This window comes from Leptinotarsa decemlineata, unplaced genomic scaffold (genome assembly GCF_025532065.1).
Source record: "Leptinotarsa decemlineata unplaced genomic scaffold, Ldec_3_MD MMD2_P_RNA_scaffold_2, whole genome shotgun sequence".
Taxonomy (NCBI): domain Eukaryota; kingdom Metazoa; phylum Arthropoda; class Insecta; order Coleoptera; family Chrysomelidae; genus Leptinotarsa; species Leptinotarsa decemlineata.
The window spans coordinates 23851561-23994157 of NW_027412529.1; the positions used below are offsets into that span (position 1 = coordinate 23851561).

The 142597-nt window shown below is 33.1% G+C and overlaps 6 protein-coding genes across 10 annotated transcripts; 3 read left to right on the top strand and 3 right to left on the bottom strand.

Moving 5' to 3' along the window:
* Positions 1–302: 302 nt before the first annotated feature.
* LOC111502345 (uncharacterized protein K02A2.6) lies at positions 303–977 on the top strand. The gene has a single exon (XM_074180200.1). The coding sequence runs from the start codon at positions 303–305 to the stop codon at positions 975–977; it is 675 nt and encodes a 224-aa protein (XP_074036301.1).
* Positions 978–1722: 745 nt separating this feature from the next.
* Positions 1723–22708, top strand: asp (microtubule assembly factor abnormal spindle). The gene is made up of 7 exons (XM_023157536.2): positions 1723–1874; positions 4328–4586; positions 7211–7396; positions 7513–7716; positions 13625–19018; positions 20479–20671; positions 22106–22708. The coding sequence occupies exons 2-7, from the start codon at positions 4575–4577 to the stop codon at positions 22645–22647; spliced, it is 6531 nt and encodes a 2176-aa protein (XP_023013304.2). The 5' UTR covers positions 1723–1874; positions 4328–4574; the 3' UTR covers positions 22648–22708.
* Positions 22709–31535: 8827 nt separating this feature from the next.
* On the bottom strand, positions 31536–36031 carry LOC141487229 (uncharacterized). 2 transcript variants are annotated; one of them, XM_074186065.1, is made up of 3 exons: positions 33502–36031; positions 33006–33445; positions 31536–31797 (listed from the first exon to the last, which is right to left on the bottom strand). In XM_074186065.1, the coding sequence occupies exons 2-3, from the start codon at positions 33327–33329 to the stop codon at positions 31660–31662; spliced, it is 462 nt and encodes a 153-aa protein (XP_074042166.1). In that variant the 5' UTR covers positions 33330–33445; positions 33502–36031; the 3' UTR covers positions 31536–31659. The 2 variants fall into 2 exon arrangements, with proteins under 2 accessions (XP_074042166.1, XP_074042172.1); XM_074186071.1 differs by having other exon boundaries at positions 33006–36031.
* Positions 36032–36136: 105 nt separating this feature from the next.
* Positions 36137–87047, bottom strand: Pi3K59F (Phosphatidylinositol 3-kinase 59F). Of its 3 annotated transcripts, XM_023157538.2 has the most exons (10): positions 86835–87047; positions 86593–86781; positions 78872–79028; positions 77657–77806; positions 77389–77607; positions 49371–49824; positions 42891–43312; positions 40373–40940; positions 38511–38850; positions 36137–36418 (listed from the first exon to the last, which is right to left on the bottom strand). In XM_023157538.2, exons 1-10 carry the CDS (start codon positions 86912–86914, stop codon positions 36187–36189), a joined length of 2811 nt encoding a protein of 936 aa, XP_023013306.2. In that variant the 5' UTR covers positions 86915–87047; the 3' UTR covers positions 36137–36186. The 3 variants fall into 3 exon arrangements, with proteins under 3 accessions (XP_023013306.2, XP_023013308.2, XP_023013307.2); XM_023157540.2 differs by lacking the exons at positions 77389–77607; positions 77657–77806; positions 78872–79028; positions 86593–86781; positions 86835–87047 and adding an exon at positions 57881–58249; XM_023157539.2 differs by lacking the exons at positions 77389–77607; positions 77657–77806; positions 78872–79028; positions 86593–86781; positions 86835–87047 and adding an exon at positions 57818–58249.
* Positions 87048–89805: 2758 nt separating this feature from the next.
* LSm1 (U6 snRNA-associated Sm-like protein LSm1) lies at positions 89806–90609 on the top strand. The gene is made up of 3 exons (XM_023157532.2): positions 89806–89976; positions 90146–90330; positions 90381–90609. Exons 1-3 carry the CDS (start codon positions 89925–89927, stop codon positions 90552–90554), a joined length of 411 nt encoding a protein of 136 aa, XP_023013300.2. The 5' UTR covers positions 89806–89924; the 3' UTR covers positions 90555–90609.
* Positions 90610–101740: 11131 nt separating this feature from the next.
* Positions 101741–129920, bottom strand: LOC111503279 (Rho GTPase activating protein at 54D). Of its 2 annotated transcripts, XM_023157547.2 has the most exons (6): positions 129566–129912; positions 128150–128307; positions 127888–128097; positions 127128–127831; positions 111532–111885; positions 101741–102361 (listed from the first exon to the last, which is right to left on the bottom strand). In XM_023157547.2, the coding sequence occupies exons 1-6, from the start codon at positions 129691–129693 to the stop codon at positions 101825–101827; spliced, it is 2091 nt and encodes a 696-aa protein (XP_023013315.2). In that variant the 5' UTR covers positions 129694–129912; the 3' UTR covers positions 101741–101824. The 2 variants fall into 2 exon arrangements, with proteins under 2 accessions (XP_023013315.2, XP_074042192.1); XM_074186091.1 differs by lacking the exon at positions 111532–111885 and having other exon boundaries at positions 129566–129920.
* Between the last annotated feature and the right edge of the window lie 12677 nt (positions 129921–142597).

Consider the following 142597-nt stretch of genomic DNA (forward strand, 5'->3'; position numbering starts at 1 on the left):
TCACATTTGTTCTCAATTTCAACAAAACCCAAATAAAACTTTACTGCAGCCTTGGCCACAAACACAAAAACCATGGTCTCGTATCCACGTAGATTTTTTGGGTCCGGTGTATGATAAGAAATATTTTCTTGTTACTGATTCACATACAAAATGGCTTGAAGTATTTCAAATGAAAAGCACTAACGCAAAATCAGTCATAAAAAAGTTAAGGTTTTTATTTTCTCATTTTGGACTTCCAGATGTTTTAGTTTCCGATAATGGCCCTCCATTTTTTTTCCGCGGAATTTGAAACGTTTTTACAAATGAATGGTATCAAACACTTATTTTCTCCGCCTTATCATGCTCAAAGCAACGGTTGTGCCGAAATTTGCGTGAAAAAGGTAAAGAACGCCATTAAGAAAGCTAAAACGGAAGGAAAAGATATTCAGGAATCTTTAGAAAAATTTCTTTTCGATTATCGAGTTGCTGATCATAGTTCGACGAAAGTTAGTCCGTCAAAAATGATGTTTGGCAGAAATATTAAAACCCGTTTAGATCTCATTCGCCCTTCTCAAAAACTTATTAATGATTTGAAAGTTCAGAGCCAGATAGATAATTTCGGAGGTAAACAAAGAAATTTTGAATTAGGTGAAAAAGTTGTAGTGAAAGACTTTTCAAACAAGGAACCTACTTGGATTCCAGGAGAGATTTCCAGAAAATCAGGAAATGTTACTTTTGATATCGCTTTAGAGAAAGGGAAAATTGTACGAAGGCATTCCAATCAAATTAGATCACGTATGTCTGCATCACCTTATACTGATCCAACAGCCGAAGCTACTGCTGAATTAGCGACAGAAAACCAATGTTCTGATTTGATTGAAAAATCTTCTTGTGTATCGGAAGATATATCTATTGATCCGGAAACTGCAATTATTGGAAGTGATGCTCCCCTGGCAGCTGGAAATAGATATAACCTCCGTAGCAAAAATAAATCCTAGGATGTGTAATAAAGTTAGAAAAAAAATTGTTTATTTAATTGTTGGTATGTTTTTTTTGATGAGTTGAATTTAAGGGGAAAGGTATTGTGGTAAATTAGAATACCACCTGCCACTGGTTAGCTATGTATAAAAACTGAATGTTATTTTGTTTTATTATTTTTTCTTATGTTGGACAGGTTTTTGGGGTCCGAGGTCGATTCTCGAGCCATTCAATAAAATGTAACTGAAGTGTATGCGTCTTATTTAAAACATTAAAGATTATTATACAAAAACACTACAGAAATGACTCTTGAATTCTTCATCTGAATAACGATTAATTACATTCTCACAATCAACAATACGTGCCAAAGTTTTTAGTTTTCACGCTTATAATTTTGTAACGTTTCATTTGATCCTTCATCTGAAAGATATGAACTAGTTTCTGTAGCACTATCGCGATGCATCAAGAAAAATCAACCTTGCCATTTGTAATGTTCACATGAAAGCTCAAAACGCTCTATAATCCAGTTACGACAGTAACGCTCGCAAGCGGAAAAAACTGCGGTCTTAGGTGTGATCATTTAGTGGAACGCACTAATACAATACTTTTACTTTCTGATGTTCTTCTTCTCATTGTCTCGGTTGGTTTGGTAGGTAGCTCACTTTGAGATTTTCCCACAGAACTATAACCTCTAAGTTATAAGTTATAGTTCTGTGGATTTTTCCCCACCTTGTCATTGTCTCGGTTGGTAAAGTAAATATTCAATTTATCTACAAATTCCGTTTTTCATTTAATGGTATACCATTGACAGTTTCAGTTAACTTTCAAATAAATTGTAAATAAGCCATTTCAAGCTTAACTTCGTGATTTCGAGTGATAATCCAGATTTCGGAAGGATAATTTACACAATAATAATGGTAATAAAGTAGAAAGCCAATTTATTACTGTTTTTTGTTCAGTATTCTTTTATCAGTATAAAATATTTAGAATCCATCCTATAAAGGCAATTGTTAGGCTTTACAAAAAACGATTTTGGTATTATTTCAATACGAATCAAGATTTAAACACTATGTAGAAGTTGAAAGTATAAGGTCACAATTAAATCAACATTTTTTGATGGATATGAATGATATAAGGCTACAAAATACTTGGTAAAAGTTGAAAAATTTCGATTATGTAGAGTAACCATGAATGTCATTTCGAATGATTTAGAATAATTATGTAGGCTCATTTACATGTTTTAATTAGGCCAAAATTAATTTTTGAGATCTATCAGATAGGGAGTTTAGAGATGGCGAGTGGAACAACTGCCCAAGGCAGCATGCTAGGGAGATATTTTTGTCCATTATTTAAATATGAGACAGCCTCTGCCACACCTTCTAATGTACCAAGTCAACATCGAACTGCTCTATACCAAAAAAGTTTTGAATATCGGGTGCAAACTGTATAACAAACTTCCCGATGACATTAAAGTTTCAGGAAATGTTCATATTTTCAAGAGAAAAGTTAAGCAACTCTTATGGTCAAAAAACTGCTACATTGTTGAGGAGTTTCAGCAGTAACTTTATTTTCATGTGAAGTGTATTTAATATACACCTTTTTTTATTTATACACACGTAGAATTAGTAACTTTAATATATTTTATATTTTGTGACATGGATGTCCTATACACATCCAGAGATATTTATTAATCATTCTATTCATTTCATATGTATATACATTATCTTATATCATTTCTCTACTTGAATTTATTGACGTTTTTCTCATTTTTATTTGCATTATCACTCTGTTGATGTGCAAACTAATTTATTATTATTATAATGTATAGGGGCCCGTGTACTGCTAAGGTCGCCTTATTCCCTAGATTTATTTATCTTAGACTTGTCAATTGAACAGTAGAATAGTTTTGCCTATGACCATTTATTTATTAAAGGTATCACCATTTATAATAAGAAGTAATGTAAATATGAGTCATGTTAACAAATTATAACTACAAAATGATATCAAAACTTCAGCTTTGATATAGAAAAAATACAAAAAAGTAATATTTTTACAATGAAATCATCAATGGACTCCGCAACAATTATTGTTTGAAAAGTTCAATATTTATTCTTACTGATATTACTAACTAAGTGAAAGTAGAATTTTTTTTAACAATGAGTAAAGTTTTGAATACATTTGTTAAAATATACTTATGTTACATCCATTGATAGTATATAAAGTTAAAAAGGATTTCAGAAGTATTCATGATAATATAGTTGATATATAACCATTTTCATCTTAACCAGCAGTTGAATGAATAGTAGTTTTAATCTTCCTCTTTGAAGATGATCACTTGGTGATCAAAACACGTGTCGATGTGTTAAAAATAATGATTTGGTGTTGGGAAAAAACTCCAGTAATATTCAATTTGGACAGACAATCAGATACAGTGAGGGTACAGTCAAAATTAGTTTATAATTGTTAACAAGAGGTTTCTTGATCTAGATTTAGGATATATCTTAAAATTCAGTTATGATTAATGAATATTCTTTGTGACTATACTGAGGAACTCCAAACTTATCATATGGAATCAATGACTGCACATGGACATAGTAATATGTAGATAATAAAAAATTACATTTTTATTAGATCAACAACAGTATTTCACAATGAATATGATAGATTGATAGTCATAGACAGTTTACAAATTAGTGTGCAAATAGAGTGAACTATATAAAAGCAGCAATAAATTAAAAATTTTAAATGATTTACAAAATAGATAACAAGTAAAGTATCAAATTATAAAAATAAATCTTGAATATATAAATGGTAGTGTGAAAAATTAAGGTTATTTAGTCTGAATACGTACTTTGCAAGAGATCAAGTACCGAATAAAAACAGTTTCATTTTGAACAAATTACAATTCAATTCAGTTACAGTCAAAAAAAGGCCAGTAACCAGCAGAAAAGATAGATTCCATTTTTGTTGAAAATATGAAAGATACGACTGGACAACTGTAGTTGGTATTATGAAATTTTATGCTTAATAAAGCAGAATGCCTTATGGTATAAACATTAATTTCTTGTTGTTTTTGTGACTCAATTTCAATTTTTAAGCATGTTTTGGTTCAGAATTTGAGTTCATCTAATGGGATATTCAGTACATCAGTTCAGTCATTATAAACAAGTTGAATAGCCAAACTCCAAAGTATGAAAGGATTATATGCTACTGTTTAGTATTTTGAAAATTGTTAATGTCCATTATGAAAATGTTACAATTGATCAAATGCTAAATAAAATCATAGATAGGGTATTTCAAATCACCTTGTTTTTCTTATTATTTTTCTGAATATTCCTTATATTTCTCTAAAATTCAGATATCGTTTTAGCATAGAAATATTCATGCAGCATAGTTGAAGATACACATACTACTAACAAGAGCATGGAAAAATGAAAGTGAATTTATAAAACATTAAGTAATAAATGATAAAGATATCGCAGTAGATTGCTACGTATTGAGGAATGAGGATGCAGCACCATTAAATATATAGGTATACCACAGGCGCTGTAAACGAGAATAACACCTACTAGTCAGCAAAGTGAATATTCTTATGATCTCACTTTTCGTAACTCACAATGTTTTTTCAGGTATGTAATAATAAATATGCAGATTATATTGATATCTGTTTTCATCCCAATTCTTTTATCATGTTTTATTTTATCCACAATCTGAGTTTACTTAGATATATTTTAGGTGACCAATATTTTAGATGAGAATAGAACTTGTCAATATTTGTAATTAAAAGTACTTGTTGAATGTTATGTTTCCTATCACAATACATATTTTATTTATTTGCATGTTGTAATATATGTAAGAAATGTGGCCATTACTCTTGACAATGAAGTTTTTCGACGTTCCCCTTTGACTTGTATCATACACTTTCCAGCAAGTAATGTCCATTTCTAGTGAGTAAAATACTATACTTATTCTATGATTTATAACATGAATATTATAAAATTAGATGAGAATGAGAATAATCCCATTTTATTTCATTCAATTTGAAATAGTTTGAATATTGAGATTAAGGTTGAGGTATGAAACAGCATGCTGAACTTTACCTTTTTTTTATCGATTTATTATGTTTATCACTTTTGAATATCAAGTATATGTATTACAAATCGAATAAAGTCCCTTATTGTATTATTATTAAAATACACCTTTTTTGGATGTAACTTGAACTCGGTACCATTAGCACCCAAGCTCGGACTACACTCGTTCTCACTTTCCAAATCCATGTTTTTATTAATGTTTTTTATTAGAAATTTCAAAACAAATTTGATATTTGAGAACATATTTCAAAGAGGTAAATTCTCAAGGCTTACTTGCTATTGAAAATAAACACTTACTAATTTGCTCATATGTGATTGTCTTTTAAGGTAGTGAGTTAAGAATTTGGTCAACTGTGATTTGTTTGAAGATGTGAATTATGGATCATTTTGATTGTTTACACAACAAGAAAGTTACATAATTGACACTTTTTTCAGTAGTCATTGGAAAAAGATTGTTATATCATCTCAAATATATAATAAATGAAGATTACTAGAATGTTACTTGAGTGATGTATTACTAAAACCATCATGGGCAATTGTTTCTAAATAAAGGTTTATATTGGATTTCATTATTTTGAAGTAGTTTCTCAGTAGTTTCAAAAATCGTCATTTGCCAGTCATCACCTGAAGTTGATTGTGGATACTGACAATCAAAACGTCGTGAAGTAACTTGGCTTGAAATCTTATAATTTTTATTTTTTTTAATGTTCAATTTTCAATTGTTTTTTGCCTAATAAAATTTTTATTTTCAGCTGTTAATTTTTATTTTATTGATTCTTCCAGGGATTTCAAATTATTTTATATAATATTAGACAATGGAAGTCCGAACAAATAAAATTCGTCATTTGTTCTTGATATGATACACTCTCAGTATTGCAAAACTTTGCTTTTTGTTCAATGTATAAATGGGAAAAAATTATTGTTATCATCAGTAATATATACAGGGTTGTGCTTAATGACATGCTAATATTTAAGATTATTTTTGGGTCCGTTCTGAGAAAAAAATCTTATGAACTTCTGAACGATTCTTTTGAACAAAAAGGTGCTAAAGTTTTAATAAAATGTTGTGATAAATTTGGTAAATCCCTAGATATTTTTCCGAAACATAGTATGCTATTAATCAAAACATATTTTCTGTTTTACAACAGCAACCCGTTAGCATCTACCAACATGGAAATCGCTGCTCTAAACTCCGAGATTATTTTTGCATTAAAGTCATATTCGTCTAAATTAATACAAAAATCCAACCAGTTTCCAATCAAAAAGCAAGAAATCGTACACACATCACTAGACAGACTCCGAATACAGAATTATTTTTTAGAATTAGGGCCTTTTGAATGAACCCCAAAAATATACTTTTCTGGTTTTTCAAAAACAGGTGGACCACGGCGAAGTAAAAATGGATGATACAAGCGTGAATATTAGTAGCACCATATGAACCCTAATATACTATATGAAATGCTCAAAGAAATTCTCGAGAATTTAGGATTGTAGATATTGATTCCAGAATGTAGTAGTAGTGATATTTATTCATCTTTCAGATCGTAATGATATTAGACATGTCAAATATATATAAAACAAATGAATAAATGAATATATAAATATGAATGAATATATATCTATCAAATAATACAAACACAATTCAAAATAATACAAGCGATATTCCTCATTTAGACGCCAACATATAGGTCACCGAACCTACGGTTTTTTGGATATATAAAAACAGATGCACATTCTAAGATACTAGATACATTATTAAAAACAACAGAATATAATCAAATAGTTCAACAGAAAATCAGGAAGGAAAAATGCAATGTTAATCATGTTAATCGATACACTTACATTTTAATGTTTTTTTAACACAATTTTCTTCACAAAATTCATCACAGATGATATATTTTTTCTATGTCACAATGAAGCCTTGTAGATGCAATAATTACTGTTATTTTTCATATTTCTGTAACACAATAAACAAATGGACTTTGTCCCAATTGCCTTATGGGCTTTATAGAAGAAAATATAGAAAAACAAGATGAGATAGAATGGTTCAAAATTAAAGAAATTATTAGTAATTGAAAAAATACACCTGTATATAAAAACCTTTATGAACTTTTATTATTTATTTGTAAATATATTAAAACCGTTCATACCTTTTTTTCTAGTTTTCACCAGTGAGAAGGGAGAAAAATCCTATACCTGTTGTTAAAGAAAATGAATCTGAGAAAATAGAAAATTTGTTATTAGCGCCTTTTACGCCAACTCCTAAACTTTTTTTTGATAATATCAGAATTGGTGATACAGCAGCACGACAGTTGTTAATTAAAAATCCAACTGACCATGATATAACTGTAAGTAGCTTTCTTATCGTACTAAAAGTAATATTGAAAACTAACAAGACCCGAGAGTATTCTATGAAATTGAAGTTTTTTGTTTGAACTTTTAATTGTGTAATCATATTTTGCAGCTTTTTCTCTCAAGACCGTTGCCTGAAGAAATTAATGTTTCCTACAATTGGATTGAAAAAATTATTGGAAGGTATTCGGAAGAAATATTTGAAATAAGATGGAAACCTATGAAAAAGGAATCAGTTAGGCATACAATCACTTTTAAAGATTTCGGTAAAATACAAAAAGATGTATACATTGCTTTCACATCAATTCCACAAAATGTGAGTGATAATTGTTAATATTATTTTGTTTTGTTTTTTCATTTGTCAGATAATTTTCATAGACTACCATAGATAGATTGATATTTTATTTTCCTCTGAATGTTATGATACAACACAAATATACATGAAGACATCATATGTTATGGAAAGCGCCATTATCACAAATTTTCACAATTTTAAATGAATACTTATAATAATATTTCAACATTGGATACCTGTTACCAGCATTCGATATTGGATGCATATAAGATATATGTTAAAACCATTCGATATTCAAACATATACATATATAAAATATAATGAAATAATTGAAATTCTAATATGTTGGATGCCATAAATTTTTCATCAAGAAACTCTTGTATTGAGTAGTAGCTTTTTTGAATCAACATTTTCAATTTTTTTTTTTTTTTTTCACATCCTTCAACTCTTCCAACTCACATATTTTGTAATAGAATCTCATTCCAACATAACATGAATTTTCTTGACCTATTGACAATGTTGAGATGAGTTCATTGATGCTGTCTTTATACCGATTGTTATAGTAGTAGATTTCATTTTATTTATATGTACAATTGCAAAAATAAAATATAGACCAGGTAATGCCATTATACCAAGATTGGCAAATTGGTTCCTACATGAAGTTACTTTTGATGTATCAGTCATACAGCTAATAATTTTTTTTGTGTGGTGAAGAGTTTACCAAAGTTGTGTGTTTGACCCCAGAATATAAGGCCTTATGTGAGATTAATTTGTACAAGTCCAAAATATAATAATTTCTGGGCTTCCCCTGATATCGTTTTGCGGAGGTTTTTTATAACAAAACAGTACAAACTTAGTTTGGATGTCTATTCCACATCAGTTTATGATGTAAACAGATTCCTAAAAATTTTGTAATTGACAAATTTTCTAAAGATTTTCCTTCAATTCAGAGTAATAAGCTATCATTTACCGTAACATTTTTTGTAAAGAATTGAAGTGCCAGTGATTTATTTACATTACTATTTTCAGCACATCATTGGAACATAATCTAGTGGACTCAATAGATTTATTTTGTAGTTCTTGTTAAGATTTTCCTGTGGTTACTAAATTTGTATCATCTGCATGTATAATTGGATAACTCGTTCTTTACAAATTACTGAAAAGGTCTGTGATGAATATATTAAATAGTGTTGGTGATAGGCATGATCCCCTGGGGTGACCCTATATTTGTTTCGATAAGGTCAGACCTAATAATGGTAGGATCTCAAGATCATACCAGCTAGCTGAAGTACATGCTTAGTCATTTGAATACAGAAGGTTGTCTTTGTTGGCTAATCAGTCTGAGCCAAATGATCACTAGTGTGCATTAACATAGATAAAATTTTCATATATCAATTATGAAATTCGAATAATATGCTAGAGCATGTAACTTTGCGGTGTTGCTCCAATATCAATTTTAAATGCTTCTATCAAATTTGAATTGAATCCTAGGTTAATTTTGAGCAGCGTCACTGAGGTTCTGATTGACAGTTTCGCTAGTATACAGAAAATTGCCCAAATGCTGATTCAACTGATAGTAACTCAATGTGTCAAAAGAAAAGATGAATTACAATGAAATGAACTGTTATTTTTACAAATAAGGAATTATAATTTCAATATTAATACCAATTGAGTTGGAACAGTGAGCTATCAATATTTTGAAACACTTGTTCACATTTCGCTAACCTCTGTGTGTAGACAGTAACAACAAGCTATCACTCTTCAGCAGTTGCTAATTTTCTGAGTTAAAATATTCAAATGTCATATTTCGTATTAAACTGAGTTGGATTGCATCCAGTCATCTCATAACACGTGATCCCATCATAAATAAGTGTGCATTTTGTACCTAAAGTGACACAAAGTGAATCAACTTCCATATAAAAAATGCAGTAAGATAGTGATAATGAAAAAAAGTAATAGTAAGGATCAGTAAAAACACCAAAGCCGTTGTCATAGTCCAGAAAAATTTGTCACATTCAAAAAAAATCAAATTGAAAAATATGGCTTCCTCATGCACCAAATGCTCTCTGGAGGTGAAGGAATCTGAAGACTTTGTATACTGTGACAGCTGTAAAGCAGCTTTTCACAACACTAAAACATGCAACATAATGACAAGTACTGAAATATGAGCTGTGATGTTGCAAAAACAATGCGCTCTTCTATTTTTCTGTGATGACTGTAGTCACTCAAGTACCAAAACTTCTTATAAAAATTACATCCCTCGAAAATGAGGTAACACTCTAAAAGCAGAGATGGATTCACTGAAGCTGCTCAAATCTGATCCCGGAACAAACAATGAAATTTTAAACGAAGTCCATGAGTGATCAATGAGAGCCAGTAATGTGATGATCTACAATGTGAAAGAATCCCCTCAAATAACCTCAATACACATATAGCAAATGACATACAGGATACTATGAATATTCTCAATTCTCTTGGTATAGAAGAGAAGGACCTTATCAAAGTGCTCACATATTATGTCGACCAACTACACTTGGTGAGGCTAGACCCATTTGTGCTGTCCTCTCTAGCCCTCTCCTAGCCAAATCGTTTTTTCATTTCAAGTTTTATTGCCTAATATAATTGATATTTCAGCTATTCTTATCTAATTCCAGCGATGGTTGGAAGAAGTGAAAAGTGATGAGATATAATATTCAAATGTTTTTCTGCCCATAATTGAATAGAACTGGCCGATACTTGATGAAAATCCATATTAAAAAACTAATCAATACAGTTTATTGTATGATTTTCACTATAATAGTATATAGTTTATTGATTAGTTTTTTTTTTTCTGCCCAAGTTATTCACTTAGAAATTGCACATTCTCTGACGACGGATTCTGCAATGATGGCTTTGAATCGAATGATTTCTAGAAAGGGATTACGGAAATCAGATAACAGAAAGATTTGTTCCTTTGCGAGGAGCATCTGAAGATGCTACTCGCATTTTGATTGAAGGTCCATTCCACAAGCTGTGAATCACATGGAAGGAGTATGAAAGCACTAATTGGTGAATTGCTTTGAAGAACTGCTTCTACACAATTCTGGAGGATGAACTTATGCTGACCCTTTTTCTTCTGAAGCAATCATCAATGCATGACCAATTTCATAGTTTCAGTAGATCCAGGCGACTTGGAGGCGACTGTAGACAAATTCGAAGGAAATAATCTGAGGTCGCAATTGAGGAAGTTCAACAAATTGCTAATGAATATTGGAATAGGTGGATTAACAAGACTTGGCTAGATTAACCAAACGAGGGATGTGCGATGATGGGACACCAATATGAATCGATGATATAGTTTTTATTGTAGAAGAAAACCTACGTAGGAACAAGTGGAAACTTGGAAAAATTGAAAAGATATCCTGATATGGACGAATGGATTCGAGTGGTGGAACGAAACATTGGAATTTTCAAACATCCGGTGACCAAGTTAGCCAGAATCGAGATGAGTGAGAGTGAAAACGTTTCGTCATGAAGGAAGAAATGTAGATTTTTAGCTATTCAAATGTTAATTTTTTCATTTTAAGGACATTTTTTCTTATTGATAGTTTTGAAAAGTTTTGTTTATGACTTTGAGTAAAAGTCAAATATTTTGCACAGTTTTTACTAAAATCACAAGGTTAAAGACGACCCAATATAATAATTTTTGGATTATTCCTTTAAAACTTATATTTTCTAGTTTTTTCAAAAGTAACTGACTTGACTATGTCAAACGGTTTTGCTAGATCAAGAGAGATAACGTCAGTGGGTCTTTATTATCTATACTGTTTGTCAAATAGACAATGGCATCTTCTGTGGAAATACTGTGGACGATACAAAATTGTCTTTTGGATTTTAATTGAATAATATCAATAATTGCTATGGTGTTATGTTGGACCTAATATTCACAAACGAAAAGGATAATTGCATAGTAAATGTATCTAGTGACAGTTTGCTGCCATGTGATGCCCACCATCCAGCCTTAACAATTACGATATCAAATTCAAATGATTACAATGAATTACATTACGAAAATTTCTTTTTCAACTTCAGGAATGCCAATTATTATGATCTGAATTATTATTTGACTAGTATTGATTGGGACTATCATATTGGTAGCTTAACTGACATTAACCTAGCAACAAATACTTTTTATAATATCCTTTACTCAGGTGTTCAAAACTTTGTTCCATATGTTAGACATACTAAGCCAAAATTTCCCCGATGGTTCGACAAAGATCTGAAAAAATTGATTATTGAAAAGAAAAAAGCCCATAAGGCTTACAAAGAAAGTAATAATTGGGATGACTACTTAATTTTTTCTGATCTAAGAGCTCGGTGCAAACTAGCAAGTAGAATTAGTAATGAGAACTATATTAAAAGAGTGAAAAATAACATACTATCAAATATAAAACACTTCTGGAACTATGTGAACAATAAACGGAAAAATTATGGCTTGCCTGACACAATGTACAGTGGCGATTCGATTTTCAAAAGCGGTAATGAAATTTCAAATGCATTTGCACAGCAGTTCCAATCAATTTATAAACCTAATTTTCAAGTCCGGAGACAGAGCAAACATAAAAAATTACAGACCTATAAGCATACTGAATGCAATACCCAAACTACTGGAACACATTATATGCGACAGCTTAAAGTTTCCCTTTAAGCAAATAGTCATTGATGAACAGCATGGGTTTTCTCAAGGCAAATCAACAAACACCAATTTGCTATTATATTCTCAGCATATATTGAATTCTCTGGAAAACAAAGGGGAAGTTTGTTAAGTTGGATCTCAAGTTATCTTTGTGACAGAACACAATTCGTGAAAATCAAGGGATTTGTATCTCGAGAAATCTGTTAGCTCGGGGGTACCACAAAGAAGCCACCTGGGACCATATTTGTTCAATATTTTTGTTAATGACATTAAAAAATATATCAATCATTCTGAAATTTTGATGTTTGCTGATGACTTAAAATATTCGGGACTATCGAATCCAAAGAGGACTACGAGAAACTTCAAATTGAAATTGAATCTTTCGTAGATTGGTGTACTGATAACTGGATGGATGTCAATGTAACTAAATGCAAAAGTATGTCTTTCTCTCGATCAAGTAATCACTTCATCACTGAATACACAATTGAAGGTAAACCATTGGAATCTGTAAAATCTATACGTGATCTAGGTATTGTAGTCGATGCCAAAATGGATTTCCATCTCCATTATGAACATATCACTAGTAGAGCGATGAAAATGTTGGGCTTTATATGCAGATTAACAAAGGATTTCACAAATGTTAACTCCATAAAGGCATTATACTTTTCATTGGTAAAATCAATTTTGGAATACTGCAGTTGTGTTTGAACTTTACAGTTATAACATAGAGAAAGTTCAGAATAAATTCCTGAAATATATTTCCTTTAAACTGAGCATGCCTCTGATCGATCACTCACTCTCAGATATCCGTCTCAAAACAGATATATCGAAACTCAGTACTCGTAGAACTCATGCAGATATTATATTCCTCCATAAGTTGTTCAGTTCGAAAATTAATTGTTCAACTCTTCTTTCTGAAATTAAACTTCACGTACTTCCTAGAAGGACACGAAACAATCAAATGCTTGCAATCGACTTCCACAGGTGTAATTATGGTAAACATTCTCCACTTTCTAGAATAGTTTCTAATGGCAATAAGGTTGATCTTGACTTATTTTATATTCCTGAATGTTCTCTTAGAAATAGATTAAAAATCTTCTGTGGAAATACTGTGGACGATACAAAATTGTGTTTTGGATTTTAATATTTGCTTCAGTTATTTTTGCCAAAGACAATAATTTTTCACATTACTTCTGTTTTCTCTTCAAAAAATAAATTTTATAACCCTAATTTCAAATAAATTAATTTTTTCAGAAAACTAAAGAAAACAAGGTGGGAGTGAAACAAAAAGGACCCAACAAAAAATCTCCGACAAAAAAATATTATTCAACAAGACCAACAAAAATTTCTCCTGCAAAATGTTCAGCATATTCAAAGAAGTGCTCGCCTTTGAAACATTATCCATTTTCAATTGTTCCTGTTGAAAAACCATTGAACACCTATTCACATTATCCTCTATTAATGGCCGATTATTCCCAGCCACGTATTTCATATGAGATTGAAAACAAGGAGAACTCGCCATCATTTTTAAAGAATTCGTCAAGAGCAAGTGAAATTTTTGTTTCACCTAAAAATGTATCTTTCACAATGGAATACATTCAACCCCAAGAAAGAAGAGGAACCTTCGTGTTGAATGAAAATAAGAGAGAAACATTTATTCTGCATAATAAGAAATCTCCAAAAGATGAGTTCGATGATAGCCTAGAAAATGCATCTCCCATAAAATCACCAGTTTCAAGTTTCGGTATGTGGTGCAAGAGGATACCACTGGTTACTCATAACAGTGATAACATTTCTGCATCATTTCAAGAGAGTTCTGTTAAAACAAATTCATCAGTTAACTATGGTTTTGAATATAAACTCAATGAATTTTGTTTCACTCCTGTAAAAACTCCACTAAAGAGTTGTGAAAACGTTACATGTACCTTTGCCACTGGTCTAGAAAAAATCCATATGGAAATTACACCTGTCCGTGAAATATCACCACAAAACAGAACTTATGAACTTCCTTTATCTAATACACTGAATGTGAGTACTGAAACTTACATCAAATCCAACACAAGTGGTGATACTTATGTGAAAGAAAATACTAGTTTTGAAACATATGTGAAAGATAATATTAGTAGTGGAACCTACACTAAAGAAAGTTCTGTAGAAGATATACATAGTTTAAGTATCTCTCCGCTCACCTCAAAAGTTTCTTCGGCACCACGCAAGAAAATATCACCCACATATCGCCATAGAAATATCAATCAGAAATCACCAGAAACAAACAATATCGAAAAATCAACAGAAGTTAATGTTTGGACTGGAGTCGATCGAATGGAACTGAGTCGTATTGAAGAGGAATCTTATGTACAGCAGACTATGAGAGAGAGTATTATGAATTTTTCTCGTAATTCAACGTTGAAACGAAAATCGGATATCGACTTTAATAGTAGCTGTTGCAAAAAAATATGCACTCCTTCTGGTCCCAAGGATTGGTCAAAAAAGGGTTCCACAGCATTCAGAGTTGCTAAGAAAACTACTGGGCTTAATCTCAGTAGACTCAAAGATGTAATCAAAGAGGAGAATTTGAAAATTAATGCAGAAATTACCAAGAAAGATACCAGTTCAATTATAATACAGAACCCGTTTATTCTAGCTGCTACAAACTTGGTAGATCCATTCATGACTTCTAATCTTTATGTGAACAATGAGTGGATAGATCAGCAGGAAAAGGATTTCAAAAAATGGTTGAATTCACTTTTGACACCCCCAGAGGAACTTAGTTCTGAAGAACGTGTAATTGATGTGGCAAAAGTTTGGCAGGAATGCAAAAAAAGAGAAGTTGATTCAGCTCCAACCAAGGAAGTCATTTCTAGTAAATATCATACTAACAAGAAACTGAACAATTTGAGAGAAACAGCTCAAATTTTATTCAAGTCCCGCGAAATCAGTAAAGTTTTATGTAAAGTGATGCAAGCAGTGGATGCTGGCAAGCTTAATATTCGTAAAGACAAAGATGTTCACTTAAATTTATCTCTCAAGTCTGAAATTATTACAATACTTCTCAGCTACAATTCTTTGTGGCTCAGAATAGGTTTGGAAACTATATACAATGAAGAAATACCCTTGAATTCAAATTCTGATATAGTCGGGCTTAGCACTTTTATAGCAAACAGACTTCTCAAAGATCCCTATCTCATCAAGAAATACAAATCAATTCATCTGCCAAAGTATACAGATGAATTCAACAAGTTTTTTCTGAAAAAATTTCTCATTTTGGTCTACTTCTTAGATCAGGCAAAAAATCGGAAACTCATTTCTCATGATCCCTGTCTTTTTTGCAAAAACAGTACAATTAAAGAGAGTAAAGAAATACTTTTGCGGTTAGCCAGGGAAACTCTTTCAGCAGTTGGAGATATAACAAAGTTTTTGAAATATTCAGGCTATATTGTAACTCACTCACAAACATATATTCACGAATTTGACTATGCCGTTAACAGTTTAGGCGTTGATTTGAGAGATGGTGTTCGCCTAACAAAAGTCATGGAAATTATTTTGATGAGAAATGATCTATCGGAGAAACTCAGAGTACCGGCAATATCACGTTTACAGAAAGTACATAACATGAAAATTGTTTTTGATTCTTTGGAGAACGCAGGATATAATATATTATATGATATAACACCCAAAGATATTGTTGACGGTCACAAAGAAAAAACACTGTCCTTTCTTTGGCAAATTATTTATAAATTTGAGGCTCCACTCATGGTGAAGAGTGCCACAACAATTCAAAAATGGTTTAGGAGTTTACCTGTTGTATTGAAAAGAAGGAAGTTGGAAAGAATTAAAAAAATGAGAGAGAATGCTGCTAGTAAAATACAAAATTGGTACAGGCGACTCAATCTATCTCAGAAAATTCTACACTTTGTGTTAATTTTGAAACGTTACATTGAATTTGTGAAAAAACACCGGTCTGCTATAAAAATTCAATCATGTTTCAGAAAATATTTTTGTGAAAAAATGTACAAGAAACAAATCAAAACAATTATTCACATCCAGAGCTTATCGCGTGGTTGGTTAGTCAGAAATGTTTACAGAGAACGCATCAAGTCTGCTGTGATAATTCAAAGTTATGTACGCATGTATCTTATAAAGAAGAAATATATTCAAATTAAACGTGCTACTTTACTGATACAATCTAAGTACCGAGCTCAAAAGCAAATGAAAATGGCAAAATATGCCTATGAAAAGCTCAGATTTTCTGTTACTTTCATCCAAAGAAAATTTCGAGCAAATCGCTTAGCTCTCAAAGATTATGAGGCCTACCAAAAGTTGAAGTTCACTGTTATAACTATTCAGAGAAGGTTCAGAGCTAATAAATTATGCAAAAAACAACACGACAGATATTTGAAATTAAAATCAACGGCAATATTTATCCAGACAAGATATAGATCAATGAAAACAATGCAAATATTTCGTTCCAAGTTTTTGGCACTCAAACAAAGTGTATTGATCTTGGAAGAAAGATTCATAGCCTTAAAAAAGATGAGAATGGAAAGAGAACGTTATCTTGAGATAAGAGGTGCGTCTATATCAATTCAGCAATATTACAGAGCTTGGAAACTGATGCTTAAAGAAAGAAGCGAATTTTTAAAATTCAGAAAATCGGTTTGTATTATACAACAAGCTTATAGAGCTAAAATAGCAATGCATTATGAAATATGTCGGTATGAAACTCTTAGAAGTGCCACTATATTTATTCAAAGAAAGTTCAGAGCTAATATACTGATGAGAACTACAAGGAATTGGTTTTTGGAAGTGAAATCTGCCGTTACTGAAATTCAAATCTGGTTTAGAGCAATTTTAGAGATGAAAAAATGCCGCTCTCATTATGTATCTCTGAAACATGCAGTTTGTATCATTGAAGACAGATACCAGGCAAATTTACTGATGAAGAAACATGTTTTATGGTATCAACAAACGAGATCTGCTATTATATTAATTCAGCATAAATATAGAGCTCAAATTTCCATGCGTTTAATGAGAAATGAATATAAAAGTTTACGATTAGCTGTTCTACTAGTTCAAAGAAAATTCAGATCCCAGAAAGTTGGGAGATTGAAAAGAAGCGAATATTTGAAACAGAGACAAGCTGCAATAGTAATACAAAGACGATACAGAGCTCAATTCAGAATGCGTGAATGTAGACAAGATTTTATGACATTGAAATTGTCAGCAATTGTAACGCAGAGAAGATTCAAGGCAAATATTAAGATGAAAAAAGCTAAACACTTTTACTTGAACTTACGTGAGAAAGTCGTTTTTATCCAAAGGGTTTTTAGGGCTAATACAGCAATGAAAAAGGAGAGAGAAAACTATCAAAGACTGAGAAAAGCTACTGTAATAATTCAACGAAAATGGAAGGCAACAGTTTTAATGAGAATTGAGAAAAAACAATATATTAACCTGAGAAACGCAATTTTAGTAATTCAGAAGCGATGGCATGCGAAAAAGCTAGCTGAGGAGGCTCAAGCGAAATATAAATCTTTGATCAAAGCAGTTGTGAACATACAGAGGATATGGAGAGCTAATAAGTTATCAGAGCACACCAGATTCAGATATATTGAATTAAGAAGGGCGACCATTGTCTTACAGCAGCGGTGGAGAGCAAAAAAAAGTTATGACCAACAAAAACAAATATTTCAAATGACTAAAAATGCTGTATTAATAATTCAGAATAGATGGCGATCCACAAGAAAAGCTGTCGTAGAACAACAAAAATATCGAAATCTGAAAACAGCAACAATTTTGATCCAACGAAGATGGAGGGCTAACAAGTTAGCTCAACTAGAACAGGAAAACTATAAGAGATTACGCAATGCAGCATTATGTATACAACTGATTTGGAGGGCTAAACAAAAAGGAAAAATACAAAGAAACGAATTCATGCAGTTGAAGAAGTTTACTATAATTGTCCAAACTCAATGGAGAGCAAAAATTATGGCCAAACAAGAGAAAACATACTACGATCAATTGAAGAAAATGACCCTATTCATACAACACAAATGGATTGCAAAACAACTTGCACGCAAGGATCGAATGAGGTATAACAAACTCAGATCTGCGATAGTTTATGTTCAAAACAGGTGGAGGGCTACTAAAATTGCATCAAAACAAAGAGAACACTTCAGCAAATTGAGAAAAGCTACTGTTATTATTCAGAGACGTTGGAGAGTCTTGAGATTGGGTCAAAATGCTAGAAAACATTATGTAGAGTTGAGGCATGCAGTTTTGGTTATCCAACGGAGGTGGATAGCTAATAAGACTATGAAAGAACAACTTAAATATTATTCTCAACTTAAACATAGCACTATATTATTACAAAGGAAATTCCGAGCTAACCTAAAGATGAAAATGGATATGAATACCTTCGTGAATATGAGATCTGCTGTCATATCTATTCAGCGATACTATAGAGGATATATTCAAATGAAAAAGGCACGGAATGGATTTTTAGTTCAAAAAAATACAGTTGTTGGTCTTCAGAGGTATATTAGAGGATATCTAGTAAGAAGAAAATATGCCTACTATTTCACTTCTGATGCTAGAGAAGAGAGAAAACTTCGTCAAATTCAAATGGCAGCTGCAAATAAAATTCAGGTATGTTGTTTTGACAATGTGAAAGTTCTCTGAATTAGGAACATGTTAGGATACCCATATAGATTAAAATACTACTTCCACACATCAGTATTGCAACACTCTTCTCGATGTCAGTTTGACCAGCCAGGTTCTCGTCATCTGGAGATGAACCATATCAATTCCTTAAATCTGATAATATCAAACTTCTATTCACACTTCATTGATTTCCTAAGTGAAATTCACGGTTTTCCGCATTTCAAGTGAGTGGTTAATAAATGAGTAAATACTAAGGTTGTTTCTTACGACACCTTTGTCTCGTTCATATTTCTCTTGTCACATTGCTATCCCCAGACTTCGAAATCATCCTAAAATCTATCACAAATCAATCTCAACAATTTTATGCAGTGTTTAATTATTCTATGGTAGTTATTCAAAGCATTTGTGTGGCTCCAGACTTTTCTGATCTCACAGCGCACACACTATTTCTCAGACTAGAACATTTTAAAATCGCTCAACACACTTTGGGGAATTATGCTATATTAATTCACCTACGAGTGTTGAGAGTGGTACATGACCCTAGACTATTGAATGTTTTTGAAAGTCTGGAAATAGCACAGCGAGGCAATAGAACTATTAACAGAAATAATTGTTCCATTCTAATCAGTTCATTGTTTACTCTTCTATAAACCATTCACCCAAAAATAGCGGAGACTTTGCTGGGAAGTTTTTTTAACTTGGTAAATCAATGATTTGTGACTACTTAAAATGAAAGTGAAGATTCATTCTGTTAGATAAAAATATATGAAGTGTGATTTGAGTAATTACTGTAGGTCATCTTCTAATGATGCCAAAATTTGGTGGGTGAAACTCAGGCAGTGGGAGCAGTGTTGGTCTTGAATTCATTCTACGCCAGAGACTCACACTTTCATGTTTTTTATTATTTTCTTTCGAATGCCTCGTCAACATCTCACATAGAATTTTCAAAATGTGTTAAGGCTTATACTGCTTTTTTATGTTTTCCATCCTTGTTTTGAACTTTCACACATCAATTTGCTTTGAAAATTTGTATTTTAACAATGTTTATATGAAAGTAGATGTTTTGAGAGGGCTTTTTCTTCCAGTTTGTTTATGAAAGGTACACACATCTTTGAAAAAAGTTCATTTTGAAATTAGTTGCTTTCTTCCTTTCTTTGTAAGATTCCCACATTTTTGTGTATAAAAATGAAGAAGTAGAAAGCCAAAACCTTCCTTTCTCAAAAATATAATCTCTTCTAGTAAAAAGTTTTATAATTTTCTCTCATGATTAATTTCTGATTTACAGGTGACACAAACTAGACAGATTCATCAAGTTTGTTTCTTAAAAAAAAATAGTATAATAGCATAATATAGTAGTGTAGACTCCAAAACCAGTTTTAATTGATACTCAATAATGGTATACTTGGTTCAAATGTTTTAAATTTTATATTTTTATATGATTTCAGTCGTTTTGGAGGGGATACAAGTGCCGTTCCTCAGATGACTACAAATTTAAAAAAATTCGACAGCGATTCAAAACGGCCAATGCTAATGCAGTTCCTGAAAAGTCATTGGAATGGAAGTGTAAAGCAGCATTGGAAACCTTTGCTAACACAAGCTCAACATTATTTCATATTATTAATGCCCTGAAAGATATAGGTATGTTTTATGTAGAACTATTTGAAGGTTATAAGCAATCAATGTATGGAACTTAATTCACAGGAATTAGTCAGCTAAACATCAAGTGCACTAAACTATAAACTGGTGAATTAAAGTAGAATTGATACTATTGATAAGATGATCTGCAGAGAAATATCAGTAGTGGGATAAATGAATATGTAAAATAGGCAATTTTGGAAACAGCTCCAATTTTGAAAATTGTTCAAATTTTTGTTTATTTATATTATTTGACATCAGAAATAGTGTGTTATTGTTTTATGTGCATTATTGTGCATATCTACAGGCACATTGTTCACATGCAATTAATCTTCTGCTTTTATTATGAACTTCTAAACACATCTTACCAGTTCCTCTAATGGTCCAATTAACTTCCACATCATTGAGTTTTATGTAAATTTCATTTCATTTTCGGCCTCGTCACTTTCTACATTTTCGACCTGCTGAATAGTTAACCCTTGACTCGTATATTCCGACAGTTTTTTGCTGAATGAGATTTGCCCTGAGAAATATAACATATATCTACATCTGTATCTTTTCATTCTGGTTTATAATATCATTTCTCTTTGACAAGTGGTTTCCTTTTGAAATATTTCACCACTTTCAGTGTAAGTCCTTTTTTCAAAAGTATTGTTTTTTGGTTGTCCATATATTTTTATTTCGGTTGACATAGAGGAATTCAATGATATGCAGTAATCAATCAGAATCTATTCAGATTTTTTACATAAGTTAAAGCACATTTGTCATAAAAATCAGATGAAGTGGACTCTTCATTTTTCTTAAACCTTACCATTTTTTGCAACACTCATTAAGTGTGTCTCTAATGTGAATTAATTGAGCCAGCAATATAAATCAGACCCACTTCAAGCCAAGTTCCTGCTCTACTTGTTTCATTTTCTATTTCTCGATGAAATGTTCTGATAGTTCTATTCAAATTGGTTGTAATATGAATTTTTTTACAGAAACTATTGTTGAAATCAATGTTTGCTGCATAATATATTGATTCTTTTGCATTTACTCGAACATAACTGGTTTATGTTATTATTTCAGCATCTATTCGCATGTAATCATCCTGTGAAAATATTTACTTCAGTCACAATTCAAACATTTGGGTTGACGGTTTCTAAAAGGCAATTGAAACTCCAACCTTTCATTCAATTTTATTAATCATACACAATCCACCTTCTGAATAGTGGTTGGTCTTCTAGTTTTATGTAGCTTTGAAATAATTCTCTGTTCCATATATACTATATTGGGAGGGTATAAGGAATTAATCCAAATTAAAAGAATGCAGAAATTATATAATTATATAACAACTGTCGGATAGTGTGTTTCCTTCACTAAGGACTTACTTAAACTTTTAGAAACAGGTGATAACATATATTTTTACTAACATACATTTTTATTATTTTTCAGATTTTGCAACAAGACGATGCAAAAAGATTTGCCTAGAATTGGGTTCTCTTTTACCAGATCAGTTATATATTATGCTTAGTGCTACCAGTCGTTCATTACCGGAGATGAAAGCTTGTATTTTCTCGGTTAATATATTAATAAGTTTTTGCAAGTTTCCTCCCACAAGACAGTATAGCTTTGTTCCTGAATATATTGATAATCTTGTAAATGTGATGTTACATTGGTGTGACAAAGAATCCCAATTGTTTCCTAATTTATGTACACTGTTTTGGCTTTTTGCTCACACTCCAAAATGGAAACGCTTCATTCTTAATCTACCAAATTTGGACATACGTTTAAAAAAAGTTCAGAGTCTCGTATCTAGAAAAGAAAGCATGGTGAAACGATCAATTACTAAAGGTGTATCACACTTTGAGACCGTAAAAAATTTGCCAATGCCATCATTGAATCCAGATTGGGGACTTGATTATAAAAATAAGCCCAATGTTTTTACTAATTCCATACACGCCTTTGCATCTTTATCGGCTATTTTAAATATGTGATTATTTTTTATGTTTTCAAATTTGTATATTTTCTGTTGGTGTAATATAACTTTTAAGAAAATATGATGGATTTTTAATTTCGTTCTCATATACATCAATCAATTCCAGAACTTTTCATGATTACCTACCAATTTCCATTTTTTCTCTACTACTTGGGGGTACTCTGCTTAATTACCAGACTTTGGCACTCCCACAGCTGGTTCTGCGCCTATACATGATCTTGCTGGAGTTAATTCCAGTGTGTCAAATTATTGGGTTTTACTCTGGACAATAGGCTAAATTGATCAAGCCACATTTCAAGTTTGAAAAGTAAGCTATTGAATGCCTTATTTTTACTTAGACAGCTGAAACCAATAACAAATTTCATTTTTTTTTCCGATTGATTCGGCCGTTACTTGATGAAGATCCATAGTAATTTAAAAAATTACACCTCACGATTTGATCTCCACAAATTTTATTTGAAAAATATCTCGCATGTTTTGCTCATGAAATTATGTCGGTGCCTTCTTTATATGTTTACTCAAGCCTATTAGCCCCCTTGTTTTCCAAGCAATCCAGTTTACACAATCATGATACACATAACAGCAATTTTATTAGACCTCAACGTTTCAGGCTGATGAAATCACAAAAAAAACTCATATGATTTTAAATTGTATAATGCACTTCCTACCAGTATTAAAAATATGAATATGTTTTTGTTTTAAAAAAGTTATAAAAAATATTTAAAAAAAAACTTTTTATTCCACTTCAGAATATTTAGAACATGTGCGTAGACACACTTTTGACGCAAAGAAAATGCTTGCCGAACCTCCACACTTAATTTGAATATGTTATAATGTACCCTGCAAACTTGTTACAAATTTTTACTGTTTATTTTATTTTATAGAAAACTTTGTACCTTGCACCTATTTGTTTTTCACAGAAAAACAAAGGAAAAGTAACACAGAGTACAGATGTAAACATAGCATACAATTGTTTTTCGAAAATTTTCAGTAGAATAATGAAACTGATCTTTGTGGAAAAAGTATTTAATAAAACTAGGCCCAATTTATGTATAAGGAGTGTAAAAATTTGGCTCTAGAAAACGTTTATTATACAAAAAGAAGTCACAAGGGTTGATAAGTACTCAGTATTTTAAAAAGAATTGTTCCATCCTAAGTAACGTTATTGCAGCTGATAAAAAAATGTCCAAAGCTAATCAAATCAGTGAAGCTTGCCCTGACCTAAATAAACCAGATAGCCCAGAAGGATGCTTTTTTATATGAACCTACCACCACTCTGCTTGAAATAATAGAATGTATTAAACAACTAAAAATAAAAAATCTGTTGATGAAAATCAGATTCTTATGTACGAGCTGTTGAGTATTGTGATACATTTATATTGCACTCCGATTTGTCACATGTATTCTACGCCTATGGTGTGTTGGCAAGTGTGTCATAAGGCCGAGCCATCGACATAACCTTAATCGTTGGAGTTGGTACGAAGTACCACTGGTAGATGGAGTAGGAGAGAGTAATAAAGATAGAATATGGCCTCGGTGTTGAAGGCGTTGCACTTTTATATATTATTGATCAGAAATAAGTGTTGTAACCAAATAGATAATAAAGTCTATTCAGTTGTAATCTAGTTAATGATACCACACCTCATGAACAAACGTTTACTCAAGTTTTTAGATGATAATGTGTTGTTAGCAAAAGAACAAAATGGATTCCATAAAGGTAAATCAACCGTACAAGCAATGTATCAAGCCATTGAAAAATGTTTACATCATTTGAACAAAGATGATTGTACTGTAACTTTGTGTATCGACCTGTCAAAAGCATTTGACAGTGTCAGCCATGAAATTTTATGGCAACAAACTTGACAAATATGGAATCAAAGGCACATCTTTGGAATACTCAAGTCCTATTTGACAAGCAGAACCCAACATTTGATTGGAAATGACATCTCGGGGATAACTAAATCATAATTAATTGTGATAAAAACGTGAGCCATAGGGATACATCCTAGGCCCATTACTATATATACTGCACACAAATGAAATACCAAATGTAATTAATGAAAATATTGTTGTAAATCACGCCCTAAAGAAATTAACGCCGGCCGCCACTGGTAGCTATAAATCAATTGTGACGTAGCTAAGAGCACGCGAATATACGATGTTCGCTGCCGCTCTAGATGTAGCGAGAATAATACAACCAACTTCGATGGAATTCCGGCAAATTTTCTACCGTATTCAATAACGATATATAAACGCTAGCCACGAGCATATCGACACAGTCAAGTGGAAGTTACAGTGCGGTACGCAAAGCGATCTAGTAGGGCGATATACATTCGAATAATAGTTGAAGTTTTAGTTGAAGTGTTTGTTGTATTTTAAAGTGAAATAAAGTTAAGTTGGATTATATTGTTCAGTGCAATCAATTATTGGTAAACCCACGGGGAAAAACGTAGGTAACAATATTGTATTATATGCTGTTGATATATCAGTCATTGTATAAGAAAAAATAAATTTCCACTCACGCTAAGATATTTTCCAGTTTCAAAAATGAAACGATGTCGATTGAAGAATTACCTCCTAGAAAAACCTTATTATAGCATGCAGGAATTCTTAAATGATAGCATGCTAACTATATGATTGTTATTTATATATGCCTGATTTTATATTTTTTTGTCTTTAAACTATGTGTGTGATAATATTAGATACGTATTTAAAGCTTTTATTTGTTATTTATTACTGACATGTTCCACACTTCTCGGAGTTTACATGTAACCAGAGAAAATAAAGACCTATCTATAAATCCAAATGTTGCTGTCGTTTATGTAAATGATGAACAATAAGGCACCTAGCACTGAGCCCCGAGGCACCCCATGACTGACTTCTATAGTTTTTGATGTCTTGTTATTTAATGATACATACTGCTGTGTGTCTTTTAGGTACGACTCGATGAGATCTAATGCTGTTCCGTGTATTCCATATTTGTGGAGTTTTTTTCAACAGAATGTCATCATGAGAAATACTATCAAATGCCTTTGACAGGTCATATAAGATTGCACGTGTATGTATCCCTATATCTTGATTTTTGACTATCGCGTGGACTATGTCGGTGACAGCTTGAGTGATCTGAGAGAACGAAAGCTGTACTTAGATCATCTAAGAGTTTTCCCTTTCATAACAAGTTGGTTAATCTGTCCTTGATAATGGCTTCTATTATTTTTGAGATCATAGGAGTTATTGTTATAAATCTGTAGTCACAATTATTAGCATCAATTTTCTTCAGAATATGGGTAGGTAGTTCTCTCCAGTTTTAAGTATGACGGAAACTCTCCATTTGCCAGGCAGAGACTTATCAGATGAGTAAGAGATTCTTCTGAAATTTCAGGGACAAGTTTTATTATTTTTGAACTGATATTATATGCATCCATACTACTACTATTTTTGAAGGTTTTCAAAAGTATAATAATTTTGTTCTCGTTTGTGGGTTTCAGGAATACCGAGGTTTTCACGTTCTTTTTCAAAAGATCCTCACCTCTCAGATCGGTGGGAGATATTGTTTCGATAATATTGTCAACCATTGTGGAACTATATTCACTGAACACTGCATTCACTCCTGAAACTGGATTTCCCTTTGATCTCATTTACTATTCTCCAGTTTTTGAAAACATTTTTACTATGATTTTTTTTGTAGTCTTTCATTTTGCTGATTTATAAGAGTGTTTTGATTTTGGATTCACCGTAATTTTATAAATATTTTTGTTTTGTTTCAGTTCAATTCTTATTTTTTCAGATCGTCTGTGAAGAACCACTTTAGTTTATGGATTTTTTGATTTACTTTTTTTAGAAGAAATGACACTTCAATCGCACACATACGTTATATAACCACACAAGAATTTAGCTAAGATATTTGGATTGTGAAAATGGTGTCCAATCTATTTGCCTGATTTATTTGTTTGTTCTCCCAAACAGATGATTCCAAAGTCTAGATAGCTGTTAAAATTTTCGCAGATGTTATGAATACATGTGGCGGAGTATCCAGTAACCCTAGTAGGTTCACGTAAGAGAGTTTCAAAATTATGAGTATATTTTGTAAGCATTTTCTTTTTTTCTGTGTGAAATAAAATTTACATTAAAATCCCCTAGTAGTACAACTTCAGTATGGTTCCTGGTTCCAAGATATCAAGATAATTGGAGAATTTATCAAAATCACCACAATTAGATCTATATATTGTCACTATAACAGTATTTTTAATCACTACAGTTGTGTGAATTCTGACTAACGTCAATTTTTTGTGATGGAAGATTTTTTAAATATTGCCACACTTCCATGTTTGAAATTTTGCCTACAGTAAGAACTCATGATTATGTAATCTTTAATACCAATGGATTGTAGGTACTTGTTCCTTCTTCAACTATATTTCACCGAGACATACAACATGATACAAATTTTCTGATGTAAATAAATTTACGTCATCAATCTTGTTACTAAGACATTGAATATTTAGATGGAAAATGTTCATTTCAGCATACAAAGGTCTATGTTTACTATTGAAATGTTTAGGTGAAACTTTTATCTTTTTTTCCCTAACTGGTACTGATCTAACGAGTCTTCAATCGTATTTATAATGGAGTTGATGATGATCCGTGTCCGGCACACTCTTCAGCTTTTTCGTTGCCCAAGTATTCTGGCACCCAATGTAAAATCAATGTAGTTCTGTTCATCAGATTCCTCAGTTCCTTACGACATTCCCAGACCAGTCTCGATTTCAGTTTTTGGTTCGCCAGTACCACTAGTGCAGCCTGGCTGTATGTCATTTTGTTAAAGCCTCGAATTAATATTCCTTGCAAGATTGCATACATTTCAGCCTGGAAGACTGATGTGTTCTTATTACCGAGCAGGTACCTCTTAATGAAGATTTCTGCCCGCACATTATATTCCAGTTTGTACTCTTTTCGACGCGTCTGTATACTACAAATTGTTCTGCCGAGCATGTATTCTCCACTCTTCGCGATTGAAGACTTTAATCGTGTATTTCGGTGACATGTGGTCCGAGCATATGTTGTCTTTGCACCCTGCTTAGTATGTCAATAGAGGTAATTTGTTTAATCTTTGGCCACCAGGCCATAGATGCATATGTTATCATGGTTTTAAAAATCATGTTTGGTTACAGTCCCCATGTCATTCCATAGGTGGATCTTGCCAACATCAGTGTTACCTCTGCCTTTGTTCTCACTTCGAATGTCATTTTTTTATGGAGAAAATGTTTGTTTTTTTTTGGTTTGGGTATATAACCTTCTATAATCTGAAAAGTTGCCTGCTATTACACTTCAGCAGATTCTCTATTGATTTAGCTTTATTTTTCAGAATGTGTAAATTTATACACCCATAAATAGAAACATTGACTCCTCCACAAAAATGTCTTTCATAGATAGATTTATTAATGTCATACATATTTGTTTACACTAGTCATAAGAAATTCAACCTAATTATTAAAAACTAAAATAGGACTTGACAAATATATACCGTATATCATGATGGATCTGATTAAAATCTGTTTTTCCGTTAATCAGTTGTCGCCCCCATACGAACGTCAACTCTCAGAAGTTGAGAAACTTGTCCGAGCTAAGGACTAACGAGATTTACCTTTTAACGTGTCATTCCAGAATCATTCCAGCTTCAACCAGATAAATTTTCTCGAGGAAAATATCTGGTATTCAATGTCATTGAAATATTCATTATAGGATGAATTTCAATTTAAACTTATTCAGTCTGAGCAAGCAAGTTTTGGGACAAGATAGTTTACACCTGTTTGTGTTTCACTCAAACGACAAAAATCAATGTGAATATAATGCTTATGTCTTATATTGTAACCACACAAAATACAGTGCACTACAAAGAAAGATCTATGTTTATGGGCGAATATTAGGCACTGATATATGTATAAAGAAGGCAGTGTCAATAAATTGAGGTTCAAATTTAGAAGCATACACCTAGCTGGGCTCTATTGTTCTAAAATATCTTCTGAAGAAAATGACGCTGGTCAAGGTCACGCTCAGCCCCAAATTAGTCTCCTCTCGAAACTTCTAGAACGCCGTTCGAGAAGCTGGTTGTTCCACCAGCTTCTAAATTTTTCCTGAATAAAATCCTGTACCTCCCCTTTATTCACCGCGACATAGGAAAGAGTCTAGTTCGGAAAGTGCAATAAGGCTATTGACATTTGAGCATTAGTCTAAAGCAGTGATTCCCAAAGTGGTCCAGATGGACTCCTAGGGGACCACGAGAGACTCGATGGGGGGGTCTACGTTGGCGCGACCAAAAAAATGGGGGTTCGCTTCGTAAGCGGGGGTCCACGAAAATTTATCTGGCGTCGATAGTGAAAAACTAAAAAGGAGCAGATCGAATATCACAGAACGGGGAGGTTTGCGATTATTCCTAACAAAACTGAAGTCAAATTTGATAATTTGCCTACAATCCATCAACAAGTACATCCCTTCCATTGAAATTATGACTATTTTGTGATTGTCATTGTAGTGTTGAAGTTACGTTATTAACGTTTAATTTTAATTACAACGAATGTCATTATAGTTTAATAATTACATATTTGAATAAATAACACAAGAAAATATACTATTTTTATTTTTACCACACCGAATGGCGAGTTTTCTGAATAAAATAAGTGACGATTTATTTCTTGTGATGGGAGTAGATGTTAAAAAAGTAAAGTTGGATGGAATCATTTTTTTTGATTGACCAACTTTTTACGCAAGGCACTATCAACTAATTATTTAACCAATCAATTCTCTTTTTATTAAAAAACTGTTAATTCGTTCTTCAAACGCAGCCGCAACACAAATTTCCATAGTTAGATTTAATCTTCACATTTTTTGACGAATTTTAGGAATATGGTGGAAATGTAGTTGCAGGTGGTCCACCGGAACCAGCAAAATTCTGAAAGTGGTCTATGATGAAAAAAAGTTTGGAAACCTCTGGTCTAAATTTTAGTTGGTTTTTGGGTTGAATTTGTTAGTGTAGTAGATAAATAAATTTGAATAAATTGATGGATATAGCCGTTACTGAGTGGTAGGAAATCATCATGAAAAATGAGAATTGAAACTTTCTATGTTTTTCACCACTTTTATTTGTAACTAATGTTACTGTAGTTTGTCCTATAAGGACATTTTCAAACTTATACATTAAACTAAAAATGATTGATTACATTAGCCCTTATATAACACCACTGTAGATAATAACAGAGATACTTAACTTAATTGAGTACCTGAACTTTACCTGTGATAATGTGGATACGCTAATTTGAAAAAAGGAGTGCTTATTTATACTCGATACGGATGCATCGTAACATGGAATAGGAGCAGTACTCTAATAGGTACAAGTAAGAAAAGATGTTATTAGTTATTTTAGTAAGTTCCTAGGAATATCAAAAAAAAAATTATTGTTTCACCAGAGAAGAGCTCCTCTAGTAGTTAAGGAGGTGGATCATTATCACTTCTTTTTATATGGCCGTCAATACTTAACCAGGTCAGGCAACTCAGCACTTAGGTGGATCCTCAACTTCAAATCCCCAGAAGGACAAAAGACCATGCTTGAAATCCGGATGCAAATTTTGTCAACACCAGAAGGACAAGTATACCCATTTACCAGAAGAACTTTCCACCAAATATGATAGGGTAGCAGACAGAGACTACTTTATGGATAGCTCTGATATGGAGATAAGCTCCTCTACATCACATTTCTCCAGGTTCCCTCTGACGACCCAGAGAGTAGCAACCTATAAGGGTTCCTTGTTCAGAGATACTATTAGAATATGAGAGAAATCACCTGACCACGGGGTGGGACAGTTGGAAACAGATCCTGAAGGTGACACTACTTTCATGACTAGGCACGATATCATGGCAGCGCAAAATGGGGATTCAGTTTTGAAAACAGTATGTGAATGGATTGACAAAGGTGCGAGGCTGGAATAGCTAGAGATTTCCAAGCCCGGCCAGCAAGTGCATTCGAAGTGACCAAATGTATCTCAAATGTACTCAAACAGCACCACGATGGCGCACATTTCAGAGTAAACATAACTCTAGTGAGAGGAGTGGTAGTATTGGGTCAATTGTCGCCTAGACGTGGAAGAGTGGTGTAAGCGCTATCACCTGTGCTCTTCCAGGAAGGGTCCGAAGATAAGGCTGGGAAAAAGTTTGAAGTAATAACACCTCAGTGGATGCTCTTTTGATAGAATCGCTGCTGACATTCTGGGACCACGCTTCTTGTGATCACATCCGGTAACAAGTACCTACCTGATGGTTGTATATACATTATTCATACAAATAGCCTTAAGTAGTAGCCTCACCCAACCAAGAGGCACTCTAAACAACTATCTCTCGATGTTTGTCACCGAAAACTGAAGAGACTAGGTTAAACTGGATCCTTTCTTTTTGTTAGCACATTGGAGCTCTCAATATGAAAAGACAGGCTACATGTAGTTAACCAGTTAAGAGGAATGAACACCTGCACTCGGGTTGTGAAAATGCATTAACCTCAAAATTTCGAGCGGATCGGTGGGCGTGTTCCAAAATATGCAAGTGAGATGATCTAAGACAACTTTTCAAATGGCACATCTCCCAATTTACTGACGATTTCACTACAGAAACGGGCGAGCACGTCGTCGCGCAATCTCCGCCTTTATGTTGCATATTACAATAAACGCACATAGTCGGAGGTCAGGGTTTTATCTAGGTACTTGCCTTATTCACGGATAAATACCTAGGTAACCATATTTCTATCGATAAATACATGTTCGATTGTTTGGAAACTGTATTGTTATGGCAGACAGTCGAGAAGTAAATATGCTGTTTTTTGTCTAAAGACGAAAAAAATTGAAAGCAATTTGAAATGTATTTATTTAGGTATCAAAAATATGATGTCGAATGTATTTTGTGAGGATTAATACACAGCTAACGTTTTTTCATTAGTATGTTTTATTGAACGAAATTCATTTCTGTATGTTTACTGTCGTGGTGGATTGCTAATTTCCAATTTCCTCAGGTATCTAGGATCTATAAGTTCGGGCAAGAGGCAAGCCATGTAAAAAATTTCTAATTTTGGTTTCATATCATTCGTCCAAAATAAATCGTCTTTAACAATCTAAAAAAAATGACTAATAATTTTGTTATTTTTTATGCAGCATGAAATGAAAATTATTCACAATTTGCTTAACCTAAAACTTCAATATTTATGATCACAAAGTTTTTAAAAAAATAAGGTTAAATTGTTGAAGGAGGATAAAATATGAATAAAAACCAATTTTTTCGTTTCGATATCACATATTGTGAGATTGTTGAGATCAGTAGGTAAATCTGGATCAGGATTAGCATCCGGGCCATAATCCTCATCTGGTAGAGCATGCTCCTTCTTAGTTCTTAGTTCTGGAAAGTTTTTATTCTTGCGTCTCCTGATTTTCTGAAGTTCACGTCTCCTTTTGATCTTTTCTACATATCTTTCAGTATAAAACAGATCTTTGCGTTTTCCAAGAACATTATAATAGTTCCCGGTAGAATTGAATGATATAGCAGCAGCTTTACAACGTATCGCATAGGATCTTCTACGGGAATAGTTAATTCCTTTTCCTCCAACAAATTTGCAGATGATGCCATTGTATTGTTCAGCGATATTGGTATCCAGATCCGCTATCAATGGTTGCATTTAAAACTAAGCGGTTGATACAAACTTCAATATCGTCCAATAGACCACACGCTCTCATGCTGAGGATATGATCAACTTCATTTAACCTTACAGAACACTTGAAATATGCTATCTCCTGACATTTTTCATGCTGTTCGAATACATGTGATGGAATATTCTTAAGGCCTCTGCATAAGTTTGCAACTTTTTGGACCAAAGAAGTTTTTTCTCTAAACCTGGACATCGTAGCAGATTTTATTGAGGTGCATAGTCTTCTTCGACTAGTGCCTACGACTAGTTTCCTTAGGCCTGGAGGTACTGGCCAATTTTTTTAAATACTTTGCTTTCTATCTGTTAATTGAATTTTGATTATTATGTTCATTTCATTGCACAAATAAAAATGAAGTTGCACGGAAAAAAACACTTCTCCATCTGAGATGGGCGGGCTTACTTTACCTAATTTTAAAGGTATATTTTCAGATTATTTACCCAACATAAAATTGCAGATTTTTTATTCACCTGACACTAAAATCAGAAAACTAACACTTCATTCCACATTTCAATTTCCTAATTGAATTCGTTCAAAAAATAAGAGGAAAGAAGACAGATTAAAGAAAAGCACTGTAATAGGTCAAAATATAATCTGTACTTTCTAGGAGAAAATCACCCACCTCTCCTAAATCCTGAGTTATTCGAGCCTCTTCTTGACCTGCTTTCTCCATGACCTTCCAAGCAGTCTCTTCAATGATATCAGCTACATTTTCGTGGTGTTGCTGATAAGTAGAGTTACTCATGAACGGTACATTTAAAACAGAGAGCATCTCATTTACTGTAGAGTAGCCATTTCCGGTTGAAACTGTGGCCAACGTTAAAACGCTATTTATGTCCATTCCTCCGTCGGTTTCTTCTATAAGATGAATGTTTTTTTGATATTGCACATTTTGCATACTAACTTTGGTTTTCAAACCCATTTTATATTCATGAGTTGGATACATATCACTCAATGTACAATCGAATGGTGGGTGCTTAGATATTTCTGCTAATTGCAGAAATAAATAAATATCCGATATCTGTCAAACGTCGCCCCTGCAGAGATATGCCTATACAAGACCTGAAAAAATAACATATAAGTTCATACCAGATAGATCAGAACGAATATATTTCTACCTTTGGGTAATCTTATCAGTCGTTTCCACATTTTGAACGGGTGAGGCTACGGCAGAGAGATATTTGCTACACATTGACTAAACATCATCACTGATACTATCACTGAAAAATAAATGTTTGATTGATCTGCTGATGTATCCACAAGGAAGTACTATGTTTCATGGGAATAATGGATTACCTTTCCGAAACTTGAACAGATGTTGGAAAGGTGGAAATGAACTCTTCACTCTTTTTAGAATTGTCAGTAGTTGACTTTGTCCTATAAGAAACGAAATAATGATCTTTCTACAACCTACGACGAAAACTAACTAATATAATACCACATACTCGATGAGGCCAAGACCAACATGGGGATATCTGAAATGGTATATGTTCGATCTCAAAAGCTTGCTATCGAAATTATTATGTTTTTAGAAGTGAATCTTAATTTTTTAGTATTTAGCCTAGAGTTGCCAGCTCTAAAATTTGTACAACAAAACAGACTGTTTTATGGCATTATTTTTATTTTATGTATTGCTAACTAATCTTGTTTAAGTCATTTAATTTTTCATTATTCATAATCGGGGTTTTCCCCCGGGTCTTTCTAATCCACTTATGCTAATAAAATTCAATATTCCCAAATATATTTTCTCAAGCAACCCGTACATTTTTAATTTTTTAATTGTTCCTTGTATCCCTTATCTTGGGAATTACCCGCTTTTATAATCTCTCCTACCTATGTTAATATAAACCTTTTTTTATGCCTACAATCTGAAATCCATTCTCTAACTGCCGATGTGGAACATGGCCATTTTGTAAAATTCATTCATTACGTTTCAAACCTTTTAACAGTACAGTTAGAATTAAATCTTGTCTTGTCTACAGTACATCTAGTTATTTTTATTATCCTATCTTTTCACAAGAGTTATTGTAATTCTTGTGTGCATTGAGCATTCATACTCACGATAAAACAATCGTGGGTCAAAACAGTATAAGACAGAGTTTTGGTTAAGTGAGCAAAAAAAATGGCGTAACACAAGGGCTATCCATTGGAAAGTATCGTATCGGATACGTCCGTTCAGTCATACCTCTTAATAACCAATTATTTAAGGACACATTTTTTAAAAAATTTTATACAGAAACTAAAAAGGTATTACAGTTCCATTCAAAAGGTTTTCAAAAAATTTCTCTGGGAATACCTGAAAAACGTTAAGTTATAAATTGTTTCCCGGAAATCCTATGAACAAAAGGAAATTATAAATTTAAAGGAAATATATACCAAAATGAAAATAATAGCATTATCAAAACGTTTCCTTTCCTACAATTCCATATTAATACTTCAATTATATGTGCTTGGTCGTAGGATAAATGAATAGTGAGCATTCATACAATATGTATGATTCTTTATAATAAAAACTGAGAGATAACCGAAAAGTTCAAATATAATTTATCAATAAATGAAATTTCGACAACCTGTATCCCAATAAACCATGGATCTAGAGACGTTCATATGAAAAGAACGCGATTTTTTTCTTCTATGAATGGAGAATCGGGCATGATTACTCGTTTTGTCATATAAAAAAAAATTGCATGCGAAGTTGAATTCCAATAAATTTGCCATAATCATTGTTGCTCAGTTATAATGAAATCGTTCAAATTTCCAAAATGGTGTGATGAAACTAATTATTTGAATAGTCAGAAACACTTACCTTGTCATCAATGATTTCTTTCATACATTTCTACGACTACGTCTTTTCTCACTTGCGAACAATTGTTTTCCCTCCGCAACGCCTAGCCTGCCTTTTATCTTTCCCATGATCACAAAAGAACCAAAAAGTATATATTTACCGAAACGTAATAACATAATTCGTATAAATACAAACTCACACTGATACAGTGAACGTAATATGTCTGCGTAAGATTCCGTACGCCTGTGGGTTCGGGGTGGTTTGCAATTGCAATCTCGGAAAACGAATTCTCGAATGATTAGAGGACGCCATGAACTGGATGCCGAAAATGCATTTTCTATTTTACTTCTCAATGGTTTAATTTGAAAATGTAATGATTTGGAAATGTACCGAATTTTTAAAACATATATTCACTGGAGGGAAACCCCCATTTTCCCTTATTTATAAACAATCAAGTATAGATTTTTTTTTATTGAAGAAAAATCGAGAAACAATAGTTACCCATCTCAAGAATATTTTTTCGAAGCGATCGGTGTAAGCTGCATGAAAATCAAACAACTTTTCGTGAAATTATAAGTAACATCATTTCAAAGTGGGTATGGATTCCTCTTAAGAACTGAAATTCCGATAAACGTAATGTGTTGTAGTCTATCCAATGAATGACCTGACGAAGAGACTGGAAATTGTCCAAAAATTTGCCAGATCCAAATTACAGCTTTCTAGTAACAGGATGAAGATAAGATCTAACAAAAAGTTGGAGTCGATGAGCTTCACGGAGGGCAATGCAGTGTGGCTGTACTAACCCCAACAGCATTTAGAAAATCTTAAAATCATCTAATCAAACTCCAATTTCAATGCATTTCGTATAAAAACAATCTTCCTCTTGAAGATGATCACTTGATGATTAAAACACGTGTCAAGGTGTAAAAAATGTAACGGTTTGGTGTTGGGACAGAACTCCAGTAATATTCAAAACATAAAAAGTTTAATTTATTCATTTACTATTTCCTATCAGATATTATTTTCTGATATATTGAGTAAATTTGTGTAAGTGTTCTACAATGACAGGCATTACTGCACTTGCAGATGTTTCCAACAGATTTTGAATATAGTGAACTGCTTCTTCATCCCCTAAATCAAGACTCAGTTTGTCTTGAACTTTCCTTACGGCTTTATCTGGTTCCAGTGCTATATCAGGAACACTAGTATCAACCATCAGAGAAAACAAGTTGAGCATCAAATTGGCGTGTCTAAAAAAGAAGAAAAATAATATTTGTGAAAAATACTGAGATGCTTCAAACTATAAAGCATACATGACTGTTTTTTCAAAATATTCCAACATTTTTTATACAATCTGGTGCAACAACGGTATTCCAAGTTAACATATACAAAATAGAGTTGTAACTAGATTTGGTTCAGAAGTTAGAATTGAAAATTAGAAATATTCCATGGGTTATATCCCGAGTGCACCAAGTTCGCAGAAACTACACATTCCATCCCCAATTCGGCTGTTTCTGAAACTTTGATACAGAAGTGAAGAAATCAAAGTCCGTTTTATTTGCCGTTCTTGTAGTCTGCCGCACAAAGGAATAAAGGTACTGATTAGTTCTGCAGTGTGGTTGGTAAAATGTAACTAAATTTCTAGTGAATCTAGGAGAGGCTCGAAGTCAGAACCTTGGGTAGCAATGAGGGGCAGTGAACAATTCCATTGAAAAATTTCTTCAAGTCTTTATCATCCCATCTGTTACGGAGTGATTGGAGATCAGTGAGAGAATGTAGTTGTGGATAATTGTATGTGTAGTTCTCGGAAGTAATTCTGGATTAAAACGCAAACAATCTTAGAAATTTTTTCTGAACTTGTTCTTATGGATGTGGCTTGCATATGATGGGTTCCATAAGGAGAATACGTATTCGAAATGAGTTCTTACCAGAGAGCAATATAGAATTTTCAAGCATTTAATATCAGTGAAGTCTAAGGTGCAACTTCTTAGGAAAGGCAAGCATTTTTAGAAACTTATTAACAGTGACTGATATGTGAGGCTGAAACGAAAGTCAGTTATCTACAAATAAACCGAAATCTTTTAATTCTCTTACATTATTGAGTGGGACTTGATTTTTAGAATAAGAGAATGATGAAGGAATATGTTTACAGGTAAAAATTATGAAATGGCATTTACGTGTATTAAGTTCCATAACATTGTCAAGATACCAAGTAGAGGAGTCGGTTCAGTTCGCTCTGGAGTTGAACACAGTCGTCTTGTGAATCGATTTTTTTGAAAACTTTGAAATCATCTGCGAAGCTTAGGAATTCTGCATTGGAGAAGCAGTACAGAAATAAAGACATTAAACAGCAATGGTCCCAAATGGGATCCTTGGGGGTATACTGGATAGTAGTAAACTTCCAATAGATTTAAATCCGTTGACTCGAGTTACCTGTATCCGATTAGAGAGATAACTTTTAACCAAGATAGGAGATTGCCACAAATTCCCATATGTTCGAGTTTTTGAATTAATCGGGTATAATTGACTTTATCAAATGCCTTGGAAGAATCTGTGTAAATGGAATGAACTTGGTCACCTACGTTCAAGACATAATCTACAGAAAGACTGAACTGAGTAGACTTCCCTGGGCGAAATCCAAATTGTTTACTATGAATAAGAGTAGTGTTAGGTGTTTAGTATTAACAAAATCTAAAACTCTGGTAATGCTCCTTTGAATACAGAGTACTCTGTAGTTTGTAATATCAGACTCATCACCAGATTTGTATATAGGGGTTACAAAGCTGGCAAAATGCTCTAATGGAATTATTGAAAATAATGTGTAGAAATCGAGCAAGAACAAAACTACAGTGCTTCAATAATGACGAAGGAATATCATCTGCATCAGGACCTTTAGAAGCATTTAAACTATTCAATCTTTCATAGATTTAGAAAATTGACAATTATAATGTTCTTCAAGTGTATTTCACAGTGATAGGTCAATTAAATGTGTAAATCGATTTGTTTATGTATTAGGTTTTTTATTAAAATGAATTATTCATTATTATTATTATTTTTAACTGTAATATGAACATTTTATATTTGTGAAAGATATCCAGTTAGGACGTATAATTTTAATGCGTGATAAAGAATATCCTGGCATCACTGAATTTGGTCAGTAAGTAATCACGGAAATTATTTAGATAAATAAACATAATAAGGCGTGAAATCGTTTCAGACAAATTCATTCCAAAAGTACTCTCAACAGAAACCATATTCAAACAAATCAGGTCGTACAGTTTCTGAGGTAAGGGTACAATATAAATGTGAGATGAAACAATTCAATACATAGTTGAAACTAACCTCCTAAGATGAAGAAATGCAGTATAACATAATTTGCGAAATTCCTGAAAATGTTCTGCATTCACACCACCCATGGCGTCAACCATTTCTCTGCTAAGTTTCATGGGTGGTGGCATGGGTTTTGGATCTCTTCCTAATATATATCCGAAATCAATGTGAAAGAGTTTTCCATTTTTTGTAAGCAACAGGTTATCTAGATGTCTATCGCCTACCCCTAACAAATAGGTTATAATGCAGTATCCAGCACAGGATCTCACGTAAGTGTCCATAATGTCAGGAGCAATTCCATAAGGAGAATTTTCCTGGGGATGATTCTTTCGAAAATAATTTTGAATAGACCCTGCAATTAGATAAAAACTTGTAAAGTGAGATAAACTAATAACATATAATTACTCATTTCAGTGCCATTCTTCAATTATCCACAGACATTGAATCTTTTGAATATATTCGGGAGGGATATAAACACATGAGCTTTTGACAGCCAGAATCACGATCAGAGAAAAAAAAATCCTGACTGGTAGGCCGTGGTCGAATGAAGCTAGTAGTACTGCGACAGACATCATCAGTGATATGTGTGTCGGCTGTGAGGACAAAGGTTATATCTCGAAGTCAATGCATATACCACTGATGATATCTGACGCAGTAGCAGACAAACGTTTGGCATTACAAGTTCCATTTGATCACATCTTATCAACTTAAATTGTATTTTCTCTAATCACATTTGGGAGGAACTTTGTCCAATAAATTTTTAACCTTAACTTCATGTATGCATGTATTAGTATGCTACAGAAGATGGGGCGTTATGGTGGAAGTAAGTGGGATCATGCTAAGCAATCATTAGAGTATTCTACAGAGATCAAACCGTATCTAAAGACTGTATCGAGGAGAGAAACATACATACTAGAAAATGAATAATTCTAAATAAAATCTCGAAATATTCATCTCTCCCAACTACCTACATCGTAGGTTCTGGTAAAGGCCTGCCAGAAACAACTACTTTCCCGGCTAATGTCACGCTGGATATTGAATCATATCCGATAGACATTTATGCAAAATACCTCACAGAGGTTAGCCTCGCAAATATTTCTTGTTCATCCAGCAGCAGGACCATACTGAAATTATTCGATTAGACCGCCTACAGTGGTACATACAGTAGAGTAGTGGTACAGCCCATGCACCAATATTCCACTCTTCCCTGCTTGACGCTTTGTTCACTAGATGGAGCAGTTACTAGTTAACAAACTTTCTCTTAAACGAAGATTTCATATATGCAGTTGAGCTGCATTGAAATTAATCGAGTACCAGGCACTTTGCTGTTTTCTGCACAGATGAAAGGTAATACCTCGAAACCAGATGAGTGTTATCCACTGAAAGCTTTAGAGAGATAGAAAGCGATTTTCCAGTTGGCGGTCAAAGTTTGCTCTTCAAAACTTTGTTGTAGACCCTCTATTATTGAACATGAACGTGATTTATTTTGATTTTGTCCTGCTCACTTTACTAAGGATTGTTGGTGTCATGGACAGCTGAATCTAAACATTGCATTTGTGTCCCAGCTCAATGAAACACTTTTGGCTCTGGTATCACCTAAATTTCTGTTTAGAGTGAAAACACAAGTTGCAGTTATTGCTTCCAATTGCTTTGATGAATAAATTTTTCAGTCGATCCCATATGCAGTATCATTATAAGAAAAGTTGTAACTTTAAAAGTGATAATGAAACGAAAATAATGATGTATCTCATAAATTTAAAATATAATGTACAGGTACAGGTGACGGATATCTACTTAGAGAAAGGCATTTAAAAATATTTCTCTTTAAATAAATTCAATTATTTTTGAAATGAAAAATGATGAACTGAACTCACCTTCTGTGGCTACAGCCTCAGCGATAGTAACAGATTCAATGAATTGAACAAAGCCATGTTTTGTACTAGTAGCAAGAACTCTATATGGTGTTAATTTCAGGTCTAGATTCTCTTTCCGGAGCAGTTTGTCCATGAGAGTAATCATCTGCAGAATGAGTTGATCTTGTCTCAAGTCGTCCCCATATTTGAAAATGGCTACATATTCTTCATCATCAGCAGTCTTGAAATGTATTTTAGCCGGCATCATTGCCGATTTAAAAAGGCAAGCTTTTTCAGGTACTATTCCACTGATGATCACTTCTGGATCTAATGGGAAAGGGATAGGATCAAATTTAGAGAAATTAAATTTAAGAGAGTCAGGATCTGCTAACAGTTGCTGCAATCTTTCAGCCCTCTTCTTGCGATTTCCTGTTTCCTTAGATATATTTGTTATCAATGTCACAATTTTGTCAATGAATTTTTGCTGTTTTGACAAAATAATTCTTTTCTCCTGCATGAATTCATAACCTTTGGCTAATGCCTGAGAAAATCTTTTCATTACAGTAAGATACATATTTCTAGTAACTTCCTGAAAAGAAATAAATAAAAATCATCACTTTATTTCAAGGTGGATATTTAGTGAAAACCAGCATGGCTCTCAGAGAATTATCAAAAGTAATGGCCTAACACTAACTAATAATTAGTTATTTGAAAAAATTATAATAAAAATGGCATAAATGAAAAAATATTATTCATTCAATTTCATAAACCTATTTTCTACAGAGGTAGTTTGAAGAAATGTTAATTAACCTCCTACTTTCTCCCATTTATTTGTCACTAAGGTTGATGAGCTAACAAGACATCAGGCAGACTTTGATCACATTGTAGTCTACTCTACAAATATGAAATTATATTTATACATAAAAAATTTTGAATGGATAAATATTAAAATCAATTAGTTTAAATGATTGGATTAGTGGTATTCCAATTTATGAAGCTTTCACAGGTTTCAATTCTATTGGTGTATGTGGTAAGCAGAATCCAGACATGGAAAGATCTAGTCTAAATCCTATAGGCGTTCAACTATAGCTATTATGTAACCAAAGACTGGTAATCATAAGCCACAAGGCGTCGCTTCTGGCATCTTCCCGAACACTTGGAGTATCGGTGTATCCTTGCAGTTTGTATGAGTATTGTCTTTTTCACGTATTCAAGTTTTCGACGTTAAAATGCTCATAAAGTAAATGAGCAGTTTATTATTTAATGGTTATCAAGATAGAACATGGCGTCGAATAGTTGAAATGAACAGTAAAGTGAAATTTCTAGAATTTTCTTCAGATATTGAAGAGTGGGAAATTGACGCTGAGTGGAACAACATTTCGAAGTTGACAAAATTATTAATCAGAAAGCCTACACGCCAGTACTTTTTAGTTAGGCCAATCAGCTTCTAAATTACTTGATGGTTTGTGCTTTCCTGTGTTAGCGAAAGAAAATACTTCCGAAGAATTATGTGAATTATCAAAAAAAAGTATAATACCGTATTGAGTCTCTGGAGACAACGGCATAAGTTTCATAAACTCAAGCAAATTGACGAAACCGCAGCGGGATGGTATGTAAAAATTGGATAATTCGCAGTAAATTGCAAATTCATATTCGATTTAACAAAAATCAGCATGGTACCAGAGAGAACATTCGACAGAATGTGTGAAGAGGACGAAAATAAGAGTCTGGAGTCTGGTGGTGAATCTAACGCAAACAGATTAAAATGAACCCAAGTAAATGAGCAGTTCATTATTCAATGGTTACCAAGATAGAACAATCGCTCTGGTGTTAACTCTACCTAACTTTAGATTCTATAGGAGCTAAGTGCCAGCTACTATGACTGAATGTTTAATGTTTTTTTTACTGCTGTGAAAAAGAATATCATAAGTTGAAAGAAATTTTGAAATGGAGTAATGTTGAATATATTTAGCTGTGAAAAAAAAAACTTAAGTTTCCATTATAGTAACATCAACTCCTGTTTTTGTGATGTATACTTGTTGTGGAATTGGCCGCGGTGGTAGTGCGTCCGACTCACGATCAGAAGGTCGTGTGTTCGATTCCCGCCTCGACCAGATATTTTTCTCGAGAGAATTTATCTGGCTGAAGCTGGAATGATTCTGCAACCGTGTTAGGAATCACACGTTAAAAGGTAAGACCTCGTTAGTCCTTAGCTCGCATAAGTTTCTCAACTTCTGAGAGTTGTCGTTCGTATGGGGGCGGCAGCTGATTAACGGAAAAACAGATTTTAAACAGATTTAAACAGATATACTTCAAATATTTCAGCTCAATTTTGCTACCGTTGCTTAGTTCTTTCAGAACACTACTATAGATGACATAGATAGATACAGCTCCTTACAAAACTTGATAATATTTTTCTTATATTTGACTTACTTCTAGTAGCTATCTGAAAACATAATATAGACTTTTACTTTATATATATTTGTGTTAATTTTTTTTTCAACTATTTGAATATTTTGTTACAAAATGGTATACTCACATCACTTGCATCTTGGTTCAAGTTTGAATCTTGATCTTCACATTCTAATAATAGATACCAATAAAAATAGTTGGCCAGTTTGAAGTTCTGACACGCCCTATCTATCAGAAATGATGCCAGATCTTCTGTGGTCTCTCTTTCATACAAAGGGCTTCGTAGAGTATCTGTATTTCCACTATCAGTATTGGGATTTTGAGAAATACTATCTGGTAAGCTTGTAGGTTCCTGATCTGAACTTTCACTAATACTATTTACGACTGAGTCTGCAATTTTGTCAGCTTGATCATAACTAGAAGATAGTTGCAGAATGGGTTCATTTGTTATTGTGCTATTACTTTCTTTGCTATCTTTCTTTTCCAGCTGTGCTTCTTTCTCTTCAAATGGAAAAATTGACGTAATTCCAGATGAAACACTTAAGTAACCTAAATAATAACATACAAATGTTTTATTCATAAAACTACCTATCATTGTCTATATGTAGTAAGTCACATATGTTATGACATGCACGCACGCACACACACAAATATATATATATATATATATATATATATATATATATATATATATATATATATATATATATATATATATATATATATATATAATATACACACATTCACCAACTTACAGATACATATATAAAAATATATATTCAAAGATGTAGACATTATTCTTTGATTTTGAAGATAACCAACAAAAAATTCATAATAGTATTTCTCTAATAACAAGGCTTCCACTTCGTTTTGAAATATGGTAAAACTTCCTACTTGTTCGAATGATTTCAGTAGTTTATCATAAAATGTAATATGGAGGCTTTTCATAGTAAGTTGATCTATGTTCATGACATTTTTTAATTTAAATGCACGCAGATATTGAACCCCGTGGTACACCTATTTTCACAATCTGATAATGTCAAACGAATTATTTGCATCTAACTAGCATGTTCTTGTCTATTACTTTATATATGTAATTAAGTACATAACATGGCGATGTTTATATGGATTGGATGAATCCATGCTACTGAATAGTTCTTTTCCAAATTATCTATCATTCTTGTAGACAGTACTTTTTCGAACAAATTAGATAAGGAAAGAAGAAAAAAAAATTGTCTGTAGTTGTCAACATCTTTTGAGCTAAGTTTTTATGCAGAGGGATCAGGAAGGAACTCTATCATTATTATTATTAAGACAATTAACTGCTTAATATTCCATGACAGGGTGAGGTTGGTAGGAATAGATATTCTATGGTGATATATTGTGCATTAGTACAAGGAAGGAACATATTTTGGCCAAAATTATTTAACAATGCAAAATCTGATGCATTTGCAAAATACTCAGCAAAAATGTATGCTTCTTTGCCAGGATCATCTTTACTATCTTTCTTTTTCACACCTAATTCAAAATTGATAATTTTCCAACTCTCTTTAGTTTTATTTTCTGATTGCTTTATTTTTGATGTATACTAATTTTTTTGAGTTTTTTTCAAACTTATCTTTCTGGCCTTTTTTCTTAGACACATCCTCAAGAGTTAAACTGGATTCATGAGAATGTGATATTAAACAAAATATATCCTGTAATTCTTTAATTATATCATTTGACACTCGACTTTTTTGTTGTTCCTAACCTTAGAGTTAAGTGATATACTGGTGACCAATAACTGAGTTTCCGCAAGACACTTCCGCAATTTCATCACTACTTTCCTTTTTATTGTATACTAAATTATGAGCCAGGTGATCAGCAATATTTGGTTGAACTGCATTACAATGATAACTTGATTTTAGGGGATTTGTGACAACGTTGTGATCATAAAAGTTCAGATGGTGTATTTGGTAAAAACACAGGAAACTTCATTGGCATTCTCTCATAAAAGAAAGGAGTTTAAGATATCAAGGAGTAATTTAGTATTCATGTTATATTTCAGATAGTAAATGTTACAGTTTCCAGAAAGAATGATGAAATCTGAACGATCAGAACCTATGTTAAGTGCTTTGTGTTAATACATTGATAAATATAATAATATTACCATTTGGTGATCTACATGCAGTTATAATAGAGATTATACATTTTTATGAAATAATATATAGCACATATTTCAATTTTGCATTCAACAGTTAAATTCATAAAGATTTAAGTTTCTGCTTTTTTATGATTTTCCTTTATTAGTATATGAGAACCACCGTGCATGTTATTACTTCTTGTATAGTGGACTTCTACATTGAAGTGTCCAAAAAAGTATCATTAATAAAATCTGAATATTCCCTAGTGTTTTGATATACGTGAAATATCAATTTGGTTAGTGTGATTATTAGTTAAAGTTCAATTGACGTGTGATTATTTAGAAATTCTTGAACTTACATGTGATAAATATTATGAAAAATGAGAAATAGAATTTCCTGTATATAAACCACTTGTATTTGTAACTAACGGTACTGCAGTTTCGTCCTATAAGGACATTTTCAAAGTAATAACTGAAATAATTAACAATGTTAACTCTTATATATCTATACACCATTGTAGGTAATAACAGACGATCCTTAACTTAGCTGAGTGCTCACGGGTGCAATGCTGATACTAAATATACATAAAAACACGTGCGATCGCCGCTAATCATAAAGTGCTATAGGGCGAAGCGCGGCCTTTGACGCGCTATTTATTGGCACGCGCCGCCGGCCCCCCGTACCGCCGCAACTGATATGTCTCTGCATTTTAAATCTGTAATATCTTCGAAAATATTCATTTAAATTACATGGTCTCGAAAGCCATATTGATTTGTATTAAATGTACAATGTATTTAAGGTACTTAATTAGATAAGGATTAATGCTGTATTGCTTAAAATCGCTTCGTAAAAAAGTGAAGGATAAAAAATGGTTATTGTGGGTTATCCCTAAGAGATAGACTTTTTTGTAGACCTTTTCAAAGTGTACAATACAATAGTACATTATTTTGATCTAACTTCTAGGGTTAAGCCATCGTTTGCAATGTAAGCGTAAAAAAATACATAGAGAGAGACAGCGAGAAACGACTTTGTTTTATACTATGAAGTGATTACTATAAGTTTCCATTCATGTGTGTATGTTCTATGTGTTCACTAGACATATTTTCTTCATAAGTTTCAACTATCTATTTACCATGATGTCGGGACTTGATATAATTTGTTTAGTAATTGTTGAGATTTACTTAAAAAATTGTCGACTGAAGAAACTGATTGTGTGCAGCATGCTAACTCAAATACTTTTTACTTACTAACTTGATAGTACGATATGTCAGTACATACCATCAATAAATTTAAAATAGTATAGTGGTGTCAGTTTTCGTAAGTTTCTTTTCTTATAATGGTTCTTCACATTTTTACGTTTATCAGCATTTTAAAGTTTTTCAGTTTCTAAAATGAAATGCGGGATAATGCGTAGGTGCTAATGGAAGGAGATTCATTTCAGCAGTTTATTGACGTCAATCGGTTTTAGGAAGCCACATTTTCATCTTAATTAAATAGTTTTTGGTGTCCAAGGACTTACCTGTTTCTATTGGTATTTCAACATTCGCAAAGTGTAAATGTTTACCTAAATTTTGAACGAAGTTACTTTGGTTGATGGAAAAGTGTTATGTATGAGAAGTGATATTGTTACATAAATTTCAAATGATTAAATTGATGTCAAACCGTTAAAAATTTGTCAGTAATTTCAAGGCAATAAATCTTATATATATATATATATATATATATATATATATATATATATATATATATATATATATATATATATATATATTACTTTCGGGAAATTTAAAAACCTTTATGAAAATTTCAAATTTACAATGACGGTTTTTAACAATGTGGATATTTTGATGGATATTTCAATTTTAGAAAACTATAGTCTATTTCAAAAGAGTGTAGAGTAATAAATCATGAAGTGTCATAAAATTTGCCTGAATTTCGTTGTCGTCCATGGGCGTAGGCAAATCTTAGGATTATTAAACTTAATAATTAAAGTAAATTAAAAATTACAGACATAGATAATAATAAAAGGCCATTTTTGGGAAGTAATTTGGTCTAAAACTAAGTACCTACATGTATTTAGGTAAGTAAAATTTCTTAAAAAAAGATTAAGATTAATTTTAGTGGTTCTTGTAAACTTATTTAATATGCAATTTGGGTTCATATACTTGAGCATGATTTCTCAAAAAAGGGTTAACACTTAGTTCCGAGGTGCCATGTCATTATAATAATCCCTTTTTGACCCTGCCCACCAATCATGCAATACCTATTAAACCCAGGTAATTAAGAAAAAGGGTTTAAATATATTGTAATGGTGTCTTAAACATTCGAGTTATAATAGTAATTGTTACTACACCAATTAAACGTACAGTGATATTGTGATATAGAAATAGTGAAAAAGTTATAAAATGGGGACATTTACTCCAAAGAAAAGAAGTGTAGAAAATTCTCCGCTATCTGTTTGCGAAAAAGTTATAATTTTAAATGTATATGATTGCATAAAACACGATCACCCTAGTTTGTCTGTGCAAGAAAGTGTTGAGCGATGTGCCCGAATGACTGGAATTGGACAGTCCACGATTTTTAAATTATTGCGAGAAAGAAAGATATCAGGCCAGGTAAGTCCATGCAAGAGAAAATCAGGAAGACCAATAAAAATCTTAGATGAAGACACCAAATGTGACATTCGAAGAAAAGTTCATTCGTTTTATTTTAAAAAGGAAATACCCACTCTTGAAAAAATATTTATCGAGATAAGCCAAGATAACGATATTCCTTTGATATCCAGAAAACTTTTATGGAAAACTTTAAAAAGTATGAATTTTGCCTGGGAAAAGCACAATCGAAAGGCACTATTACTGGAAAGTGATGAAATTGTTTGCTGGAGACGAAAATATTTGACAACTATAAAGCAGTACCGCAGAGAGCAAAAGAAAATTTTTTATCTTGATGAGACGTGGATAAACGAAGGTTATATAGTCAAAAAAATGTGGCAAGATAAAAATATAACAAGTTCTCGCCAAGCTTTCATAGAAGGCCTTTCGACGGGTATTAAAGTGCCTTCGGGAAAAGGAAAGAGGCTTATAATTGCTCACATTGGAAGCGAAGACGGATTTTTAAAAGAAGGTTTGTTAAGCTTTGAGTCGTGCCGGACGGGAGATTATCATGAGGACATGAATTCGGATGTCTTCGAAGACTACTTCGGGGAAGTGTTAAAATTTCTTTCAGCTGATTTGGTCGTGGTTATGGATAATGCAAGCTACCATTCAAGGCGCTTAGAGAAGGTACCAACTTCAGCTTGGAGAAAGCAAGAAATTATTAACTGGCTGTCAAATAAAGGTATTCAGTTTGAGACGAATTCAGTAAAGAAGGAACTACTAGCCATAGTAAAACAACATAAATCTCGCTTCATGAAATATGCCGTAGAAGATGTAGCAGAAAAGTATAAAGTAACTGTGCTGCGCCTATCGCCATATCATTGCGAATTAAATCCTATAGAACTTATATGGGCACAAGTTAAAGGATATGTTGCAAGGCACAATACCACATTTAAAATGAAAGATGTCAAGGTATTGTTTGATCAAGCCATTATGGAAATCACATCAGAAAACTGGCAAAAAGCAATCCAGCATGTTTTAAAAGAGGAAGATAAAATGTGGGAACTGGACAACTTGGTCGATCAGGTGGTTGACCCTATAATTATAACACCAGGGGATGATGACAGTTCTTCGGATGAAGACTATACTGATGTAGAATAATTTAATTGAATTGTAAATATACTGTAGCGGGATAAGCAATCTGGACAGAGACCAGTGTATCAGTGACAGTGACACTTTTGCTTAGGTTAGGGTTTAGAATTAAGGGTAGTCTGAATAATTATTTTCTCGGAAGGTTCTCGAAAATTGTACCTAGTAATCTCTAGAACATTCAATTAGGGTATAAATAGAGTGTTGTTAAACGTTAAGGGAAGTTCACAGTTTTAGTATTGTTCAAGTGTCAAATTGTAATAACGTATCCAGTAAAGTTCTTGTCGTTTTTGTGAATAAATTGATTTAAAGTCCCCACAAGTGTTTCAATACGTAAAGTTCGTTCGTGTGTGTTTGTGAGTATTTCCCGATTTCGGTTCGTATATATTTTATTGTTACATTTTATATTTTTTTAATAACACTGTTCTGCTGTATTAAATTTTTATTTCCTTTAATATAATTTTTATGAATGCATATTCTTTTGGCAATTATCCCACTAGCGCGCCTCTGGCTCAGTATTTATCCGTCGATAACAATGGACAAATCCCTTAAAACAGGGTGATACCTACCTGCTCTTTATGAAACGACATAATTTTGCAATGCGGACTAGGGAAGTGACAGAATTTATTGACGGATCACCCTGTAGCGCTTTTGAATACTTAATGAGATTTTATTACTCTACACTCTTTTGAAATAGACTATAACTATCAATACAGATCTTTTTTTTGTATACACACTCACCCCTTTGAATAGTGTCAAAATTTTCATATTTTAAAGCTTGGACTAACTGCAGCAAATACAATAAAATATCTTCATTAGGAGCCTGCTGCAGCCTGCCAACAGCATACCGTCGTACTGCAGGATGAGTGAAGTTTGGACTTAACAATTCAAGAGCATCCTCTACATCCATGGGATCCCAAATTTCCATCATGTGAAGTGCTTGACTCACTTCAATCGGCTGATGCCAATTTACACATTTCAAGAATTTTGCTAAAGCTTTCTTTTGTGTACTTAGATAAAACCTGTATTTCCAAACAGTATCTTGCTCTTCAATTGAAAGGTTTTTGGTTGGTGGGTAAGACACAATTTTGTTGAGTGTGTCTCGCATTGCAGCATTGGGTTTAACATCTTTATCACAGAGACCGCTTCTGAGAGACCTTGCAAGTTTATGTTGTTTGCTTTCCACCAGATTTTCCTGAAAATATTGAATTATGAGGTGAGTGAAACAGTGGAGATAACATATGTTTTCCGAATTGGGTACGTTTAGAGTTGAATATTTAGAGATATTGTTCAAATTGTAATGGTCTAACGGACTGGGGTAGGTTTTACAAGGCATCACCTTGCACCGGGCAGCTAACAGAACGCCAGGGGTCGATGTGGTACTTTCGGATTCACTCTGTAATCATTAGTGAAATAAAACACACATTTCCAATACTAATCATTATATTACACCACTAATTCCTTCTGCACGGGTTCCAGCCACCACGGTAATTGTGATCTACCCTGTATATGGTCTACGGAAAGCTGAAGGCTACTAATGAGGGTCAGATTCTGCATAAACAATTTTCTAAAAACCTCGAATTACAAGTGCGCAGTATTTTAACTAAGCGCTTATGTATAAGAAAATATTAATCTCTCCCAATTACCTACACAAAAGGATGTGGTAAACGTCTGTCGAAAAAGAACTACTTCCCCGGCTGATACCATCCGATAAACATTTATGCAAGATTCCTCACAGAGGCTGGTCTCGCAGATGTTTCTCGTTCATCCAGCAGCAGAACCATGCTAAAATTATTCAAGTAGATCACTTGCAGACCGCGGTTTCGAGGTATTACCTCTCGTCAGTACAGGAAAGATCCTACCCAGATAGCAAAGTGTCTGAGACTCGATTAATTTCAACACGGCTCCGCTACATATATGAAACTTTCGTCTGAGAGAAAGACTGTTCCATCTCGTGAACAAAGCCCCAAGCGGGGAAGAAACATCCCATATATCAAAACTCTAACTCAAAAGTGAAAACTTTCGAGGAGAGATACATACGTATGAGAAAATAAATATTTCGAAATACCACGTGGTATTAGCCGGGGAAGAAGTTGTTTTTCGACAAACGTTTACCACACCCTACTGTGTAGGTAGTTGGGAGACGTGTTCGATATGTCGAAGAATACTGTGACATGGCTGAAATGAACGAGGTTCCACATGATCCGTGTGCAGACGGGGACAAAGATATTGAGTCAGAGACACCGATAGTTTTTTGGGCGGGTAGCAATATCCGAGACACGGCTGAAACGCACGAAGCTTCACTTGATTCGTATTCGTAGGTTGATGTAAAAGTCGGGGTTCGTATTCGTAGGTTGATGTAAAAGTCGGGGAGACGGTCTGGGGTAGAAGTATGAAAGAGTATGAAAAGGGAAACGCGTACAACAAACAGTATATTTACAGGTTTCTTCCAAAACCCTTAACTTACCATGCGGGGTTACTGTGAAACCTTTCTACAATACAGAATTGATTTCAACTACTCTGGTAAATAACAACGTAATATTCTCAATCTGGTAAAACAAATAACTAACTCATGGTTTCCTAACTTTTCTCAGGCGTCCGCGCCCCTTCTGATTTCATACAGTTTACTGGCGAACGGATACCCCTACTACAAAAACTACCTTTAATCAATTTCTTCGGTGCACCGGGGATTCCGTTTCGATGGCGTCTTCTTCTCTTCACCTGATCTGAATATCCACAGAAAGAAGAGAGCCAGTTTATTTTAGATTGGGGCACACACATAGGAAATGAGTCTGCCTGTCTTGTGAGGAGTTGCCTCTCTGAAGGGCAAATACACTTCCGGAAATACTCTCGTCTAGAAATCGTAATAGACAGCTTCATCGAAGGTACTGGTGCTGCTCTAGAAAGTGTTCCGGCACAGTCGCATCGGATACAAAACAAGATAGACGACGGATGGCCGCAATTTAGTCTTGTATGTCCAGGTTTATTAACCTATCCATAAAACGTTGGAAAGCAGCAGGAGTGGTGGTAAAGGCAGTAATCAATTTGCTAGCTTCAGTTAACAACACTTGCCAATATGTGTCAAACCAATGCACAATGCTGAATATGTATCTAGCCCTTCGAAGCTTATCATGTATGGGGAACGGACTTTTAGCGAAATAACATTAGTTGTCTGGAAGTAAATACAAAAGCGGGGTAGGCATACAATGAAGGCCCTGTGGAGATCATTTTCCTTCATCTGTTTAGTGAAAATTTAGTGCCTACTATTTTGGAATTATAGTATAGGTGGATTAAAGGGTATTTATCATCCCTAACTTGTCAAACAACGTGGATTGATCTAAATTTTTCAGGAAAAGATGACAACCAACACCTTACCGTCATCCAGTTACAAAGTTGTACAGGTTAAAAGTAGAAAGAGATGTGAAGAGAACGGGTTCTTCACGGAGGGAATAATGTCAGAGTTCATTCTATAATGTTAGAATTCATGTTTGTATATTGTTTCAGTTCACTCATTTACGCCCTATATTTATATTGAATTACTGAATTTTGCCTAGTTACGAAACAGGGAAAGATTATTGTTGATAAAAAATTGTCAAACTTGAAAGTTAAAGAAAAGTTAAATGAATAAATAGTTTTTAATGAAAGAAAACAAAGCTGAAAGCCTAAAAGTTTCGAAGACAATATGCATTGCCTAAGAACGTTTGGTTGAAATAGTTTTTAGAGCTAACCAGTTGCTTCACAAGAACAATTCTCATCTGAAGTCCTCAAGAAACTTGTACTTGTTAAAGGATATTACTTTTCAGTTAGCGATCCAAAGCAGAAAGGGAGAATAACATTTCATTGCCTTCATCAGAGGTTTAGTCTAGTAGTCTAGGTATTATGCTTCCGGCCTTCTGGTCAATTTTGAAAATTTTGATCGGGTAACTGATGGAAATAGATGAAAATATAATATATTAAAAGATTCAATGACAACTGGTTTTTCTGAATAATTTATTTACTTAAGGTCATATTTTAGGAAGCTAACTAGAAAAATGAGAGTAAGATAATTATTCCTACTCTTTTTAAAATAAACCCATTTATACAGTGCCTTTCTTTAATGTCCCCCCTTTTATTTTTTGAACGGGTCAACTCAAAAAATTGAAATTTGGGATAATGAAATTAATACATGAATACTTCATTTTGAAGTGAAATTGACAGATGAAACTTTCAAGATGGCGATTGGGCACAATCTGGGAAAAAATAAAATGGAAAGGGGGGCCTTGTGACACATCTTTTTGAAGCTCCTGACGAATGCTTCATAACCTTAGAATATAATGTCAATATCTTCAACGACTACAAAATTGAGAAACTTTTAATAATTGCCTGAATACATTGACATTTAACTACATAATATGAGGCTTGAGATCAGTTCAGAAGATGCTCGAAATAGTTGCCTTGAACTTCTTGACATATGAACAGCCTATCCGATATTTCACGCCGAATATTTTCGAACACAGTAACGTTAATATATCTACAAATATTTATTATTCCCTGACGTATATCATACATTGAAGTAGGTTTAATTTCGTACACCTTTTGCTTCAAGTAGCCCTATAAAAAAGTCCAAAGGTGTCAAATTTGGCTAGCGGGCTGGTCATTCTGTAGGACCTCGACGGCCAATCCAACGACCGGGAAAAGTGGTATCCAAATAGTTTCTTACTTGTCTGGAGTAATGTGGTGGTGATCCATCTTGTTGTAATACAATATCCATATTGAATTCATTAGGATTCGCTTCGACGATTTCAGTGATGAGAGGGTCAAACAGTAGTTTCCAGCATATTCAAATAGTTCCCCTGTTAAATTTTGATCAATGAATAGAGGTCCTATGTTTCCCGGAAAACGTGAGGGTTGGTGTCACTCAAATAACAGCAATTTTGTCTGTGAACATTGCCGTTTGAAAAAATGTATCTTCGTCATTAAAACAAATATTGTGGAGATAGGTTTCCGTCATGATTTCGCAGAATTCTGTTCTTCGATCAGGGTAATCTTCAGTTGATTGGTGTACCATTTTAATTTCGTATGGATGATACCTATTCTTCTTCAAAAGTCTCCACATGTTAGAAGGAGACACCTCAGGGTTTACTACCATCTCACCAATTATTTGCACTTGCTGTTCTTCCGGAATAGACGGATGACCTGGAGGCTTTTTGTTATGTACACTACCGGTAGTTGTGAATTTGGATACAAGTTTCCTCAAATATTTTCTACAGATAGGACGATTCGGGAAACGTTCATTGAAAATCCTTTCGGTCTCGTGAAAGTTTCGCGTCGGACTGTAAATAAAAATCGCTGTAATTTTTTCTTCCAACGGACGAGAATTGACCATTTTAGAGATTTCTAATGGTAAAACCGAAAACTAAATGAGAATATTCTAACTGAACCATGATGTTCATTGTCGTACTGACATTTTTGTCGTTTTTATAAACAAAAAATAACTTAACAAACCTTATCGGGTTATTGGAATTGCCATATGGCAGATAAAAAGGAATATTTCTAGAAATATCGAAAATAATGTGTTTGTCTTTAGTAAATTATTCAATGTTCCGCCATTTTGTAGTAGGTGAGAATATGGACTTCATATTCTAGGGTTATGAAGTATTCGTTAGGAGCTTCAAAATGATATGTCACAAGACCCCCCTTTCCATTTAATTTTTTCCAGATGGCGCCCAGTCGCCATCTTGAAAGTTTCATCTGTCAATTTCACTTCAAAATAAAGTATTTATGCATTAATTTCATTATCCCAAATTTAAATTTTTTGAGTTGACCCGTTCAAAAAATAAAAGGGGGGACATTAAAGAAATACACTGTATTTATTTCAACAAGGCTAAGTCGCGGAAAAAGGCAATTGATGGAAACTCTAGTTTTTATATTTGTCACTGAGACGTTGATTAACAATTATAAAAGAAGCCTCAGTGAAGGCGTTTAAATGATTGGAAAAAAAATATCAAATTTTTCAACTTGTTAACCAGCTCTCCAGTACCATTTTAAATGTGATACAAACCTGAGGTATCTTGTAGATGAAATAAATAATTACACAAATAACAAAAACACATGATTGCTGTTCCTGAAGTAAACAACTGAGAAAACTTCAAAGTGCACTTATTCAATCGAGAGGCTTAATGCATCCTATCTAATAGGATTACATATTTATGTGTACAAGGAAGAGATGTGAAATAAGGACTTCAATTCTATCAATTCCTGAACACCACAAGAATCGAAATGTTTGTTTGAAGGTGGTTGACAATGTTTCGTGGTGCATTTAATTAGTTCGGACTTCCATTATCTAATATGATATAAATTGACCTAAAATCCCTGAAAGAATCTATAAAAATTAAAAAGAATAGCTGAAAAGTAACAATTGTGATGAAAATTGAAAATTATTAACAAGAAATGAAAAAAAATTCCAAACCAAGTTACTTCACGACGTTTCGATTGCCAGTATCCACAATCGTTTTCGGTGATCGGTGATCGAAACGTCGTGAAGTAACTTGGTTTGGAATTTTTTCAATTTTTAATTTTCATCTCCTGTTAATAGATAATTTCATTTGATTTTTTTGTTGTTGCTTGTATTTTATTTGATTGTAATTTCAGTTTTTTTCGCTTAATATAATTGTTACTTTTCAGCTAATCTTTTTTAATTTTTATTTTACAGATTCTTTCAGGTATTTCAAATCAATTTATATCATATTAAACAATGGAAGTTCATTATAAAACACTCTGGAAAAAAGGTCTGACACAAAAATCATTATTAGTTATTATACTATCCTTATTCAAATTCTCTGGTAAATGTTCATTTTAAATTCATTCAGTGTTATCTGGAAATAGAAGTAGCGAACATAACCAAAATCTAGCAAAACCAACGGAAGAACAGCAAAACTTGGTCCATTGAAAGATCCTCTGAACCAAGCTTGTGACGATTTTGAAATTTTGGACACAAAACCCAAGATCTCTAATATTGCTGAAGACCCTTTTCATCCTGAGATCGAATTCAGGAGGCAGACATATTTACAGAGTGGGTCAACTGCAGAACAAAATTAAAGTATGGAAAAATATCCGCTATATGAAAGCTGTCCAGTACTGAAAACATCCATTCTTGGTCCTGGAGTAACAATATGTTTGGACGAAAAATCATTACATCATGACAAATTCATGGAAAAATTATAAGATCAAGCGGGACATTCTCTAGGAGCTCTTTGTTCTCAAATGAACAAATTATTATCTGATATCTGTAAAAAATCTGTTTTTACGTTAACCAGCTGTTACGACAACCCTCAAAAGTTGAAACTTGTGCGAGCTAAGGACTAACGAGGTCTCACTTTTTAACATGCGATTCCTAACACGGGTTGGACGATAGGTTCGGCCTTGCGGCTCGAACCACCGGTTCATACAGCGGTGGATCGAGTGAGAGAAGCAAACCACCCATGTCAACCTACCAGACTACCATGAATGATAATTTAAAAAAAGCGGTTTTGGCAGACGCTTCTCAACTCCTCTGTAACAGATATATATCATGCAAGTACACATAGAAAGTACAGCTTTATGCCATTTTTTAACAACAAAATAGTTGATAGAAAAATGTAATACTGAAGAATTTCTTTTGGGAAAGAACTTTGTAAATGAATCAAAAACGTAAGATAATGTTATGAAAACTAGCCTAAAGTTGAAAGCTCCTAAAAAAAAAAATTGTCAACTTAAAGAAGTCTACAATATCAACGTTAGTTCAAAACTGAGAGGTAAACTTTCCGGTTTAACTTATTTAGTGAAGATAACAAGTGGAAGTTAAAACGCATGTCAACTTGACAACTGACAAAATATCCTACATTTCAACCCTAAAACTACATCATAAATTATTTTAAATAGGCCTCAACTGGCTATCTTTAGACTTCTCTCTTACTTAATTTTCAAAATTGGATGATGTTGGAAATGATTAGATAATTTTGCCCTTATTGTAAATCGATCATTTTGCTTGGCTACAATATGTTGTTAAAAAAAAAAATCTGTTTTTCCGTTAACCAGCTGTCGCACCCCTACGAACGACAACCCTCAGAAGTCGAAACTTGTGCGAGCTAACGATTAACGAGGTCTTTCTTTTTAACGTGTGATTCCTAACACGGAATCACACGTAATTATAAAAAGATGTAATCAATGCAGGTGTTTTCATATTTAGACCCAGGATAAATATATCAACCTGTCCAGGGACCAATGCTACTGTATTTCAAGCGGAAACATATGCTATTAAATTGTGTGCGGAGAATCCAACCTCATACACGAGTCAATAAAAATATTCTCGAACAGTCAAGCGACGTAGAAAGCTCTAACGAGCAACGTCTAAATTGGTAGCAAATTGCAAAAAACGACTCTCCTCAATAAGAAGACAAATTTTCTCTGGCCTGGACTCCTGCAGGCCATACTGGCCTGCAAGGCAATGAGGCTGCTGACTCCCTTGCAAGGGAGGGTGCTGCAAGTAGCTTTATTGGACCAGAATATGTCATTGGCATTGTTTTAAGCTTTGACAAACAAACACTGAACACTCGGATAGCAAAAGATTTATGGACTTCTGGCAAATCTTCCAGGATTGGCTCACTCCAAGGTATTCATTCACCCTTCGAAGCTTGATAACAAACAGTAGTTGGACTACAGTAGGAATGAACGACAATGTCTTAACAGACATTCTCACAGGTCACTCTCATTTGGTTGTGGTGGAAGGTCGAATCGACCTACTAACTTTTGACCTAACCTAATTAATGTTAGAGTGAGTTTATTTAAATACATTCAATTCCTGAATATTATTTATAAAAAGGAAGGTTTCTTTGAACTATTCAATATATCAATCGCAGTGAATACAGTCTGCAAAAATAGAAAACATGCAGAATATTCTAAAACACGAATATTGTACTTGGATATCGGATGGTAAAGTAACAAATGAGAAAGTAGGGTTCTGTCCTATTTTTCCGCGCATCATAAATTATGCGAAAAGAGTTTTGTAAGATATGATGGAACCCTAGCGTAAACAATACAACAAAAATAACTTGTTTGTGACACTTGATAAGCATTTGGCCGTCCTGGTAATAACAGTTTTTATTGTAGTAAGTTTTTTCATGATTCCACTCGCCTTATTAATATGAAAAACTGACGATATTAAAACTTACGTATTGAATGGCTTTTTGCAAATTTTTCTTCTGCAAACAAATAATATAATCCTGATCACTAACCAATTTTGACAAAATCCTAAGTTGATCTTTGAGACAATCATTTTCATTTTTGATGAACTGTGTTTCTGAGTATTTCAAATCCTTATATATACATTCTTTGCATTTCCAGAATTGTTTCTCAACGTCAAAAAGTTTGCATGCTCTCTCAAAACATTGCGAATGCAAGTAGGTCGGACACTTAAAGCACTTAATAGCACTCGTTTTTATGAGACCCTCACATAATTTACAACTTGGCAAATTGTTATTTGGTTCTGTAACTCTTTTATCATTTTCCAGTGTTTTCTTACTTGATTTGCCCCAAAGATACATCATATCAGTGATGATGACATCATGTTTTATTACCGCTATCAACATATGTATTCCGTGGAACAAAATTTAAATGTCCCTTATCAAATATTTCCTGTCTTATCAGTTATACTTTTGAATCTTCTAGGAGGACCCACATAATGATTTATTATAGAATAGTCTGGTTCACATGTACTCGATTTAGCTCTTTTTGGTGACATTTTTCAGCCCTGTCCAAAAATTACGACCAAGGTGTCATTCGATTCGTATTTTTGCTTAGAAAGTTTAAGGACAGATCCGAAAACGCGCCGATAAAAATTACAAAAGTTATAAACAATTAAGTGAAAAAAAATGGGGCTTTAGTTTTTTCTTAATATCTCGAACTTCACCAAAGAAAAAAAATGGCAGGGGGATTTTTATATTAACTTTCAATTCAGAAAAAGTAATTAATTAACAAATTTATAATTAACGTTAAAATTGGGATAAAAATTTTTTGACTGCGGATTATTGTTTATTGATGTATCCCAACATTACAAGAATTTTTTCATTCCTTAATATTTACATTTAATATGTTTGTCAGAATGACGAAAGGCGCGCGTAAGCCATACTACCCGCTTTTGGCTCCATTTTCAGGGCTCTGTAAAAATTTTAAATAATCGAGATACAGTTTAGGAAGTCGGGGTTTTTTTTACGCAAATTCATTGATCTTTTCAAATCTTTTTTCAAATTTCCAAAATTTCGAAAATTTTCCGAGATATTAAGAAAAAACTAAAACCCCATTTTTTTCACTTAATTGTTTATAACTTTTGTAATTTTTTTTGGCGCGTTTTCGGACCTTTCCTTAAAACTTTCTAGGCAAAAATACGAATCGAAAAAAGTACATGTGAACTAGACTAAGAATGCTAAGTTGATAGTAGATACGAGGACATGCCTAGTGACTGAAAGAGCTACTGGTGTTTCATCGCGATGAAAAATTTTTTTCTGGCTTTCTAGTTTGATTTAAATCCTTTTTAAATCGCGGAAGGGAGTTCTTAGAACTTGTTATCTTTTAAACAGGGTCTCGAGTGCATAATATGTGATGTGTTCCATTTTGATTACGTATTATGTATTATTCGGTTATATAATAACCCACACCACATATTTGTCTTGAATGAATATTGGTCACGGCATTTTATTAGAAAATTTGGATTATTGTTGGATAACCTGTGACAATTTTGGGAACTAACTGTTTCGTTCGACGTGAAAGTTGCCTCGTCTGTCCATGAAACCCTGCAGGGAAACGCGATATCATTTTCTCTCTCACCTTGGAACCAAAATGAAAATCCTACTCGAATATCGAAATGTCTTTCTTTAAGAGTGTGTATGAACTTTGGCTTACAGCAATGGAATTTATTTTTGTCCAAAATTCTTCTCACAGTTTCTCTGCCAAAACCCCTGTGTCTTCAGAAATACTCCTAATATGGGTTTTTCCGTTTTCAACAACGGTCAAACAAACATTGAGTTGTTCTTTTTCATTATAATTCATTGGATTATATGGTTTCTTGAAACGATTGTCCACAGAGCACCGCACATGATATAATGAATTTTAATAAATCATGATATGCATTTCATCAACTATCAACTACATTTCTGAATAATTTTATTTAATTCACTTATCGTTATTAAACACATATTTTATATTTATGTATTCATTCTTTTTTTTATAATGTTCATATACTTTGTATATGAATATATGTGAGATTGTATTTATAAAGATTAATCTTTTTTATGGCTTACCTTGGCACAAGTTTCACATCTCAAGGTTATTATCAGTTTATTTAGAAGTTTGTTTATTATTTTCGATGTATGTAATATAAAATGTCATGTAGAAAATTATAAACAGCAGGTTGGCAGTTGCTGTTCTGTCAGATATTTTCGAGTTTTAATTTCAATACCTTGATTCAAACAATTTCTTGGAATTTAAAACGAATCCATACATTTATTGGGCCTTCGAGCTATTTTCTAACATAATTTACGATGTTAAATGAAATTAATTCAGACGAGAAGTATGACGACAAAAATTTAACTTGATCTGACGTGGGAGAAGAGCTAGCGAGATCAAATAATATGTGTTCAAATATTGAAGGTGGACATCCTAAAAGAAGTATTGAAAGCAGGAAGAACAAGAAAAGTTCTACAAGCAAAACCGCCTCTAAGCTTAAGAGAGAGGCTCAGATAAAAGCAGATGAAGCATTGGCGCGTATATTAGAACAGGACAAAAATTATTTTTAAGAGACTAGCATTAGAAAAAGCCCAAATTGATGCTGACTGGCCCGAACAATCTGAAAGTCAGCCCTCGGAATCAGAAATAGGAAAATTCGTTAATGGTGATAACGTCAAATTTCACGAAATCACATTTCAAAATTCGCCACTGGCTTTCCATGCAGAAATCAGATGAAATTGCAACCTCTACAAGTAAATTAAGAGAACCACAGTTGAAACATTCAAATCCTTTAGGAAATTCTGCACAAGACAGAATGAAAATATTATTTTTGAGACAAGCCATAGACAAATCAGGTGGTGTGAAAGAGTGGCCTGTATTTTTTATGCAGTATCAATCCACAAGTGAAATTTTGAAGCTTTCGAAAAGAAGAAAATTTGTGCCGATTAAGAAAATACCTTACTGGTGATGCCAAAAGATGCGTTGAAGGTCTTCTCCTTTCTGTAGCATCTTACGGTAAAATATTGGAAATTTTGAAAAATCATTTTGGTAGACCTAATCTTACAGTGAAATCTATGATAAACGATGCAGAAATGCTACCTTTTGCCCGAAATAACAATTTCAAAGGAATGCCAAATTTATTTGAAACAGTAGCCAACCTCGTTGGCTACTTTTGGCTAGTAGCCAACCTCGTTTCTACATTAGAAGTATTAAATATGAAAAATTACCTTGATAGTCCTCATTTGCTGGAAAAATGATTGCAAAAGTTACCCTACTCAACGCAGATGTCTTGGGGGGAGAAAATATCACCGAGTAAAAATTATCTCAATCTGAAGGACTTCAACGGCTGGATATGGAAATGAAAGTTGCTAGCGATTTACAAACTGTAACCAAACTCATTTTGGTTCATCCAAATTTGAACATGCATTAGTCACTACAAACGAGAAAACCAAGACTAAGAACCATTTTTCTGTAGATATTGCGAAGCAGATACCCTAATTAATCACCTTAACAAAAATGGATTCTACACAATTGTATACGCAGATGACATAGTTATCTTGCAGACCGGCAAATTTGTAAACACAATGTGCGATAGAGCGCAGGATGGGCACAAATTAATAGAAACATGGTGTAAGGAACACTCACTGTCGATCAATCCCAAGAAGACTGAGATGGTCCTTTTCACCAGGAAAAGAAGTTTAACGGGCTTAAAACCTCCCGAAATCTTCAAAAGCAAACTAAACTTCTCAGAAGAGGTGAAATACCTTGGTACTATCCTCGACAAGAAGCTAACATAGAACTCTCAGTCTCTCAGTCTCTCAGTCATCACCCGAAGACGATTGTAGATACCAACAATCGAAACGTCGTGAACTAACGTGACTTGGAATCTCTACACTTTTTTATTTTTTTATTATTTTATTTTTTCATTTCTTTAATATTTATTTATTAAAGTATTATATTTCTACTTGTAGGTTATTTCACTATCATTTCATTTCAGGTTTATTGTTGCTTAATATAATTGTTATTTTCAACTATTCTTTTTTAATTATTCTTTTTTACTTGTTTCAGGGATTTCAAATCATTTTATATAGTAGACAATGGAAGTCCGAACTAGTGAAATTCATCACGAAACATTGTCAATCACCTTCAAACATAGAACTCTCATCTACAGAGTAGAGCAAAAAGAGCATACGTGGCTTATGAGCAATGTCGGAGGACAGTGGGACGCGCATGGGGTCTTTCACCCCGTGTAGTCGCCTGGATCTACACTGCAATAATAAGACCTATGTTAACGTATGGAGCCATTGCATGGGGACCGAAAGTTCTACAAGCAACGGCCATCCAAAAATTATATCAAATACAGCGACTGGCTTGTTTAAACATCACAGGAGCCATGAGAACAACACCAACCGCGGCAATGGAATTAATCACGGGTCTGACCCCTCTGGATCTGTACGTTAAGGAGGTTGCGTTAATGGCCATGGTACGATTGCGCACGGCTGGTGTAAACCTCGAAGTAGGAATGGGTCAATTGAGGCTGGGCCTATGGCGGGAAGCGCTTACTGCGCAACCTCTGCTGCAGGCAACAAGTGATGCAATTGAACCCAGGTTTGTGTTTAATAAACCCTACAAAATACAAATTAAGCAGAACATAGAGTCAGATGCTACAAATGCAATACGGATTTATACAGATGGCTCAAAAACCAAAGAAGGCTCAGGATGTGGAGTGTACTCCAGATCACTAAGCCTAAGGATTAAGTGGGGAATGGGAAGAAATACCAGCGTGGTCCAAACAGAACTGGCTGGTATCTCAATCGCCACAAAAGAAATAACCAAGAAAAGAATTTCTGGCAAAAACATAACAATCTGCACTGATAGCAGACAAGCACTATTAGCCTTGAACAGACAGCGTGTTACTTCAGGGCTAGCACTAGAGTGCCACCAAGATTTAGCCAAAGCCTCGGTAGATAATAACATTATCCTGAGGTGGGTTAAAGGGCACGACAGGAGTAAAGGTAATCGCATTGCCGACTCTTTAGCCAAGGAAGCGGCTGGACTAAGAATTTTAGGACCCAGTGGCACCCACGGCCTGATGACTTCGACAATTGCGGAACTAGTCAAATGTTACACCCATGCTCAATCTTTAAAGAGATGGGATGAAATCAAAGGATGTAACCTTGCCAGGATCACCTTGGGCGACCCTGGGAAGCTGGCGCCGAAGAAGTATCTGGCGATGACCAGGAAAAATCTAGGATCTAGGATTTCTGACTGGCCACTGTCAGCTAAGGAAACACCTACATAATATGGGGCTAGTGGACACACCTCTATGTAGGATGTGTGAACAGGAAGATGAGACTGTCAGGCATGTCCTGTGCGAGTGCCCGGAGTTATCGTCAATAAGAGAATGTGTTTTCGGCGAGTCTTGGCCTACACCTGCCGATATAAAGGAGATGTCTCCCAGCGACCTGTCCACCTTCCTGGAAAGGACAGGATGGACGATGACCTAGGAGGACAACTCCTCGGGAGGATGTACAATGGGTCACATGTGGCCTAAGTGCGTGGGCTTACACTCCCCCTTCCTACTCTACAGATACAGATCTGTAGATATTGCGATTCAGCAATTCACTCCATAGAAAAATGTGAAAAGTTCCTGAACCTTGATTTAGAAGAAAAGTGGATTTTTGTTGTGAATAAGAAGTTGTACTTTTGTTGTCTGAAAGGAGCACATAGAGTGAAAAACTCTGTTTGAGAAAAAAGATTTGTGACAAGGACAGCCGCCAAAAATGTCACTATCATACACTGCATGCGGAAGAGAGAATCTGAGAAACGAACAATGTGAATCAAAACGATATACTAGCTTACACAAATAATTCTGATAGGAATATTTATAGTTACTCCCGTAAAAATTGAAGCCAATGGACAATTATTGAAAATATATGCTTTTATGATGAAGCGGCAATAGTAATTCTGCTACAAGAGGAAATTGCGGACAGGTTAAATATACAGGGTGATCCCACCACTCTTGGATTAGATTCACAGAAATTTATGAAAATCTGTGGTAACCCGACTAATCAAGATTATAAACGGAAAAGATTATGAATTAATTAATGTCTACACTATGAAGGATTTTGAATTCACCAGTTCAAAATGTTCGGGTGATGACTGAGTAAAGACGATTGTTGATACTAACAATCGAAACGTCGTGAAGTAACTTTGCTTGGAATCTCTTTTTTTTGGTTTTTTATTTTTTGTATAATTGTCCTATTTTCTTCACTTGTATTTTATTTCACTGTAATTTCATTTCAGGTTTTTTTTTATTAATATAATTGTTATTTTCCGCTATTCTTTTAATTTGTATTGGTTCTTTTATTAATTTCAAATCATTTTATATAATATTATATATAATATTAGACAATGGAATTCACTAATGAAATTCTTCATGAAACATCATCAATCACCTTCAAAGAAAACAACCTTGATAAACAAGTTCAGTTACTAACTGAGTTTATTCTTTCAGCATTCAATAAAAACGATCCTATCCAGGAGCGAAATAGAGCCTTAAAAAAATTTAAAAAAAGAAAAATGAATCTGACTTTATAGGGTGTAAAGAACTCAGTAACCAGAAAGGAGAAAAATCATATCTTGATCATGTGCTGGAAAGCAGTGATTAAAAAAGTTCTAGAAGAACTTTTAGGAATTAAGGTGTTTGTTCTTTTCGAAAAAATGTAATTCCTGACAATTTGGCAAACTCTGATATACTTGAATGATTATTCATCTATTTACCTGCAAACTGTTTATTATGATTGTGATGAGAAAATACATATTTGAAGTATAAATACAGGCTGATTCACGGTGGATGGCACATTAGACGTTTCTGGTGAACCAGACAACGGATCACTTTGAAAATTTAATGGAGGGCATATTCGGACATTCTCTAGCCAACTAAAATATTTTCGACAATGCGGTGTTGCCGCTTCTATTAGAAAGCAGTAGCAACTTTGATTTTTCAAATGGAACACTCTGTATATAATATTATTTTTGGAATCTCCAACAATTGCCCGACAACTTTTCTTGATATTTCCCTATACCTATCTGTTACCGTTTTCGAAATAAAAATTAATTTCAATTTTTTTCTTCGAAAATCATGACTTCTAAAAATGCCGATATCTTTTAGTTAAGAAGTACTATGATATCGAAATTTGGTTTGGAGTTAGGTGATACTTGGACACTTCCCACACGTCAGCCTAATCTCCGTTACTTCAACACAGGGTGGTAAAAAAATACAGTTTTTTCGTTTGCTTGAAAAAGTTGCTGAAATTTGATTATTTTAAATGGAACACCCTGTATATTATTGAAAATTCGGAAAGCTGCTGAAATTTGCTTTCTTTCTATGTATATCATACCTATACCTAACTAGTCAAGTTTCGGACTTATGAACATTTATTTGTGAAAATGTCCCTTCAGAATGGTATTTCCATTCGGTATTTGGTAAGCAGGTCATGATTACTATTTGACAGTAGCGTTGTGACATTCTCCTAATAATACCGACATTTTTGTCACTTCAGAAGTTGCAAATACCTTCAAAACGATGGAACAAAACTATTCAAACGAAGTTCTTATGAATTTGTTTATTATTTTTGGACAGTGTGACAAAATTATCAGCAGAACATGTAGAAAGTTCAATGAAATGTATCCGAATCTACCGCCAATGAACCTCAAGAAATTTATACGAATTCAGAACAATTTCAATGCATTTGGATCAGCACCAAGAAACTTGCCTCGACCCGTAACTTTCGAAGACAACCAGATTAATGTCTTAGCATATTTTCACGCATTTCCCGAGTCATCGATAAGAAGTGCTGAAGAAGATTTGGGTATAAAATATTCATCGGTTCAAAGAATCTTGCGAAGACATAAAATGCATGATTATAAATTAACCAAAATTCAAGCAATGAAGCCTCAAGATCCTCAACAGAGAGTAGAATTTTGTGAAATGTTGTTGACACGCATTCAAGAAGATCCACTTTTTTTAAATAAAATTATTTGGACTGATGAATCGAAATTTTCGAGAGAAGGGATTTTCAATAGAAAAAATCGTCATTATTGGTCCAGTGAAAATCTTCACGTCACAAAAGAAGCCGGATTTCAAGAAAAATTTAGTTTTAATGTCTTCTGCATGTTGATGGACAACAAATTGAGGTACGTGATATACGAGGAGTCATTAACATCCAGAAGCTACCTGAATATTTTGGAGAATACTGTAGACAGTTTCGTGGATAATCTGCCACTCGAAGATTATCGAAACTGTTGGTACCAACTAGACGGAGCTCCTGCACATTGCACAAGAGAAGTGAGCGCAGAACTGGATAGACTATTTGACGATCGGTGGATGAGGCGCTTGGGACCATGGAATTGGCCAGCGAGATCACCCGATCTTAATCCATTAGATTTTTATTTGTGGGGAATGTTTGAAGAAAAAGTTTACAAAATACCCGTGCGTTCAAGAGATGAATTGTTAGAAAGGATTGCTCAAACATTTGAAGATTTGGATCCCAATGAAATCAGATCTGCCACCACGAAAGCAGTCAACACCCGCATTTTAAAGTGCTTGGAAGTGAACGGCCAGCGATTCGAACATATTTTGAAATATTCCACATGATTGTTTTACTTTTTTATAATTATTCATATCAATATTTCCAATTTCAAGTTTCTTGGTGCTTTTTTAAAGTTTATCCAAACATATTGAAATTTCTTGAGGTTCATTGGCGGTAGATTCGGATACATTTCATTGAACTTTCTACATGTTCTGCTGATAATTTTGTCACACTGTCCAAAAATAATAAACAAATTCATAAGAACTTCGTTTGAATAGTTTTGTTCCATCGTTTTGAAGGTATTTGCAACTTCTGAAGTGACAAAAATGTCGGTATTATTAGGAGAATGTCACAACGCTACTGTCAAATAGTAATCATGACCTGCTTACCAAATACCGAATGGAAATACCATTCTGAAGGGACATTTTCACAAATAAATGTTCATAAGTCCGAAACTTGACTAGTTAGGTATAGGTATGATATACATAGAAAGAAAGCAAATTTCAGCAGCTTTCCGAATTTTCAATAATATACAGGGTGTTCCATTTAAAATAATCAAATTTCAGCAACTTTTTCAAGCAAACGAAAAAACTGTATTTTTTTACCACCCTGTGTTGAAGTAACGGAGATTAGGCTGACGTGTGGGAAGTGTCCAAGTATCACCTAACTCCAAACCAAATTTCGATATCATAGTACTTCTTAACTAAAAGATATCGGCATTTTTAGAAGTCATGATTTTCGAAGAAAAAAATTGAAATTAATTTTTATTTCGAAAACGGTAACAGATAGGTATAGGGAAATATCAAGAAAAGTTGTCGGGCAATTGTTGGAGATTCCAAAAATAATATTATATACAGAGTGTTCCATTTGAAAAATCAAAGTTGCTACTGCTTTCTAATAGAAGCGGCAACACCGCATTGTCGAAAATATTTTAGTTGGCTAGAGAATGTCCGAATATGCCCTCCATTAAATTTTCAAAGTGATCCGTTGTCTGGTTCACCAGAAACGTCTAATGTGCCATCCACCGTGAATCAGCCTGTATATGAAGTTGTTCATATCAAACAACTAAAATTTTCTTTTCGCTTGATTGCAATAGAAGAAATTCATGATATTCTACATTCTGTTAAGACTAATGCATTTGGAGTAGATACAATAAAATCGAAAATGTTACCTATTTATTGACAAATATATAGCTCACATTATCAGTAGTTGTATTGAAAGATCCTTCTTTCCAATATCAATCAATCAATATATGCTTTATTGTCGGAAAATTAGTATCTTATTGACAAAGTCTTGTAAAAAATTAAATGAATGTCATAAAATATTAAAAAATTCAAACATAGCAATTTCACAAATAAAACATTAAGAAGACAGATGAGTTAAGGTGAACATAGAATTTACAGATTATCATGGTAGAATTCATGGATCGAATAGTAAGCTTTTTTGATTAAAACATCTTTAACTGTACTTTGAAACTTTTTGATATCTGTGCTAATTTTTAGAATGGTAGGAAGGTGATTATATACTTTAATACTTTTATAAATCAGAGAATGCTGAGTCAAGGTGAATTTTGGAAGAGGTAAGTAAAGCATATGGTTCTGTCTGGTGTTGTGACAATTTGTTCCGGGAGTGTATATGCTAGTTTTATTTTTATGAATTAAGCATACTGTTTCCATTATGTATAAACAGGTGACAGTTAATATTTTGTGGCTGACGGATAAAGGCGTAAGGTATCGCAAAGACCTCTTGTGTAGCTTAAATATCGTATTCTGTATCTGTAAATTACAATGGCCCCAGAAAGCTATTCTATAGCGAATATGAGATTCGATCAGTGCAAAGTAGGCCATTCTAGCTGTAGTGTACCCTAATTCATTTGATATCACTCTAATAGCATAACATCCACTAGATACTTTTTTACTCAGAATGCATACATGTTCTTTAAAATTTAAAGTATAGTCTATGTGAATGCCTAGGAATTTAGCGTGCTGTTTGTTTTCTATGTAGTGGTTATCCAAATCTAAATCGTCTAGTATACATTTGAAAGTAACTATTTTTATTTTGTTTGGGTTGAAGCACAAGGAGTTCGCGTTACACCAGGCTTGAATTTGTTGAATATCTATTTTGATCATATTTGATAGCTGATTAATTTCTTTATTACTCCATATAATAGTGGTATCGTCGTCAAATACAGTAAATTGTCCTGCGATGTTAATGGTTATTAGGTCATTTAAGAATATTAAAAACAACATTGGTCCTAAAACAGACTCCTGAGGTACTCCATCTTTTATGTCAGAGATCAGACTGTCCACTTGATGATTTCACTACCTGTCGACGCCCGTCAAATATGAACCAAACCAGTTCAAATTTGTTCCTTTTATCCCATAATGGCTGAGTTTCCGCAGCAGTGTCTTATGATCAACGCAATATAAGGCTTTCGAGGAATCACAAAACACTGTTGCAACAGCCTTGCCATCATTTATGCTAGAGCTAGAGTATGCATTTTCTAGAAAGGAGAAAATGGCATCTGTGGTGTTTTTCGAACTTTGAAAACCGAACTGAAGGCTAGATAACACATTGTTCATCGATAAGAAGGACATTAGTCTTTTTTTCACTTATCTTTCAATAAGTTTTGAAAGGGTCGATAATAAAGAAATGGGCCTGAAATTTGAGGGGTCTTCCAGATCTCCGCCTTATATAATGGAATAACCATAGCTATTTTCAAACGTGTGGGAAATATACCATTCCTGAATGATTTATTAATGCATTCAACCAAAACATGTAATGCACTTAGAGGTAGATTTTCAAATATTTTTGGAGACATTCCATCCATACCCGCCGAATTTTTATTTTTGATTTCATTGATTATCTGTATAAGCTCATGTACATCCGTATCTGTAAGAATCAAGTTTTCAACATTTAAATTTTTAAGGTATTCCAAGGGGTCACAGCTGGCCTTTATGTTCTCTTTTAGTTTTTCACCAATTGAGCAATAGAAATTATTGAGTTTTTTTGGAGCTAGGTTAGTTTTAATGGGATTGGCCTTATTTTTAACCCTAATATCATTCACTTCAGCCCAGTTTTCTTTTGTTTTATTGTTGGCTGTTTTGATTATCTCTGCATAATATGTATCTGTAGCCCTTTTAATAATTTGCCTATAGGTAAATATTCTTATATTTATTAAAATATGTTGAGAAATATGTATTATCGGTATACTTCCTAATTGTATGTAATGATCTTGAATTTTTTCCTGAATTTTTTATACCAGTTGTAATCCATTGTTTCTTTTTTTTATTTTCAGTTCATACACAGGAAAGGATCTTTCAAATATGTCTGTCATAGTATTATGAAAAACAAGTAATGGTTCTTCATCATCCAGCATACTATTCCAGTTGATTATTTCACAACATTCTCTGAATTTATTGTAGTGTTTTCTGCTATAAATTCTACCAAATCTATGATCACAGAATTTTTTATACCAGTTGTAATCCATTGTTTCTTTTTTTTATTTTCAGTTCATACACAGGAAAGGATCTTTCAAATATGTCTGTTATAGTATTATGAAAAACAAGTAATGGTTCTTCATCATCCAGCATACTATTCCAGTTGATTATTTCACAACATTCTCTGAATTTATTGTAGTGTTTTCTGCTATAAATTCTACCAAATCTATGATCACAAGAGTGTTTGATTTTCATAAGTACTTTAACATATAAAGCCTCATGGTCTGAAAGACCGGAGGAAATAACCAAACAGAGAGCATTCGCTTCATATAAATTTGAGCAGGCTTAATCAAGAGTAGTGGATGAATGTTGAGGAATTCCGGTAGGCTCCGTTACATGCATTTATATCAAATGATAAAAATAGATTAGTCAAAGCTAATATCACTGCTGATTCCTTATCTTCAAAGTTAATATTCAGGTCACCAGCTACAAATATATGTGCGTGAATGGGAATTTCAGAAAGGAGAGTTTCTAGTTGATCTATGAAAATGGGCCCATTTGAGTTAGGTGGTCTATAAATTCCTATGATATACAAATGGTTCGTTTTATTGTATACCATAGAGAATTCAAACTCATTTTCTACTAACATTCCATTATATTGATCAACATTAGTGAAGTCATTGACATTGTTATTTTTTAGTACAATCATCGTACCTCCATGCCCCGTATTGGGACGACAATATTTAAATAAAATGGAGTAATTCGGAATGCACAGAGTTTCTTTAATTTTCAACCATTGTTCTGATAAGACTGAAATATCTGGCATTTTTTTGTCCACTAGGAGAACAGAGAGTTCGTCAACTTTATTTCCTGTTGACTGAACATTTAGTACATGCATGGTTATGCCATTTAATTGATTATCACTTAGTAGTTTATTTTCAATGTCATTTTGAACATTTGAATGAATGGTTCTAGAGGTCGTTGAGTCGCATTCAATTGATGGATTTTTTAGATTAGCTAAGTCTGATTTCCTTCCATGTGATTTGACTGAAAAAAAAGGTTGTCGGTAGTTTTTGGTGTTCTATTATTTTTGCTATTTGAAATCTTTGGAAAAACTACGTTGGTATACCAATTGCAAAGAAAAGCAATTCCAAAGAAAATCTAGATTTAAGAATTATGAGTTTGCTACCAACTATTTCCAAAATATGCGAAAGATTAAGATACAACCAAATCTATGAGTGCTTTAGATCGAATAATTTACATCATGAGTGTTAATGTGGCTTCAAACCAAATAAAGGTATTATGGGTTCAATATTCAATCAACATTTTTGATTATTTCATTTGACAATCGCAAAGAATTTTGGTAAGTGGTTCATATTCATATAGTCTAGATGTACTAATAAATTGAAGAATGTAGCTGTTACTACGTGGTAGAAAATCATAATGAAGAAAAAAGAAATGAAACTTTCTGTTTTTTACCACTTGGTAAAAAACATAGAAAGTTTCATTTCTATTTTCTTCATTCTAGATGTATTCTCAGGGGTATCTCACGGGTCGCTTTAAGGCCCATTGCTTTTTTGTTATTTACACTGCAGATATTTTAAATGAGATGAAACCTTGTAAAGTGCAGGCTTATGCGGATGATACACAGTTGTATCTGGATTTCAGTAGAGCTCAGATGCAGCTATGGAAATCATTGAAAATGAGCTCAAATAGGTTGAAAAATCAGCTAAAGAAGACTGCCTGAAGCCAAATTCAGATAAATCTAAAAGCTTTTTTTGTAATGAAAAATAACATGGTTCTTCTCCCAGTACATCAACAGTCTGGTAGACAAAATTTATGGATAACTAGAACTCATCTAGAGTAATTGGCATATTCTCAATTTTAAATTGAAACATACACTATGTGAGTCACTTCGATTATTGTGACTTCATTTATGATCCGTGCTCAACGATCGCTGATAAAATGCGAGTTCAAAAGGTACAAAATAGTTGCTGAAGTTTTTTTTGGAATAAGGAAATATGAACCCATTTCTCATGAACTCATTGAATGTAAGTGGCTCAACATGTAACTTCAGTTAAGTACTTTCGTTAAAAAAAAATTTGAATAATCCTGTCCTACCAAGCCTAATACGTTTGGCCTTAGTGTTGGCTTGAGTAGACATGATTTGTGTCTCTTCTATTTTACAGTATTTTTGTTAGAAAAGCTTATAGTAGTATTATAAAAAAATCACATCGGTGTGTGGGGTTAACTTTCCTTAATCCAAAAACTTTATAGTGAAATGCATATAACCTGAGATGAACTAGATAAACGTAGATAATAATGAAAATACAGTTTAATCTCAAATAAAATGGCAAATTTTGGATGCCTGCTTACCTAATTTGTGAAAACTGCTTCAGAGTATTTCACAAGTCATGCATTTTAGAACTGAAAGAGAATTTTAAATTTATTAAAGATCACATAATAAACTGCTGTGACAAACCTAAGGTACTTGAAGAAGAAATTAGCTTTATAGAGCAGACCATAGAAGAACTGTCTGAGGAAACACAAGCAAAGAATAAGTTCATTGTAAAAACAGAGTGAGGAGAAAAATATAATGATGGAGAAAGCACTAAAAGTAGAAAGTGAGTTAAATGAATTGATTAAAAAGCAAGAAGAATTATTTCAGAAGCCAAAGTTTACATTAAAAATCTTGAAGGAATATTCATTCACTACAAAATAAGTCGATGAAATCAATTGATATTCAGAGAAATGCGGTGGAAAAAAGTTCAGTAGGTGGTCCAAACAATTTCAGAAAAGAATACAGCGAACTCCTCTACTCAAACACAAAACAAAATGATGACTCAAGGAAATCAAACACACGATGCTAATAAAAATGTCAAAGAAGAAGTGACAATAAAAAACATGAAGGTTGACTCAACATATACACAGCCAGACGCACACGGATTAATAGGTATACGGGAAGGAATATAAAAACATACAAGCGACTGAACTGAGAAATAACACTAATGGACAATCAAACGGAGAAAAGGAGAAAACAGGGCGAAGTACAAATCTTGAAATTGAAAGAAAAACATCAGAGACGAGTCTAAATGAAGGAATGAACAATGCTAATATAGTAATACTCTCCCATTTAAGAGGTAACCTCTCTGCTGACACTTTAGTTAGACTATGGTCAAGAAGATTATGTTATATTTACGTTTAATACTAAAAATGTTAGTATTAATGAAAACGTGTACCTTGCTAATTTAACCACTGTGCAAAATTATGAATATTTCACTCATTTCTGAACGCCACACACAAATAGACCAAATCATTATCAGAAAGTTGTCGAAGCAAATATTCAACTAGAAAAACCATCATTCTCGTATCTCGTTGAGATACTCAACTGACAACAAAGTTGAAGGAAGTAAGTGTACTGTTCTAGAAAATGTAAAACAATTTTTAACTTTAACCAAAAGTAATATTTCTTTAAAAACTATCAATATTTGTAATGATGACACTGCTCTGTCATTTCTCGGATATGATACAGAGGAGAAATACAACTATATAGAAGGGGTTTTTGAATGCTGTGGATTCAAATAAAAAAACTACACTAGTGTGTATATATAGACCTCCATCTAGGGACGTTGAAATATTTTTGAATTCCCTTAATGGCCTCCTAACACTTATTTGGAAAAATAATGATAAAGTGATTATAGGTGGCGACTTCAATATCATAATCTTATACAAGATCAATTAGCTTCTTTTGACCTAGAGAGTACTATATCTGTCCCTACAACGGTAACTTGCACCTCGAAGACATGCCTGGATACAATGTATCACTCAAAGACTTTCATATATCGAATCACTGTGCCCAAATAATTAATATTCCTCTTAGTAAAGTACATGAAAATGATACAAAGTCTAAAATTAGCTATAGAAGACAGATCTCAGAAGAAAATATTTCAACTTTCAAAACACTTTTAGTTAGCGAAAATTATGTTCAAAGCATATGATATATTTCACCAAAATATTCAATATTACATTGATGAGGTAGCTTTCCCTAATCAATAACGAAAAAATAGCAAATCAGCCCCCATGACCAAGGAACCCGCTGAATTGAAAAAATTGGTGTCTCTGTATTCAGAATTAGAGCAAATAAGTATAAGAATATTAGTAGACAGGTAACTAAAACTTATAAGGAGAAACTCAGGAATAACAACATCATAATCAACAATCGCAAAATAAACTCTGCTACTAACAAAACAAAAACCATGTGGTAAACAATTCGAAAAATACAAAAATTGGGTAACAAATTGCTCAAGATTTAAGACATATCTTCAAAATAGGAAACAACAAGTCATTGTACAAGGTGTGAAAAGTCAATCAATAACAATGAAACGGGATGTTCCTCAGGGATCCATACTGAGACCTCTTTTCTTTCTAATTTATGCTAACGATCTAATAACGTATCTTCATGACCTTAAGATGGTTCATATAGTTGTATATGCAGAAGACACTAACCTTTTGATTAAAGCAAACAATCCTATAGTACTTCCAGAAATAACTGAATTGGTCTATAAAAAAATTGGGCTACCAATAATCATCTATAATCAATAATCATCAATAAAACAGTGCTAATGAAATATTCGTTAGGTAATATAAACGACACACAATATTTAAATATAACGTTCTGGAGGTTACGTCTTGCTCAACAACAAAAATGCTTGTTCTCACTGTAGATCACAAACTTACATGGAATCCACATATTGACCTACTCTGCGATGAATTGAAATAAATTGTTACGCACTAAGATTCATGCAAAATCACTTCAGCAAGGAAGTTTTGCTAAGTCTATGCTATGCGACCATCAATTCTCATATAAGATACGGAATTCTATATCGGGGGACGGTATCTTCCGCACAAAGAGTTTTTTATTCCAAAAATATGCTATCAGAATCATTGATAATCTAGAATGACAACAGTCATGTACAGATTCCTTAAAAAAATTGAGAATTTTCACTCTTGCTGTATGTATATATATATATATATATATATATATATATATATATATGTATATATATATATATATATATATATATGAAGCATGTATTTATGTTTTCAAAAATATCCCTTCATTTGAAGCGAATCGACAAAATCATGGTTACCCAACTCAATCTAAAAACGTATTGGTAACTACTGCACATCGAACCGCGCTTTCAAAAAAGTCATCTTTACCTTAGACCAAAATTTTCAATAAGTTGGACAGCACAATAAGAGACTCGCCTAATATTTCGATTTTTAAAGCACGATTGAAAACCAATCTTATCCTAAAAAACCGCTATAATATCAATAAATTTTTGCAAATCAATAATTCTTCACATTAGCAGGGCAGCTATTATCAAAATGTTTTGCCCTTTCATATGTAAATGACTGTGAATGTTTTTAAATTTGTATTGTATTATATTTATTATGTTTTCGTGCTATTTTGTAAAAGACATTTTTATACTTTTTAAGGAGAGAAGTAAATAAATATTATTATTATTGTTGTTTCACTCCTCGGCCTCAGATTCATGCATCAGCATAGCACAGCACAGCAATTTTTCAAGGGCCATTTGAATTCAATTCGTATGTACAATACCTATGTTACCAGAAGAGTTCAAAATATATAATACTAATGAATTTAAATATAAAATGAAAAAATTCTGACTTTCCAAACAATCAAAGTCACCAGGACAAATTCTCAAACCACTCTACACATTACATATATGTACATATAATGTACATGTACATATTACGTATAATGTAAGAGTATGCACTCTTAATTACTGAAACAATTTTATGCGCCAAATCATATAACCTTTCATATTTATTCAATCTCTCTGATAACGAAGCGGTCAAATATAATTTAATTATTTGATTCACTATAATGAATTTCTTTTGAGGCGTAATAATAATAGTAGAATAGTCTCAGCTAGACTTCGCTATCAGTCTCATTATTTTGACACGAATTGACAGGATGACAGAGTCCGTGATAAGGGAAGTAAAAAACGAATTACTCTCGTTGACATGTAGGTGAAGACAACCTATTGATTCTTTTCCTTTTTTCTGTCAATCCCGACTGTCATTGGACCAAAATGATCCATACCAATTAACAATGGTTTGAATTTGTTTGAAGGTGGTTGACAATGATTCGTGGTGCAAATCAATTTTGTAACATACTAGACAATGGAAGTCCGAACTAATGAAATGGTTTGAATTGTCAAATTTTTCTGAAATCTGTAATTAGCTCCATCTGTTTCAAGTGCGACTATTTTTTTTTCTACATATAATGCATGCTAATTATACACGTTTCTATTGTAACCTGAAGTTGATTTTCCGAAACCTCTCCCTCAAATGGTTTATAATTTGTTGTCTTTTCTAATGGTAAGTTCATGGTAGTGGTAGTGCCTTATCAATAATATTCTGGGTACTATCATGAGTTTGGAGTGACTCTTGTTTTAGCCATCAACAAAGACGTTGAAGTATGATTGCCGGAATCTTTCATTCAAAAAAATGAAAGTGCAGAACACACAGATTCGTGACTGGCTTTAATACAAATCGATTTATTGTGTGAGATTGCAGTTGAATTGGTAGGGCTGTTACAAAGAAGACTCTTTGATATCTGTAAAGCTTTAGGTAAATTCATTACCTTCGTCAGGAGAACTACAGTAGATTACATTTTTTTTATAAAGATATAAATATGGAACACTTTCTAACGAGAGAATAATGAAGGAACTGAAACAAATTGAACAGAAAAAAACAAAAAAATTGAGCAGAGTGTCATGTATGAAAGTTGTTGATACTGGGTAATTTTCTTTTATCTTTCTTGTATTTAAGTAGAAATGTATATATAAGAAAACGGATCTCAACAATTTAAGCAAAATTTTTACATTCCTTCAAAGGTGTTTCGACTCTCCCTGTTTAATAATTCCATTATAGTCAGGATGAATTATCCTGAACATGTACTCCAAGTAAATGATGAATATGAATTGCCAATAAGATAACAAAAAATCAGCGTGAATTGTGTCTGTGTGTGATTAAAACTCCAAAACAAAATTGTTTAGAAATTTGTTAAGTGCAAAAACTGGGTGTAAGTTAAATTTTATAATCGTTTTCAGGCCTTTTTGTTGAAATAATCATAAACAAAAAATATTTTCAACGATTAGTTCTTTTTTTTTGATGCAATTGAAAAAAAATTTCTTCAATCAAACGACTACATTGAATCTCGCTAATTTTTATATGTTTTAATGCAAGTATGCTTTTTCTTTTGAAATCGATATTTGGAAATTCCAATTTAGCTGAATATGAATCTGTAGTCACTCCAGTGATTGTTTGATTCAGTATGGCAAATTGAACAAAGTAACAATTTCTAAAAGTTGCAAAATCTAGGAAAATTAAAGAAATATTTCATAACATGAGTGAACAATTTGGTATAAATATCCAGAAGCATATATAAAACATTACCTTCAAAACCTCTGGATCAGGAGAAGTTACCAAATCTCCATGAGATTTCACAGATATGATTTCTTCGCCATTTTGCTCAAAATGAACAATATGATGGGGTATATTGTTGAAAGTTATTGAAGGAAATTCAACCACCAAGTAAAAGTATTCAGATGATCTTTTTTCCTTTTCGTTTATCATTTCCAGTTCTCTAAATGTTAATCTATCCAGCCAATCTACCTAAAAAATATAGGCGTCGATATTTTTTTAGATTTTTCACTATAATTACCTTTGTAATATGACCATTCCTATGTTTTTTAGCCAGTTTTGCCAATCTTTGCATTTGATCTTTTCCATTATTTTTCACTTTGGCTGGTGTAGTTGTGGGAAAGTTACCATCCCCTACCTTATTAGGCCACACTCTCAAGTCGAGCATTCCCTGAAAGTTTATTATTCGAAATTAAACTTTTGATAACACAGTCACTTTGGAATAGAAAACAAGCACTTTTCCTAATCACCAGAAATGCAATACTCCTTCAGATGAGATTTTTAACAACTAAGTTACGTCTTCAAGAGATGAAGAAAAGTAATTCCTAACTCTAAAAGTCTCAAGTTATTTCTAATAGTTCACTTTCCGATACACATCAATGATTTTGGGTGAAATTTGCGGGAAATTTTCTCATGGTAGTTCCCACAAATTTAAATATAATGATTCATAAAAAGAAACACAATGGGATATTTGGAATGGGATCTTTGGTACTGTTCATAGTTTCCATGCCACACTTTGCTATTTCCAGATTTTCCAAAGCATGAAAAAATCTAGCGTCATGTCCCGATCTCAACAATTTCAGACAGGTTTCATTTATTCTACGCCCGTTCTCCGAGGAGTGTTGAGTGACACTAGATGTGCTGCGTATTCTTTGAAACGAGTTTTAATGGTTCGCTCAGTCTGACCGATATATTTTTGTGACAGTCCTTACAGCTTACTTCATATATCCTAGACTATTCATTTTCCAATATCTTGTCTTTAGGGTTACCCAACATTTGTTGAATTGAACAAGAAGTTCCGAAGTCCCCTTTCTTGTTCATTTTTTTGAAAATAAGATCTAATCCGTCAGTATATCTTCGTTCATACGGAAGAATAATAAACTTTGAATCCATGTCTTTTTGAAAAGTTGAAGATTAACGAAGTTTCTCCCAAAATTTACGTTTCCTAATTAACTTGTCTAGAATATTTCAAGAATACCTGTTACTTTCATATGTTCCAGATAACATTTTTCTCAATATCGTACCTCAATTGTGAGATTGAGAGAGTTTCAATCTCAATCTCAATGGGTAGGGGAATTTATGGCGGAGACAATTGGTCACACCGTCTTGTGAATTTTTTGTGTTTGTTAGATATAAATTGAGAGTTTTCTGGTGATTGGTTTTATTGGTCACTTTGGTAATTATTTTCATAAATAAATTATATGCAATTATAAGTAGAATAATAAATAAAAATCACCTGTCGAAATAAACCATGCTTGCTAAATAATGATATTGTAGTTCCGCCCACCGGAATCATTATTTTTGGACCATAGCAATCATAAATAGTTATAACAAGCTGAGAATCCCTCGGTAAAACACTGAATTTGACTGGTAGAGTGATCCATTCATTCCAACTGAAAGTATCCACAAAACAGGTTTCATAAGAAAATGATTTTATATGAGATTGTTCATCAAAGTTATAATAATATAATCAATGATACAAGAGATTGTTCAATCCTCTCACAGACAATAATCAATACAACATAGTATATTATATCAAGTTGAATAGTGTAAAAACTAAATCATCCAAAATGAAACACAAATTACATATCTAAAAGTTAAAGAATAGTATATTGTACAACAAGTGAGAAAAACGACATATTTCTCACATTGCTGGATTTCCAACCCCCATGGCGTTTTAAAGTTAAAAGATCTGCTCCTGTATTAAATAAAATAGTCGCAGATGTCCTTCGGAAACAGTAGCCAGTATATAATTCAGGGTTGGATAATTGTAAAAACTTCGCGATTTCTTTCGCCATGGTGCCAAATTTATTTATCCCCACTGGCTGTCTCGTACGTTTACTATTTTTGTAATCAAACAAAAAACGTGTTTCATTCGTGTATGGTCGAAGCTTCACATATTTTTTGTAGTTTCGAAGTTCATCATAACGGCATGGCCCTGTGAGGCCAATAGCTAAATCAGCTTGAAATCAAAAGCAAACATTCATTTTTCGATAATAATTTAAAAATTTTCAATTCATACCTTTATCAGCAAATACTTTTCATCATGTGTATCTTTATATTTTTTAAAATAGAACACCCAGTATATGAATAAGTCATTTGATTCCATATTTCTCTAACGAATTTTTGTTTTCGAATTTCCATTGCGGCATTGCCAAGTTATTCCAGAAAAACCTTGTTTGCAGACAATATTTTTTTATTCACCACCCGCATGTCTACAGCAATTAAGTTGATTTTTTTAAGAATATCATCACTATGATAATTTCTGGAATCTCAACTTTCGGAAACAATATATAGGGTGCTCGATAAAACCGGTCAAGTTTCATTCACTTTCAAACAGACATAATTCAACTTTTTCAAATGGAACACCCTGTATTTTTTCACTTGTATGAAATTTCTCAAGATTTCACTACATTCTTTATCAGAGGTATACTACACGAAAAACTGATATTTCACAAATTATAACAAGTTTTTATTATAAATTATATATTGGAAGATATGATGCAAACTGCCTCCTTGCATCTAGGATTTACGAAAAGAAGTTCACCGAAAGAAGACAACTAGATGAAAGGGCATTTCAGGCTCTAAAAAACAAGATTTGAAAGGAGTGGTAATGTCATTCACGAAAAGTTCGAACGTGTCTGCTCTGTAACAAATGAAGAGAATACATTTCAAATTGTTCTTCACCTTGCTGAAAATCTCCATGTGAGTTCCGGGGACCTGAGCATGTCTTGAATGATACGAGCAAGCAAATTTCATTCTTACCACATGCAATTGATGCAAGAGTTAAGAGGAAGATATTTTGAAAAACGCGTTCAATTTTGCCGATGAAGCTTACAAAAGATCAATCAGAAAAATGATTTTTTCGATTTCGTGTTATTTTCTGATGAAGCGACTTTTCATCTAAATGGAACTGTGAATCGACATAACATGCATCATTATGCAACGGAAAACCACCATTTTGTTCGTTGCCTGAACTATTAACAACGTTGGTCACTGAATGTTTGGGGTGGAATTCTCGGAAAAAGAGTTATCGGCCCGTATTTTTTGGAATGGCATCTCACTGGAAAAAAATATGTAAGATTTCTTCGGCATGACTTTTCGAATTTATTGGACAAGGTTCCATGTGGAATAAGACTTAGAATGTGTCTACAACAAGACGGTGCAGTAAGGGTGGACCTGATGAAATTGATTTTTTATGACGGTATATCAAATGGATTGTCTACCAAACTCCTCCAACATCTATAGAATACATGAAACGAAGAATCACTAGAGCTTTCAGGGAAATCCCAGCGGATATGCTGGAACGTGTAGAGAATTCGTTTAAAAAAGACTCCTCTATTCAATAAAAAATTTAGGCGTTATTGTTCATATTGAAAAAATTTTGAGTGATTGAATGTAAATAAATGAATTTTTTGTGGTTACAATAATTAATAAAACTGGGTTTTATTAATAAAATATAAATTTTTCGTATAGACCTCTGATAAAAAATATATTGAAATGTTGAGACATTTCATGTAAATGAAAAAATATAGGGTGTTCCATTTGAAAAAGTTCAATTATGTCTGTTTGAAAATGAATGAAACTTGACCAGTTTTACCGAGCACCCTATATATTGTTTCCGAAAGTTGAGATTCCCGAAATTATCATAGTGATGTTGACTAACTATTCCTAAAAAAATCCACTTAATTGCTGTAGACATGCAGGTGGTGAATAAAAAATATTGTCTGTGAAATAGGTTTTTCTGGAATAACTTGGCAATGCCGCAATGGAAATTCGAAAACAAAAATTCCTTAGAGAGCTAAAACAATATAGAATCGAATGATGTATTCATATACTGGGTGTTCCATTTAAAAAATATAACTCTGGTTGGCTACGCTCGGCAGAATTATCCAATATGCGAGAAAATATTTTTTAAAGATAGTATTTATCGATATGAGCGCGAAAAAAAAATTGAGCAATTTGAAAAATCGTTTTCCCTGATAGAGGTGGACCGAGGGAATCTTCTTGACTCACCCTGTACATCTTTTTGGATGGTTTTCATTTCACATGGTGTAATGGTAATTTAAAAAGTGATATTGAGAATTTTTTGAGAAATAAAGGTTTTTGCTTTCTATTTCTCCATCTTTATACAAAAAATGTGGGAATCTTCCAAAGAAAGGAAGAAGTAGAAAGCTAAAACCTTTGATTCCCAAAAAATTAATCTTTCCTAAAAATATACCCCTTTCAATATGATATTAAAGAAGTTCTGTATTATATGTGGTTCTTTTGGTTTCATAGATAACAAAACAAGCTACCCGCATATTCCATATATTTATTTCCAGTCGAAAGAGGTGTTTCATATTATTTCAAATTCTAATTTTGAATGTGGTGGTTCATTTTTGAATGTAAGGAATGCAGTGTGTTGAAATTCAGGTGATATTGCATATGGAAAAATTTGGAGATAATTATTAAGGAAAAATTAGTAAAGGTTTTCTTAATGTTCATCAGTAGCTTGGTGAACTATTTGCGAACCTACACAGGGTGTTGAACTCAAGATGCTTGAGAATATAGGAGTTATACCGAGTGTTTGAACAACAGAATGATGGATAGAAAATTAAAAATATGTTGAAAACACCAATAAATAATGAATATACGTTGAGAGGTAACTTTAATATTGGGTATTGAAAAACTTGTAAGTAAATTGAAAAAATGTTGTATATACAGTGAGTTTGAGAATCTTGGAAATTATCCACTATAAAATATAGAAAAATATTATAGCTGATAGAAAAAGAAATCGGAAAAAGTTTGGCAGAGTGCATGAGGTTCTTAAAAGTTAACAAGAGTATTATGAAAATATTAATCGATAATGAATTGATGTATGTAGCCGTTACTACGTGGTAGGAGATCATCATGAAAAATGAGAAATAAAAACTGTCTGTGTGTTTTTACCACTTCTATTTGTAACTAACGTTACTGCATTTGAAAATGTCCTAATAGGACGAAACTGCAGTAACGTTAGTTAAAAATACAAGTGCTGAAAAAACAGTTTTATTTTTCATTTTTTAGTAAATGGTGTATTTCAAAAAACATGTTATTGCTGACATAAAAACAAATATATTGGGTATTGGACAGTGAGAACTACTACAGGATGTTGAACGTATTTTTCAAGCAGGAAAAAATTAAAAGAAGTTTGTGGACTCAGAGTGCACATGATCTATAATATTTTACAGGATGATGAATACTAAAAACAACAGAAAAATATTGTGGGTATACAGTGTTTAAGAAATCATACACTGTTATAATGAATACAGAAAAATCACATCAAGCAGAAAATTATGAATATACGATGTTGAAAAATGGGAAATCGAATACAGGGTGTTATAAAAATCCTTAATGATGGATTTTGAAAAACATTGTATTACTCGCAGAGAAACATGAAAATTTTGTATTGGAAAATTGGGAATTAATACGGGGTGTTGAATGTACTTTTTGTGCAACTGAAGGGAGTGCTGAAATATTTCTGAAAAAATAACCACTTACGGGAAGAAATTAAAAATTGTTCTGTGAACATACATAATAAATTTAGAAGATGATGTGGCAGAAAATAATGAATACACGGAGTGGGGAGAGTCGACGTGATGGTTATATGTTCAATTACAAAAAGAGTACTATAAAAATAATTGTAACAACCTTGTGGGAGAATGATTCTCAAAAAATCATGAGAATATTGGCTTCCAAATCCATGGTATGTAATTCAGAACAGATTGCCATTATATTATATAATTGAGTAATTTATTTTGATGATTCTCATCAGATTTTAATAAAAGATAAGTAACTGACTTATAGATATGCCAAAATTAGAAGTGGAAAGTGAGAAAATGAAAATTATGAGAATGCAAGGTAAGATACTTTTCTGTAACTATTTCTTTGCTAGAATAGGTAGGATTTATTGATAATTCCTTGAATTGATTATTGACTATTCATTTTTTCTGGCGCATCTTCAACTTGTTTGAATAACATAATTGAAGGTGATATTATATTATCATATTCTATATATTGGTATTTATTATATTTGAAGGGAATTTACTCCATACTAGTTTTTTGCCACAGAAAAAATATTTTCGCATTAAAAAGATATTGAGAAAAGATATGTTTTATAGCGATACATAAAAATGAATATTTAGCAATTTTGGTGCAGTTGATACTTTTCTATTTGCAATTCTGAACATAAAAATGAATTCCTTTCGGTCTATATAAGGTTATTGAGTTAATAGTTACCAATATTTTAAAATAGTGAATTATTAACATCAATTATGTGGAAAAAAATCCTTTTGCTGCAACGAAATAATAATAAAATTATTCTATCACTTAAGTTATGCGGCCATATCTACAATTTTAACTAGGGAACCGGCCCAGCTTCGCAGGAGTAGCACAACATAAATGACTTCATTTTCTTTCTGTCATAGTATCACATCAACTTATCATGAAGAAGATACTGGTTTTTAACTAAAGGGCGTGCTTTTGAAAATATAGGGGCTGTAAGTTTCGCCCTCTAGCCAACAGCCAAGAACATTTGATAGTAGTTCAAAACATTCCACAACAGCCCAAAACATTCTAGTATGTTCAGAAATAATCTAGAGCATTCAGAACACCCCGGATCATTATGAAACGATCAAGGGAGTTATATGGTGTGGTAGCCCACTATCCTTCAGCCAAGAAGGTTTCCATTTTCACGTGAAGGACGTGCTTTTGAAGACATAGGGGCGAAGTTTCGTTCTCTAGAACAGCTCAGAACATTCGAGAGTATTCCTAAATTCCACAACATTCCGGAAAATTCTTAAATATTTGGATGAAGTCTGAAATGATCAAAAACATCGTGAAACATGATGTTTTATTTCTCCCTCCCCCATCCAAGTTTCCTTTTTTCCCTGAAGGACGTGCGCTTATAAAGACATGGGGGCTGGCAAATATAGGTTTTTTAATATGCTTTATTCCTTCATTAAATGAAAATTATGGTATTTTCCAACACTTTCGGTTATATTAGAAGATGGTATCAACTTCCTTGATTCAAATGTAACATTCTGTATACAATGTGTTCGAAGTTGATGAGTAATTCTGAAGATATAAAAATATGCCTAAACTTAGTTTTTGCTAAACTATTATTTGAAGAGATTGTGATTTTTTTAGTGTTATCCTTATTCAATTTCAAGTTTTTGCTTGTAAACTAGATCTCAGCATTTTTTCAATGTTTTTAATGTCCTTGTGATGCACTGTTTGGAACCTTTGGTGTAGTAATGAATATTACTGGAGTTTTATCCCAACACCAAACCGTTATTTTAACACCTCGACAGGTGTTTGGATCACCAAGTGATCATCTTCAAGAGGAAGATTAAACTAAATACATATGTATTTCTAAACTCTCGTAGGCATCTAGATGTCAGTTATGACAATAACAGGTATCTTGTCTAATACAGTCTAACTTATCGTAAAGAATGGTTTTGTTGCAAAATATGATGGTCTACTGCTGATTTTTCTGGTATTCCACATTTAGGTGTGCTAAGTGTTCCTTACATTTTATTTTAATATATTTTCTAGTCTGTCCATAATATTTTGCATCACAGTCCTTACATGTAATTTCGAAAATTCCAGACTTTTTAGTATTCTCGACTTTGTCCTTGGGATTTCCTAAAAGGCTCCATAGTGTATAACTTGTTTTAAATACCACCTTAATACCTGGTTCCTTGAAAATATTTCCAAAGTTCTTCGTGTATTGGTGGTATGAAACTGAGATATAATTATCTTGGTTTTCGTCGAGAGTTATTGTAGATGATATTATAAAGAAGAAAAAGTTTAGGTTAAGAATGAACAAAATCTTGACTTTAAGAAAAGACGAAAACAGAGATAAATATATCTCAGTTCCATACCACCAATATATGAAAAACTTTAGAAAGATTTTCAAGGAACTAAGTATGAAGGTGGTATTTAAAACAAGTCATACACTGCAGAGCCTTTTAGGAAATCCAAAGGACAAAGTCGATTGTTTGGTGTTGGGATAAAACTCCAGTAATATTCGTTTATCGTGTTGTCATATAGTTCAACAATATCCGAGTCTGACTGTATCACCTGGAAAGCAAATGACTGTATTAGGTAGAAGATGCTGAAAAATGTTATTGATTTAAATCATCTGATAATGTGGTACATATGCCCACTGCCTGTTTTCTTAACAAAAGGTAGGATTGAAAGAACTCCAGAGCCAACCCTCAGATCCCATAGAATTCAAGCTGTTTACGAGGATATTATAATTTAGTGCTTTTTGCTTTTGCATATGACTATTATATTTATAGAATATCGAATGAATTCTTTATTTTCTACAAGAGAAAGAGGTTGTTAATTGTTTGTTTCTATACAAGTCTTTGTCCATATTATTGAGTCACTTTCACAGAGTTTCGCACATGTAGATTCAAATAGCTTCATTTGCCTTTAATGTATAGAGGGTGGATGTCCACTTTTTGGAACCAAGCAGGCAGATGTTGAAAGTTTGGTATTTTCTGTATGTGCTCCTGCAGATGATCCTGTCTCTGTATTATGATCATAATATCTGCTGTTGAGAAAGTCAGATTTATTACTGATATTTGTAGATGGCTTATAGGTTGCTGAGAGTCTAAGAATGGAATGAACACATATCTATTCTCAACGAATTTCAAAAATTTACTGTGATACTGAATTTGACACTTCTTTCTTCAATTTTATTGAAATGTTCCCAAACTAAAGAAGTTTTCTTTGACATGGTCTCATGTTTCAACATATATGAATAAAACTATTGTCTCGAACAATTGATCAGTGAATTGTCTATTGAGTGATTCAGTTGCACATTGCTAGTGATTTATTACCAAAAGTGTATTCGAATAATTACTCGATTATCCAAACAGTTGGATTAAACCTATCACTATTTTCTACTCTACAACAAACACTTACTTCCACCTTGAACTGAATGCTTTGTATGAAGTAGAAACTGCTCTATTAATAGGGCGATTTTCATGGAAAATTTGGCAAACTACCTTCAAATCTGGAGAACCATCCTGACAAAGACCAGAAAATTTCAATTTAGGATCGAGTAATAGTTGATCATATTCTGGTTTCTGCCTTTTCCCTTCCAGTGTTCCTCTGAAATGAGAGGATTAATAAATACGAAATTTATTGAAGTATTCAGAACTGACATTTTAATTTGAATATTTTCCGTCAGTGATGAGCTGTAGAAGTAATAAAATTTATCGCTTAATTCAGTTAAATGTCCCATTTTAGTCAAATTTTGGCAACAACTACACTACTACTCTTAGAACCATCACTGCCATTAAGCGTATATGGGAATATTGCGAATGAATGCAATGAATTGCAAACAAAGGGAAACATAAACAACAAACATCTGATTTCTTCGTCTTTTTTTTTTATCGCGTTGCAGCCTAAATTGTTAGGATTGTTAGGAATGACCACGTAGTGGGCGACATCTAGGTATCATATTTCGAACGTCATACATAAGGAGAACATTGGTTATTGTCAAATATACGTTGTTACATCTATTTATTGCAAATTAGATAGATCTAGAAGAAATATAGAAACGAAAGACACAAGCAACCCATAATAACTAGTGAATCCAAAATATCTCACTCAGTGAACCAGGGAGATAATTATGTATCATAAAATCTGCATAGCTCCCTTCGAAATCTGAAACTAACGAAGAAATGGAAAATAATACTTGGAATCGATATGCAATATAATACAGGATTGAATGAAGAAAACATATGGTTAAAACCACACACACACACTCTTACCCTGGAGCTGTAAGTTTATATCCAGGGTTTCTGTAGTTGAAAAACGAATGTGACATCTAAAGAATTGCGTCTTGGATTATTTTCATGGATATTTGTCTAATTTTTCTATAAACTGATCACTGTTTATTCGTCATTTCTTATTTACTCTCATTTTGATGTCAGTAATTTCGGTATTTATATAGGTATTTTTAAATTCAGACTAGGACAAGTAGAAATTTTGGACTGTCTTTTCTGAAAACAAGAATGAAATCATCAAAACCTTTCCTCTTTTTTTCCAACTCTGAGCGAAGTTTCACATCTCTGTTGCTTTCGGCGTTTTTCTGTATCTTTCATGGGCATATTAACGGTGAACAAAAAATCATGATTTGGAGGTAATGATCCAATGTTCAGTGATCAGATGTTAAAAAAAAGTCTAAGAAGATGATACGACAGAAGAACATTCCAAAGGAACGTGCTAAATTGTAGAAGGGACACAAATATAGATATGTTTTTTACATAAAATAGACATAACTGTGTCTGCACGCTATTTATAATTATGACTTTGTATTCATGGTTGAAACTGAAAATTAACACATTTACAGTTACAACTAGACATTCGAACATACAATGGCAAATTACCTAATTCACCCTGAGAACTGTGAATTATACGGATTATTAAAATTGTTCACATATTTGACAATCGTCTGCATGCAGCAAAATTGTTTGAAGTGCGCATATCAATAAAATAGATGAGACGTTATTAGTTGAGCATCGTATTCTATGAAACAAATTGTAATTTATTTGACAGTTAAAACTGGATCCTCTGGCGTGAAATGAATCTAGTGAAGAGAACACTTTTCACTTTCCGAAACAAAATACTGTTCACCAAGGCGCGTTTGTCATAGTAAGTTAGCATCATCATCCTGATTATACAAACTTGGTTAGCGAAACGTGTGTCGAAAAAGATTATGCTAATTTGGTTATCGTGTCGAGAGACACGATAACTAAATGGAAGTGTAATGGAAGTGTTTTCTGTATCATTTTCAATTTTTTTATGATTTTCTTGATTCGGAAAACAGTCACCATTCATAAGATGATTCATTTTATGTTTGCCTTCAGTTTTGGTTACAGACTATTTTTTTTTCAGCAAAAAAATGTTTGTTCAACTATTCTATTCATGATAAATCTGCAACAAATGATACTCTTATTTTCAAGTTCTAGTTGCTCAGTTGAATCTAGTGTTCGTTAAGTTATAGGTTATTTGCTCCGTCAATAATTATATCTGAATCAATAGATCCAATTGTTTATCATTTGTAATGGATAAACTCAAAACTACATAATCAGTTTCAAATATTCTACAAAAATTTCAATAATATAACTTAAGGTATCAAAAATTTGACTAGAAGAATAAATTACTTGGCGTGCGGGCCAAAAAAGTGTTGCTAGTTCGCTAGTTCTCAATAAACTTGTATGGTAAGTCGGTATTATGATGTAGTTGATTGTACCATGCAATGTGTGTATCAGCTTCTGTAAACGTGAAGTTGGTGATGATTTACCTAAGTTTGTGAATTTATTAAGGAGTCTATTCAGATGTCCATAGCGTTAGAAAGATCCAGAAAGTAGTGCATCTCTTCACATACAGCGACGCAATGGTCTTCTCGCCCAGTCTGAACCTATTCAAATGAGTCATACTTTGCTGCGTTGTTTTATGTTGATACTTTATATTTCTGATAAAATCAGTTATTTTATATCAAATTAGAGCGAATATTCGAGCAAATATACAAAAATAGATGTCACCTTGTTTTACATAAACAATTGTTTTAGAAAACAATATACATTTATTATGCGCATGACACTCGAACGCCTCGCTTTTAAAAATGATAAAAAGTGTCTTCAAAGGTATACTTCTACAAACTAAATCATTTGTTGTGACGTTATGCGTCTTCTGGGGTTACTGAACGACTTTCAAATGCCTCAAACGCCAAATCTGATATTTTTATAGGCACCCAGGTGTAATTTTCTCTTGAGTTTTTGAACTTCCGTAGTAACGTACATTTCAATTGGAAAAGACAAGACAATACAAAAAAAATCCGTTAAGGGGTTAGTGAACTTGAATATGCTAAAATTAAGCTAAGATTGTTGAAATTGTTGACCTAACAGCCTGCCGAGATGACATCGCAATAATTCCTCAGCTGCAACAGATTATATATCTGATAAGTTTGAATGTATCGCTGAAAATGACATTAAACATTTCGAACACAGAAACTTGACCCCTCAACTACAAACTACTTAGAGTAAGTGGTTTGTGCCCTCAACGTCTCAGTGTTGTAAAATATTCTGTGATATTTTCTGTGATCGCAGCTCAACATTTGTCATTTGTGTTCCAAGCTCAAAAAGGAATAAGAAAGAACCAAAAGAAGTAGAAATAAGGTTAACAATTTTTTGCAGGATATGTTTTCAAAAGGCTAATTTAATAAAAATATCAACTGGTTAGCCGATATGAATAAGTTAGATTTAGAAGGAACTGCTCATTTGCTGGACGAGTTGGATAGTAAATATATTTTTTCACTGACGCTATAACTACAGACTCAAGATTAAATAAGGGTTTCTTAATTTTTATTTATTATTCAAAACCTTCCACATATATCTTTCATTTTTTAAATTTTTATTGACAATGTTATAGCAAATCAGGATGATATAAGTTACCACCGTATTTACAGAAAAATTGATGGTTTTGTTGCGGGATGGAAGAACACTAATTGGATATTTGAGAAGTGTTGATCAGTTTGCAAATTTGGTTCTTCACCAAACAATAGAACGAATACATGTAGGCAAAGAATATGGAGATATACCGAGAGGAGTTTTCATTGTGAGGGGGGAAAATGTTGTATTGCTGGGAGAAATTGTGAGTTTCTTATTGAGCATATCTAAAATAATATTGAAATCATTTTTCAGGATTCTACTAGAGAAGTTGAGCTGCCATTAACACAAGTATCTGTAGATGATATACTCGATTCCCAAAGAAAGGAGCAAGAGTTGAAACAAGAGAAACAAAGATTAATTTCAAAGGCATTAAAAGAGCGAGGTTTACACTTAATGTCAGACCTGACTCATGATGATATGTTTTAAAATAATTAGGCTAAATGTTTTTTTCTTATTACATTAAATGCACTTCTATATTTGATGTGATTTACATTTATCGGGAATTTCTGGCACAAATCCAACTAAAAACATTAAATTTTCATGGATTTTTGTACTTCATTAACCAAAATAATATGTATGGAAGGAAATCTGTAAAAAAGTTCGCTGACGGAATTTTTTTCAGCTTTGTACTCAAAAAGAATATACAACTACATATGTTTTCTTAAGGTTACTGATACCATTCCAGAAAATTATTTAAATTAATTTTTCAAAAGATAAGCTGTTGATAAATACCATTAAGACTGGTTTCATTTAAGGGGTTCGAAATCCATACATTTTATAAAAATGTTTGAAACAAACTCAAAATTCTGATCGGTCAATGTCATAATTCATGCTATATGCATAAAAATCTTGTCTGAAGGAGAAAATTGTTGGTAAAAAATTGTCAAAATTTGAAAGAAAAATTAATATTGAAAAATTCTTCTTTTTATCTGTTTGAATTAGGGACAATCTTAAGTTGAATAATGTGTGTTTAAATTGTTCACATTTTTTTTTTTCATTACATGTATAAAGGTGCCCTGTTGAATGCTAGTGAAACTAGTTACAGTGGTGTATTGGTACATAAAGCTCAAATTTAATTTGGTCTGCAGTATATGGGTCCATCTAACGTGTAAAAGAACGTGTGAACGAACTATTAGAACCAAGATTTATATACAAAAAAGCTAATTTTCTTATGCTAAGTGAACGAGTTAGAGATACTGATTGGGATAGTGTGTTATATGAAAATATTGTGGATGAGGCTGTAGATAAATTTTATATTATATGGAACACAATTATTGATGAATGCGTGCCCAAATGTAACAATATTCGAAAAGGAAAAAAATTTCCCATTTGGTTTGATAAAGAGGTCAAAGAATTATGGAAAGAAAAAAATATATTTAGAAAGTTACGACTAGTATCGGACTATTATGGAGAAAGGTATAAAGAATTGAGAAAAAAACTTAAGAACTTGATTAGATTGAAATCTAAAGAATACGTTTCAAAAGTAGAAGATGAATTAAAAACCGATGTGAATCAATTTTGGAATTATGTTAATAATAGTAAAAAATCGTCGACTTTAGGAAACTTTTGTTACAAAAATATTCAAATAGATGACAATGATACAGCTGAGATATTTGCAAATTTCTTTTCATCTGTTTATGAGACAAGTAAATCCGGATATAATCTCAATTTCATAAATGATGCTGATATAGTTAACAATTTTTGCGACATTAGAGAAATAGGAGAGTCAGATTTTGAAAATGCAATAAAGAAATTGAAACCAAAGAAATCGGCTGGTGTTGATGGAATTCCCCCATACATTCTGAAAGCATGTGGCGATTGGGTAAAAATACCACTTCTGCATATATTATCCTTATGACCTTATCATCAAATCAAATGTTTTTCCAGATTTGTGGAAAACTGCTATAACAACACCTATTTATAAGAGTGGTAAAAAATGTGACATTGAAAATTATCGGCCAATCTCCATAATGTGTGCTCCAGCCAAGTTATTCGAGCAAATTATGTATACACGAATATTCAACTACGCAAAAATATATATCACGGAAGAACAGCACGGGTTTGTTAACAATAAATCAATCAATACCAATCTATTTATTTTTACTAATTATGCATATAATACACTAGAATTAAAGAGTCAACTCGATACTGTATTCACGGATTTCAGAAAAGCGTTTGATAAAGTTGACCACGATGTTTTGTTATATAAACTAAATAAAATTGGATTTTATGAGAATTTATTGAAATTATTAAAAAGTTATTTACAAAATAGATACTTCTGTGTTAAACACAACGGTAACACATCAGGTAAATTTCATGCTAGCTCTGGTGTTCCTCAAGGATCTAACCTTGGACCACTATTATTTGTTCTATTCATAAATGATCTCCCTTCCATTTTGAAATTTTCTGAATGTTTGCTTTTTGCCGATGATCTGAAAATATATAAACAGATTCAAACAGTTAGGGATTGTGTTAATCTGCAAAGGGACATCGACAGTATTTATGAGTGGAGCATCGCAAATAAATTGAAATTTAATATTAACAAATGTAGCATCATCACAATAACTCGTTTGAAGGATCCTGTTAACTTTGATTATATGATGGATGAGGAAGTCCTCCACAGATGTTCTGAGGTTAGAGATCTTGGGGTAACTTACAACAGTACTTTATCGTTTGCCAAACATATTCAAAATATTGTTAAATCGTCAAATCGAATGTTGGGATTCATTATTAGACAAACTCGGGACTTTACGAATAACAATACTATAAAATTATTATACTACTCACTTGTAAGACCTAAATTGGAATTTGCAAGTATAATATGGTCAGGTGAATATCGGTCCACAATCAATGCAGTGGAGAAAATACAAAATAAATTGCTCAGGTATCTATATTATAAACAGTACCGTATTAGAGCTGACTATGAAATTATCAGATCCAATCAACTTAGACATGACTTCAAAGTTCTCTCTTTAGAAACTAGGAGATCCCTTACCATGATGTATTTTTTGTATAATGTGATAAACAACAGGATAAATGCACCAGGAATCCTATCATTACTGAGATTCAATGTCCCTTCCCGTAGAACTCGGAGAACTTATCCATTCAATATTCCGTTGGTAGTTACAACGTACAGATCTCCTCTCGTGACCATGCTACGACTGGCCAATACATGTAGTGTGCTAGTAGATTTAGATTGGACTCTACCTCAGGGAGTATTTCGTAGAGCAATATTAGATTTTTTCTTGACTACATCTGTTTGATACGCATACAAATTTATTATATTTAGTATTTTCATCTGTGCACGAATATGATTTTCTATTGATAAGCTAATTTACATATATTACCATTATCGATTTTATTGCACAACTATATTCAATAACAGAGAGTATATATAGTTCATTGCTATTCAACCTCAAAGTTTTTGAGTAGGTACACAAATGACTCTCATGATTATAATTATTGAAATGTGAAGATTATTTTATATTAATTATCCATGTAATTAGACCTTTGGTCTGTTTAGATACAAATAAATAAATAAATAAATAAATCTATAAATGGAAGAACCAAGGGAGGCCACAGTTTTATATGTATTAGACCATATCGCAATAAAAGGTTTTGCTAGGAATGCATAGCATTCTTATGGTGAAAACAAACTTTTTATAGCAAAAATAGCGAAAAAGGACGGCTGTCTGTACACTTTCTGCGATGAGAATTAAAAATTCAGCATTTCTAAACACAACTTTACTACCATCTACTTTTTACTATTAGACTACTTTTTGGGGTGAATAAATTGGACCTAATGGCTAATGTTACCCCTAATAATGGGTTGGAACGGTATCATATAATATTCTTACCAGTTCTAATCAACGCATGCATCTCAGTATAGGCGTAATAAATTACTTCTGTTAGTTTAGAACGCGATTTTTCGGAAAATGCTAATCAAAAAATAATAATTCAGGGTCGAGGCAGAAATGAACGCCAATCAAAATCATGTGCACTTGACCCCCCTTGCAATTTAAAATTCTAAGGATAACCCCCTAGAGGGTTGAACCACGAGGTCTACAAATAGTCCTTGAAAGTATCCCCCTTGACAATAAAACTGACTTGTATTTTCGATTCCTCATATTGTTAACTGGAAGGAAGATATTAAGGGTAGGAAGTTTTCAAATTGTCACCCTGATGTGGAAAGTCGTCAAAGACTTGAAACTTAAATGGAATGAATTTCTGTGTAAATATCCAGTAAAATGTAATGAGAATAACTGCCAACGGAAGCATTGTTCACTTCTTCATGAAAACTTTGAAAGAGTTCATATCAACAGAATCCATCATCTCAATCGAATGCATTCTAACATGATATAGGAAAGATAGATAATTTTATTATATCCATAAAGCATATACATGAAATGAGATGAGTCCAATGGTAGTCATAAAAAGATAGATATAGTTTGAATAGTAAGGTATTTACACATAAAACATTAAATAATTGATGGAGCATAACACATACAAATATAAGTCGAAACTTGGATGCCAACTATTTACAAAACTTGTTGAAAATATAAAATAAAATGTACATATAAAACAAATTAAAAGTGTGGAAAATTTGTCTATCGGTCATGGGATGTAGTTCTGATATTCAACTTAATGTATTCAGTTAGGGAATAAAAGGAGTGATGGAGCAAAAATTCTTTAGGTCGGATTTGAATTTTTTTAAATTTTTTGCAACGTTTATCATCAAAACTCTTCACTAAGTGTTCGTTTCTGAATATTATCAGTTTCCCTCAAGATCGGAGATAGAGAAGTAATAAGGTTTGCCTTTTTGGATGAAATAGTCAAAGACGTCGCTATAAATCAACCTGAGTATTGCGTTGTAAATTTTGACCTAAAAAAACAACGCCGGCCACCACTGGTAACCATAAACCAATTGTGACGTAGCTAAGAGTTCGCAAATGTTCGATGTTCGCCGCCGATCAAGGCGTGGCGTTGCTTTGAGAATAATGCTACCGACTTCGAAGGAATTTCGAGGAATATTCTGGCGCCTTTGATTGCCAAATAAAAGTGCCATCCACTAGTCCATCGAGACAGTCAAGTGGAAGTTACAGTGCGGTATGCGAAGCGATCTAGTAAGGCGATAGACATTCGAATAATGTAGTTTTAGTTGAAGTGTTTGTTGTATTTAAAGTGAAATAAAGTTAAGCTTCATTATTGTTCAGTGTAGTCAATTATTGGTCAGCCCACGGGGAAAAACGTAACATTTGGTGTTGGAAGTGGAATAATTGACTGAAAATTTTCTGTTTTAAGGTGAAAACAAAGAGTGTCGATTACGACGAGATGGAAGACCTTAAGAAAAAGTTCTACTTTCCAGACTACTGGAAACTTAATGATGTCATCAGAAAGGACAGTTACTTTCTTTCCTGAATAGATGATACCCTGAACATCTTGGCTGAATGCAGATGGTTCTCAACATTAGATCTGAAAAGCATATATTGGCAGGCGGCAGTTCGCCTCGAGGATAAAGAGAAGACTGCCTTTTCCACCGGCAATGGATTACACAAGTTTAAGTTTATGCGTTCGGATTTGACCGTGTGTGGCATGAGGGTTTGCTGGACAAACTTGGATGCTATGGCTTGTCGGATCATTTCTGGGAATAGTTCTTCAGCTTCCTGAAAGAACGTTCTTTACCAGTGACCCGATGGATATCTCTCGAATACTTTCACCATCAACGCTGGTGTTCCCTAGGAATCCAAATTGTCTCCAACCCTCTTTTTATTGTATATTAACGACTTATTGAAAATAAAAACAAAAATTGAATATATTGCTTTGCTGATGATTGCACACTTGTCTCATTACATTTGGATTCCAGAAGGTCAATTCAATGCAACAAAAACGCAGGCATCGCGACGAACTGTGGCTGCTATCTATTTGAGGTTCATTTCAGCACTCCTTGAACTTCACTGTTTAAGAACACTTCCATCTGGAAAATTGCGTTTATGTGGAATAAACTTCCAAATGAATTCAACCTCCAGCGACTCAAATTCAATGTGAATCGCTACTTTCGCACAGGCACTGCTCTGAGAGCCCCCTAAGGATTTTATTGTAGAGCTTGTGTTTTGTCCTTAAAAAATGTAATGTACCCGCAACATTTGAACGCTTGATGGAGTTGATGTTGAGAGGACTTATCTGGAAAACATGCTTGGTCTATCTTGATGTCACCGGAAAAAATTTTGACGAACATCTGTCAAACTTGAGGAGTGTTTTCACGAGGCTACGGAATGCTCATTTGCAGATCAATCCCAAGAAGTGCTGCCTCTTTCAGGGAAAGGTGAATTTCTTGGGAAACGTTGATGTGTCTTCAAAAGAAGTTGAAACGGATCCAGAGAAAATCAAGGCAGTGCAAGAATGGCTAACACCGAAGAGCAATGGAACTCACACGGAAATGCAAAAGCCCGAATGGAAGTCAATGGTCTCATTTAACAATTTTTTTAATTTCATTGTTTGAAAGTTTATGTTTCAAATAGTACATCTGCAAAAAATCTGAAACTTCACTCTTTATCTTCCCCCTCAAACTAATAGTTGAGTGTGGTCAAGCTTGACGTCACATCAGTCGACTCGGCGACAAGGGAGAGCTGGCGGCGATTCATAATCCCCAACTACAGGCCCGGTTGCTACCACTCGAAGCTCTTTGCCTGGTGTGACGTCAAAATGTATCGCGGGCGATCTCACATTTTCAATTGTTCTTTCTCAGTTGTTAATTGACATAAAAACCGGAAAATTTTGTGGTATACTTGGGAGATGATTTACTTTTATAACATATAATTTTCAATAAAAATCTAAATTAGCCTGAATGAGCCCATTATTGGTCAACTCAAGGGAAAAAAATTAACAGTATGTTCTAGCAGTATATAATAACCTGGGGAGGAGAGTTTCCTGCTGATTGGAAACGTGCTAAGCTACTTCTACCGAGGAACGGGAAGTAGCCTGTGGAAAATCCTGCATCACAGAGGTCATTATGTCTGTTTGACGCGGAAAGGAAACTTGATGAACTGATCATCCTTATGAGGCTTAAAAACGACATCAAGCGAACGGAAGGATCATCCAACAGACAATTTGGTTTCACAAAAGGACGTCAGACAGTGGATGCCATAAATGAAGTGTTGAGAAATGCAAGAGAGAGTGGGGAACAATTCACTAGTGCGCATCGAAGGTTATGTGCAGTAAAAACCCTACTAGATATCAGAAATGTTTTCAACAGCGCCAGCTGACAACTGATTCTTAATGAACCGAAGCCACAGATCCGAAGCGGAGGATAATAAATGACAGTCTCATAAAAGTGTTTTCATCATATCTGTTAGACATAAATATAATATTGTAGGCTGACAGAGAGGGAAATTCGAAAAGTAAACAGTGGAGTACCTACCACAAGGGTGTATTCTGATTTCGACCTTATTGAATATATTGTACGATGGAATACTTCATATACAGCTCCCTATGGGTAGCGCTGACAGCCATGGTGGTGACTGTGAAAGGTAAATCTTTAGCTCTGTTACACCAGCAACGCAAAGTACGGGAATCGCATTTAGAAAATGCCAAAATTAGGTACTTTTTAGGTACCGAAGTCAAAAATTAGGTGCTCTGTAACTTACACCGCAAATCAATACTCAAAGTTGCGTTGCTAGCACTATGTGATGCAACCAACGCTATTAGGTGCTAATTAAGTGCTAAACGGTGAGGATCGTAAAATATTCTAATTAATAAACAAAAGCTTCCAATTTCGCTAAACAACAGATCTAAGAATCAGGTCTCTCCAAAACGAGGACGAATGCTCTATCAGGTATAAACTAAGCGTGGTAATAAAGTGCCAAATAGGTGCTTGCAAGGAATTAAGATGAAAACGACCGCGAATAAGTGAAAAAAAATTTTGAGATACCTGATTTGAGGAAAAAAATTAACAATATGCCATAAAGTATTGAGATACTCGTAAACTAATACATAGACAATCAAAATAAAGTGCTAATTAAGTGCTTACTAGATAAATAATAGTAAACCTGACTGACTATGCCTGATGGACTGAGTTCTTAAAGTGCGTTCCTCGATAAGTAAGGGTATGAGAATAAAGTGCCGATTAGGTGCTCATTAGATATTTATAGTAAATTTAGATTCCATAATTCATATGGGGCTTATGGACCCGATAACCACCATTATAAAAAATGTTTATTTTTCCCGTTAACCAGTTATCGCACCCCTACGAACGATAACCCTCAGAAATCGAAACTTGTGCGAGCTAAGAACTAACGAGGTCTTACCTTTTAACGTGTGATTCCTAACACGGGTTGGACGATAGCAAGTGAAAATTGAGCGTTCAGCCTGGGGCTTGAACCATTGACTCACACATCGGCCGATTGACTTAGTGAACAAAGCATCCACGTCGAACCGCCCGACTACGGACCGGTCGGTCGGTTATCGGATCCATGGTTGTTATCGGGTCCATAAGCCCCATATGAATTATGGAATCTACATTTACTATAAATATCTAATGAGCACCTAAGTAGCACTTTATTCTCATACCCTTACTTATCGAGGAACTTACTGTAAGAACTCAGTCCATCAGTCATAGTAGTTTTCCATAATGCCCCATAGGTATTATGGAAACTAGGTTTACTATTATTCATCTAGTGAGCACTCAAATAACACTTTATTTTGATTGTCTATGTATTAGTTTACTAGTATCTCAAGACTTTATTGCATATTGTTAATTTTTTTTCTCAAACCAGGTATCTCGAAATTTTTTTTTCACTTATTCGCGGTCGTTTTCATCTTAATTTCCTGCAAGCACCTAATTAGCACTTTATTACCACGCTTAGTTTATATCTGATAGAGCATTCGTCCTCGTTTTCGAAAGACCTGATTCTTAGATCCGTTGTTTAACGAAATTGGAAGCTTTTGTTTATTAATTAGAAAATTTTACGATCCTCACCGTTTAACACTTAATTAGCACCTAATAGTGTTCCCTTAACATTCATTATTTTATTATTATTTTTATTGCGTTGCTAGCATCATATACTGCTAGCAACGCAAGTTTGAGTATTGAGTTGCGGTGTAAGTTACAGAGCACCTAATTTTTGACTTCGGTACCTAAAAAGTACCTTATTTTGGCATTTTCTAAATGCGATTTCCGTACTTTGCGTTGCTGGCGTAACAGAGCTTAAATCTTTACTAATGGAACTCGCTCCGGAGAAAATAGAAGCTACCCTCCTAACAACCAAAAGAAATATTGTCTCAGTAGAGTTTCGATGTTGAAGATGTCAGAATGGTACCAAGAAAGCCATCAAGTATTTGGGAGTACATCTGGATGTGAAACTGACCTTTGCCGAAGATATTAAAGGAGTCATGACAAAGTAGAGAGAACAGTATTAGCTCTGTCTGGAATAATGCCAAATATCAGAGGACCAAGGGCATCCAGAAATTTCTACTGAGTGTGGCTCAGTCCCAAATTTTGTACGCAGTACCTTCCTGGTACACAGTAATAGGAAACAGAAAACTGAGAATCAAGCTGGATAGCTTACAACAGAAAATGTTGATAAGGGTATGTAAGCAGCCCATATCAGTTCCACCAGTAGAATTTCAAATCCTTGAGAAGTGGGAGAAATACACAGGGATTGAGAAAAAACAGCAAGAAGAAATTTGATGATCAGATGGCAAAATAAGTGAGCTGAAGGAAGATGGAAATACAATCTCATACTCAGAATGGATCGAAAGGTCGTACGGTGAAGTCGATTACTATTCTACCCAGACAATCTCTGGGCATGGGTGCTTTCAAAAGTATTTATGCGATCAATCAAAAGCAGAAACAGACAAATATCCTTACTGTGGAAAACATGTTGATGTTTGTATGCTCCAGATGAGATAGAGCATGCTATAACTAGTAGGTACTCCAAGATCATTCACTGAGTGAAACATGATAACATCCCTAACCTCAGGAGATATAGAATGGAACGCGGCATTTTCAACTGTGAGAAAAATTATAGAAACGAAGGAAATATAAGAGAGATGGATGACATTCAATCATTCTCTAACAAATTGCATGTATAAAATTATCACTGAAGTAATGCAAAAGCGGTCCTGGTGAGAGATGTGTGCTATAGGGGGAGAGGTTTTAGTGGGTAAGAATCCGGCACACAGTCTTATACAAGATTTCCTCCTCCTTCTTAAAAAAAGATGGAGATATTGAAAAAAAACTTGACATAGGTACAAGGAGAAATGGAACCTTTGCGTTGGACCAGTGAACAGAATCGTATTGAAAAGAACTCGTGAAAGATGGTTCTCTCAATCATGGGTAATTTTACATGTGCTAGGCAATTCAATAATCGTTCTGTACGAACAATAAAATCTCTTTTCCTCCCGCAACAAACCCTAGAGATAGCAAAACTCACCGTCGATTACTCTTAGCAGAAAAATTTAACCATTAAGTCTCAAGACAACGTCAAGCACCGTATATTGATTGGATTAGATAAATGGGACTTAGCTGTACCAGTTCGTGTCAAAGAGAAATGTGAGGGCCAACCTATGTTGAATGTAAATCAGGATGGAAAGTATTTCTGCTGTTTTCCAACCTTCAGTTAGATGAACAGTTCATCAATTACCACATCTGCGAATGTGAAGATACCAAAGTGAGTAATGAAGAACTCCACGACACAGTAAAAACAATTTTCACAGTTGAAAGTCTTGGAGTTAGCCACAAATATTATTTTCTCAAAAGAACTCAGGAGAGCAGAATACATACATAATGCAGTCTATACAAGAGTTCAAGAAAAAAAATATTATAAAATTGGCTTGATGTGGAAATATGACACTGTTGAGTTTCCTGATAGCTGTGGAATGGCCCTTCAAAGGATGGGGTGTATGGAAAAACGAATCAGGCATATTTCAAAATTGGGTATGAAAATAAATTCACAACTTGAAGACTTCACCAAAAAAGGATATGTAAAAAAATTTACTACAGGAGAATTGGCTCAGCAATTTGAAAGAGTTTGGTACTTGCCTTCCGTACAAACCAGAAAGTTCAGACTCGTTTGGGATGTTGCCACAACAGTAAATGGAATTTCACTGAATTCATTACTCCAGAATGGTGACGATCAGCTGTCTTTGTTACCAGGAGTATTACTAAGATTTCGAGAGGGAAACATCGGATTTACTGCCGATATATAAAAAAAATGGTTTTGAGGATTGGGCTAAGAAACGATGACCAACATTTGCATAAACAAAACACTCGTGTTTAATTTAATAGATCAGTATCATTTGAATTTTGCAAAGTGGCAGATTGAACTGAAATTAGAAACAATTTTATTCATTGGAAGGAAACGCGTTTTCAGTTAATTAATAATGATGTCTAATACTCGATAAAATATGTTGACACACACACATGCACGTACACGACAAAGTCATTAGAATGATGAAAAACAAAGTTGAAGCCATTTTATAACTGATCATTGTTACATTGCAGATCTTTCTGTTTGAAATTCTTTCTCTATCGGCAGACGTTTATGAACTCAACCCAAGGGGACAAAATGTAACAAGTACTTGTTCTGACATCAACTCAATATTTATTAAAACAATTTGATTATTCTGAAAATGTATTAAAATATAATTTTTACATATAAATATATCTATCTACATTAATTATTCCTATAAACATAACATCAAAAAGATGTTTCAAATATAATAGGTTTTCCGTTCAGATCAAACTGTTTTGGTTTCAGTACCAACTCTTTCTCTTCAATATTACTGTCAAGTTGTTCACTTTCTATATCGATCTCATCAGGTTCATTACCGTTCAAACAGTGTAACAAGGATTTACTACACATACTCTCATTACAATCCTTGAAATCGGTAGAATTGAAATCGTCTGTTTGACTGAAAAAACTTGAATCTTCAGGTGAAGATAATGTTACCATTTCCCTGTTTTTCAAATATTCTTTGAAAGTATTCGATAATGTTTTAGGAGAGTCACTCCTGTTGAGTCTTACTATTTCATGTTCTCTTGGTTCTTTTTCCATATCACCTTCACTTTTTGATTTTTTAATGTTTTTCGTATCGGGCGTTTCACTTTCACATGAATTTTCTTCTGTGAGATTACCCATAATATAACTGGTTTGATCGTTTTTGTGCAATGTATTTATGTTAGTACCAGAGAATAACAAGACTGGTTTTCGACTTCTGGGTGTCATCATAGTCTCCTATAAAAACAATTGCTCAATTTAATGATACAATAAAATAAATAAAATACATTAATTATTGAAGCTGATTACAATTAAATAATATCGATGGGCTTATTTGAATAATATAGATATAAGTGATTCTCACACTTTATTTAACTCCATATTGAGGATTAAGAGAACAAAATATAACATTTAATAGTTTGACATCAAGATTCATACATCAAAATTTTTACTTTATCATTTACTTTAAGGAAGTTCTACCAATGTAAGTCAATTCACTACTCTTCCACTTTTTCTTTTACTTTAACAATATTCTGAGAGAAATGCTGCTGAATCAAAACACCGTAAATTCATGTCTATAATAATAAATAATAATAAACAGATTTATTTCAGAGTAGATTACAAACTTTTATTGGAAAAGGTCGGTAACATAGAATGAAATGGCGTCAAACAAGAAGGTACAGATTTTTTGTTATAAATATTTTTAAATGAATGTTCCAGTGAGATATGCGTTCAAATCATAGGGCTCTAAGTCTATGCGAAGTTTTTTTAGTTCTCTTTTGAAAACTCCAATTTTCTTAGATAGTTTTAATCTGTTAGGAAGATGGTTGAAAAGCTTGATAGACATATAGTGGGCGCTTTTTTCAGTTACTGTTAGTCTATGAAGGGGATATATATATATATATATATATATATATATATATATATATATATTCATTTGTTCTAGTGGGATACTTATGAGCAGGTATATTTTCAGTGAATTTTTATAAATGAACATTAGGCATTCATAGATATAAATCGCGTAGATTGTCATTATATTGGTGAATTTGAATACTGTTCTGCAAGTTTGGTTATAATTTAAGTTGTTGATTCCTCTTATTATTCTTTTTTGAACTATGAAGATTTTTTCGATATTTCTATTGATACCCCAAAAAATAATTCCGTATCGGGCAACCGATTCGAAGTTAGCCGTGTATATTTTTTTATAGCCTCGTTGTGCAGATATTTTGATGTAACTCTAATTCCGTACGATATTCCACTTAGTTTGTTTTGCGAGGTTATCAATATGAGAAGTCCAATTCATGTTCTCGTCTATGTGGATTCCTAAAAATTTGGTGTTGTGGGACAGTTCAAAAGAAGAGTTTTGAAGGTCCACCCTAACTGGATAATCAATGTTGTCTTGGTTTGTTCTAAACAAAATCATATGTGTCTTCGATTCATTTAGTACAAGTTGATTTTTATTGAACCAGTCCTTAGTTTTGTTGAATAGATCTGTACTATTCAACATCATCTCTGGGAAGGTTTCACCACCTGATAACAGACTCGTGTCATCTGCGAAGATAGTTTTAAACTGACGTTGGTTTAGGTTTATATTACATAAGTCTTTCAAATAAATGACGAACAGAAGAGGGCCGGCAATGCTTCCCTGCGGAATTCCCACGTCTGTGGGAAGGGTTTCGGATTTATAGAATCTTACATTTCGTTTTATTTCTACAGATTGAAGGCGATCTGATAGGTAGGATTCAACCCACTTTAGCGCTGAACCTCTTATTCCATATCTTTCTAATTTCATTAACATTAGTTGATGATTCAAGCAGTCGTATGCTTTGGATAAATCCAAAAACATCCAGAGAGCTATCAATTTTTCTTCCATCATGTTCGTTATATTTTGTGTGAATTGATATATGGCCGTTTGTGTTGATCTACCCTGTAATCCATGTTGAAGCCTACTAAATAAGTTACATTGATTCATAAACTCTATAATTCTCACTGACATTGCTAGTTCGAATAATTTTGAAAAACTGGGAGGGATGCATATTGGTCGGTAATTTTCTAGATTGGTCTAGATTTTCTAGATCATCTTTTTTAAAGATTGGCTTCACAATGAAGGTTTTTAATCCTGTTGGGAATATGCCATACTTCAGTGAATTATTGATGATATATGCTATGATTTCGTTAATGGCAATTAGACTTTTTTTCATAATACTAGCAGGAATTTCATCTTCTCCACTGGAATGTTTATTTTTTAGTTTTCTAGATAGTTCTATTATTTCTTCTGGGGTTATGGGTCTCACGAACGTCGACTGCATATTTACAGGGATATCACAGTGAAATGGAATATTTGAGGAATTTGCTAGTAATTGAGGTACCATGTCTACCAAATATTTATTGTAATTATTAACTATTGCGTTTGGGTCACCTTTTATGCAACACTCTTCATTTCGAACTCTTCCCGTTATTTCAGAGCAAATGCTCCACATGCATTTTGATTTATTATTAGAATGGGTAAGTCTCTTTGAGTATGTGTCCTTCTTCGCGTTAATTAATAAATTGTTATATTCGTTTCTCACCTTATTGTATAACGCGTGTAACTGACGAAATTTATCAATTTCCAATCCTTATTATTAAAGTAAAAGTTTGGTGTATGAATCAGCCATAATAAGAAATATTAAAAAAGTAAGCACTGTACTAAGGATTAAACCAAGCTGCTAGACGAGAAATGAGGTTTTATAAATATTAGTGGTAAAAAACATAGAAAGTATCAATTATCCTTTTTTCATTATGATTTCCTACCACCTAGTAAAGGCTACATCCATCAATTTATTAAAAATTATTACCATTGTAACATAGTGTTATATTGTAACCATTGTTGGGTGTGACAGTGAAAATTGGAAATAATAAATACTATGAGTAAAAATTTAATTATAAACTCAAATTTGCTCTTTCATGTTGAATTAAATGAAAACAACAAAAATGTATCAAAAGGATGTGTCTGTTTAATTGGGATACTTGCCATTTGTGCCAAAGTAGGAAAACAAAAACACTACTTTTCAATGATGTTTTACATAAATAACCATAAAAACATATTCAATATTTTATGCTAACTGCATTTTTTTAACCAAAAGTGACGGGTTCCAACCAAAAATTATTTATATCGACAAGTGGTAAATTTGAATGGCTGATACATGATGAAAATGCTTATTGAAACTTTCCAATACAATTTACTGTGATTTTCACCATGGATTTAATTTACAAAAAATTCCGAGATATATTGAGCCTCTTGTAGAATTATGTTACCGACTTCATGTAATATACAAGAATCCGAAAATATAACAAATATAATTCCAAATACAAAAACAATGAAACCACAAGTAGTACATGGACATGAAAAAAATTTGAACCTCAATATTCATAAAGCGGAAGTTTCATTTAACACACTGATGAAAATTGAAGTAATTTTGCAGAACATCCTATTTAAAATGATAATAAAGTTAAGTGATAATGTTGAGATGTTACTTGTTATTATATGAATGTGTATTATTATGAACTATAATTTAAATCAGCACTTGCACCTGATTGAAAGTCTTTTTGTGTGTCAATAATAGCTACACCACTTATCCGCAATCATAGAAAAAAAAGGATTGTCACTTTGTTATTTTGCTCTAACACAACTGTCAGGATATCAATTAGATTATTTTTCAAAAGTATATGAAAAAAAAACACTAACAATGTTCACTTGTATTGTAGGAATTTGGTTCGTCACGTTTAGATATAGCAAGAGAAGAAAAAAGTAAAAGAATTTTAAACTTTCTTAGAAGCACTGAAAATGGTCTCTGCTTTGTATTTTTTTCTGAACATACAATTTCCCAAAGGATTTATAATAACATTTGAGGTGGAGATTCAATCAGATTCATGCTCAAAATATGAAAAGCTAAATCCAGTGAAGAAAAAAGTGTTCAATTCTATCACCAGATTTTTTAAATTTCCGAAATGAAAATCTTAGAAAATGGCAAGTGTTCGGAAATTAATATAAGAAAATGTTCTTGTTTTCTATGAAATAAAACATATGTTGATGCCACTGTTTTCTATGTCTAAAGTGTATATTTTCAATTTTTATACAGAATACATTTTATTTTTAGATTTATTGGAAATAATAATATGCCTGGACAGTTCAACTTTCATTTGATAAGTTCTGGTTGTCAATTGTCTTGATATATAAATCAAAAATAAATTTATATGAAGACATTCAATATTCCTAATTTTTGTATGATGATGAAAATTGAAAACGTGAAAATCCATTGTGTAATGAGAGTGGAATCTGTGAAAATTCATTGGAAAATGACAATCAAATAGGTAAATATTACATAAGTGAATTTAACAATGTTTTTCCACCATGATTTATGAAAAGCTGTCTTCATTACAATCACTATTGTTATTTCACACCACATTGTGGCTAATGTAATATTCTGAAAATTTACACATTTTTCACACTGAAACAATGTCTCATTCTTCACTGTCCCAATATAAATTAGGTGGTACTTATTGAACATTGTTGAGTGACAAATCTCACTACCAGTCCCTTTCCCTTTACTTATTTTTTCTTTTTTTTTTAATACTCCTATTCTTCAACTTTTGATTGGAAGTCCAAGGGCAGAAAGCCGTTTGGTGATCAATGTCCAATCTTGGCTTTGCGAATGACTGCTGTTGGGAACCCTCATTGGTACTGTATGAATGAGGTCAAAGTTTTCTGTTAATTACAGGCGTTCAGGTGTTAGTGTGACATCTAATTTGATTGAATTTGAGATTATTCGATTTTGTTCTGCCGGTTGCCTTAGAGATTATTTTGCATTCAACTTCAGATTTAAACAATGATTGTTAAGATAAGTTACATTTACCAATTGTGGGAGGCACAAGGATGTTCTAGAGAAAGACTAATGACGATGAATTAGGTGCTTATGATAATAATAGACGAGATAAATATATCAAACCTTGTATCGATCAGTATACTGTTACGCATATGTATTCTTTGATAAGTTGCACACTTATTGCCACTTATTGTTTTCACAAAAGCTGAATCGCAGCTTTTGTGAAAACCCATGAAACGTTGATTTTTGATTTCTACAGTGTATATTTTTGAATAATTCACCCCTAATTTCATCCCTTAGTGGAGGGAAGCAACCCTATCGAAAAATTTAAATAGCATGGAGTAGTGAGTGATAGCTCATTTGAAAGGGGGTTTTATTCTCTATTCAACCGTGCAAAGAATTACACCATAAACAGAAAAACAACTAAACTAACACTAATTTTTTCTGTTATTACAGTAAATGTTTCCCGTTGATCTCATGGCAAAAATAGAGTTTATTTTCAGTTTCAGTCCGGACGCTTTGCAAAGTATTGCGAGTAATTGTTGCACACACTTCCGTAATCTGCGCACGCAACTCCTGAATAGAGTGACACTCAAGCTTCGTAGACTTTAGATTTTAGGTAACCCCATAAGGGTTACCATAGATCCTCGGCGCCCGATCCATCGTCCTGCATAAACAGTATTCAAATAGGTCCTCACAGCAACTGCAAAATTAGGAGGAGCTCCATCTTGTTGCAGAATCATGTCCATGTCAAATTCGTCCAAATTATTTTCGACAGTTGCCACTATCAGTTGATCTATCACTGTATTTCCAAACAGAGGGCACCAGTCAGACTTTCCTCAATGAATAACGGACCTATAATGTGGTCACCCAGTATTCCTGCCCACACATTAACTTTTTGGGTAAACTGGGATGAGTTTCGCGAAAAAGTTGAGGATTTTCATCAGACCAGTACCTCACATTTTGTCTATGCACGTCACCGTTTAAAAAAAGTAGCCTCATCACTGAAACACATGTGTTTCAAATAGCTGGGATTTTGCAAAATATTGACAGAGACAATTTCACAATATTCTAGACGGCGGTCTGGATCATCGTCCGTCAGTTCATGCACCATTTTCATTTCGTAGGGATGAAATTTATTTTTTAGAACTTTCAATAGTGTCATCTGTGAAACCTCACAAACCTCATTGTTTGAAATAATGTCTATCAATAGCGCGATCTGGAAAACTTTCATTGAACATTAGTAGAGCATCATGATAATTGCGACGAGCTTCACCTAAAATAACAATCGCTTTGCATTTCTCATTTAACGCAAGTGGTGCGTTTGAAGATGAATAGCAAGCACAAATAACAGCTAGAATATACTGACTCGCACTCTCTTTGATATCATTCATCCTCAAACATCCAAAAACACCTACAACATGCAGTTAATATCTACGAAAATGACAAATACGGCTCACTTTTCGTCTGAACCAAAACCGATATCATACAGGGCCGAATTTTTAATTCTAAGGGTGATTGCGCTATGTTAATTGTCGTTATTCTTAAACAATCATAACTTTTGAATTAATGTAGCAAATTTCAATTCCTTTGCACGGTTGAATAGAGCATAAAACCCCCTATCAAATGAGCTATAACTCACCACCCCATGCTATTTAAAATTTTCGAAAGGGTTGCTCCCCTCCAGTAAGGTATGAAATTAGGGTGAATTAGCAAATAATGGATTCAAATTACTATTTGTCTTAGGAATCACACGTTATAAGGTAAGACCTCGTTAGTCTAGTCGTTTAGGACATAAAAATCCCGTGCACATTAGAAAGCTATTTGCTCTGAAGATAGCTACAGGCATTGTTGTAAATGGTTGGTTCAAATGTTTCCAGTGCACCAGTTGTTTGAAAGGAAAGTTGACAAATAGATCTTTAAAAAAAAATACGAAAAACGGTCAGTGTCTTTATTTGGTACACATCCTATGAGAACCGATACACCTGGCAGGAAGCGTTATTTTGTGACTTTTATTGACAATTTTTCGGGGTATACGGTTATTTACGTTTTGAGCTTTAAAGACGAAGTTATTGAGAATCAGTTATAGATTAAATCGGCAAAATGTTGATTAATTATTTCGAAACATTAGAGATTTGGGAAACGATATATTTTCTTGGCATTAAAATTTAACGAACTAACGATGAAAGTTACCTCCTCGAAATAAAAAATCACTAAAACTAATTAATACAGTTTATTGTAATATTTTTACTATTAACGATTTTACAAAAACCGCGACACGTGTTTCGCCATACAATAGCTTCCTCAAGCAAAAACTCGAGTTTACTTGGGATGGAAATCGAAAAGTCTGCTATTTCTTTGTATCTGCCTTTTCCTTTCTCGACTTTGAATTTCCTCAGGAATAGTCTTCAGTTGACATTGCCTTATCCAGTTTCTCGGCTTCTTCAACTTCCCCCACATTCAGCTTATTCAGAATATCTTTAGAATGTGTACTTTTTCTATATTTTTTCAAGAATTTTAGCCACCATGCTGTACACCTCACCAATCTAAGCCTTTTTTAATAAATGGTCATACATACATAATTACTATCGTGATATCGAAATGCTGTCTGTCTCTTATCTATCTTATCTACTTCCTCCAATCACCCGAAGAAAAGAAACTGCTGCCAATGCTTTCTCACCGCTGTCTCAGAAAGTGTGGAGTTCGATTTTTGAGGCTTTTTAATTGAGTAAACTATAAATCGTAGAATTGTGATATCTGTAAGTATAAGGTACTTCATTCAACCACTTTTCCATACTGTTAAATGATTTTTATGCATTTCATTTCCATTTCCAATTCACCAAGCCACTTGCATTAAAATTTTCGACTTGATTCTGATATTTCAATCAGGTCAAATGAATCATAAATACTCATTATCGTACGGAGATTATTTGAGTTTATTTCAGAACTTTCGTCTTCAAATTCACCTTAAAGTAGAATTACAATGAACCAAGAACTCTGTGGATCGAGTAATTAATTCCAGATGGAGACTCTATTGTTCCTACTAGGGCTCTCGAGTTAGTCATCCAGATTTCATCACCTTACAAATCACTTGGACAGCTTCTTCTTCAGAATTCGTAGAATCCAGGAAGTTATTCATATAAAACTTTTTCGTTATAGCTTCTCTTACACGTGGATCTGTTAAAAACGACGAAAGTTATAGCAGAAATTACACTATGTGTATAAAAACCTGAAACTGATTATAATTTTCTACAAGAAGACCTAAAACAAATAGCTCATTGGTGTCAGGCGAAAGGCATAAACCTTAATAAAGACAAATGTATTGCTATCTTCTTTTCCCGTTCTATTTCTCCCATTATTTTTGATTTTTATATAAACGATTTGTCCTTGAATCAAGTTCGGGTTGAGAAAGATTTCGGCATTCTTTTGGATACAAAACTGTCTTTCCAGAACCATATATTCAGAGTGGTACAATCATGTTACAGACTCCTTGGTTACATTCTTAGAATTGACAAAGACTTCTCACCTACTACTCTGAACATCCTATACTATTGTTCAATTCATTCTGAATTTGATTATGCTTCTATCATCTGGTATACATCGTATTGCATATATAAACAATCTCTTAAATCAGTTCAGAAAAAGTTCTTAAGTACCATTGCCTTCAAATTGGGTCTTAAATAGGGAATTATACTTTTTTGATATCGGAGCTAATATTCAAATTCCTTCAATAGAAAATTGACTTGTTCAAAATGACTCATCATTATGGTGATATCGACTGTCCAAAGCATTTGAGTAATCTTAGTTTTGAGATTAAGCAAAGTGATACTAGGGATGACAAAAGTATTTTTTCTGAAAATGTTCACCATATAAATTAAACAGTCCACTGCCAAGACTTTCAGACTGGCAAACGATTCTAATTTTAACTTCTTTGGTGTCTCTCTATAAATACATTTAAAAAAGCACTGTCAACTGATATACATATGCACCATGGGGAATTTATTGAATATTTCTAACGGTAGGTATTTTAATATAGCTAGTATTTAGTATATATTTTTTTATTCGAAAATTGTACTTTATATAATCTATTGTACTATTTTTATTGTTGTAAAGGGGTGAACCCGTTCAAATAAATAAATAAATGAGGCATCATACCAAAAAAGCCAAGTCAGCAGTTTTTTCTCTCTAGTATGAATATTTGTATTGGACAATATTGAATTTTTGGCTAACAATTACACAATTGGATGATACTTGATGAAAATCCATTATAACATAAAACATATTCAAATAAAATTTCATTGTGAGATTTTTCACTCAACTGTTTACAAAACAGGGACATGTTTCAGTATATGATAGCTTCTTCAGGCAGGTTCGATAGTAACTGGAGTTACTAACTCAATAAACTGTTATTTAAATACCAATAAATAATTTATATTGTTAAGAATTAATCCATCGCAAGCACATATAAATGCAACATTCAAACAATGTAAAACACATAGAGAGCAACATGCAGTAGAAGCATAAAAAAAAGGAATATCAAACCTGCATAGCTCTTGTCATTCGCTGAGTAGAGCGTGTAATGGGAGACATTGATTTTCGGTCTGGCGCCTCTGGTGTGAAAACAATATCTGGGCATGCTCGCAATGGTAAACATGCTGGTGTGCTAGTTAGATATATGTCCTGAACTATATTATCTCCACTAATACTTAAATCAGGCTCCGATTGTCTCCTTTTATTATCTTTATCTATATCATTATCACTTGTATGATTGGATGTACACGATTTCTTCGATCTCTTAGAGGGATTTGCATCGTCACTTTGATCATTGCTAGAATCACAGTTGTGGTGACAGAAGAGTCGAGCCCGAGAGGCAAGTGACTGAGAGTTGGATGGGCTCTGAAAGGTGAATGACAGCATGCAAATGTACAAAGAAAGCCATGATAATCACAAAAGCGATAAAGTAGTTGCAGAGTAAAGTAACCCAAAGATGAATAAGAAAATTTTTTATACATTTTTTTTCAATTCAAATATTAATCAGGCAGAATTTTTTTTTATTATTGATATGAGTCAGTAATAAAAGATAATTGATTTTTTGAATTCTTAAAATGCATGGGTAATAAAATCAGAATTACAATATGCAAATGATGTACAAAAACGAATGCAAAAATATATATAAGAACGTGATGCAATAAGTATGAACTTAGTACGACGAAATTTGATTTTGTTTTTGAAACAAAAAATAACAACCAACATTATTAGTTGGTATTTTCTTACATGAAGACTTAAACACTCTAAAAAAATGATTTTCATGGATTTTATGTCAAACTACTATGGAACTTGATTAATTTTCTGTAATTACAGAAAACTGTAATTTTCTGTACAGTACCTATCTGAGATGTGCTTTACTATTTGCAACCTTAGGACTTTTTTCCAATACACAACGAGAACGTAAAAAGTCCCTACCTCTCAACTATTAACAGAGTTCAAGTGAAAAGGTCTCATTTTAGAGCTTTTTACAATGAGAAAAATAAGTGTGGCATCACTCGTCGCCAACAAGGCGCTATAATTTTTTTTCAAATGCAAAGGGTTGTATTGTGCTACGTCATTTGATAAATCTTTCAATTCTATATCCAAAACTCGTGTTTATATTTACTTTTTGAAATCCGACAAACCATTCCTGAGTTAGGTATCAGCGGTTCAATGTTCTTTGAAACAAACAATAAATATCTTGATTTCAATAAAAATGATTTCATTCAAAACTTTCTCCAGTTCATCCCTTCATATATTTCTGTTAGTATTGAGATGGACCAAGTATTTTTATAAATTTAATGGCTTTTATTAAGTTTAATAACAAGAATCGCCTTCATTGCTGATCTGATGAAAAATATTATTAATTCAGTAACCAACAGAATGTTTATATTGACATAAATATATAACATCTCCTTTTCTGGAACAAGTTTCATAAAATTATCTGAAAAACAGAAAGTATGTAAAAAACACAAAAAAGGCTAACAATATTAAAAAATACTGAGTTCAAACACTTCTTTTTTCTCAGATGCTATAAATTTTCTGCTATCATCCCCGAATGGGTCCTCGTTTTCATCTTCTGTATTGTTAATAGACACTTGAATATTACTTTCATTCCAACACCAAACCGTTATTTTAACACCTCAACACGTGTTTCAATCACCAAGTGATCATCTTCAAGGGGAAGATCAAATGTTTGATAAAACTCCATTAATATTCATTACTACACTGAAGGTTCCAAACAGTGCATCACAAATAGACATTTCATAGTTAGAACATGAAGTTCTTTGAGATAGATCGATAGTTGTGGTTTTTGAATTTTGGATATCTGAGGATAAGATGCAATTTTATCAAAAAAAAAGTGATATCTGTCACATAAGAGCTGTATTTTTTCTTTATGATTGCAGGCATCAACACTGAAAATGGATTTTTCTTAATTAAATATGCTTCCAAGTTTCGGTATGGTGGTTTTTCATATTTTCTGTTACCTTTTCGCATACCCTTTTTATATTCTTTTGATGAAATAAGTTTGGGTTTCAATTATATGTGCGGTATTAGTAACTAACATCACATATTTCTCGAAATATTATGTTGTGTATTTAAGTTCTGTACTGCGATAAATCAACATAGGGATCACCACTATTTTCGGAACATTTCTTCAATATATTTTAAAATTTTTCCCATTCTTTCATAAAACTTTTTATCTGGAGTCACAACCGCTCCTACAGCTGTTTTTGAAGCATCAACTGACTAAACTATTGATTTATTTGCATCGTTTCGAAACAGATGTCATACTACTGACCTTCCTAAGGTGGTTGAATAAATGTTCATGATTCTCATTCCAATACAAACTTGATTTTTTTTTTATTGATGAGCAAAACATTCGATTCATTTGAAAGGTTTTTCATAAACAACCCTAAATAATAACCCTGCGAGTGCCGAGAATCATACATTGATGAAACTAAGATGCCATTGAAAGTTCGCACTGCTGAGTACAAGAAACACACACAGCGAGGAGAAACCAGCAAATCCGGAATAGCAGAGCATGTTTGGACTCATCAACATAACATCAAGTGGGCTCAAGCTGAAATCATCCACAAGGAGGAACACTGGTTTAGGAGTAAATTCAAAGAAGCCGCGTATATGGTGTACAACAACGCATTTAGCCAAGCTAGCGTAGAGATACGTAACATATGGAAACCTCTAATCAAGCGGAAAACGACCATCTTCCGCCAAACAGTCATCTCCCGCTGAAACCAATGATGCGGAGAGAGGGAAGAGGGGATAGGTGAAAGCACTCGAAAGACCTATAAATAGTCAGATCTCGCAGGAATAAGTCCAGTTATCACCCGAAGATGATTGTGGATACTAACAATCGAAGTGTCGTGACGTAACTTGGTTTGGAATCTTTTTATTTTTAATTTTCATTTCTTGTTAATAATATTTTTTAATTTTCAGCTTGTATTAATATTTCAATTTTTTATTTTTTTGGTTGTTTCTTGTATGTTATTTCTTTGTACTTTGTAATTTCAGTTATTTGTTCAATAAAAATTGTTATTTTTCGGTTAATCTTTTTAATTTTTTACAGATTCTTTCAGGAATTTCAAATCAATTTATATTATATTAGACAATGGAAGTCCGAACTGATGAAATACAAATACAAGAATATTGTTGGGAAAGAAAGTTTTTGGCTTTCTACTACTCCATCTTGATACAAAGAATATTGTCCGCAAAGACCAACACACCTAGTGTAACTCAAAATGTTTCTATCATTATTTGGTATGCGTCTACATGAGAAAAGAATTTGGCTTCATTTAATTTGTAACCTATTCAAACAATACTAATCATTGGATAATGAGAAAGCAAAATAACATTACTCAAGTTTACTGGATCAAGACATATTCTAAGCTGAAAATTGGGTTCAAAACAATCACAATGAAGTCCATTTTGTCAATTTTGTGACTTTCTCAATAACCTTCAAGTTCTCCATTCTAAACTCATTTTTTAATTTATCTTACAACTGAAACTGTACCTTTTTTACATCAATTTTTGGTTCACCATGTGACAGATATGAGAAAGACAGCCAAGACCCTGAAAAATATCATTGAATTTACTTCATAAATTTTCGACATTCAAACGAACCATAATCCACTGGCAAATTTTTTTCATCGCAATTTCCCCTTAATTATACTTTTATTAATTATCAAATTTTCTCAAATTGAAGGTTCCACATGAAGACCTTAATAATTTTCAAAATTGAAGCCTGGAATTCTTTTCCCTTTTTGAAGCTATTCTTAGAAGGCATTGATCTACTTATGTCATCGATGACATATCTGATTTTATTCCATAACGAATGTTTGGAATACCAACTAAGTAGAGAAAAGTATCTTCTGTATAATTCAGTTTTCATATAAAAGTATTTGTTTCAAAGGAATTTGTTTCTTTCGTGTAATTCAATGTTTATATGAAAGTAGCTGTTTCAGTAGGACTTTCTTCCAGTTTGTGTCTGAAAGTTACTTCTTTGCATGATCTACACATCCATATATAGAGTTACTTATTTTCAAATTGATTACTTCCTTCCTTTCTTTGGAAGATTCCCACATCTTTTTTTGTATCAAGATGTAGTAGTAGAAAGCCAAAAACTTTCTTTCCCAAAAATTAATCACTTCTAAAAATATAACCCCTTCAATTCAAGTCTTAATTTGTTTTAATTGAAATTATGATATTTATGGTTTGTTTTCAAATTTTTAAAAATAATTGTAAATACTGTTAATTATCCAGAAACAATTGGTCTGATTTCCGAAAATAAACCAGTGTTGGCTAGAGAATTTAAAGATCTATCAATTGAGGTAGCACAAGACTCCCCTTTAGTCTGAAAAAAGTTGTCCACTCAGCAGAAAATAACGTCATATTAATGTTTCCATCAACAAGTGCTAGAAATGACCACTGTTTACGTAAAAATTGTCCCACATTTGTATCTAATTTATCTAAAAGATGAACTTTTTACGTCTGCACTGAATATTAAAAAAAGCAAATTCACTTGATGCTTTTTATTTCAGTCTTATTTCTTGTTTCATTATCACAGATTCTGAATTTATTACTCCTATTAGGTGATAATCTTGATGTTTTGTGACTTTTGTTGAAGTTGATTCTCTTATATAGCTACTTGCCTATAAGAACCACCCAAATAGATGCGTTTAATCTTCAGAAATATTTTAGGAGTCAATTATGGTCACATTCTGATACACACAATTCTTTGTGCTTGAGTCATATATAATGTTACATAGTTCCATTAAATATGTATTACCTTTTGTACATTTCAAACATTGCCTCTATTAATCTCTCTGCAACTTTTACCTAACGTAGACAATGACTTTAATATCATATCCTAAACCCTATCTCTTCAAAAGGTTATTTATTTTTTACCAGACCATATGCTCTGTTCAACATTTGTATTAATTCATACATTTCAATCAAGTTTCACTGTTTTGTAACAATATACTAATTTATATCAATCAGTCAATAGGCCTATGACTAAGCTCTTTTCAATTTGAAATGGATTATATATGAGCATAGTTTCTGCTCGCACTACCAGTTGAAAACTTTCCCAATAATTATCTTAGTTCAATTTTGTGATCTGCAGTTCCATCTTTCCTATTAAGCACATTGTTCCCCATTGAACCCAGGCCCGATCCAATATGGCGCCATGCCATAAATGAAGACATATTATAAAAATAGGAAACATCATTAACAATACACTCGATATGTCTTATGTTGACAAACTGACTTTGATAATTCAATACGTAAATAACTGTGTTCCCATTGAGATATTTTTCGAATCTACACCTATTAAAAAGCATAGATGAGAGTACCTAGCTGAAACCATGTTGAACTATTTAGAGAATTGTGGTATCCCATTCAAGATTGCAGATGACAAAGTTACAACAAGATACTGGTCTGCAAGCAAGATTAAAGGAGAAATGTAGGTTTGTCACATTTGTTCCCTACACTGAAATGGTTCTGAAAGCATACAGTTAATTATGACTCTACCTAATGAAAATTTAAGATCATAAAAAATTAATTAAAAATCTTACACAAATCAGACGGACTGTGCGAGTTGATAGAGTAAAGTATATCATGAACAAATTCGATGTCTATCTCCCAGAACACAGAACAGCCCTAAGGAAATCGGGATGAAGCCCCTTGTCTGTCTAAAAAAGTGAGAAGCCTAGAATTTGCTATACTAAACGAAATTTGGAACTACATAATGCAGACAGCAAAAAGAAATGATAACAATGTATGTTGCAACTGATTTGTTCACTTCACTTGATGGTTTTAATGATACCTTCAGGGATAAATTTGATGACTACAAAGACCTATCGCAAGCAAACAAGGGGCAGAACCTCACGACTCACATTTTTCATAAGGCTTCATGCCGTCACTCCAACTTAATGAAAGTAGAAACCTTTTTTCCCATAACTGTACCTTGGAGCCTACACCTTGAGTATCTATATTAGTCATCAGTTTGTTCCAATAGACGAAACTGGAACCTTTGTCGTAGGATGAATCCAAAACAAGCGATTTTCCCAACCAAGTTGGCATCTTTAGATGGAGTTGACTAATTCCTAACTCTAAAATTGCTATCTATTTATGTCTTACAGGACACACCTTTACTTTTTGACACATATCAATCATTTCGAATAGAAATTTGCGAAAAAACACCTTGTGAAAGTTCCAGTCAATTTTAAAAGAATTATTCATAAAAAGATCAATAATGTGCTGTTTGGAATGTCACTGTTCATAGTTCTCATGCCACACTTTGCTATTTCTAGACTTTGAAAGCATCTAAAAATCATTGTTATACATTTTCCATTCATTCCATGGAAGTTCTCCAAGGCTGGTGTTTAAAATCAGATCTGTTTAAAAAACCAGTTGTCGCACCCCTACAAATGAAAACCCTTAGAAGTCGAAACCTGTGCGAGCTGAGGACTAACGAGGTCTTACCTTTTAACGTGTGATTCCTAACACGGGTTGGACGACAGCAAGTGAAAATCGCTCGTTCAGCCTGGGACTTGAACCACCGACCAACACGGCGGTCGATTTGAATGAGTGAACAAAGCACCCACATCAAACCGACCGGCTACCAGTCGGTAGCCGACCTTTTCATTTTCCAACATCTTTTCTTTAGGGTTATCTAACATTTATTAAAGTGAGTAAAAGTTTTGAAGGCTACTTTCACGTTCAACTTTTTGAAAATACGATCTAGTCCGTGAGTGTATTTTGGTTCATACGAAAGGAAAATCAACTTTGAATTGATGTCTTTTCGAAAAGTGGAATATTTATGAAAATTATTACTAAATTTACGTTTCCTGATTAACTCATCCACTATATTTGAAGGATACCTATTGCTTTCCGCTATGCCTCTGATAACATTTTTCTCAATATTACATCTTTTTTTACTCATGGGAAACATAACAAGCCTATGGACAAGAAGGTTAGACCTGCCATTTTGTGTTGTGAACAACGGTGTGAGTTATCAGGAATATATCTAAACGTAATGTTATTCTTCCTGTTGACATCACATTCTAAACCCTGGTTACTTCTAATCACTTAGACATCAAAAAATGGTAACTTAATATTACAAGATCTATTGTTAGGAGTTGAAACAAAGCCCTCTATATCAAAGCCCTTTATATCAAAAAAGCAAATACATCGTCTACACATCGGATCCACATCCGTGGAAAGTAATCTAACTAATTTTTTGCTTTCAATTCAAATTTGTTTAATAACATATCAACCAGCTATAAAGGGGGACAGTGAGTTTGCCATTGCTGTGCCTGAGACAATTGACTTTCAGAAGATCCCTCTAATAGTCAATAAGGTGTGAGGACTGTGTCAAAAAAATATATATATACAGGGCTATTCAAATTCATTTCTGTACATGGGGATCTCGTAAACGATAAGAGATAGAGAGTCGGTTAAATTGTGGCAAAGTTGCGTATTTTAGAGACCTATTCAATGGCGTAAAAAAATCGAATATAGCTCTTTTGGTTCTGAAGATATATAGGAAAAACCAAAAAATCCCAAATTATTTTTTTGCCTATATCTTCTTTATTCGCAGACATATTGAAAATCTGTCCAAATTTTGCTATTGGCACTTGATGTGGGCTATCAAAGTATGTCCATGAATCTTTTATACAGGGTGTCATCTGACTTGGGCCACCCACATCTTTGAATTTTCAAATACGGACCTGTACTTTTGTTGTAGTTTTTGTATCGTCGACATTCACTTCATACTGTGAAATTAAATTCAATTTTATATTTTGGGATGTTTCGGTAATATTTGACACATATTATATGTGTTTTAATAAGCTGAAAAAGTAATGATAGCAATAATAACATCTGAAACGAACACTATAATTGTAATGAGAATTGAAATGAAGTAATTTACCTACACCAAAAAATTAATGGTGCAATAATTGTTCGAATTGGAGTCCATCCATTTTGAGACATTTTTGAACTTGGTTTTTCATATTATTCATTGCTCTTAATACACTTATTTGCTGCATTGTTGTGAAATCATTCAAAATCCTCAATCTCGAGTCTTCCACATTTTCTATCTCTATGCCAGCGTACATCCTATTTTTCAATGTCCCCCATAGAAAATAGTCCAAAATAGTAAGATCTGGTGATCTTGCAGGCCATCTTATTGGTCCATTGTCTCGAAATGGAAGGACTCCAATTCGAACATTTATTGCGCCATTAATTTTTTTGTGTAAATAAATTACTTCATTTCAATTTTCATTACAATTATAGTGTTCGTTTCGGATGTTATTATTGCTATCATTTCTTTGTCTGCTCATAAAAACACATATAATATATTTTTGTTGTAGATATGTTTCAGATTATCATAAAAGGTTTATTCGACGTTAATTGTAGAAAATAGGTACCTAAAAATGAAAACAGAACTCTCTAAAAACTATTCGGTACAAAGGGAGACGTGAAAGTTGCTATTGTGTTTTTATTTAACTCAGTCAACCAATTTCCAGGGCCGTAATTTAAAAGGGAATAATTCACCCAATTATAATCAAATATTACCGAAAAATCCCGAAATATAAAATAAAATTTAATTTGTCGGTATGAAGTGAACGTCTACGATCCAAAAACTACAACAAAAAATACAGGTCCGTATTTAAAAATTCAAAGATGGGGATGGCCCAAGTCAGATGACACCCTATATAAAAGATTCATGAACATATTCTGATAGCTCACATCAAGTGCCAATAGCAAAATGTAGTTAGATTTTCAATATATCTGCGAATAAAGAAGATATAGACAAAAAATAATTTGGGATTTTTTGGTTTTTCCTAAATATCTCCAGAACCAAAAGAGCTATATTCGATTTTTTTACGTCATTGAATAGGTCTCTAGAATACGCAACTTTGCCACAATTGAACCGACACTCTAAAAATCTAGTGTCGCTCGAGACGCCTTGGAGAACGACCATAGAATCAATGATAACTGTCTGAAATTGTTGAGATTGGTACATGACACTAGATTTTTCGATGCTTTTGAAAGTCTGGAATAACAAGCATGAGAACTGTGGATAGTGACAACGGCCCCATTCCGAAGAGCCCATTGTTAACCTTTTATAAATCACCCTGTTGAAATTAGCGCGAACTGTCATAAAAAAATTTCTAGCGAATTCCTACCCAAAATCATTGATGTATGTCGGAAAGTGAAAATGTACCCTGTAAGATATAATAGAGACCAGTATGAGACTTAGGAATTACTTAACTTCATCTCTTGAAGATGCCAACTTGATTGGTGAGACACGTGTCAGCATTCAAAGGAATATTTGGTTCATAGTGAAAATCAAGAACACAACATTGATACATTCCCAGACTTGGGCATAGCATCACAAATATGTTCAACCATTACCTTTACCAACTGTAGCATAGAAAGATCCCCATCAAAACTGAAATATTTAGAAAACTATAATGATATCTTTGAATATGTAATTAGTAAATTTGTCTTCAAAACAAGAAAAACACCACTTGAATCTATCCAAATTAATGAATAAATAATAGATAAGTATTGAGATATAATATTCAATTATAAAAAATTGTCTGAGGTCTACTTGTGCCTCTCTTAGTCAGTTGTGAATCCAGAGCGAGAGATACCCTTCTACTCCTCTCTATCCTACCCATGTGCTGCAAAATTCTGTGCCCGTCTCTAGGAGAAACATTATCGTTATGTGCCCTGGACCCTCAATTGAATAAAGGCTGTACTGGATGTACTTGAAAATAATATATAGTGTTACCATAAAAGTCTGCATCAAGTTTTTTTAAAAGTAGTTTTATTCAAAATTTGACTTTAGCATTAATTTCTAATGACTAAAACTAAGCAGCTCTCCATTCTTGAACTTGTGAATTTTGACAACTAGTTTAGGATCCATTGGTATTTGGAGCAATCCACAAGAAGTGTTTTTGGACCAATAGTCGGTAATTATGATATGTTATAGAAGTTGAATAATTATTGTTTTGGTATCTCACATAAGGTATTGATAATTCAATTAACATTTTTGTTATTTCAGCAACCTATTGCAGGTGCCAAAAGAACATTGACTATTATAAACCAAAACCAGTCCTAACAAATAAAAATCTTAGTAGAAATTTGACAAAAGTTATTTTCTTTATCCTATATTCAATATCAATTTCTACAAAATAAATAAATTTCTAATTCGAATGAGATGGAAAATAACGGAAAAATACGTGTTTCACATTCATTTTTGCCTACATCAAATTTTTTAATTTTGATGCTACCGAAATAGCGTTTTACTCAATATATATTTTTCTACAAAATCCAAATAGGGACATTAAAATTTGATCTAATGTGATATTATTGATTGATTGATATTATTGTTTTTTGACCCAGGTAACTTCATAAAATACCTATATGTGAAAAGGTAGTTTATGTTTTAAAGTATAATAATATAATAAGGACAAACAAGTGCATCCTAACCACGTGTACATGACATAAAAAAAAGGGGTTTTCCAACAACCGATATTACTGAAACTAATGTTACTACCTGTGTAACCACCATTTTCATCGAACGTTATTAAAGTGATTTGTGAGCCATGAAAACACCACAAAGTATGTGTAAAAATTCAGTGTCATGAAAATCCTATAAGATGACTTTTTTCAATGGTGAATAATTAACCAAGACGTTTTAATAATAAACAAGAAAAAAGCAAGTGATGAATGAAATTAGATTGGAAATGATTTAAGTTGATATTGTGTAGTTCAGTAGAACATATGCAAGAAAACTTCATATGCAAACACGTTCCTGAACATTAAAGTTTAAGTTTAGATTGATATAGAAATTTTGGCTTTCATTCAAGAAAATAAGAGTTCCTAAATTAATTTTTCCTTGTAGTATAAAAACCTCATCTCTTTATCAGTGCACATGCCAAATTTATGAATAGATGGTCAAATGTATTAGCAATGGCGATAGTCAGAGACATTGTTTATAAAGGTAGATGTATAGTTACATTTGATCTGTGTAAATACGTCCCAGAGAGTGTAAAAAAGTGTAACGAGTTAAGTCTGTATTGAGTAGAAAATATTTTTTTTCTGTTGAACTAATATATACTACTTTTATATACAAATAGCCTTTTCAAAAATAGATATTTTCTTAAGTATTCTTCAGGCTCAAAACAAATAAGCTTTTCAACACATATAACCAAATTTCAATACAACTATTTAGATATTGTGAAAAAAAAACACATTTACTATGTTGCTACTTCAAAGAAAATGTGTCTGAAATTGAGCAATGTCAAAACTAAGAAGCTTTATGAAGAATGCAATAATTCTTATTTTTGCAACAGGGGTGCATTTGCAAAAATGGGCAAATAAGTTAAAATTATCCTATCAAGCTGAAATTTTTGAAATAGCCTGATTTTTATGCTAACCTCGTGATTACTTTTTTATGGTTATGTTTTATTTATGAAATTAAAAATTGATGTCAAAGTTAGTAAAACTATTGATAAAAAAATTCCGCATGACGAGGTAACACTGGTGACGCGGTATACAGAATATTTCAATTAAGTTGATTTCAAGTTCTTGTGAAGCCAAAAGTAATACAAACTGCAAACGAAACACCTAACTTGAATAATTTATAGTTGAAAATTCATGCAGAAGAAGTTTCATAAATGTATGTATATTTCAAAGCAAAGTGACATGCACCATACTATATAGGTAAAAAATGAAAATTACCATATTTTCGAATTGTTAATTTTGAATGAACATGTATAATCATTTTTACAAAATTTATAATATTGAATAATCTGAATTGTTTTTATAGTCTCTATTTTATAAATGACAATATGTAACATATTTATAACAATTTCCATTCTTTTCACATTTTGAATCATATATCATTTATTATGTTCTCAACATAAAATAAATATATAACACCACCTGCAAAAGTTAGTGAAATGATTTTACTACTGAACACTGAACAGCAAGATTAATGTACCACTATAACTTTTCAATAAATATTTATTTTTATGAGGAAATAAATAAATATTTTTGGGTCTTAATGAACCGGGATTTAAGTGAGTGAGCCTCTAAACAAAAAACAATTGAAGTTGAAAAGGAAAAAATGAGAAAAAATATGAGCAAAACTAGAATAAAAAATTGTAAATCATTGTAAAATGTTCAGCAACAGGTATTTACACCTCTATTGTGAATAACACACCGACATGTCTTATATTTTCATTATTTAAAAAGTTCTATATTTCAATGAAAACTCTTACAAGCTGGTTCAATTTATTGGGATGGTTCAGATGTTGAAATAAACATCAATAAACGTCGATAAAGCATGTCTCAAACATTCTGCTAAATAATCTTGAACAATCCAAGCCACATGAGGGTTGAGAATTATTCTGCTTAGGCAAGAACCGATTCTCCTTCATACAATGTGATGTTCAAGAAGTTGCATTCAGCTTTAATCTCATTTAGTCATGGATGCACTCGTAGTCATATATCTGAATTTAATAAACAAAACTTGGACTCATATGACCAAAGAACTCAATCTCAGGTTTGAACAAGCTAATTGATATATTCTTGTAAATAGTTTAACTTCGCCCTACAGTGCTCTGGGGTTGAAGCGTTCTCTCAGAAGGCTATTCTTCCTGGTATCAGATTATCTTCAGCAAGGCGCTGACGAATGGAATACGTATAAATTTTGATTCAATGTGCTTGCTGTAACTGTGTTTGAAGCAACCTTGCTGTTACAAACCAATGTCTCAACGCAGAAAGTCTTGAATAACAGTACTGACCAATCTGACCAAAGTTCTTATTCTCGATGACTATTATATTATTCTAGGTGTCAGGTTATCTTCAAGTCGTCGATAAATGGAATAAAAAGAAATTTTCATTCTGCTTTTGTAGCTATGTTTGTAGCAACCTAGCTGTTACAAACTGTAGTCTCAACACATTCTGACTAAAGAACTTCTTCTCAGTCTTGATCAAGCCATCGATATGTTCTCTTGATAAATAAAATCTGTAATTAGATGATGTTTGAATCTAGTATTATAATCATGTTCTAGTGTTTTGAAAAGTTCATTATTTTGCAAAGTTTAATCTTGCTTTAACATTAACATTAATTTTATTCATCGTGAAATCCATATAATTAAAATTAGATAAATTTATCAGACTAGTCAAACAGTTTAAAATACAAAGGGTGCACTTTAAGATAATTCGAGACTTACACTATACTTACACTAATACATTCAATCTACATTACATCTAAAATTTAAAAAATCATTTATGTCATAAAAAGCATGACTTGCTAAAAATGTTTTAAGTTTGTTCTTAAAGTTTAAAATGTTTTTTGACTCTAGAGTTTTGTCTGTATCCAATATGTCACCGAACTTGTTATAGCATTCAACTCCTATGTGTTTGGGAGCATGTTGTGCAATTTCTAAGCGTGAAAAAGGTTGGTGAATGTTTAATTTGTTTCGTGTATTATAAGAGTGTAAATCAGCGTTTTTTTTTAATGTTTGATTATGGTTCTTTGGGATCAAATCATTCCCTCTGATGGCTATTCTTTCAAATGTCTGGTTATCTGTAGCAGGGCGTCATAGAATGGAATATGTTAAAATTTGGATTCCATATAATTTGCTGTAGCTGCGTATGTAGCAACCTAGATGTTACAAACCACTGTCAAAACTCATAAAGTCTTCAATAACAGTTCTGAACCACAGTCGTCATACAATTGCTGGGCTGACCAAGACATCTAAGTGTTCAACGGTCTTTGTATATCTGTGAATATATAAAACCGTTTGTTCTATTTTTTACTTGTATCTGATTTCACTGTAATTTCATTTCAGGTGATGAAATTCATCATGAAACATTGTCAATCACCTTCAAACAAACGTTGAACACCCGGTACTGACCCCTAACCAGCGATTTATTCTGAGGATATGAGAAGACTATCAAGCTTACCGAGTAAGAAACTCACCTCAGTTTTTTGTGCAGAGCGAGAGACAACAACATCATTGCCAAAGGTTTTCTGCTGAAATCACCAATCCCAGGAGAGAGCCAAACGCATAGTGGAACGCACCAGCCGAGCAATGATAAGGTCTCAAATTAATTATCATCGTTGGAAGAGATCAACTTTGTTGCACGATGCCACGGAACGATTTAAAGTAATGAGAAGAGACATTGGAAGAGGATCATGGACCAATCTTTGCCAAGACTGAAAGCACGTGCTTGACAAGACATGTAGAATACCCACAAAAAAAGTGGGGAAAGTTAGTGAGGAAACAATACCCAAATGCAGACCGAAAACAGGACAACTATGAAGTCGCCAACGTCATCAACATGAGTTCCCACCCGCTCACGGACATAGAGGAATCCTTGTTGACAAAGGGTTTAAACTTCACCATTACCCCAACATCTGTGCCCACTTTGGAGATAATTACTGCAGTGGAATCCACGAGTTCCTTATTGACCAGATTCCCAACAAATTGACAGAAGACAGAAGAATTCAGATGGAAAATCAGAGAACAGCTGGATCAAGAACCAGTTCCAACATCTTACATCAGCAATGAAGAACGTAGAGTTCTGAACGGCCCACTTAGAGATAATACCATCAAGATCCTACCTGCACATAAAGGAAGCGTTACTGTGGTGATGGATACTGTTCTCTACGAACAGAAGATCGTAGAGGTTCTGCAGAAGGGAAAATACACAAAGATTGTACGGGACTCTACTGCATCAATTGAAAGGAAGTTGTACCAGACTTTGAAAAAACACCAAGTCTTTTTTTCGGAAAGGGAGATATCAATGCTAACACCGCACCACAGTAAGCCCCCTCACTTGTATGGACTACCCAAAATCAACAAGAAGGGTGTTACGCTCAGACCGATCTTCAGCTCCAGAGATTCGGCTACTCAAAAGTTGTCTAGATATTTCCAATAATACAACCATTATAAGATAAAAAAAATCATTTTTTGTGAAGAATACAAAGCATTTTGTCGAACTACTAGGGGCAATGGAAGTAACAGAGCAAGATCAACTAATCAGTTGCGACATGGAAAGCCTTTACACCAACGTTTTGGTCGAAGAAGCACTCCAAATCATACAGAATAAGCTATCCAAAGACAGGGACCTGGAATATAGAATGAATTTACCTATAGAAGTAATTATGGAATCACTAGGATGCTGTGCACGGAACTGTTATTTTCAACTGAAGGACGAATTCTTTACACAAGATGAGGGAATGCCAATGGGATCGCCAATTTCACCAGTTATAGCCAACATATATATGGAGTGGTTTGGAACACATAAAAGCAAATGTTCATTGCAAATGACAAATTTGAAAAACAGTACCTAAATATCCTTTACATTTTACCAAAAAAGCAACAATAAGAAAGTGATGCATTATTTTTGCTGATCAGTGTGTTATATATAAATCTTTAGTATTTTTTATTAATTCATCATGCATGAATGTATAGTTCGATTAAAATAATTCATGGAATGAGTGAGAGGTTACATTATCAATATTTTAGTCACATGAAATAACAAATAACACTTCTTACATTCAACATCTCGTCGCTGGTTGAAGTTCGTAAAAGAAATTCTTTTTTCCTTGTTAACCCTCTGTGGAAGATGCGCCTCTTGATTGAATCTCCAAAACTCCTGTTTTTAGGGTTCCCACTTTTCATGACCTGCAAAGGAGTTCCATAACCATTCTCTCTGTTGAATTGTTTAACCAACTTTCTCTTCTTGGACGATTCTGGTAAGCTCTGAATATGTGCGTAAAGTTGTGCTAGAGCTGTTTCGGTGGGGTTTGACTCGTTTTCCTTGGCTGTTCTTTCGTGATCTACAAAGGTGAACACGGTGCTTGCAGCATCCGTTACTGATTCATTCAACCTTTTGGTTGGTGAAACAATTCGTTTCTTCTCATACTTTGCCTTGAAGTCCATAATCAATTTGTTGGGAATCTTGAACAACTCCGGTGATTTTTTAATCATAAAACTAATGATGCCAAATAGAGCTTGTGAGTCTTTCAATAAAGTTTCTGGAGGAAGTTTTCTTGGGCACAGTAAATGAGGAGTGAACAGTTTTGCCAAGTTGTCAGGAGACATTTTATTAAAACTTTCAAAAGATGCCGTTGTGTGCAATAACTCCAAAATATCTTTCAACAGCACTTTGTTTTCTGTTGGAAGAAGTAAGAGAAGAAGCTGCAAAGCTTCTAATAGCTTTCCTTCTTGAATTTTTTGTTCAGTAATTCCACAAGATTCTGTAAATACAAAAATTTAAATTCAAAGCTTTCAAAACTCACCAACACTGAACCACCTGCTATTTGCCAATATACTGGAAAATGTCCTTCAGTTAATAAAGGATCCGGTAACTCGGATAAAAAACTTTTGAGAACTGAAGCACAATCGTGAACATTATATGTTCCCTCTTCTAACATTAAGGTGACCCCACGATTCAACAGATTTCTGAGATCATGTTGCCTCTCCAAAGATCCAGTTCGCCTAAATATACCTTCACTTTTCATATCTAAAAAAAACATATATGATATACTTTTTATAACAGCTCATTTATACATTACTCTCTTCCTTTTTAAGAAATTCAATGAGTTGGTAAACTTGACAAATCCCTTCTTGCGTCAATGGGGCTCCTTCCATAACCCCTCTGAATTTTGCTTTCTTGAAAAACGGTGCAAGATTCCATTTTTTAAGTTTTCCTTTTTCAGAAAAACACTCTCGTCTGGAACAAAAACTCTCAATTAAAAACAGATTCATAAAAGTACTAATAATTTGCAGGGTTTCAATTACTATATATTTGGGCGATTTATTAAAAAAACTCTACAATATCAACAATTTCATTTTCCGTTAACTAGTTTAGTGATCTATTAATTTTTCTGAAAAAAGGTTGTTTGGGTAACAGGATCAATTTTTTCTTAAAAAAAAAACAATTTTTTTCTTGCCGACGATTTTAATTAAATTCTTCTTCCAGCCCTGAAGATCATATCAGAAGGATAGTGGATGGAACCAATTATAATATAATTTTCATCTAGTAACATTTATTTAAAAAAATTGAAATCTGAATAATTTTCTTACTGAAATACATTTCTTATAATCGAAACCAGAGCCCAAAAATGAAACATTTGTTATCTAACACCAAAAGTGCTTATGAATGGTACTAGGCTGAACCACGATGCTGGACTTAACTGTCCTCTAAAACAAGCCTAACTAGGTGTTTCTCCTCATGAAGACACCAACTGTGTGATAAACAGAATACTCAATTCATAAATATCAATGATTAACAGGGCTCCCAGGCAGCCCGTTACCAAGCCAAGTTACAATATCAGATGACTTGCAGGTAAAACTGTAGAGAAAGACAAAAGACATTTTGTAATATCCAAGTTTAACTTTGCAATGGCTGTGCTTCATTGATATGGATATCGATCCCAAAGATGGTGCATTCGTAAAGGGACATATCATAGCCTTTTCTTACTCAGATTCCTGTAAATTCAAGGTGAAAAAAAATAATGAACCGTTCAAATCCAAATTGCCATTTCTCAGTTAAATAGAAATGAAGTACATATTATTACATAGTTAATTTATCTATGACAGTTCTGGACATATGAGTGTACTTATATGACGACAAAGTATATTCAAGAAAAAATACGTATTAAAAAAATGAATCATGTGTTGCAGTTGTTATTTGTGTTATTTGAATACGTTATGGATTTTCATCAAGTATCGGCCAACAAAGTATATTCTAGAAAAAATACGTATTAAAAAAATGAATCATGTGTTGCAGTTGTTATTTGTGTTATTTGAATACGTTATAGATTTTCATCAAGTATCAGCCAATTACACCACATAAATAATTACATCCTATAACAATTTTCACAATGGAAATTCAGTGTCACTTGCACTTGGGCCAGTTAATAAATCAACGACAGATTACTCGTTTAATCAAATATTTATGTTCAATATTACTACTAGTTTCCACTTACTCATCAGTATTAATATCCAATAGAAAAGATAGGTGCATGCGAACCAGAATATGAAATTGTTCTGTATAATCTCTTTTGAATCTTTCGGCAACACTTTCATCCGTTTCCTTATTCACCGAACACATCATAAACGGAGAAATGAACACCTCAAAAATGTTTAATTTTATTTTCCATTAATAAAAATTTAAAAATAAACAAAAGTAACGGATAACCTACAAAATTTGAAAAGTAAAAAGAGCATAAAAGTAACGACACTTTTACATTCTTCTTCTTATTTTTACTACATGAACGAACCCTCTAAATTTTTTCTCAGAACCGAGGGGAACAAAAAATTTCTACCGATGATGGCACTACACAATCGATAAAGAGCTGATCAGAATGATGATGGGGAATATAGGTTATGGAATTTTTTTTGTTATTTGTTGTTTTGAGTTGTTCAATTGGAAATTAGAACAAATCCAGGTTCTAATTCTAATATTTCTGAATGTATCTGAACGATGAATCTTCATAAACGGATTTCCACAAGGTAGCGATGCAAAACTGTAGAAAAATAAAGGGAATGTCAAGGAAACATGTAATATTTGTTAAAGGTACAAAGTTTTTTGCTGAAATATTCTCCTCATGAATGAGATTACCTTTGGTATCGGCAAATAATAATGTGGATGAATAGGGTTAAGTATGCAATTATGAAGCAAGTCGGCTAGGTTTCTAAAACCTACCACTGCATTTCTCAGTATACCACGAAACTTGTCAAACGTCTTTTCTCATAATAAATAGCAGCTTCCATGAATAGTTCATTCACGGATGTTCAGGGTACATCAAAAAATTAATTTAAATTATGTTTTCGGGAGATTACTCGTTGTTCAAAAATAGCACTAAAATAATCCCATGTTGTATGTGTATTAGACTAAATTCAAAGTCACAGAAATTGTTTGAATAGGTTGAGAAGCCAATTTGATTTAGCAATTTTAGCTCTAAAACAGGTTTATGTTTTATTTTGTTGTGGATCACTTGGTGCCTTTTCATAAATTTTTTTATCGGAAAATAATAAGACCCACACCTTACTCTATTGAAATTTCAGTCGACGTATACATCTAAACTATTACTACCGCTTACAGAGTAAAGTAAAATTACGTAAGACTTTTATTTGCTCCCAACTTAGTGGCTTCGACAAGATTAATTTTTGGTGAATTTTATTATGTTGGTTGAGTTTTGGAAATATTACGTTGCGAAATTTTTCGAAAATTAAGACCAATCCCTAGGTGCATTTTGATTCATAAAAGTTACGTATTCAATATACGAGGATACTTTTTTTAAGACTCCATTTTGGTATTAACAAGATGGACTCAGTAAACAGAATGAATGAAATTTACTTATACTTATAATATTTGTATTGTCGATCCAGCACATAGGAAGTATGGTATAGCTGACGTAATTCTACCCCTGTGCGAAGTTTATTCAACGAACTCGGGTTTACATCTCCTCTATTCCTAAGATGAAAACAATAGGGATACCGGTTTGTTTTTGATTTCTGCAGAATTGGCGGATTCTTCTTCATTGACGGTAGGTTCTTCTTTTGTAAAGCTTCCAGGTTATGAGGGCTATAAGCTCAGAGTAATAAAAAATATACTCTGAGGCTGTAAGGAGAATTACTGAAAGGGTTATGAGTATGCTTGCAAACTGAGTATTACAGGGTGGATGCTTTTGAAGTCCCAGATTTGAAAAATGTTTGCATCGTCTTGAAGTTCATGGATTCTCCTCAGGTCGATTGATTGCAAGAGAATCGGATTGGATTCCAATTCTTCTGGGCTGATTGTATTCATTCCGATTTCCGGAATGGTTAGTGGTGATATCTTGAAATTTCTTTCTTGTTCCATAACTTGAAGTCTCCGATGGTGACTCCGTATTTGAGTAGAACTTTGTTGATATTTGTAGGAAATCGAACTGTAAACTCTACTAAACTTCAAATATACTGGGCTCTCCAATCAGGATGAATTCGTCATTTTGGCATGTTTCCAAAACTTCCAACCGTTTTTCAAAGGGGATTACTAAAACGTGTTGGTCGGAGATATTTTCTATGATTGGGTTGGCAAAGTGAACTCCTGTAGTGTGGCAATTCAGATTGTTGACTACTTTGTGGTTCCAAATGATCATGACAGATATACGTATCTTCGATTATAGGACACATCTCATTCTCATAATGTTGTTGAGTTTCTCTCCAAGTATAGGGAGAGAAAAAATTGGAAATTGTTTAGCAAATATATGTTTGTTTTATGAAAATGTTACCTGTGTACCAACCAATTGATAATGTCAAATATGGAAAATGTAATGAAATAATTCAAATCCATTCGAGCAAATACATGAATTGAAAGATGTTCCAACCTCAACTTCAATATTCTAAAACAAAAACACTCAGTATTCACAATTCCATTTTTCAATATATCAAGTTCATTGACATCAAAATTGATACTATTACTGGATATATAAATATAAAACAATCTCCAAATACGCAAACTTGCACGGATGCGCATTAAGTATTTTGCCTTAGTACGGTGACCGGAGCAACCTCATCATATGAATCTTTATAAATATTTAGGGAGGTCAAGATCATCAACGAGTATTGAGAAATTCATTCAATATTCAGAAACGGTTCCAGAGTATTTTTAGAATACAGCACATCACCTTTTCATCGATCCTGCTGGGTAGCAGTAGGAATATATTGTAAGTTTTTGGTGATTCTTTGTATTTTTCTCTTAACTATCCAATGTTAATTCATTCCTGTGCGTATTTTTCTCATTTTTTTATAATAAATATTTCATTCATTCATTCAAGTTTTCAAATGAGTTCTTTCATTATTTGGATAAATGAGGGTCGGGTGAAACATCGAAAAATCCTCTCGAAATAAGCAAAGCAAGTACCTACTGAGTTGCGACAATAATAATACAAGGTATAATTTTACAATCGAGGAATCCTGTCTTTATTATATAATGTAGGTAAATATTTTATCAGTCTTTCTTTCTAACTCCCTAGTTGAAATCACAATGCTGTAGTGACAAACTGACAGTTTGAATAGAGCCTTAAAGATGAAAGCTCGACCAGCTACCGAAAGCGCTCGCATATAATAAATAAAAGTTATAAAACTTCAAATCCTTTTTGTAACATATATTAATATTGAAAAATGCCACGCTTTTTCAGTAATTAGCCCACACTGTGGCATCTTAAATCGGTTTGTTGAAAAAAGTCATTTTTAATATCGTCAAGGGGAAACGCCACTGTGAAGGAACAAAAACAGTTTTTTTTTTCAATTTTCTCAAAGTATATAGGTAAGTAGTTCAAAACTATGCAAAAATTTTCACTCAAAATCTCAAAAATTGTACTGAGATACACGTAAAAAGAGGGGTATGGCGGGTATTTTGGACCGTCGGAATATAAAACAATTGTTTTAAAAAAATTAGACTGTAAGAAAAAAATATATAAAAAAAACATTTAAGGTAGGCCTAAACACCTACCGGAGAATTATATATAGCGCCGTTTTTTTTGTTAATACCGATAAATTGAAGAAATTTTGTGAAAGAAATTGTTTTTGACACTTCCGGATTTTCGAGAAATTTCAATTGATTATTCTGCAATTGCGTCCTGCGCACCACCGGAAAGAACATCATTTTCCTTTCACTTTTTGCGTATATGAATCCCATCGACATAACCTTATGAATTCCCCTAAAGGCGCCATATCCCGGTCTAATGAAAGTGTGGAATAACGGATGTAATTCTATCCTGTGCGAAGTTCGGTCAGCGAAATCGGATTCATTACTCATAGAAGAACTGTGAAGTTTCAGTCTTTGTCTTTCTAGAAAGTCAAGGATTTACACCAATAGATCCATTTCACGCCAGAGGTTTCAATTCTACCAATGAAATTATTATATAATGTTCAATGCGTGTTTATAATCAAACAATGGTAATGAAATATGTTTCAAATTGACCAATGAGAAAATCCAACACATTAGACATCGCTCAACAGATTTTTTTCTAATAAAGGGACACTACACTTACACTGCAGATATTATGTTTATCGAGTATTTTTCCGAAGATGCATAGAAACCCTGGTGTTTGAAAGTATTCGCTTTTGTTTTGTCAAAATCTCTCGACAGGTGAGGTGAGATTGAGGCAACAGTCTATCATTTCGTATAAGTAATGTCATGTCATTTTTCGTATTCTTTTGAGCAAATCTTTCATTTGATACCCATATCTCGACCAGATATCAATAGCATTTACAACATTTCAGTACCCGATTCTTCCATTTTTCTAAAACCATAAATGCGTCCTGTGTTACCAAGTTTTTTACAGCCTGGTTTTCGCATTTTTAATCAGTTGATGGTAATCAAATATTTTTCAAATGGACCAATGAGTGATTTCCCGCTGAATGCGTACTGCACATCACTGAATAAACTCACTTGATTTATTCTGTTTATTTTCATTTCTCAAGATTAAGCTGTATCATAGAATAAGTCACAAAAGAAACACTTATCTGGCGGCACGGATGAAGTTTCTGTAACATATATCCTATGTTGGAGGAGTGTTGTGTAATTTTATGTAATAAATTCTAATTGTTTGAAACTTATCGGATATATAATTCAATTGCAGCTGATAAATAATAACGACGTCATCTCAACAGGTTGTGATTCTAACATGTGATCCAAACTTGTTTTACATTCACTAACAACTTCACAAAATTATTAGATTGACAGTGATTTCCTCCAAGATTGTCATCTGTGAAAAAAGTTCATGGTTACTGTAACATGCTTAGCGTCTCTTCTGTAATATATTCTGTGTTTAAACAGGCGAGTTCTCAAATTGATTGATATCTCATATCTCCAATCCTGACTCTTTGATGTCTTTTGTTCAGTTTGCTTTCAAAGCCACCTCTCTTATGCCTACTTTTTCAATTTTTTCTATTACCAGGATATGACTGACCGTATCGAAGGTTTTGACAAAGTCAGTAGATATACAACAGGGATTCTGGAACAGAACTGTCTTATCAGTGTTATCGGTGGCGTTATCGCTGTTTGAGAGATAAAGAGTCAAGCGTACTTGGAACTACAGGGTGTAGTTCCAAATCACATCAATTAAATGGTATACGAGGTGTGTGCACTGTTACAGGAAAAAACATGGCTGCTAACTATGGAAAAATGGTTTAATAAAAATGATGAATGAAAAATCAGATAAAAATAACATATCGGCGAACATTGAGCGGAATTTATAGGGTTAAAATACATCTTTTAAGAAAAAAACATTGTCAATATGTACAAGGTGTGAAAAAATACATTATTTGAGGAAACGCTGACTTCATATGCTGCCTGCTCTTACTCAAGGTGCAAAAATGAAATATGGGCCGTTACGTTTCTTGAAAGTCCTCGCTATGTGATTGTATCTTTCCAAAAAATGTGAATACACTAAAGTCAATAATGACCCAACAATATTCATTTAAATATCACCAATATGAAGTTGACTCTAAACGTTAAGAATAACCCCAAAGAAAATATACATCTCAATTTTGCGAAAATGAATTTTTTCAAGCCCATTTCAAATACGCACCCAACTTAGCTACAAAATGACTAATCAACATAACCCTCTTATCAAGCATCAACAGTTCCAGCGAAATTGTTAAAAAATGGAACTAATTCAAAGTTTTCATCTGTTGACAGTTGCACTAGCATTCGTTGACATTCAAGGATTTGTTTTTTTTTTTTATTACATTTATTTAATGTCGCATCAACCTCGAGGGTTATTAGCGACAATTCAAATTTCATAGTACATTGATTTCTTACAATAAATTTTCATATACGGTGCAGCAGTTTTATACGTCTTAGAAAGGCAATTAGTTTTTCATAGTTACAATTTTGTCCTAACGCTGCTTCAATTGAAGGGGGGATGTCGTACTCGACTCTCTCGTTGGAGTAAGATGCACACTCAGATAAAATATGTTTAACACTTATGGCACTTATGGCAAGGATTTGTTGTTGACCAACAATTTCACCCCAAAGAGATTAGGATCGGTAGCCGGGCGGTTCGACGTGAGTGCTTTGCTCACTCAGTCAATCGGCCAACGTGTGAGTCGATGGTTCCAGCCAAATGCTCGATTTTCACTTACTATCGTCCAACCCATGTAAGGAATCACACGTTAAAAGGTAAGACCTCGTTAGTCCTTATCTCGCACAAGTTTCCACTTCTAAGGATTATCGTTCGTAGGGATGCGATAGCTGGTTAACGGAAAAACTATGTTTTAAAGAACATATTTTATGATTTTCTGTTCATGCCGACGAAACCATTCTGCTCCTTAAGTAAGGACGATAAAAAAGGCGTTGTGTATATGGGAAATAACATTCATGGTTTGAAGTATTCTTCGGGCTTCGTGGAGTATCATCTCCTAGACAGCATTCTCAGGGAAATTCTATAAGATGTCAACATAATTTATGTGCATGGTCATCAGAAGAAAATCTTTCTGGATGACAGACTACGCCTATTCAATGAATACACAGCAGTTGGAATTTGGAAGACTTTGAGGATTCATGGTGGACTCTTCCGAAATTCGAGAAAAACATACCGTTCTGTATGCATCATTCCAAAGGAAGTCCATTTAGCTGCAGTCTCAGTAATGTTGATATTTTATATTAATGATTTTATAACATACTACCAAAATAAATAAAATGCATGACATACACCTATGATTTTTATTTTCATGTTCTCCAGTAAAATTTTGTGAGGTTAGCGTACCCGATATCCCCTCCTATCTTCAATAATAACAAAGTTAGTCTTCTATGTCTTTTACACTTCTTAAAATGCTTAAATATGTTTCTTGGCATCGAGACGAATCCATTGATGTCGAAATTATCGAAATCGGATGACCGGAAGCTTTGGACTCTTCTCCATATGGAAAATTGGAATTCGTCATTTATTTTTTTTTATCTCAATGTTTATGAACCAAAAGTGTTTATTTTTCGATTAATCGTAAAGAACCGAAACTTCGTTTATCCATATATTGGTCACAATTATCGATGATAAATGGTTCTGTCTTTCTGGCATGTTGGATCGCACGTTAAAACGTAACCTCCAATCCCCGTTAAACTGCTCTGATTTTTCTTAAATGTATTTCGACGCACCCTGTATATTCCGCTTATGTCCGCCGCCATGTTTTTTTATCTGATTTTTTATTAGTCATTATTATTATACCATTTTTTTATAGTTAGCAGCAATGCTTTTTTCTTCAACGTCGCACACACCATGTATACCATTTGATTGATGTGTTTTGGAACTACACCCTGAATACCGTAGTCATATTTTTTTTCTTGTTGGCTGCTACGTTTTTTCTTTAACGCTATATTTGTAACCATTTGATTGATGTGTTTTGAAACAACACCCTGTATACCCAATTATGATTGTTCTCATATCATTCCAAGCGCGTTCGACTCGTTATCTCTCAAACAGCGCTAACCCCACCGCTAACATTGATAAGCCGCTTCCGTTCCAGAATCCCTGTTGTATATCTACTAATGTCTAAAAAGACCGCCGATGCACAAGACTTGCTTCAGTCGTGCTTGATACATATGTTGATTTATTATTGCAAAAACCGAATTGAGGCTAATAATATAATAGTTCATATTATTCAAAAAATTGACTAACCTTGATTTCGATTCGTTTTCTTCTCAAAATGTTTCCCATTATTCGATATTAAATTTATGCGACGAGTACTAGTGACATCACTTTTCCCAACCGTTTTGGAAATAGGAATGCCACAGGACGCTGCCCTTTATCAAAGATCAGATCGGTTTACAAAAAAATTTTCAAGTGTTATCAGTAGCTTCATCGATATGAAACTAATTATAATAGGATAATGAGTTTTTCGCAGGAAATTATTTTCTTCTCTTGTTGGGTAGTTTAGCAGACACTCAAATCAAGGGCGGATTTAGATCTAAATTTCAGGGGGGGATTTTCAGTGAGAATAATTCATATATGAAAGTATGTATATTTGTGTATATTAAAATAATCATTTTAAATGTATGAATTGTTCATAACAATGTTTACAAACTTCAGAACTGCAACACTTTTCTCGATGTGCATTTCACCTACCAAGTTGGCATCTTTAGGAGATGAAGTCCAGTAATTTCTAATTCCCAAGAAAGTAAAATATTATCAAATAATTTAAAGAGAAAGATGTTGCATATCTGAAAGCAGGCAAAGGCAATAGGGTTGTGATATTGAACAAGCCATATTATAATGAGAGAATTGATAATTCAATTGAGAATGGTCCCTATAATAAATTATCAAGGAATTAATTGCGATGATTTCAGAAGTGAAAAATACAGAAGTGTCAAAATTTTATTGCACTTACTTTGAACCGGACTCTGCAAGTTTCTAATACTACCGTTTCTGAAATATGCGGTCTACCAAGAATGCACGAATCTGACAAGTCGGTGCGACCAATTGCGAGTAGATTTGAATTGGAAGCGAAAGAGAAGTTAGAGAACTTTCCACGGACTTAGTCCCGATATGCAGATGATATAAGCTAAGATAGAAGGTTTTGTTTCAACTCCTAACATCAGATCAGTTTACTTCATCTCCTGAAGACGCCAACTTGTTTGGTAAAACACACGTCGAGGTTCTGATGTTTGGGAAAAGTACTTGATTTGAACAGACATATGAAATTGAAAACAACGAGGTATTACAATCCTTAGATGTCTTAGAGATTATAAGTAACCAGGGTTCAGAATCGGATGTCTATATAAAGAATACCAATACTTTCAGATACATTCCTTAAAACTCACACTATTGTCCGCAATACAAAATGGCAGAACTCAATTATCCTCTCCATAGGCTTACGTTCCCCAGCAGTATAGCTAAAAGCCTCAGAGCTCTGATGTTGCTCAGAGTAATAAAAAAGATGTTGGTGTCCGGTTTGCTCCCATGTTTATGCTTTTGGTTGGCGTCGTGGTTATTGTTTATTTCGTCGTTTTTTGAAGTTTTTTTGGTGATTTGCGTGCTTATTGACCGATATAATGAATTTGAACCTCTCAGAGTAATAATATAAATAATATAATAGAGGCAATTTGTCATGGACAAATAGGTAGTTTGCATAAAGTATGATGTGGAAATGCGGGGTATACCTCTGAGAATGTCAGAGTTATTGGACAATTATTTTTCAATGATTAATGATTCAGTCTTTAGTACTTGAAACTTATTTTTCAATTGTATTACAGAGAATGTTAAAAGATAATAATAATGGCATGTTTATTTGAATTCTGAAAATTTTCTTTTTTTTTGCATTTTGGGAAATCATAAGGTTCTGATCCAAGGAAGTGGTATAGCAAAAAATAAAGAAAATGTATATCCATTTACTGAAATTGAACTTGTAATGGCTACAACTTCCTATAAACGTTGTTCGGATCCTATGGAATCTGCACAAAGTCAATTCTTTCATGAGTATATTGCCTCTAATGTTTGGGATTTGACCTATGCTCAAGACATTATTGCTTACACTGTAGGATTTGTTGTTGAGAAATTGAAGAAAAAAATTAAATGTATAGATTGCCTCAATTTTCTTACCACCAATGAACATTTATCTCAATTACAAATGAGAAGAACATAAGGTTTAATGCTGAAAGCATCCCAATTTGTGCTGAGTGTGTATAAAGAGGGAGAAAAATGTTTACATTCAGTTAAACATAATTCAAATCTTTTTTCAAATGAAAAATTGAATAGTTATCTCATAATTGAAACTGTGAAAAACCCAGCTACTAATATATACGACTATTTTGAAGGACACTTTTTTGCCAGTGAGCAATCATGGATATCAATCAATTAAATTGATATTGAATGAATATTTCTTAATCAGAATTCACCATGAGACATCTCTTCTAGAAATTAAAAAAATCAATTATGTTTAAAAATCAATAGGATATATATGTTAATTTTGTTGGAGGTAACGCTAAAAACTCCCTAAGGATAAAATAGATAGTTGGCAACGCCGAAATTAAGAAGTAAGTTTGATATGTTAATGAGAGGTTGTAAATAGTTGTATAATAAAATTATAAACCTAATAAGTCTCCTGTTATTAAAATATATAAAGAAGAAAGAGGAATTAGTAGAATTACTCACAAAACATTTTGGGCTTTTTATTTCTTTGTTACGAAAATGTTCTTAGTTTATTTGTGTTTGTTACTTATGTACGTATTATGATTTGTAAATTATTATTATTCCTTATAATTTTTTTAATATTATTAAATATGATACCATTTGTATTATTTGTTTAGGGCATTCGAATAAAGTTTTGATTTAAACAATGTTTTATTAATATTTTTTTCAATTTCAAATCTGATATTGATTCAATAAACTCGTCCATCATTAAAAACTTAATACGTTGTCACCCAAATGATGGATACCTGTCAAATTTAAGTCGATTACTGGAAGTGGTTCAAAACTGACCCAAACAATTTGAAGTTGAATAAAATATTGTGATAATAAAATCATTGCAATTAAAAATATTAATTTATAAATATGTACTTCTAAATTTCTTAACATATTTTTCGCACGCCCCTGGATCCAGTCCAGAGGATTATGTCACAGGCTGTGATTATGTATACAATTCCCTCAGTCCCCTTGTCCACATTCTACTGTGAGAGAGATGGATATCCTGGTTGTCTACAAATCTGTTGTGTTTGTATAGGGAGGGCATCTCTATATATTTTTTATTTCTCTGAGCTAAAAGCAGTAGTCCAGTATCAACGATTATGGACATACAGGGATTGCTTACTTACATATATCGCCACGTGAAACAAGCGCCGAGCAGATGTGACGTAACACAGGTGACACTTTCAGTAGCTGCCATAAGACTGTGTGTTATTTTTACATTTTTTGAGGATTATTTTCGGACAGTATCACATTGTTTTTGTATATTTTGATAACATTTTTAGGTTTCTGAAACATTGAGTTTGTTATTGTGAAAGTCGTATTTTTTATATTTTTGGACATTTTTTAAACTGGTGTAACGAGTAGACGCCATATATATGACTCTATTATTTTCTTCTGTTCTGAAGTTTGTTTTTCGGCATTGTGGAACTTTTTTTTGTTTTTTGAACATTTTTGTAAGTAATAGCAATAATTGTCTAACCATTAAATAACCTTGTAATTTTTAGTTAAAATGTCGTATTTGTGCAGTGTCAACTTGCAAAAGCAATCAGTTGACTTTGAAGAAAAGTTGTGTTACTGATATAATATTTCACTCTTTTCCTATTGCTAAGGATATGATTTCTACAACTTTGCAAAAAGAATGGACTCGTCGTTGCAAAAGCGAGGGGATAAATTCACTCTCAAAAATGGATTTGTTTGTTCTAAACATTTTATAGAAAATGATTTTGAACGAGACCTTGAAAATGAATTGTTAGGTAAAAACTTTACTGCTTGAAATAAACATGATATCGTAAATTAAAAAAAACTGCAAAAAGAGAAGATTTTCCTTCAAATATTATTTTTTAATTTTGCAAACGGAGAACAATTATCAGAATGAAATATAATAACTTAAAGGCTGACGAAAATAGGTCACTTGAAAAAAATTCAAAAAATTCTGATAATAGAAAAAAAAATCGAAAATTAAATAAAGTAATACATCAGTCCTTTGAATTTATTTTTCTACATTCATGCAAAAATAATTATTTAAAATATATTTAGTGGATAAAGTAGTTCCTTTTTGCTTTAATGTAGTATTATGATATATTAAATTGTAGATTTGTCAATTTCATCATTTATGAAACAAAGTTCAAGTTAAATTATTCTATAAAAATTTCTCATTTTCTTAATAAAAAATAAAAACCGTATCATGTATTTTTTGTCAGATAAATAAAAAAAGTTGTTACAGCTATAAACAATTTATTACTTATATATATTTTTGATTATTATTATAAAAGATGGAACAGAAAATTATAAAAAAAAATTTCAGATAATATTATCATCTAAAACAAAGTTCATTACAAAATTTTTGTGGGAGTTACAGTTTTCATGAAAATAATAAAAACCTGATGAAACCTCTTCACTTTTAAAAAGAGCAAAATAGCTCGCCCTATTATCCACAAAAGAAAAATTTTTTACTTAGTATTAATCCATTTATATTAGTATTTAATCCTATATAAAAATGATATTTTAATAAGGATTTACCTGAAATTTGTTTATTTTAATTCAAAAGTGCAGTACCGAATCAATCCAGAGTCACCACTGTTACGTTACAAGACCACGTGACGTGTCTAACAAAATCGCAAAAGTAAGCAATCCTGTATGTCCATAATCGTTAGTCCAGTATCACTACTTTTTAGTATAAACCACGATGCGCATGATCGAATCGTAGCAGGTAGATTTTAGATGCGATGTGAATTGTCTTGATAATCGGCAACGTTTTCATGTCAATTTTTTATGTAATTTACCGATTTTGGCCTATCAGACTGACGACGTTTCGCTTGTGATATGATAAAGAGAAGTTTTGTTGTGGCTATCATTACCACTTCCCTAGAATTATTCCAATATATTTAGAATTTGGAAAAAACTATGTTTTCAATGTGGAGAATATCTATTTCTATTTCAGAGCATATCCAAATTGTAACCAAGATATATTTGGGAATTTACAGCATTCCATATATCTTTTGTTGAGTTTATTGATTAGTTATATAGAGAATAATTTCAGTAATCTCTTATAACCACCTACGTATAGGTATGTTCCAATGTTGTTGCATCTCATCAGGACCGGCTAGGTTGGATAAGCAAACCAATTCTTTTCCGTCGTTTTTTCGAACTTTGTTCAATTTTATACGTTTGATATAATTTATACAGTTCGCAAAAATATTGTATTTTTATTCAGTTCTGAGTTATGTTTGAAGTTGCAAGTCCCTTTAACTCATCGGTAACTCATTTTCAAATCGATTGCAAAATTTGATCCGAACAGACAAGGAGCGAGTGAAAACGTGGAACAATTCGAATAAAAATTTCAAAGCGTTT

Bases quoted from the DNA above. Each gene is read 5' to 3' on its own strand.
- LOC111502345 (XM_074180200.1), top strand. From the start codon at position 303: ATGAATGGTATCAAACACTTATTTTCTCCGCCTTATCATGCTCAAAGC.
- asp (XM_023157536.2), top strand. The intron at 7,717-13,624 runs GTGAGTGATAAT...TAATTTTTTCAG, and splicing joins TCACATCAATTCCACAAAAT to AAAACTAAAGAAAACAAGGT. The intron at 20,672-22,105 runs GTATGTTTTATG...ATTATTTTTCAG, and splicing joins TAATGCCCTGAAAGATATAG to ATTTTGCAACAAGACGATGC.
- LOC141487229 (XM_074186065.1), bottom strand. From the start codon at position 33,329: ATGTATCCAACTCATGAATATAAAATGGGTTTGAAAACCAAAGTTAGT. The intron at 31,798-33,005 runs GTGGGTGATTTT...CATTTTTTTTAG, and splicing joins TAACTCAGGATTTAGGAGAG to ATTGTTAAAGACGATTTATT.
- Pi3K59F (XM_023157538.2), bottom strand. From the start codon at position 86,914: ATGGGACATTTAACTGAATTAAGCGATAAATTTTATTACTTCTACAGC. The intron at 49,825-77,388 runs GTAATGTTTTAT...CAATATTTTCAG, and splicing joins CTGATCCAGAGGTTTTGAAG to GAAAATCTGGTGGAAAGCAA. The intron at 36,419-38,510 runs GTTAGTTTCAAC...CTTCTTTTTTAG, and splicing joins GCATTTCTTCATCTTAGGAG to ACACGCCAATTTGATGCTCA.
- LSm1 (XM_023157532.2), top strand. From the start codon at position 89,925: ATGAATAAGTTAGATTTAGAAGGAACTGCTCATTTGCTGGACGAGTTG. The intron at 89,977-90,145 runs GTAAATATATTT...CCGTATTTACAG, and splicing joins TTTGCTGGACGAGTTGGATA to AAAAATTGATGGTTTTGTTG. The intron at 90,331-90,380 runs GTGAGTTTCTTA...ATCATTTTTCAG, and splicing joins TTGTATTGCTGGGAGAAATT to GATTCTACTAGAGAAGTTGA.
- LOC111503279 (XM_023157547.2), bottom strand. From the start codon at position 129,693: ATGATGTGTTCGGTGAATAAGGAAACGGATGAAAGTGTTGCCGAAAGA. The intron at 128,308-129,565 runs GTAAGTGGAAAC...TTTTTGTTCCAG, and splicing joins TTGGATATTAATACTGATGA to ACGAGAGTGTTTTTCTGAAA. The intron at 127,832-127,887 runs GTGGTTCAGTGT...TTGTATTTACAG, and splicing joins AGTATATTGGCAAATAGCAG to AATCTTGTGGAATTACTGAA.